The following is a 126444-nucleotide window of genomic DNA, read 5'->3' as shown; positions in this document are numbered from 1 at the left end:
CAAATTTTGGCGTAATCACCTAAATTCAAGAAGAATAGCCACTCATACCCATATTTCCTACCTCGAACCAAAGAGCCTAACAATTGAAAGTCACAAAGCCCCAATGATCTCAATAGCTTAATGTTCGATATTAGTAGAGTAGAATAATTTGGTGAGTATTTGGAGTCAAGTAGATGCATGTAAGTATAATTTTTTTCTATCTTTAATTTGCAAATATTGGATGCTTGAAGCAATTGTGTGAATTGCGGTTCACGGTTCACTTTTTCCGGAACCGGAAACGGCCCATAATATGCACGGGTCGGCTCGCCGGTCCAATCCGGTTCCGGGTCGGCCCGGAAATTTATATTTATAGATATATTTTAAAAAAAAATACTTAATGGATAAATAAATTAAAATAATTACTTTTAAATAGGAAATAAATAAAATGACTTTAACTTAATTTTATAGGGAAAAAATGGGGTGTGAGGGTATTTATAAAAAAAATGGGGGGTTTAAAAAATAGCAAATAACGGCCGGTTCACCGGGTCGGTTCACTGTTTTTTTTTTGAATTTTCTTGATTTTTTTTTTAAATCCGGGTGAACCACCGGGCCGGCCCGGCGGTTCACGGTTCACCAATTCATAGAACCGGGCCCATCCCAGGGACGACGGGCCGGTTCACGGGTTCCAGGCCGATTCACCGGTCAACGGTTTGGGCCGGTTCGTCAACGGGCCGGTTCAGACCGGTTCCGGGCCCAAAACCGGCCCATGGCCTTGTCTACACTACACCACTACACACATTGAATAAAATGCAATGCACCGTGAAACAAATTTCAATAACATGAACTCATACGCCCAAATATACATGCGTGTGTGAATATGATTTCTTGCCAATCTTTCTTTCTGGCTCGTGAAATACAAACTTAAAAACAACATGTTCAACGTTTGTTTCTCCAAAATATAGAGGAAACCCATGACACCGGCACAAGTGTTGAGTGTAAATTTTACGCTCAATATGTTAACTTTACGTGGATCTTTTGTTTAGATTTAATTATATTTGTGCTTTTAATTGATTGATTTTGTGTTTTATAGGTGAAAACGATAATTAGGTGTCCATGAAGGAAAAAAGATCAAAAAGAAAGGAAAAAGTTGCAAATAAGGAAATAAATCAAATTGGAAGAAGGAATCTCGCCACAGCTTTGGCAGTGTCCACTATTTCGAGCATATCTCTCTCATACAAACTCCAAATAAGCTGATTTTGGCGGCATTGGAAAGCTAATTTCAAGGGCTACAACTCTTATTTACGCAACATTCCGAAATCCGGACTCCAACGTGGCGCAAATCGAGGAACAAGTCCTGATGGGGGAAAGAGGCGGAAATTGATTCCTATTAGGTTTCTACTAATTCCTTATCAAGAAAAGCCTATAAAAGCAACAAGTCCCTACACCATAAGGACGAAATTTTACATCACAAAACGCGAGGAACGAAGATCAACGAAGACTCAATCATAGTTTTTCTTATTTAATTTATTTATTTTATTTTATTTATCATAAGAATTACGAGTAGCTAAGTCTTTATTTCTAGGATTTTATTTGGAACCCTATGTGGGATTTATGAACCCAATTCTATGATTTTATGCAAGTTTTAATTCCGAATTATTTCTTCTACTTGTTTTATTAAGTGCATGAATTTGATCACTTTGTGTGCTTTTATGTTATTGTTAATCGCATGAATCGAAGATCGGGTTAATAATTAGAACTGTGGTAGAAGAGCCTTTGTGGTATTAACATAGGAATATAGTTAATCTCTTAGGTAGCCATTATTGAGATTTGTGCTTAATGTTGTGTTCTAGAATTAATTGCATAGGAATATAGTAATTGAATCTAGAGTATTAGAATCGTAATATAATACACGCGGAAGCGGGTTATGATTATTTTAGCATCTTAGGTTAATAATCCGGGTTAATTGCTTGCATAATTGAAGGAATTGGGGGAGTAATAATCACATAGGGGGAAGAATAAAATCCTAGGCTTATTTACTTTGATAAATCTTTGTGTTTAATTTGCTTTCTTGCTTTGTCTTTTTAATTTGCTTTAATTTAGTTAATTCTCTCTAAAGTCGACGGTGTAGGGTGTGCTTGATAGCAATTGGTAGAATTTAGCGTCTAGGATTAGATAATTAAATATTCTCTGTGGGATCGATACTTGGACTTAAAAAATCCACTTTATTACTTGTACGATACGTGCACTTGCGTGTAGGTTTTCGACCAACAACAAGGAAACTGAATTTTGAAATATATATTGCTGGAAGCGTCTAGTTGAGGGCCCAAGATAAAGCTTTCATAAAGCCACAGACAATTATCCATCATCTGTTTAGTTATATAAATAAAAACACATGCGTAACTATATTTAATGGTTAAGAAGAAGATTGCAAAGATGAGGAATGTCGGCTATTTTGTTGTCTACGGCCTCTTGTTGAAATATGTTGCAGATTTGAAGCAGACATAGATCTACTCGAATGACTTGTTAACCTTTCCTTCTCAGCAGTCTTGTTGTCTTCAGCTCTAACATGTCGAACCTTTGTCTCGTTCAAACCGGCCGGGAGAACACAATTGCAGAACAAACCTTCAAAATTGTATACAAAATACTACTTCAAAACAACTATTTTTAGGACCAAACATGCTAAACATGTATTTAATGATTGTTTCAGACGTATGCTACTTTTTTCTTATGAACCTACTTTTTTCTTATGAACCTAGGACCACCTAAGAAAATAGTGAAATCAAATCAAATCGAACCAAAATACAAGTAGAATTTATCTCCGGCTCACTAATGTGACTTAGAACGTAATAGGAATATGACAAAGTTCTAAACAAACAGAAATCTTCCTTCCCCGAGCAAGTACATCCTAACATTACAGAGCAGTTGATATCGAAGAAGCATATAAAGCCCAAAAGAAGTAGCAAAAAATGCAGGGAATAAGAGGTCTAAAAACTGTCTCTCAGTTGTAACTGTAAATATAAATGTAAAAGGGTGCTCACCAAGTCGAGCAAGCCTATTCACCCATCTTGGAATTGGTCTGCCGGTCAAGCGAAGACATACGTCGTTGCAGAAATGGTTGCAATTCCTGGTAATGAGATTGTAGGTATTTCCAGAGTATTCTTCTGCTAGTTTCTCCATGAACTCACTGACCTCATTCAGACCCAGATCTGATCTTCCAATCAAGATTGATTTTCTAAATGTGAACCCAGGACAATGCTTTGGTTCTACCTCAAATATCCCAGTTGCCGAATGTTCATGAGCACCGAATGCGTACTCAATCCCATGAACTACCATAATAAAATAAGGAAAAACAGATCACATCAGATAAATCTCCTACCCAAACACAAAAAATAATTAAAACTACTGTCCAGGAATTACTTAAAAGTTCATTACAAGGATAAAACTTGAAGGAGAGCTTTGCAAGTCGTACCACCTAAGAATGCTCGATTCTCTAGTCAGATACACATTAGATGTATGCTCTATTTCGGTTTGATTTTTATTGACCAAGTATTACATCAAACTGTATTATCACTTACACTTACCAATTTAGTCCCGTTGTGGCGAACATAGGAGACACAAATATCTCACAACTGCTCAAGGCTCTTCTCTTACTTTAATATTTCTTTTTATTATTTTCTAGGAAATGACCTTGTAAAAAGTGCTTGAATTGTGAAAGATTTGATTTTTTTTTAGCCAAGCAAACGGGGACGAACTCCTGGGGTCAACGAAGATCAATTCACAAAAGCACACAAGTATTTATTTAAAGAAAATACCCAGAAAATGGAAGTAAAACAAACAGAAACACCTTTAGAAAATAAAAATAAAAATAAAAATAAAAGCAGGGATGAATATGTTAGGTATGGGATATTGTGAAATCGAAAAGTAACCTTGAACACCGGAGTGATAGATGCCGAGGCCAAGCCAATAAGCATAGCCGTTGATTGGGGTGAGATCGTATACATTAAGGTACACCGGAACTGTCCCCGTCTTCTTCTTCCGCCCCATAATTCTAGATAACATCTTTTTATCAATTGGTTTGGGATTTTTCTTTTCTTTTTCTTTTTTTTTTTTTTTTTTGGCTTTTTTCAATTACGCACACACGGAGAAACAAACTTCAATTCAATTGGTGAAAATCCCTAATTGGGAATTGAGAGCAATAGATTGAGTGAGATGGAGAAAGAGGGGGCTGAAGGAAGATCATTTCATCAAGGGGAAAAAAATCCAATATGCTTTTCTTTCACTGGAATTGAGGTACAGTGTGTCAATACAATAATACAGATGCTAGCCAGTAAATAATGATTAAACCTAGGAATGCATGATTATAAAGCGGCCAACATTCCGCGCCTTAATTTATACGCACGCCAATGTTAATATACTCCCTCTTCCCCTATTATATGTCTCTTTTTAGAGTTTTTATTGTACCAAATTATTGTCATCTTATATTTCCAATAAAATATTAATTATATTATTTTCAATTTTATCATTTATCATTCCTACTTAATTAGTTAAAAATTAATTAATGTCAAGGATATTTCAGTAATTTTATATGTTCTTTTACTATAGTACATACACATTTATTGATTTTCTTAATATGTGCGCAACAACCCAAAACGACATTTAAATTGGGACGGAGGGAGAACTAAATAGTAGATACTAATGTTGTTTTCTTAACTTAATAATAAACTTTATCAAGTGTTATTTTATTATGAACGAATATTATCAAGCAACAACCCAAAACGACATTTGAGAGTACTACATAGTAGATACTAATTGCAGAAATGTAATGCCACAAATTGAACGAGGATCTATTCATATCTCTTGTGCTACTTACTATATATCCACTAGATTTATTATATGATATTGTTGGAATATAGTGCATTTTCTGTACTTTTCAGTTTATTAGTTAGCTATCCATCAATTAACAGATATTAATGGATATGAACACATTAGAAAACAGAAAACAAACATCAAAAAGTAGCATATGATGATGATTTTGACAGAAAGCAATTCATATGCTTGCTTGAGATACATTTAACCCAGTAATTAGCTATTATTAATATGCATCCGACAGAAGACTCTAGTTGACCATCACCAAACAAACATGGTAGTCTAGTGAAGAGAAATTAACTACTACTCATGTTCATGAGCTTAATTCCACCCTAATTAATAAGACGACTGACAATTGGATGAAAGAAAAAAAAAACATGCAATGCAGCACACACACAAAATACATAGAAAAGGAAGAATTGTAACTATATGTTGAGAAAGTGGTGTGAAAAGTGAGGGAGTAAAGATGGGAGCAATCCAATCCTGAGATCGACGGCCCCACTGTGAACAGGATTCTGCATGAAATAAGCAACATGAGGGACTGGAGGGATGAGTGGTGAGGCGTAAACTGCGTCTTCGCCAAAGAAATCTACAGTATGAAAAGGGATCCTTGTCCAATCAGATACAACAGTTAGTTCTGGCAATGGGGGCAGAGTACTAGTAGTGCCCTGCTCTTTTGCTTGAAGAGCCTTAATGTACGCCTTCACATATTCTTCGTTTATGCTATTCTTTGTTTCATTGATTCTTTCTATTATGTATCGGTGACTCTGTTCCTCCAACTCTCCAGCCGTGGTTATAATAGATGCAAGCACGTAACCATTTCCACTGAACCCCTTTGGTAGTGGCGGCACCATCTTCTTTCTTATGTCTACTGCAAACTGTAGGCACACCTTTCTCTCTCTTTCTACTCCAAGTGCTTTCGTCCTTACCTGCATTAATAAATAATATAACCCCACCTGATCAACAATGTCATTTTTTATTTTCTCATTAATTATGAAATCATTTTATTTTTTTCATGTGGGGCCCGTGTAATTAAATTGAATAGTCTGTTTATATCATATCTGTGTCTAGCTAACTGCTTGTGCCAAAACATTATTTTCTTATCATGTCTGCATGTATGTGTGTAATTGTCAAACAGTGTCCAGTGACAATGAACAAAAACAAATTTGCATTTGAACAGAAACAAACAAGTGAAGGGACATAAAAGAAACATGAATAGTACAAAACAAAACACACATTTGGATATATCGGAAGAAGAAAAAGAAAAGATTAATAATATAATATAAATATAATGGACCTTCCAGAGGTGAGCTGCAAGTAGTTGGAAGGATGAACAAGACAAAAGCTTGTCTGTTTTCTGAGGATTATCCCCACCAAAAGCGACTTTGTTCCTGAGGCTTTGGATCATTGCAGAGCTCACACGAAAGGTCTTGAAAACAAGATCATCAGTGTTATTATTAGTTTCTTGATCATCGTCACTAGTAATTAATAACGCCTGCTGCTGTTTCTGGCTAATGAGTTGATACAAATGATGGATTGCTGTTGGATTAATATTATTATTTGAGATTGTGGAATAATGAGGATTAATCTCAATATTCTGCATCAACAACAAGGCCTTCCCCCTTTCATGCACTACTGCTTCTGCGCCTTTACTCCCCCCTAATTGACTCTCCCGAGCCCATGCCTTGAAGAATTCAAATGCCGATATCCCATCAAACACCGAATGACTGCTTCCCATCCCAATTGAGTACCCTCCACATTCAAATTTTGTCACCTAATATATATATATATATATATATATATATATATATATATATATATATATATATATATAGCATACTACATTATTATTATTATTATTATTATAATACACATGCACATATGTCTCTGAAGGTAGGAAGACTTGTTGAAAATGAATGCATTAATATCTTGAAAAATGAAATTAACCATAATATTCTGTAATACCTGGGCAACAACCAAAGGCATCTCGGTGATATTCCCATCAGTAGTGGTAGTGGTAGTGGTAGCTGGCTTGAAAACCAAGTTCTCGAAGAAATCATTGTAGACAGAAAGATCTCCAAGGTCAGAAATCTTGACTTGAGTCACAGCCTGAACAAGAATCGCACCAGCATTGTTACACAGTATATTAAGTAGTAATTTCCCATCATCACCATCACTGAAGCTCAGCCTGCCCGCAGCCGGATACCAAGTGGAGAGTGTGGCTTCCAAGCTGGATTCAAGCCGCCTAAATACAGAATCTATTGAGTGACCATTATCAAAGGATTTGTAGAAGAAAACCATATACATAAGACTTGGACACTGTCTATCTAAATTAGACAGAGTCAGGATTTTGGGAGGATCATCAGAAACTAGTTTTGGGTAGACAGAAATCGATTTGGTAATAGAGACATCCATGAATCACACACACACACACACACACACAGCTTCTTAATTTTTAATATATTTGCTGAGATATCGATGAATGGTGTAAGAGTTGAGACAATTAGAAGCAAAATGATTAATTTGTGGTATATATATAGAGAAAAAATGAACTACTTATAGCTAGAGTAGATTCCTAGGAATGTTTCTTTGGGAAAACGAAAAGACAGTTTTATGTTTTATGTTTGTTTATTATTGCAATGATATATGTATATATATGGTGCAGAGAGGGTCAATATATAACACACTCTCTAGCTAAGCTAGTGACTTGCATGCTACTGTTTTAATTACGTTTTGATCATAAATAAACTAGGACTGCTACTACTACATATAGTCATATACTATATAATTAAATAATTATCTGTAATTTATAAGGGGTAATACATATAATTAGCTAGATGTAAGAGGAAAGAGTGCATGCATTAATTAATATTTAATAATAATGGGGTGGGGCGCAGTGTCGGAGGGTGATTGGCACTGGGCAACCACCATTTGAGGCAGAGGGTCTTCGGGTCCATGTGCTAATATTATTTTTTACATGCAATATCCAATCACCAGACACAAATTTACTAGTATATTAATTCCTCATCTGATGTAATGAATCCAGTATATATTATACTAATGCCTGCCATTAATATTTATTATTAGCTATATATATATGAATATAGCCCAGCCATATAGTCATGAGTCACCACTCGTTGAATATGAACATTAGAATTACTTTCTTAATAAGTGCTAAATTATCATTTGTTAGAAGAAAAAGAATATCATTAATTAATTAATTAATTTGTTAAAGCAGTATTGAAAAGCAAAACTATATATAAAGGATGGTGAAGCAAAACTATAATATATATGTTGTTTCTTAATTAGCAGAGAGAGAGTGTGTGTGTGTGTATGTGTGTGTGTGTGTGTGTGTGGAAATTAAATAATTTATAAGCAGCGGGCCGGGTGATGAATATATATGTGTGTGTGTAAAAGCAAAGGAGGAAATAAAGAAGCAAAGAAACAAAAAGTTAGCTGTAGTTGATTGTCAGCAGCAACTAATTATTAGAGAGATGGATGGTGACAGGTGAGGTGGATTTTGTTTGGAAAAACAGGTTGTCATCATCCATGTCTCTTAGACAACCTCAAATCACACACACACACACACACACACACACACACACACACACACATACACACACACTTTGTCTATGCATATACATATATATGAACCAGTAGAAATTATAAGAGAGGGTATATATTTAAATATAATATATATATGGCTGCTGAATTTGGTGGGAAGGAATGCATTGCACTATATATATATATATATATATATATATATATATATGAGTTAATTGCATACAACCCCCTGTGAAAAGTCTAATTGCCGAAAAAACCCCTATGTTAAAACAATTAGTATTTACCCCCCTATAATGGATTTTATTTAGCCCACCACCCCCTATTCGAAAAAAAATCGTTGACTATTGAAATGACTATATTACCCTTATAAAAATATGCTACATTACCCTTTAGAGCAACTCCAACCCATAAATATCAAAACAAATTATCAAATATTTTTTTGATATTTTATATTTTAGTTTGATACCTAACTAAATTTATTTGCTCCAACCATAGATATCAAATAGTTGATAATTAAAAATAAATAATGTCATTATATATTTTAATTAACACATGTCATTTTCTAATTGGCTATTTAGGTGGTTAAGTTGTGTAACTTCCAATTGACATTATTTCTTCCGGATGTATTTTTAGATCCCGAAAATTAAAATATCAAAATAGAAACCCATTTGATAACTCCATTGGAGTGGAAAATTTCTAACTTGAATTATCAAAATGGCAGTTAATGGTTTTGATAACCCATTTAATAACTCCATTGGAGTTGCTTATTTTAGTAATTATTAAAAAAAAATATTAAAAAATATTTAAAATAAAAAATATATAAAAAATAACAAAATAATTATTTTTATAAATTTATAAACAAAAGATAATGCAAAATGTATATATACTAAATCTTATATATAAAAGAAAGAAACGCTAGGGCAACCCTAAGAAACCCTAATGTCATATTTGTAATTTGTTTTTTTAATTTTTATCAAATTTTTATTTTCTTAATATTATTTTAAATATTATTTTCGAATTGTATCATATTTGTATCCCCTAAATATTATTTTAAATATTATTTTTTATTTTTATCAGATTTTGTCTCCAAAATATTATTTTTTATGTTTATCAAATTTTTATCTTCTAAATATTATTATAAATACTATTTTTAAATTTATCAAATTTATATCTCCAAAATATAATTTTAAATATAATTTTCAACTTTTAGCAGATTTTTATCTCCTAAATATTATCTTCGAATTTTATCAAATTTATATCTCCTAAATAATATCTTAAATATTTGTTTCGAGTTTTATCATGTTTTTATTAGTTTTTTATCTCCTAAATATTATTTTCGATTTTTATCAGATTTTTTGTCTCCTAAATATTATTTTGATTTTTATCAAATTTTACTATCCTAAATATTATTTTAAATAATATTTTTGATTTTAATCATATTTTATCTCCTAAATATTATTCTAATTATTGTTTTCGTATTTTATCAACTGTTATTTCATTAAAATTATTTTAAATATTATTTTCGGTTTTTATCAAATTTTTATCTCATAATTATTAATTTAAATTTTATTTTCGATTTTTATCAGATTTTTATCTCCTAAATATTATTTTTCTTTTTTTTATCAATTTTTTATCTCCTAAATATTATTTTAAATATTATTATCGATTTTCATCAAATTTTTATCTCCTAATGTTATTTATAATAATCTGATTTTCGGTTTTTACCGAAAAATGGTAAATAAATCTGATTTTCATCTCTAGCGAATTTTGTGACATCGTTTTACAGAATGTCTGCAACATTTGAATTTTATTTCTTACCTACCTACCTAAGGCTTCTTATTTTGGTAACCCGACTTTAGTTTTTTTTCTTATTTTCTTCTTCGTCATCCTATTCACTGTGTGATAATTAGTTTACATCTTTTTCCATCATGGCTTATAAGTAATTTCATTTTGTTAAATTATGTGGTTCATTAATTTATACCAAAGATTTCAAATTTTATGTATAACAATTATTTCATTTTATATGTTATTGGACATGTTATTGAAAATGATGATTTGAGATAATTAACCAAAAATGGGCGAAGCCACAAGCTATTGGAAGTCGACCTTCAAGACTTATTGTTTGTATACGATATTTAATTTATTGTTTATATTTATTTTTGTTTCTTAATTTTCCAATTGTTAATTCCAGTAGCAAAACAGGACTAAAACGAGGTAGTGGAGAAGGGCTTAGTTCTGATGCAAGATGTATAGATGGCCTTTTACGATAGTATGTTGTCGATAGTTTAGTTTTGATTATGTTAACTAAGTTATTAAATTTAATTACTTTTAAGCTCAACATGAAAGAGATAGTTGATGATTTTTTTCCTGGTTCAAATTTTCAATCTACTGGTATTAGCTGATTCAATTCATTTGGAAAATTATTCAACAGTAAATTTATTTGCTTTTTTTTTTTGTGTGTGTAGTATACTTATTAATGTTCCACTGATGAATTATTAATGAATGATTATAATAGAATTTTGATCCTACGATACATTAAACGTTTGTTTATATTCTTACAACATCAAAACAATGCAATTTGTTGTCCCGTGCATCGCACGGGTACAATTACTAGTATAAAATAATAAAAAGAAAATAAAATTAAATAAGTCATCTTCTTCAAAAGCACCACCGTGCACCCGCCTCCAACAGCAACCACCAACACATCCTGTTCCTCCTCCACAATCCAACATCTTCGTTGCCTCTGACCTATGCTCCGCAACGGTTTGAATCGGTTCCTCTCCGAGCCACATCAATTTCCTCCATTTCTCTCTCCCCGACCAAGAATTGAAGTCTGGAGATGGAAATTAGAGACGATACCTTTGTCGTCGGCGGCCACGGCTTCGTAGATGTCCTCTCGACATCCACCTCAAAACCAATGCTAAATTCAAGCAAAAATCTCCACTAATCGGCAGCCCATTGTCGGTGTTATGGGCACCATCTCCTCCCCACCCAATCCAACACCTCTTACGGTCGTTTAAGGCGGCGGCGGCGGCGCCCCCACCTCGAATGAATGGCCGACGAGAAGAAAACAATCTGACAACCCGGATTCTTGAAACCCGAAGCCCCGATGGGATTCTCCTTCTCAATCTCACGGGCTCGCCGGAAATGGGAAGATAAAGACGACTTGTGGTAACGGATGGTAGATTTGGAGAAGAGGGCTTTTTGAAAATGTTAAGGACTAAATTGAAAGATGGATCTTTTATTGGGTGAATCTGTAATTTAAAAAATAAAACAATTGAAAGGGTATTTTGGTATTTTCCAGTCAAAAAATACGCTCCCAGTTGCATAATCGGCGAGTGTAACACACGATCAGCTCACAGGGGGTTTATTGGCTCTGACTTCTGATCATAGGGGGTATTTGCTAATTGTTTTAACACGGGGACTTTCCGGCAATTCGAGATTACACATGGGTGGTTTTTGCAAAAAACCCATATATATATATATATATATATATATATATATATATATATATATATATATATATATATATATATATATATATATATATATATATATATATATATATATATATATATATATATATATATATATATATATATATATATATATATATATTATTAATTATCTATATATAGCAGCATTATTGATAGGGCAATATATGATTAATCCGTATTAGTATTAGATTAAGGAAAAGGTGAATACATGATATGTAGAGAGAGAGAGGTAATAAGTATTGAAATTAGCATGCGTGCATTTGAAGACCGGACTTTTGTTTTGCTGTCTCTACTTTTGAAGCACTGTCCGCGTTTTCTGCTCATCTCTTTCACTCTTTCTTTTATCATCGCCGCCTATATTTTACTAGTATTATTTATTTATTAATGGTCGTCTTTCTTTATTACTTTAGTTTTTGTCAGTGCTAATTGCTTAATAATGTTCCCATCGCTTCACTCACTAAAAAAAACAATTATGATGCGTTTCATTTCATCTCAGTTATATTACATCAATCATTAATTATTTGCCTATCTTATGTATGTCAATATATACAGACTGCGCTGCGGACTCAGCCATTTTTCCCAAGTACTAATAACAAATAATGGCAAGTTGTGTTGATCATATTCCAATAGGAATTTGACGAGCGAGTTGATCCACCTATATTATATATAAACCTTGTTTTCACTTCTAAATGGTATTTACTCGCTGTATTATTTTATGTACAATCGACCATTGATATCAGACGGTCGATGATCTTCACCGTTAAAAAGGGAAGAAAAAGTATACATGGACCCGTCAAAGTAGCCGTTATTAACCTTTTATTAATTTTATTTTTTCTTTAATCAGGCGGTTCAAAGGGGTCAACCAACTGGGCGGACCGGGTCGGTCAACAGACCGGTTGTGGGGTGAGCATGTTTTATGTTTAGGTTAAAGTCAAACAAAAGAAGAGGCTTAATTTGTGGTTGCGGGTCAAGAAGATCCAAAGAGTAATGAGGCTGAAACTGAAAAGGGCGGGCTGACTGTCACACCGGATTTCAGTACAACATACATACTCACTCTTGCGCCGTTCACCGGCGAAAATACTTTGAGATGTCCACTTTGCTCAGAACTAAACTCCGATCTCTTTCAACTGTTCATTTATTGCGAAATCTACGCTCTTTCTCCTCTTTTGACGATGCCCTAGGTCATTCCAATTTCCCTCCCGAACCTATTCCCGACAGGCCTTTGCGAAAGCATTCTCGATTCCCAAATTCTCGCGGTGTTCGTGAAAATGAAAACCCAAATTCGTTTAAGGCCGAAACTGATGCTGATTTTCTGGAAAAATTCAAACTTGGCTTTGATCGGAAATCGGAAACCCTTACAACCGACTCAATAAATAAAAGTATTCAGCCCGAGAAAAAAGAGAATGTGGAGCCTATATCGCCTCCAGAGGATGCTGATGAGATATTTAAGAAGATGAAAGAGACGGGGTTGATTCCTAATGCGGTGGCTATGCTTGATGGTTTATGCAAAGATGGGCTGGTGCAAGAGGCAATGAAGCTGTTTGGGTTAATGCGTGAGAAGGGCACCATTCCGGAGGTGGTCGTTTACACTGCTGTCGTAGATGGATTTTGCAAGGCACACAAGTTAGAAGATGCAGTAAGGATTTTTAAGAAAATGCAGAGTAATGGGATCGTTCCGAATGCGTTCAGTTATCAGGTGTTGATTAGGGGGCTATGCAGTGGGAATAGGTTGGACGACGTGTATGGGTTTACTATTGAGATGTTGGAGGCTGGGCATTCCCCAAATTTAGCAACTTTCACCGGATTGGTTGATGTATATTGCAGGGAGAAAGGTTTGGAAGAGGCTCAGAATGTTATCAAGGCAATGAGGCACAAGGGGTTTTTCTTCGAGGAGAAAGCAGTCCGGGAGCATTTAGACAAAAAGGGACCTTTCTTGCCTTTGGTCTGGGAGGCAATCCTAGGGAATAAGGCATCCAAGCGGTCTCTGTTCTGATGGATTCTCTTTTTTCTTAATCCATATCAGCAGTATGTTTTTAGTTATTTTTCCCTTTTCTTGATTAATAGGAATATGCATTTGAATTTGGATTTTACTTGAATGCCATCCGTATTACTTGGATTATCTTTTGGTGATGGAATTTGTCTGAATGTGTTTTTCTCTGTATGCTATTGCTCTTTGTTTCTCTCTAGATATACAAACTTGAATGCATCTTGCTTGACGTGGTGAAGTTATATAGGTTTTGAAAACATTTGTCTTTAATATCTGAATTGAAACTGTGATACTTAGGATAAGTTGTCGTTGTATAGCCAACTCCACTTTGCTTTTCAGAAACAATGTCTTTCTAACAGAGTAGAAAAAACGTTTTAGTACATGAAGTAATTTAATAGTTTTATTTATTTATTTCAACTTGTGATGGCTTGTCTGATGCCTCAGACTGAACTTAGCTTTCTTTTGATTTTCATGACCTACATGACTTAGAGAGCATTCTCTTTCCTTTCTGAAAGAATGCTGCTTTCTTGTCTTGTTAGAGCGCACTAGTTTAACCTGAAGAAGAGAGTTTTTAATAGAAATATCATGTAAATAGAATATGCAGGATCGTAAAGACAGGTAAACATCCTCACTCACTTGTGGAGATCTTTTTATTATGAAAATGGCAGGTAATAACAGTAGTCCGGGACAAAATAAAGCTTAAAACAGTGTGTCTACTATGTTGCTTGAAATTGGGACGAACAAATAATTTCTTATAAATGAGCAACAAGGGTTCGGTTTGTAAATGATCAGATTATTTGCTAAATAGATCAACGCAAAGTAGCGTATATATGGACATTGGTTGCGGGATCACGTCATATTGTCTTATTCAGCACTTTTATGTCTATTAGAACAGAACACTAAATGGTGGACATATTAAAAGAACCTATTTCTGATTTATGTTATCAAGAATTCTAATCTACCTTTGAAGCAGAATATTCCTTGGCATAGTATGTGGATGTGATGCTTAAGATATCATGCATGAAATTTTTTTTGGCCTTCTAACGAGATAAATTTGACTTTTAGTAGGGATATCTGAAGCTTACCATTTCTTCACCATACCAACTCCGGTAGTTGTGCTCATTTGACCTATAGCTTTTTTGTGAGTACATTGCTTCATTTCTCTTCTTCTGGATGTTAGCGCTCATACTGCTATTAAGTTTTAAGTTTCAGAACGATGATTTAGTCAAATGGGCATCATCGTTCTTCACGGTGAAGCTCGATATGAACATGAATGGGAGAAGCAAGAAAATACTAAAATACCTATCTTCGCATGGATAGCTATCCATGGGAAAAGGCAAGATCTTGTCTCCATTTATCATCCTACGCTTTATGTGTTTTGTATTTCCACTGTTACGTAGAGTTTCAACATCATCTTCAGAATCAGTCAATTCACCTTCTTCCTTGATGTGCTCTCTTTTGACTATCTGTTCACAAAGTATTGTAGTTCCAACTAATATTTGAGCACAATATCAGAAAACAACATAAAGTGTACTAGTTTCGAAACAGAAGAAAACATAGTACCTCAATGATGACATTTGAATCGTAGGAATTTAGATCCTTGTAATCTATGAAAGGAAGATCATCGTCCATTCTCATATCCAAATTTACTTCAATTGTCGACCCGTCCTAAAGTACATAAACATTAAAATCAGGTGCTGATTAATTAGAAAACATATTTTGCTTCTATGTTTTTTTTTTCTTTCTTTCCTCTTGTGGCCGGGGGCACTGACAGTACTATAGTTTACCTTATGTGACTGTATGCTTTCATATGTGGATACTTTGATTTGTCTGGAACTTGTCACTTGCTGGAAAAATAGAACAAGTGGAAAAAGAAAAAGCAAACCATTATATGTCTTGTTTCCAAATGCATTGACTACAGAGGTAATGAAGAGTGACACTTGCCATCAGTTTGCAATAATAATCCTTCCACTGTTCCTCGTCCAATCCATAGTTAAAGAAGTCTGACATTTCCACACTAGGGTTTCTCCACAACTTTTCCTCAAACTTGTCAATGTCGATATCCAGTATACTTTGTTCAAACCAAAGTATGAATAAAGAACACATGAGATCAAATAGGAAATACACATCTGATTGTAAGTATTATGTCTTTAGATGCATTCATTTCACACACTATAATTTTGTTAGCAAATGAAAATCACATATAAACTAATGTTTTTTAGGCAAGTATTTACTTGTATTTTGCAACAGAATCATGACGAGAACGGGTTCTAGTTCTAATCTCTGGGGCAGGTCTGCGTCTATTTTTACTATAAATAGGAGATAGTTTAGTCATTCTGTCCTCCTTGGGGAAATTATACTGCCAAAAATGAAGACAGTTGATAACTTTTTTATCCAAAAAAAGAAAAAGTTTGAAACATCGACTTGTACTACTACCTTGAACAGTGATGATAGCTGGGCAGTAGGATGGAACTTGTCTGGCATTTGTTTTCCATTGTTTGTTGAAACATTAATAGGTTCTTCCTCAACATCACATGAGTTTGCATATTTTATTACTTTATTATTATTACTGAGAGAAGCAGCTATGTCAATGCCATGTCCAAGCAGCAGTTTATCGGAACTATTCTTCATGTTTGGTCGATCTGTTCTCACACTATCTTGGCAGTTGTGGTTAGTTGTTTGAAGGCCACTTGAAAATCCTACTTCATAATTTGATACACTCAGTCTTCCATTCGACACAAGGATTATTGGAAACATTTCGGATTTCTGTCTGTCTGTGCTTGTACTGTTGTACAAATCAAAGGACACATCACGCACATTTGCCTTCTCCAACTAACAAATAATATTCTGCCCAACGAAATTATTAAAGATTTTCTGAAAAGTTTTTCAAATGTTGTAAAACAATCTAGTGACAGAGTTTATTTCTTCTTGTCTTGCTTCATTATTTTATTATTTTGGATAAAATACGATCAAGCTTTTGTTTCTTATAATAGTAATATGTCAAAAACTCGGGCCTGTAAATATGTAAATGGTAATCTAATAATGGTACAAATAAATGCCCGAAAGACAAATATTATTAGTGCCTAATCTTACTAACTAGAGCAATAAGTAGAAAGAATAAATGAATAATGATGTGCTTTCAATATGTTAATGGATTTACCAAGTATACATGATCGGCGCCGCAGACTATTCGTGCTCTCCAGGACCAAAAACATGGAATGAGTGTTCTTAACAAGAGGATGAAACCTCAAAACTCTCAGAATGTATCTATATGCTCATCAACTTGTATACCAAAACACTACAGATAACTATCGAATATATATAATATATATAAGTGACCAACCACCTTAGCTGCTGTAACTCTATCTGCTCAACGGTTCTAGCTGAACCTCCATTCTTTCTGACGAATACGATTCTTTATCTGTCATTGGCCGACTTTGTCTCAAAAGGTCAATATCCTCCTCTTCACCATTACCCAACACCCAATTGCTTCTTCCAGCTACTCTGCCTCGACTCATACTAGTCTCACGATACTCCAAATACATTACAATCAAAGCACCTATCAAGAACCAAACTATCAGAGCCCAGCTTAGTCCATGAACGTTTTCATCCCCATACCTATCTCCCAAATGTTTCAACCCACTTATAAGAGCTGCAAATCCAACCACTAGAGCACATCTCCCAGTTATAATGTGAGTATATTCCCATACAATTCTCTTTCGAGAAGACTCCTCTCCAATGGCAGCCTTCTTTGGTCTTAAGTATGCATTCATCGGTTGTGCTACTGCCAGCAATATTGCCAGCATTCCAAACTTCACATGCACTGAGTCCAGAGTCAGGCCCCGTAGTTCAGCAACAGCAAATAAAAACCCTAGGAAAACAATAGCTAAACCCGAGTATTGCAGGTACACATGAATCCTATACCAACTGTCATCCTTCACATGCTTCAAGTATCTAGCTGCAAGTATTCCAGCAGGCAACAAAATACCCCATGCAAGAAACATCATAAACCCATGCACAGCTAAAACAGGTCTCAAGTCCTCCTCTGCTTCTGCAGAACCACGCATTAGCAGCACACTCATTGGTCTCTTGCTTGTTGCGAAATGCATGTTTCTCACACTCAAATGGTCATCGGACCATTGAGCACCCATGGCCCAGATAACCTTCAATGGAGTTGAAGGATCGACAATGTTGTTGCATTCTGGCCTTTCATTCAGGTCACAAGATGGTTTTAGAGGCCGGGTGAACTCCAATGTAATGATGCCATTTTCAGATTTGCATCTCACGTATGTCAAATTCTCGTTTGTCGGATGCACATTTAAAGCATCCCTTCCATCAATCCAATAGGTGCTCACCCTTCCTTTACCGCTGTCATCAACCCAACCCACATAAGCATAGCTGTTTATCATCCCACGACCAAATCCAATTGCCAGATAACCACTTTTCTTCTCACCCCTAGCTGCAATAGATATTGAGTTATCTGATAGTGTCCAGAATAGCATAACTTGCTGATCATCCAAAGAAACACTATTGTTATACATATCTGGCAAACCTCCATCGACCACTTGAACTTTCCAGCCCATCTTTGGTACATAAAGAGACTGGTAGTAAACAAGATCCGGTGTATTTCTGTCAGGAGCCCAGGTCAATTCTGTAGGGCTGGCTTGTACACCTTCCGCTTCTGGACCCCCAAAATATATAGTCTCTGTCATGTTTCTCAAAGTTGCATTCCCACCAATGGGATCAGATGTAACATATAATGCCACATCATGTCCAGCCTGTATTGAGAACTTCACTTGCACACCCCTCTCTACCCTCAGAAGAGGAGCTTCTTTCTTGTTGATATAAAGAACTTTAGAAGGATTTGGAGGATTTGGATAATGTAATGCTGGGCCAGTTGATATAACAAGCGGCTCCTTTTTATCCGCAATGACAAGATCTTGATCCTCCTTATCTTTAGCATCCAATGGTCCTAAACAATCATTTACGTGGTTGGAAATGTTGAGGCTCAAGTGACCATAACTCCCACCGTGATTTTGAGGAAGATAGAAAGGACGTAAGCTATCAGGAGGCTTAATCAGCCCTATTGCCCATATCACAGTCATGTTTGCCGTGGGATCAACTTCTAGATCGAAATTGCTATCATTAGACTTGAGAGGTCTCTTATACCTAATGAATGATACTCCATCCTTCCTATGCCCATAAACCAAGATTGTATTGTTCACCAGCCCAATGGGATCGGTAGATTTATACATAGTATCCGGACAAACCCCCTGAACAGTCCCATCCTCATTGATCATACACTCGCTATACTTGGTTATAAAATAATCATGCGCAAAGGGCAGTCCATCCCCCTCAAACCCTGTGATCGCCACATCACCACCTACCATCAAAGAATTGGAAACGTTGGGGTTAGCCCACCCGAAAGCCATATAATTCTGAACTCCAATTGCAGCCTCCAAACCAATATCAATCACAGCATCCTCCTTGTTGAGACTCCACCTGATCCTATAATTATCAGAGAGTACTTTACAATTCTCAAACACGGTTGGTTGCTCACGGTCTGAGAAATTCGCTCCGCCATTCACAGAATAATTACTCAACAAAATGTGGCCGAAATTGGAAGCTGTAGGGACATCCCAAACTGCAAGAACTTTAATTTGATCCCAGGTCACATTTTTCCGCAAAGGAACAATAAAGGTGTCATTTTGATAAGTGTGATTGAGATTAGAATCTGAAATGAGGAAGCCGGCGGTGAGATTTAGGAAATTATCCCCTGCGGCGCCCCACCAATGGACGTCGGAGCCAGAGAGCATATCAAATTGGGAAACACGGAAAGAACAATCATCAATGACGGAGAGAATGCCGCGAAGCTGATGCTGTACCATGGTGAAGTGTGAGGTGAAGTTGAGGAGAGAGGTGTTGGTCCTAGGGCAAGCCGAAACGGGATCGGAATAGGGGAAAGGAATCAAAAACATAAAAAGCCCCAAAAGGATTAGTGTTGATGGGGCCATCTGAGGAGATCGTAGATGGCGGATCTGGTTTTTTTATCAATGGATCCAATATGCAGATGGATGTATACAAGATTTATCTACATATACATCATTATCATATATATATATAAGATCGATCAAAGGGCTAAATGCATATATGTATTTACATGTACCAAAATTACAAGTACACGGAGAGAGAGAGAGGAAACAAGAAGAACGATCAACCCTGAATGCACACACGCACAGAGAGAGAGAGAGAGAGAGAGAGAGAGAGAGAGAGAGAGAGAGAGAGAGAGAGAGAGAGAGAGAGAGAGAGAGAGAGAGAGAGAGAGAGAGAGAGAGAGAGACGAGAGACGAGAGACGAATTGCAAGCAACTTTGCAAGGGGTTGACGAAGCAGCAGAGCAGGCTACAGGGGTTTTTGATTTTTGTTTGGTGCTTTTGTTTTCAGGCTTGCAATTTGGTGAAGAAAAGATGCACACACCAGTAATTAACTTGGAATTACTTTCTTAAAAGTAGAGAATATACGATTTATTTAGTAGTGGTGAATGGTGATTAGTCATCATCCCATTGTGATTTAAACATATATTAATGACACCCCTTAGACGGCCTAATTAATGCAATTTATTAGAAAGAAAACAATCCATTAATGATTAATCCATTAATCAAACTCCAAGGCTTCTTAATTATCAAAAAAAAAACTCCAAGGCTTCTTTCAATTTGACAAGATTTTTAGTATTAATAATTAAGTAATATTAATACGGAAGGCGTCGTAAAGGCTTGGATTTAATAATTAATAGGGCGAAATCTAAATATCCGAATGGAGAAAAAAAAAAAACATTCAAAACCCTCTGGGATTATCAAACTCCAACAACGAAAAAACAAATTGGATTATCAAATTCCAACAACAAAAAAACAAATTTACAGTGATTTCAAACATTCAGAAATAACATTCTCCAATTCAGCGTTCACGGCGAACTGACCAGCTTAAAAAATGGCACCTAGTTTCAGTCACCAAGGGATCATTCCACAGGTGATCATTAGAGTGTACAAAACAATGCCACATTGCCACATATTCAACGGCAAACATTCAAGAAATCCAACAGCAGCAGCAAGTATTACATTACTTGGTGCAAAAATACAGAAACGGCATATTGAAGAATTCACAAGGATGAAATGGTACAACTGTTATTCCAACATGTGTATATCAAACTTTACAGTGTTCAAGCTACAACACCTCCTCCTCCGAGAACAAAGTTAATTTAAAAAAACAAAAACAAAAAACAAGCAACAAACAAACTTTGAAATCCATCAACGTACTACTACTTCTACACCTAATAATACATCAAGATCAAATACAAAGGGGGTGGAGGAGTGGAGGTCTTACAAACTTTATATCTTTATTTTTCAAATCCATTCTCAACACCAAGTCCATACAATACACCTGCATACTTTTCGGTGAACCCATTGAAGAAGTTGTCTTTTAACTTCTTGAAAGCCGAAGATGTGAGCAAACTATCAGAACCTGCCTGATGACAAATCCCAATCCTCTCAATTTCCAACAGCTCTGCTAGCTTATTCAGCCCGCCATGAAGGCTATTGCAAAACTTCATCAAATGCTTTATATCATACACCACTGGGAAGTACAAATTCAGCATATTGAAGAACCCCACTGCACTCTCCGGCAAACTTCTACAAGTCAATAATTTAAGCAAGTACCCAAAGTCATAGCCGCTGTGGAATGTCACCCAGCGCACGTTATCATTCAAAACAATCCCAGATGACATCAGCAGCTCAGCAAAGTGGCTAGCATCGATCCCCGCCTCGTTGTTCTTCTTGAAATCAATTCCCGATTCCCTCAACAATTCTATCGAATCATTAGCAAATATGTCCTCGCTCACATTGAATTCGCGGAAATTGAATTGCCAAATGCAGCATGTATTATCACAGGTGGGTAAATTCCCATTTTCATCCGAAAATGTGAGACCCAACTGAATTAACTTCAACATATCAACATTATCCTTGAGGGTTTGATAATTGTACTCATGGATATGATTAAAACTGCCCAGTGGGCGAAGAACCACACCGGGGAACTCAGTATCCATGGCAACATAAGGATAATTATCGACTATATCACGAATCAGAGCAAACTCTTGCTCGAGATTGTCGTTCCATACCTCCCTAATTGTAACAGAGTCGTTCTTTGGCAACTCAGACATTTCTTCCTTCTCCTCTTAATTTTGACTTCGTTCTGGCTGCAAAAAGAAACAATCTTGTGCACCAAAATAGTCTTGATAATGGTGTAATCTAGGAATCAATCAGCCAAATCTGCAAATATTACGGAAAAAAAATTGTTTAAGTAGAAAGATTGAATCTTTGAACGGAAACAAGCGAAAACAGATCGAGAGCAATTAGGAAAATAGCAAAAAGCAATCAGCCAGTAAAGAACCAAAAGAAAGGGTTTTGGTTGTCAGTTTGAGTTGAAGATCCGACCTTTAGCATGTGAAATAGTGAGTTGAAGACAGAAGATTCGGAGGTCTGCGAGCACTGATTGGTGTGTCAACGCGGAGAAGATGAAGTGCAGATAGAGGCCCGGGGGTGGGGGGTTGGGGTTGGGGTTGGGTGGGTATGTCAGGCTCTAACACTCTGTTTGGCTACAGGTATTTGGAGGAACTTGAATCGGATTAGACCACTTGGGTCAAGGAGTGACGTAAAAAATAGGAAAATGCCGGGGTTTGAGAATATAAAGAGGTTTTCAGATTAATTTCAGATTTTTGTTCTTCTAATTTGGGACCCCCGCACAACTCAGATTTTTATGGGCATTTTTGGTCCCAAAATAGGACAAATTGGATCGAAAATAATATTTTAGAAAAATATCTGATTTTCTTTGGAAAGAAAATCTAATTCCAATTTTATTCAAAAAAAAAAAATCGGAACAATCAGAAACCATAATTTCAGAAAATGGAATAGAAAAGTTCGTTCCAAAATTGGACGTTTTCGGATAGAAATTCGGAAAATTCCAATTTTTAGTCGTTAGCATATAAAACTCATAATAATACTAAAATAAATTTAAAAAATCAGAATATTTTAGAATTAAAATCTAATAAGAAATGGAAAGCTCATAAATTTTGAATTCTGAAACGTACTAAAAACAGATATAGAAATTGAGCTGGAATTAACGTAAACAAATGGATATAACTTCAACAACGAATTACAGAATAAAACGAAGCAATCCGGGAAGCTCACAACTGAAAAGAGCTTCGAGAATTATAGCCTCAAACACTGTTCAGAATCTCAATGAAGAAGACGAAGATAAACCTAGCCAAATCAGAATAACGGCTACCTCATCTCCTTACTATATTTATACTAGGTTATAATTAGAAAGTGCTACTTTTAATAGAAAGTGTGGGCACGTTTCTAAGGAGAGCTGAAAGTTTTTTCAGCTAAGCCCTCCCTCCACGTGTCGGTCTTTAATTAGGAATTATTAATTGTCTAACTAGTAAAAGCGTGAACACGATTTAATAAAAGATTAAAATAAAAGTGGCAGCTCCTCCTCTTCATGTCATCTTCTTCCTCTCCTCCCATGCAATACTTCTTCTGACTCGTCCATTGTACCTCTCTTTTAGAAAGTCCGCATTAAAACATTTGATTAGCACTTGTGTGACTGCCTTGTTGTTCCTAGGGACCATCCTGCGATCAACAATAGATTCAGGTTCAAGAATAATGTGCCCGTGTGCAGTGATATATGTGGGTAAATGTTTTTGACTGATTTGGTTGCCTATCTTCTTCTTCAATTGAGAAACATGAAAAGTATGATGAATCCTAGCATTCTCGGGGAGTTCCAGGGTGTAAGCTACTTTTCCAACCTTCTGAAGAACCTTGTAAGGTCCAATAAACCTTGCTGAGAGCTTATGGTAGGTGTTAGTTCTCATAGATTGTTGTCTGTAGGGCTGTAATTTAATGAATGCCCAATCCCCAACCTCAAAAGATCGTTCACTCCTTTTCTTATCAGCTTGGATTTTCATCCTATTCTGAGCTCTCTCCAGTTTTTGTTTGATAATACTAATAGTAGCCTCTCGGTTCTGTAAGCTTCGATCAACCATATCATTGGAGGAAGTGAGGGGTAAATAAGGTAGGTGCGATGGTGGTTTCTGACCATACATGATCTCATATGGAGTGGTGAGTGTAGAAGAGTGGTAATTGGTGTTGTACCACCACTCGGCCAATGGCAACCAACATGCCCATTCCTTCAGTCTCTCCCCCGTCATGCATCTGAGATAACATTCCAAGCACTTTTTGACCACCTTCGTTTGCCCGTCTGTCTGTAGGTGGTATGCGGTCGAAGGATGAAGCCGAGTGCCTTGCAACTTAAAGAATTCCTGCCAAAATTTGCTCATGAAAATAGGATCTCGGTCACTAACTATCACCTTGGGCATCCCATGTAATTTGTAAACATGATCCACAAAGACTTGAGCAATCACACTAGCCGTGAAAGGGTGTTTTAATGCCATGAAGTGTGCTCATTTGCTCAGCCTATCCACTACTACAAATATGGTATCTTTTCCACCAGATAAGGGCAATCCACTAATGAAATCCAGTGAAATTTCCTCCCATATACGATTTGGTATGGGAAGAGGCTGTAACAAGCCTGGACAAGCCACATTCTCCCCCTTATTCCTCTGGCAGACATCACAACCTTGTACAAATGTGTAGACATCCTTCTTGAGTCCCTTCCAATACATAAGCTGTTTAATCCTATGAAGTGTGCTAGTTATTCCAGAATGGCCTCCAATTGCTGAACCGTGGTAGTGATTAATGATCTTATGCCTCAGTTGGGAAGTGTTTCCCACCACCAACTTCCCCTTTCTGAGTAATATGTTGTTAGCCCAACTGTAAGAGGGTTTGGAGCCAGCATTTTGCTGCAATTTGGTAATGATCTCTTGCAACTTAGGATCACTTACATAAGTGTCTTGAATGTCCCTTAAGAATGAACATTGAACTACTGTCATAGTCTGTAATGAAGTGTCATTGTTAAGCCTGGACAATCCATCTGCTGCAACATTGTCTCTTCCTTTCTTGTAGCTAATAGTGAAGTCATACCCCATGAGCTTCACTAGGCATTTCTGTTGGGCTGGTGTAGACACTCTTTGCTTCATTAAGTACTTTAGACTTTGATGGTCTGTCTTCACAGTGAAGTGAGCACCAATGAGATAAGGTCTCCACTTCTGGACTGCAGTCACTAATGCTAGAAGCTCATTTTCATAGGTAGATAACCCCCCTTGTCTTGTAGTCAAGGCCTTACTCATGAAGGCTAAAGGTCTGCCTTGTTGCATCAATACTGCCCCTAATCCAGTTCCAGATGCATCAGTCTCCACAGTAAATTCCTTGGTGAAATCTGGAAGCCCAAGCACTGGGGTTTGGGTCATAGCTTGCTTCAAATTGTCAAAAGCTAACTGAGCTGCCTCCGCCCACTGAAAACTATCCTTCATCAACAACTGAGTGAGAGGTTGTGCAATCTTGCCATAATCCTTCACAAACCGTCTGTAGTATCCAGTTAATCCCATGAACCCCCTTAATGCCTTCAAATTCTTTGAAGTTGCCCATTCTGTCATTGTTTGGGTCTTACTGGGATCTGCTGCTACTCCCTCTGAAGAAATGATATGCCCCAAATACTCAATGTTTGTAGTGCTGAAGGAACACTTACTCTTCTTGACAAACAACTGATTGTCTCTTAGCAGCTCTAAAGTCACTCTCAAGTGTTCCCAATGATCAGGTTGATTCTTACTATAGATCAAAATATCATCAAAGAAAACCAATATGAATTTCCTTAGATGAATTTGAAAGATCTTATTCATCAATCCTTGAAAGGTGGATGGGGCATTAGTTAATCCGAAGGGCATCACTATGAACTCAAAGTGACCATGGTGAGTTCTAAAGGTAGTCTTTGTGATATCTTCCTCATGCATTCGAATTTGATGGTAACCTGACCTCAAATCTACCTTGGAGAACACACTAGCTCCATGGAGCTCATCTAACAGCTCTTCAATCACAGGTATGGGGAACTTGTCCTTCACAGTGTGCTTATCTAACTCTCTGTAGTCCACACACATTCTCCAAGAATTGTCTTTCTTCTTAACTAACACCACTGGGGAAGAAAAGGGGCTGGAGCTCTCTCTCACTACTCCAGTGTCTAGCAATTCTTTCACTATCTTTTCTATCTCATTATTCTGCAAATTAGGGTACCTATAAGGTCTCACATTCACTGCCTCTGCACCTTCTTTTAAGTAAATTATGTGGTCATGTGATCTGTGAGGTGGAAGGGTATCAGATTCTGCAAAAAGATCATCATATTTCTTCAACAACTGAGAGAGTGGATCCCCAAGACCACATTCCATGGATTGCAATGTGGCCACAAAACCTGGGGGTTGATCTAGATGTTTATGGTCCCCCTCAGGTTGAGTTGACCCCTCTACATCTTCCTTACTCCCTTGTAAAGACCCTAGACATTGATAGGCTATCTGCTCAGGTTTTTGGAGTATTTTGTTCAGCTTTTTATTTGAAACAAGCTTGATGGAGTTTGGTTGGAGTCCCCTCAATACCACCCTTTTACCTAAGTAGTTAAACCCCATCCTTAACTGCTGGTAGTTACTGGTAATGTCACCTTAGGTGACTAGCCCCTGAATTCCTAAAACTAAATCACAACTGCCTAATGGTAGAGTCATAACTTCTGACTGAACTCCACTCCATGCATCTTCCAAGTGAAGTTGTTGCACTTGTACAGACTTATAAGTTTGTTTCCTCCAGCTACTTGCATCGGGGAAGGGTTCATTTCTTCCAGTTTAAACCCCAATCTCTTGAGTGTCTGGACATCTACAAAGTTATGGGTGGCTCCATCATCTATGAGGATATGTATGGTCTTCCCTCGTGATGATCCAGTGAGCCTCATGGTCTTATAATCATGGGCTTCTGTCATAGCGTGCATGGAAACTTGAGAGGTAGGTTATTCACTCTCCCATTCTCGCCTCTCCTCAGTAGTGATAACTGAAGCATACTCTTCAGTAGGGGAGTCTTCCTCCATTAATTCCATAACATACAGCTGCCTCTTCTTTGGGCAGTTATGATCCCTTGAATATTTCTCATCACACCAAAAGCAACTCATCTCATCTACTTCATTATGGCTTAACCTTCTTGATGGAATGATTGGGTTGGTGGAATTTCGGGTGGGGTTGGTATACGGCCGTGGCTGTGGAGATGGTGAGTAGTTGGTTCTAGATGGAAGGGAGTTGTGGGAGGTTCGGGCCAGTGGTAAGGGTTGTGGTTTGTTCGAGGTGTAGTTCGCTCGAATTGGGGATGGGCTGAAAGGTTTTTTGTGGCTTAGGTTAAGGGTTTGTTCTTGTAATTTAGCTAAACTGATAACATCCATCATCGTTTTAGGTTTGAACATACGGATTTGTAAAGCAATTTCTGCCTTCATGCCCCCTAACAAACAGCTCACAGCGTGCTGCTCCGGCAAGTCTAGACAGTTCAACAACATGTCGAATTGGTCGAGGTACTCTTGCAAGGAATCCGTTTGTTTCAGATTCATTAGCTCGGCCATTGGATCTTCATACAATAGGGTGCCGAATCTACTGTTTAAGGCTTGCACATACTCCTCCCAGTGAGGTAATCCTCTGGTAATCCTCGATCGCATATAAGTCCGATGCCATTGAAGTGCTCTACCCTCTAGGTGCATAGAAGCTAGCTTCACCTTCGAGGTAGCTGGTGTTTCATCGACGTCAAAGAACTGTTTACAACGATAAACCCATCCTCTCAGATCTGCACCGTCGAATTTGGGGAACTCCACCGGTGAACATTTTGTCGGCATGTGATACTCTGACCCCCATGCCTCGCCACTGGTCTGACCCCGGTTGGTCAGATCTGGCCCCCGCTGCTCTCCCGACGTCGGATTAGGGTTAGGTATGTTCATCATTTTGGCCATTATTAAACTCATGGCTGCTCTCATTTCTTCCATCGTCTTAGATGCTTCCACCTTACTACGTTCGTTGCTGTCTACCATGGTTTATACCTGCTCTCGCATCAGATCTGTTAGAGTAGGTGACCAACAAGCCAACTTGTGGCTGTGGTCTTTCTTTTTATCTTGTAATAAAACAATCGTTTTTTCGTTCGTAATAATAAAATATTTCATTTGGCATTCTATATCTCTTATCCCATGCAAGTAGCATATATATAGTCCTAATGAGTTACTCTATTACTGTGAGTTCATCTAGTAGAATCATGAGATAACTCAGCAATGTAATGTAACTGTTAAACCTTGTTCCTAGTCGATGGGTTACGCCAATAATGAGGATACCGGCCTTTCCCTTTTGAGACTAACACTTAGTGTATGTGTACTGCGTCTCATCAGTCCTCGGTGTCGTGACACCGGCATACTTGAGTGGGTGCTCATACTAGATGAGTTCACTGAACTCCCTCGCCCTAGAAATCTATAAGTGGTTCTCATTCATCGAGTAATAGGTTTCTAAGATATAGTTGTACACGATTAGTCCTTAAGACCCAGACATCACCGTGACTTCACTAGAGGACCGATTGTATCGTGACCTGTCCCTGAGTCCCACAGCGGACCACTCCAAGGGCCAACGTTCGTGCAATCCGAAATCTAGTGTGAAGTATGTGCATTGTAGAAGGGGATTCGAGCGCTAGAGTAGTCATGGATGTCCTGTGTGTTCTAACGGTTTATAATCCAAGGAATCTCTGGCCAGAGTTGATTGTGGGGTGATTAGAGAAATGTGTTTCCCTAAGTCACACACGAACGGATTTATAATACCTAGAACGTTCGCACGGTTATTGAACTTTATAAGAGGTCTCGGTGAACCAATGCCTCTAGTTCAATCGGGACATGTGCTGCGCAGGGATCGTACTGTACGCTAACTATATCATAAGGTTCTTGCAGGCACTTCACTTGTATCTAGGGAATCATGATGCGTAGTTGCTAGACGCCAATCTTGATTCGTTGGACACCGATTTGATCGGCGATTAAGTAAAATGAGTTTTACTCTAATCGGGACTCTTGGGAGGAGTTCGCATAAGAACAATGTGTTGTTCGAATCACAAAGAGTTGTGAGCCCACAACTAGCATACACCTGAACCATTGAGGGTCACACTTCTCGTGTAATACGGATCCTTGATAACAATGAGCATAGGTTAATATGTTAATCTTTGCAAAGTTGGAGGTCAATATGATTGAGTCCAAGATTCGTGATTGTGGACTACGAGTCGGAATAAACGTAGAGAAAGAGACATGCGGAATTTAGTGAACTTTCTAAATTGGGAAGTTTCCCGATTTAATAGGTCCACTGAAGTGGAAGTTTCCACTTTTGGAAATTGGAAATTTCGAAGAGGCACTCGTATCGACGAGGACTTTAAGCTCGTCACAAATATAATTTTGTTATAATTTTGTGAACGATCGTTTGCTAGAAACGAGGCCGACGAGGGAATGGGCTTAATGAAACAGTGGGTCAAGCCCAATGACTTAAGCCCACAAGGGTTGAGAACCCTAGTATAAATAGATCTCAAACAAGAGTTTGAGTTCAGATTTTTTACTCCCACAACCCTAGCCGTCCAGCCCTAGCCGCCCAAGCCTCTCGGCTGCCGCTGCCGCACCGGCGCCGTTCGCCGCCGAAAACCGCCGGTTTTCTCTTCTTTTTCTCTCGTATTTCCCTTGTTATTTAACCCCTTTGTATCTAGTGCTACAGTAGGGGCATATCGGTTTATTCGAGGTGAAACCTGATTGGAGAGGAGCTGCAGCCCCGAAGACATCGCTGCACCGCCCCACGCGCCGCTGCATCGACCACGCGCCGCCGCCGCTGATTCGCACGCGCAGCCGTCGTCTCACCATCGGACCAGCTGCTGTTTGGTGGTATTCCTGCAGCCCCTAGGAGTGGTATAACGCAGCTTGTACGGGTTTGAGTTCGGAGTTCGATTCGTCGAAATCTCACGCTACAAGAGGTAATTAAATCGGAACTTTCGTAAATTTGATTCGAACATGTTTGTGTGAATTTTAATTTACGAGCATGAGTAATATGTGATCACGTGTTTCGATTTTTGCAATATGATGAACAAACATGTGTTTTATATTATTTCGGTTTTACATGTTTTAATAAAATCGTAAATTACCATGTGTATGGCGGAAGCGTTAAGGTACGTTGACTATGTGATTAGTTCATGCATGTAATCGAAACTAGTTCGATCTAAAAAAAAATATATTCCGCTGCGTATACATGCACGATCCCCAACAAGATCCATATCTTTTCTTAGGTCAGCCATGCGTGTTCCATCCGCCATGGTTAAGCACTGTCTACAATCTAGAGCCGCCGAGGATCGACGGCTCTGATACCAATTGAAACGTACTAAAAACATATATAGAAATTTAGCTGGAATTAACGTAAACAAATGGATATAACTTTAACAACGAATTACAGAATAAAACGAAGCAATCCGGGAAGCTCACAACTGAAAAGAGCTTCGAGAATTATAGCCTCAAACACTGTTCAGAATCTCAATGAAGAAGACGAAGATAAACCTAGCCAAATTAGAATAACGGCTACCTCCTCTCCTTACTATATTTATACTAGGTTATAATTAGAAAGTGCTACTTTTAATAGAAAGCGTGGTGTCACGGCCCGCTAGTTTTAACCCAACCCCTTGCCGATTTCCCTTGGGTTGGGGAGGTTAAAGAGTCCAAGACTTAACCCAAATAGGGTTAGGCCCAAGTTGGCCCAATTGTATAGTGGTAGGTAGGGATTCTTTGGTAGGTAGAGGTAGGTGGTGGTAGGTAGAGACATTTAAGGGATTGTTCCACTCCCAACCATTAGATCATATCGATCTCCACCGTCCATTGAGGAGGTGGTCTTGTATAAATAGAGGTAGGGTCCTCATTTGTAATCATCCAACAATAATCCAACAATAATCCAACAAAGACTCTAGCAATAAAGTACTTTTCCTACCAACTCTCTTGTCTTCTTAATTTCTTCGTTTCCATCACTTAGGATTCGCAACACAATTCGGGAGAGGCTGACTTAGCTATCACGAGGGGCGAGAAGGAGCTAAGGCCGCACGGTTCTTTGTTGAGGGAACAAGTCCGTGACAAGTGGTATCAGAGCCCGGCTAAGGGCTTTGTGTTGATCGAATTTTCAACGATGGCGAACGTAGAAGATATTTCGTATGTAACCGAGGGACGTGGCAGGGAGGCCCAAGTAAACAACAAGAAGAAGAGAGACACAACAAGGCTCGTGGGGAGAGTACCGTTAATGAGGCCGTGCTAACGGATCATGGCGAAAGACTCGAGAGGCTCGAGAATAACGTCGCCATAGCGGAGCTTAGCGAACGATTCGAGAAGCTCGAGCATGATACGGAGGTGCTGGAGAATCACGTCGCCGAGCAACTCGATTTGTTTAGGGACAATGAGACGTTGCGGGAGGAATGGTTGGATCGATTGGAGGCCATCATCCAATCCCTCCAAGAGAGCATCGAGGGGATGTGCGACGACTTGGCCTTGTGCAAAAAGGCCGCCGCTAACGGTAGCGTTGGCGCTACTTCGAGTTCAAGGGTGGACTGCCCGAAGCCAACGGGATTCAACGGCGTAAGGGACGCCAAGGAAGTTGAGAACTTCCTATGGAGGATGGAGCAATACTTCGAGGGTATCGGTCTAGTCAACGAAACGACTATGGTAAGAACTGCTTCCCTTTATCTTTCCGATACGGCAATGTTATGGTGGCGTAGAAAGCACGCCGATATCGAGAAAGGCATTTGCCGAATCGATACTTGGGAAGAGTTCAAGAGGAAACTCAAGCGACACTTCTACCCGGAGAACGTCGTTTATGAGGCTCGAAGGAAGTTGAGGGAACTCAAGCAACGAAGTTCAATCTGCGAGTACGTGAAGGAGTTCACCATCCTCACCCTTCAAATTCCCAACCTCTCCGAGGAGGACCTTCTTTTCCACTTCACCGATGGATTACAAGGCTGGGCCAAGCAAGAACTCCACCGACGAGACATCAAATCCGTCGATAAAGCTATTGTCGTCGCCGAGTCCTTAACCGAGTACCAACCGAGAGACTCGTGGCGAAGAGAGAAGTGGAGCCCGACTAAAGGCGGAGAAGAGAGACGGGACAATCATAGTCGGGACCATCGAGACAACCGAGACCCAAGGCGAGCGTCAACCTCGAGGGGAGGAGACAAGCCATCCTCACACCAACAACTTGAAGAGAAGAAGAGGTCGTTTGTGCCTAAATGAGGATGCTTCGTGTGCAAGGGGCCGCACGCGATGAGTCAGTTTCCCAAGATGGGGTCATTGTCAGCACTCCTACAACAAGAGGCCGAGCAAGGCACAAACGAGGGGCTAGGCAACATGGGATCGCTCCAACTTCTGAACGCCTTAAAGGCTGATCAGATGCCGGCGACATCAAGCAAGGGGCTGATGTACGTGGAGGCCCGCATCAACGGTACCCCAGCAGAGGTGATGGTGGACACGGGAGCGACCCACAACTTTATCATCGATGACGAGGCCAAGATGGTTGGCCTACGGTGGACCAGACGAGACGGTTGGCTCAAGGCCGTCAACGCTAAGGCACAACCGCTCAACGGTATAGCACGAGACGCGGAGCTACACTTAGACACTTGGAAGGGCCAAGTGGATTTTTCGATAGCACCGATGGATGACTTCAAGGTGGTGCTAGGCATGGATTTCTCCCGCAAAGTAATGGCTATCCCGATGCCTTGTTTCAATTCCGTATGTATCTTAGAGAAGGGGACACCTTGCATGGTGCCGGCCATCAACGACACCACTAAGGAAGGAAGCACACAACCAAGGCAACTGTCAGCCATGCAAGTTGCCAAGGGAGTTCGACGGGGCGAGCCGACATTCTTAGTCGCTTTAAAGGAGGAAACCCGCCCGCCAACAAAGAGGAGGACGTGCCACTGATCATCCAAACCGTCTTGGAGGTCAACCAAGACGTGATACCACCGAATTTGCCCAACAAGCTTCCACCTAGGAGGGAGGTGGATCATGCCATCGAGTTGGAGCCGGGAGCTAAGCCACCCGCCATGGCTCCCTATCGCATGTTACCGCCGGAGCCCAAGGAACTCCGGAAGCAACTTAATGAAGACAAACGTTGTAGCCGATGCTTTGAGTAGAAAAGCCGAACTCACAGCCATTAGCTCGACAAGGGGGAACTTGGCCGACATGATCCGAGAAGGGCTCGAACATGATCCAATGACCAATGAGCTAATTCGACTCGTCAAGGAGGGCAAGACGAGGCAATTTTGGGTAGAGGACGGCCTACTCTACACGAAGGGGCAACGACTCTTCGTTCCGAAGTGGGGCAGCTTGAGGAAGGACCTCATAAAGGAATGCCACGACACCAAGTGGGCGGGGCATCCGGGCCAAAGGAGGACAATGGCGTTGCTCGAGACGGCCTACTTTTGGCCTCACATGCGGGACGGTGTCGATGCATGTGTGAAGACTTGTCTTGTTTGCCAACAAGACAAGGTGAAGAATAAACAGCCGGCAGGGTTACCGGAGCCTCATGGAAGGGATTACCCGAGTCCGAGGCAACGTGGGAGACGAAGGAAGACTTGTGGCGATTTCAAGATCGTCTCCACTTGTTCGAGGCAACGAGGACGTCGCCGGATTAGGCGGGGGAGAATGTCACGGCCCGCTAGTTTTGACCCAACCCCTTGCCGATTGGGGAGGTTAAAGAGTCCAAGACTTAACCCAAATAAGGTTAGGCCCAAGTTGGCCCAATTGTATAGTGGTAGGTAGGGATTTTTTGGTAGGTAGAGGTAGGTGGTGGTAGGTAGAGACATTTAAGGGATTGTTCCACTCCCAACCGTTAGATCATATCGATCTCCACTGTCCATTGAGGAGGTGGTCTTGTATAAATAGAGGTAGGGTCCTCATTTGTAATCATCCAACAATAATCTAACAAACTCTCTAGCAATAAAGTACTTTTCCTACCAACTCTCTTGTCTTCTTAATTTCTTCGTTTCCATCACTTAGGATTCGCAACACAATTCGGGAGAGGCTGACTTAGCTATCGCGAGGGGCGAGAATGAGCTAAGGCCGCACGGTTCTTTGTTGAGGGTACAAGTCCGTGACAGTGGGCACGTTTCTAAGGAGAGTTGAAAGTGTTTTCAGCTAAGCCCTCCCTACACGTGTCGGTCTTTAATTGGGAATTATTAATTGTCTAACTAGTAAAAGCATGAACACGATTTAATAAAAGATTAAAATAAAAGTGGCAGCTCCTCCTCTTCGTGTCATCTTCTTCCTCTCCTCCCATGCAATACTTCTTCTGACTCGTCCATTGTACCTCTCTTTTAGAAAGTCCGCATTTTGCTCGTAACAAATTCCAATCAAATAAAAAACAAATTCGGAAGAAGTCATTTGTTAACTCCCACACTAAAATTTATTGAATTCCATAAACAAATAAAAAAAAATCTCTCTATATTCCATATTTTCTTTAGGTTTCTCAAAATCACTCAAAGGTCTTTTTTTGACGTAATAATCATAAAAATAGCGAGCAATATTAATTACCATACCGAATATTTATTAATTATTAATGATTTTATATTATTAAATCTAATTAATATTTATTGAATATTATTAAATATTAAATATTTTTTAAACAATTACTAGCACTTATTAAACTTTTTCTAAAAATATTTATTTACATCTATTGAGTGATTATTTACATTAATAAATATTTTACAAACATAATTAAACAATTATAAAATTATAAAATAAAAAAAAAAAAAAAAAAAAAAAAAAAAAAAACCTAGCTTCCCAGCCTACCAACCATGGACGCCATCCCCATAGAGTTAGAGTGTTAAGATTTTCCTAAGTTTTGAATCTCGAATGCAAATGTTGTTTTGTCATTTGTGTATGATTTTGAGCCAAAATGGGGGGAATATCTCAATTTTAATCCGAAAATATCAAAATTTAGAATCATATTTTTCATTTCGATCTTTCTGAAATTATTTTGATCGGAATCGGAATGGTATATAAAATCACCGAAAAAAATTACAATTTTCGATCTAAATTTAGTTCCGAATATCTCTATGATTTTTTAATATATAATATAATTTTATGATATATTTTGTAATTTCATAATATAACTTATATTGTATTTTATATGCAATAAAACTGAAGGGTCAAGAAAATTAAAAAACCTTAGAAATGATTAATTGACATTATAAACTTTTTGTTGGCATTTTTTCTAATAAGAAAATATATTTTTTAATTTGTTGTTCCTACATGTGTTTTTATTTACTGTCTTTTGTCGAACTCACTTTTAGATTTTCTTGCATTTTCCCGCAAATTTCAAAGAAGATAAAAAGTATTTTGAACATTTCCATTATATTCGAATTTGGTATAAGAGTTTATAAACTAATGAAATTTTCAAAATTTTCGAAATTCCGTCGATTCTGAAATCGAAATGAATTTTTGCATCCGATTTTTGGAACGAAAATTGGAACCCATTTTTTACTTCCGCAAAAATTAAAAATAATTTGTTTATATTTCCGATCCATTCCGTGTGATTTTGAACCGGCCCCTAACGATTGATATTATCTTTTTTAAGCTTCCCATTTTAGTTAATAAAATGAAAATTGTTTAAAAAATAAAATATCTTATGAGAAGTTGGACTTGTATGCATTGGACTGCACCCACCACCTGCAGGCTGCAGTGAAAGCCCAAAGCGCCAAGTCCTGAACGGAAAGTCTCTACGATCCAGTTTTATTTGTCATCATATCATAGATCTGAAAATCTGCATTCCCGATGTTTACAACAAACACAAATCTGCTCTGAATCAGTTCCAGTTTGACACACTCACTCACCGGAGAAAAAAAAAAAAAAAAATGGAACCGGACGCCAGCATCGAAACGAGTGGAATGATTCGTGTGGCGGTCCTCCCGATCGCGTCCATCCCTCCGCTTCTCTTCCGTGACTACGCTGCCATGCTCCTCCGCCATCACACTGTCTCCCTCAACTCCATCAGCTCCTTCTATACCGAGCACCAGAAATCTCCTTTTTCAAATCAGCCCTGGGAATCCGGCACCCTCCGCTTCAAATTCATACTCGGTGGATCACCACCTTCTCCCTGGGAGGATTTCCAGTCCAACCGCAAGGTCCTCGCCGTCATCGGCATTTCCCACTGTCCTTCCTCTCCCGATCTCGTCTCTGTTGCCAATCAATTCACTGCTGCTTGTAAGGGTTATTCTTCCTCACTCGTTCAGCGATGCTTCGCCTTCTGCCCAGGGGATTCGCAGGTTACTCTTCTTTTTTTTTTTTTTTACTATTGTCGTGATTGGTAACTTATAAGTAGTACATCTGTCTGCCTTGTCTCTATCAGATTATGATTAGTAGTATAGCCTTGCCCTTTACCACCATTCAATTTGTAATTAATGGGCATGACATTGCACAATTTGGTTTTTTGGATTGTCTTGCAGCTAGAAGATGAGAGTGTTAAGGGGAGTAACATAATTCTGTTTCCCCCTGCTGATCGGCAAACACAGGAATTCCATTTGCAAACAATGGTGCAAGATATTGCTGCCTCATTGTTGATGGAATTTGAGAAGTGGGTTCTCCAAGCAGAATCTGGTGGGACTATTTTGAAAACGCCTCTAGATTCGCAAGCCAGTCTGAGCTCAGAGGAGGTTTAAATTTTAGGTGTCCCAGAGATTTTGTTTATTTCTTTTACCATTAATATCTCTTGCTGCCTAACATATATTTCACTCTAATGCAGCTTTACCTATCTCATTGATCACAGGTGATTAAGGCAAAAAAACGGAGACTTGGTCGTGCACAGAAAACCATAGGAGATTACTGCTTGTTAGCTGGATCACCTGTTGATGCCAATGCTCATTATTCTACTGCATTGGAACTTACCAGATTGACTGCAGATTTTTTTTGGTATGCTGGGGCAATGGAGGGCAGCGTTTGTGCATTGCTGGTAAGCATGAAGTAAAATACATTCAAGTTTTTTCCGCATGACCCTCTAGGTATATTTATACTAATCCTGTCGATGCTGAGTTACATGAAGCAATTCAGTTTTCTGGCCTTTCAGTTTGTAACATACAACATGAATGTTGTCGATTTAACACAATGAACAAAATAAAATAACGTTTTCTTACTAAGCTTTGACATAGAGTTTAATTCTTCTCCTTTTATGTTGATCACCCCCTAGTGTATTATGTTTTGATATAGCTACACCAGGACAAATGAATCGAAATGCAAATAGTTTCTCAGTAACTCAATAATTTAGATATATAGCTTCAAATTTCCAAATTACAATTAACATACAAGGATGCTGGCTGTGTGGGTTATGTGAATTTTCTGGTTCTTAATATTTGTTGAAAAGGCTTTTGTGAGCGTGCACATATTTTTAATCTTAAATCTTTGCTTATTGCTGACAACTTGGAATCATCATCTTTTCTATTAGATGGATCGCATGGGCCAGAAGGACACAGTTTTGGAGGATGAAGTTAAGTATCGATACAACAGTGTCATTCTGCATTACAGGAAATCGTTTATACAAGATAATGCACAAAGGTATACTTATTTATGCTCCAGTAGTTTAATTTTGTTACACGTCTGCTGTTGATTTTTCACAATAATGCCATCTAGAATACTAATATAATCACAGCCTCGTTAACTCTTCCATAAGCTAGAGATCTTATATTATCCGACCCCAGTTTGCATTTATCTGACCAATTTAAAGGTTTGCCTCATCCATGTAACACAATTTTATGGTGCATTTTAATGAGAATATATTCTATACTGAATTGATTTGGTCTACTTACTTGGATCTGATAAATGATGATGAGATTTTACAATTTGTGGACTGTGAAGCAGTAAGATAGCTAGAAGCATAAAAGGTGTCTCTGCTTTTCATATACCTATAAAATAGATCTTGTTCCCAACTTCCCTGATTAGCTGCAGATTCTTGCCAAACTCAATGGTTGATTCTGGCATGATCTTTTCCTTCGGAGACTCATTTCTTTTTTTTGATTAGTTTCTCATAGATATGATCTTTGGACAGGGTTTCACCTTTAAGCTTTGAACTTGAGGCCACGTTAAAACTGGCAAGATTCCTCTGCAGGTACTCTTCTTATAAATATCCTCTGTCAAAATTAAAACAGGATTTCATCCATTTAGAGGTTATAAACTTTAAAACTAGAATATGTTTCCCTTTTCCACTGTATTCACTTGTGCAAGTATTTTCATAAGGCGGGAGCTGGCTAAGGATGTTGTAGAGTTGTTGACAGCTGCTGCTGATGGAGCAACATCCTTGATTGATGCCAGTGACAAGCTTGTAGTATATGTTGAAATTGCTCGCCTTTTTGGTGCACTTGGTTATCATCGAAAAGCTGCCTTTTTCTCAAGGCAGGTAGCGCAGTTGTACTTGCAACAGGATAATAAATTTGCTGCTATCAGCGCAATGCAAGTCTTGGCAATGACAACAAAAGCTTATCGTGTCCAAAGTCGAGCATCTAGCGAACCTTCTAATGTGAGTTATTCAACACCCTGGGTACTGTATAATTCCAGTTACTGACTTGCACTTTCCCTTTTGTATGCTTTGGGACCTAGGACACTAAATAAGGATGGGATGTCTACAATAATTGTTCAAAATTGCTCTAAAGATAACACTAATAAAGTAGGAATTGGAATTTTGGGTAAGACTCAGATATTTCATGAATGATGATGGATGTCTCCGTGACACTAATGGGGTCACGCATGCGGTTATGTGTGAATTTTGAAATGCGATTTTCATTTTATTATGACAGAAACTTACCAGTCTCATCTTTGGATCAGGAATGTCATATCATTTAAATTAACCACCCTCTTATTTGCCATTAGATGATAATATCCCAGGATGACCTGAACATATCTAAATGTAATTATGGCCTACAAAATTGCATCAGTTGGAGAAGCATGCAGAATACTTTTTGCATGCAATGCATATGTGCGTTTCCACCTTTTATCAAATGCTTTCATATCCTTGGCGAGTTGTATCCACTCACTGGAAAAAAAAAATGTTAATTCTTACATGGCGGCATTATTTCTGACCCTTGTCCTCCACCGATGCCTGTGCTTTTGAGGTGGTAGTCATCATATGAGACACATCTCTAGTTACCAATTGCATAGCTCATTAGTCTTTAAAAGTTAGAATCTGATTCTTGTTATGATTTTGATTTGTGTGGATGATAGAATAGCTAAATGTTACCCTCGTTTTGTAAAGGATGCTGGACAAACTTATGCCGATGGAGGAAAAATTCATCATCACTCGATAATCTCCTTGTTTGAGTCACAATGGAGCACCCTGCAGATGGTTGTGCTGCGAGAAATTCTTCTTTCTGCTGTCCGTGCCGGGGATCCTCTTGCTGCTTGGAGTGCAGCTGCACGTCTACTTAGGTCTTATTATCCTCTAATTACACCTGCTGGGCAAAATGGCCTCGCCACTACACTTGCAAAATCAGCCGTGAGGCTTCCTTTGGGAACTCGATGTGGTGATCCAGCTCTGCCCTTCATAAGGTATTCTACAAGATGTTTTGCTTTCTGATTTTTCCATGAGATAAATTTATGTCAAGCTGAGTCCAATTGGCATTTTTTTTTTCTGCTGAACTTAGTCTTGTATCATGGAATTGCATGTGGATACATGTCTCTGGACTTGGACAGGTTCGCTAGGCTATGTTTACTTGTACCTTCAAGTCTGGATTTATAGTTCGTGTATATATGAACAGATTCATGACTACAGCATTGTTCACAATGAACGTCATAATATATGCACATGTACCTTTGCGTTGTATGTCGGCTAAGGGCATCACTTACAACCTTCGAAGGGGCTCTCCTTAACTCCATTCATTAGTATCTGGTTCTGAATAATACATACTTTGGTTTAGGTTGAAGTAATATCATACAGTGTTAACATTATTTTTTTTCTCAAAAACATCTGTGTTTCTGTTAATATGCTGTAGGTTGCATTCATTTCCTTCACACTCAGCACAAATGGACATTATCAAACGCAATCTGGCTAGAGAAGACTGGTGGATGGGATCTGCTCCTTTAGGGCCATTCATTTATACTCCATTCAGCAAAGGAGAACCAAGTAATAGTAATAAGCAGGAGCTAACATGGGTTGTCGGTGAACCAGTCCAAGTGCTGGTGGAATTAGCAAATCCCTGTGGCTTTGAGGTGATGGTTGATAGCATCTATTTGTCTGTGCATTCCAAAAACCTTGATGCATTTCCTGTAAGTGTCAATCTCCCGGCCAATTCTTCAAAGGTGATCACGTTATCTGGAATCCCAACCAAAGAGGGTCCAGTTTCTGTTCCTGGATGTGTTGTTCACTGTTTTGGCGTCATCACTGAGCATTTTTTCAAGGAGGTTGACAATCTGCTTATTGGGGCAACTCAAGGGCTTGTGCTTTCTGACCCTTTCCGGAGTTGTGGTGCGGCGAAGTTAAAGAATACACCTATACCTAATATTTCAGTGGTACCGCCACTGCCATTGTTAGTATCACATGTTGTAGGTGGTGATGGATCCGTTATGTTATATGAAGGTGAGATACGAAATGTGTGGATTAGTTTGGCCAATGCAGGCACTGTTCCTGTTGAGCAAGCACACATATCGTTGTCAGGCAAAAACCAAGACTCTGTTGTATCAGTTGCTTCTGAAACTCTGAAGTCGGCCCTCCCTTTGAAACCTGGGGCAGAGGTGACAATATGTGTAACCTTAAAAGCCTGGCAGCTTGGCCTATCAGATCCTGATGCTGCTGCCAGCAAGGGTGTCCCTGGAACCTCAGGGAAACAAGTTAGAGATGGCAGCAGCCCAGTGCTGTTGATCCACTATGCAGGTATTTCTTCAAGAGGGTATAAAGGTCATTGCTTGTACGTCATAGTTTATTGTTGTTTTGGAATTACTTCTCTTAGATCATTCTAGAGTGCATGCCTTGGTAATGTCCTGTAACTCTCAGTCCTTGTCCTCCATAAATCAGGTCCTTAGAGCTTATTTTACCGCTTAGAGTAGCTTTATAGTTGAGCAAAGGAAGAAGTTACAGAGATAGAAGATTGCTTTGCACATTGTAGTGAATTTTTTTACTTACGCAGACTTAAAAATGGATGAATTAATGATTTTCATATTTGTCTTGTTAGGTCCACTGACAAATTCTGGAGACTCTCAAACAGAGTTTCTTCCAACTCCTGGGAGACGTCTGGTCATTCCCTTAAACATATGTGTTCTGCAGGGTTTGTCTTTTGTGAAAGCTCGTTTGCTATCAATGGAAATTCCAGCTTGTGTTGGTGATACTTACACCAAGCTAGTACAGTCAGGAAGTGATGGTACTGAGCATGCCAATGATTCTGAAAGACAAACTGACAGGTTCATGAAACTTGATCCTTACAGGGGAAGTTGGGGGCTGCGCTTACTTGAATTAGAATTGTCTAATCCAACTGATGTTATCTTTGAGACTAGCGTTTCAGTTGACATGGACAATTCTAACAAGGAAAGCTTTTCCAATTGTACGTCTGCAGAATTTGGTGATCCAAAAACAAGGATTGACAGGAATTATACTGCTAGAGTGCTAATACCGCTTGAACATTTTAAGTTACCTGTTCTTGATGGCTCCTTTCTCGTCAAGGATTCTCAAAGTAATGGAACTGCTGGTGGTCGAAGTTCTAGCTTCTCAGAAAAGAATATTAAGACCGAGCTGAATGCATCCATTAAGAATTTGATTTCCAGAATTAAAGTCAGGTGGCAATCTGGACGAAGCAGTTCAGGAGAACTAGATATCAAGGATGCAATACAGGCTGCTCTCCAGGCATCTGTTCTGGACGTGCTACTGCCGGATCCACTGACTTTTGGCTTTAGGCTTGCTAAAAGTACTTCAGACCTTTCTACTATGAAACAAAATTCACCAAAAAAGACTGACATGGTGAATTCTTGCGGCACCGAAGGTTCCATTGTGGCGCATGACATGACAGCAATGGAAGTGCTGGTACGCAACAATACCAAGGGAGCCATTAGGATTAATCTTAGTGTCACATGCAAAGATGTGGCTGGGGAGAACTGCATCGAGGGCGACAAGGCAACTGTTCTATGGGAAGGTGCTAACAACATATAATCATTTGTCGTGTCATAATTATCTGTTTGTGTTAATATGTATGGCTTCTCCGTCTTCTAGTATCCCACCTGCCATTTTGGTTTTATACTGCTGCCTCACGGAATAGGAAATCTCAGTTTTTTTTATTTTAGTTTATTTACTTATGATAGAATACTCTATTACTTCCCCATTAACCTCCAAATCTAAGGATTGCGTGTTATTCGTGTTTATATTTCAGGTGTATTGACTGGTATTACCATGGAGGTTCCTCCTCTTCAAGAAATTAGGCATATTTTTTCTTTATATTTCCTGATCCCAGGAGAATACACAATGGCTGCTGCTGCTGTGATCAAAGATGCTAATGAAGTCCTTAGAGCTCGAGCGAGAACTAATTCATTTGACGACCCAATCTTTTGCCGTGGACCACCATTTCGTGTACGAGTGAACGGGACTGCTTGATTTTGTGTTATGTTGTGTTGTGTTCTGTTGGTTAAAATGAGGTGAATGCTAAACCTGTTTGCCTTGTCTGAATTAATTATATTCACTTGCTTATCTGAAGTTTAAGGGATTATGATTTCTGGATACAAAGTAAATCGTGATTCTGCGTTTTAAATTGGAGGCCATTCGTATTCCTTGCAAAGATTGATTGAACATATATTTGTCTGTGAAGGTAAATGGTTCCCACTTTTGCCAGCATATGCTAATGTTGATAAACATGGAAATGCAAAATACATAGAGTGGAAATCATGTTTTTATCATTGTTTACTGATATGAACATTTAATCTTATTCATGTTTACTCTGTAATAATATGACATGTACAGAAGTTTGAAAATTGACATATCATCCATCCATCCATCCATCATGCTTAAGTAGTGCATGCCATTTGTGCGAGAAAAGCAGCTTCTCACTGTTTGTTACTGATGATGATTGAATAAATAGCCTTCAATTTAACTTGACAACCTTTATATATATGTGTGTTTGTGTGTGTGTGTAATGTGTAAAATCAACATCACAGAAGAGCAAAAACATGGCATGCATAATTGCATATACATAAACTAATGTTGTTTGGATTCTTGCTTTTTAACTTTGTCAGTATCATATGTCATGTCCTGAGTGTGTGTGTATGTGTGTGCCTGCCTTGAAAGATTAAAAAAGAAATAGTAGTGGAATAGTGTTGTTTTGCAGACAATTGTTGTATTGCATTTGTATATGTGCAGTGAGGTTGGTCATTGCTCATTGCTGTACTACTGAATAGAGAGAGAGAGAGAGAGAGAGAGAGAGAGAGAGAGAGAGAGAGAGAGAGAGAGAGAGAGAGAGCAATGAATTCACTTTGATGCTAAAGAGAGTAAAAAGGTTGCAATGTAATGTGATGTGATATATTATAATTCAGTACTCCTGTTGTAGAAATTTCTGTCTGTCTTGCAGAGAGAGAGAGAGAGAGAGAGAGAGAGAGAGAGAGAGAGAGGATGATGATTGATAATTAATTATGGTGCTTGGTGCAGAGTTACTGTAAGTAAGCACGTATGTATGTATGTATGTATGTATGTATGTATGTATTGGGGGGGGGGATTGTGGGCACAACATAACATACATTTAAGGGTAAATTACAAACACCCCCCTGAGGTATGACCAAATTACAAAAACACCCCTCTTGTTTGGATAATTACAACCACCCCCTCAACTCATCAAATTTAGTGGAATCTTCGATTTATATGGAATATTATCACTTTTGTACCCGTTTTATCCTATTCAAACTCTACATTATGAAGCAAGATAACCATAATATGTGATTTTTAGCTTGTATATATCAGTTTGTGGTGCATCGAAAACTGTATTTTTTACACAAAGAGTACAAACTAGAGCACATTTCAGGGAATGTAGATGACTATGTTGAATTTGGCACCATAACGGTAAGAAAAAATCATAGTTGAGGGGGGTCGATGTAATTATCCAAACAAGAGGGGGGTTTTTGTAATTTAACCATACCTCAGGGGGTGTTTGTAATTTACCCTACATTTAAACATTAAGATTAGACAATACATTAATTAGAGGAGGAGGATATGTGATTCATAAGTGGGTTTGGTGGTGGTCCTAAAAAGAAATCGTGTGTGTGTGTGTGTAATTTGTATGAGTGGTTTTGTGGTCCATTGTTGTATGAATAGTGAATACAAACCCCAACTTCTTCTTTCTTTGTGGTCCATGCTTTCTTTCTGTGGGCCATCTTTACATACATCAAATGAGTTTTCGAGACCACAACCTTATCTTTACATTACCCTTCTTCTGATTTTTTTTCGCATCCCCACTTGTTATTCTCCTATCCTTTTTTTTTTCTTTTCATTTCACCTTTTTATTCCTTTTTTTTTTCTTCAATTTTCCAAATTGTTTCATGTGAATACAATGATGTTGTGATAAAGTCCTCATTAATTCAGTAATTGCTTGTACAATAATAACAACAACCATTCAATAAGTGTGGGCTACATCTCTCGTGATTTGCAGAAGAAAACCAAAGTTTATTCAATTCAATACACTTGTACCAAAAGACGAAATCTCTTGACCCGTCAACTAATTGAGGAATGTAAGTCATGGTGACTCAATAGCCCGTGAAGGTCGCGGAACCGGAGGAGTTTATTCAATACACTTGTACGAAAAAAAGACACTTATATGTATGTATGATGGATAAGGCAATAACATAATCCAAGGTGAAACAACAAACACAAAACGTAGACTTGATAAATAATTAGAACAAAAACAAAATATTTGTCTCACTTCGCCTATATTTAAGAAATAGTTAATACACTTTGTTTCTTTCTTTCCACTTTCCACTTGTAGATCATACCCAAAGTTCACGGCCCACATCACACCCCACCCACCTTTTTATTTCTTCATCTACTAGTACTAGTACTATAGACAAGGAGGAGAAAAATGAGTAACAAATCCATGGGCACACTTAACCGGCCTTGATATATATATATATATATTTTTTTTTAATCGGCTATTGGGCACCTAACTACATTTATATGTGGTTCTTAGATGATGATTTTGGATCATACTGAATTATGTTTATTGAATTTACACAATAATATTAATATCAATACTATTATGACGTTAATAATTTGGTTAGAATTTGAGGTGTATGTATCATGTATGGAGTGCATCAGTGCAGTGCAGGGTAGGGTGGGTGGCCTGGCCGTCGTATAAATTTATATATTTATTTGTATAAATCTCTCTCTCTCTCTCACTCATCATGTCATGTGTCTCACTCTGCCGTTGACGTTCGTTTTCAGACCCAAACAAATCAAATCAGTTTACCATTCATTATAATTTATACCCACCACTACCACGACGACGACGACGACCATATGTATTGTATTGTTGATGATGACGAATTGACGATCAATAAGCATACATATACTTGTTGAAGAAGAAGACCAAAAAACATCACTGCGCGATGGCCTTCCCCAACCATTTATCTGATGAAGAAGAAATCCCTCTGCAGCATTTCTCCGAACACCACTTACCCCTTAATTCTTCTACCCTTTTACGCACCGACAACAAGCCCTCCTCCACCCCTACCTGGCTCAACCCCGCCCGCCACTTCTCCTCTCCCCCCGACGACTCTAATTTCCTCAATCTTCACACCACCCACCCCTCCTCTTCCTCCACCCCCACCGATCAGTGGCTTCTGCACCCACCTCCCACCGATATCGACGCCATGGCCTCCGCCATCTCTCATCAATCACCCGACTTGCACAATCATTCTAGTTTTGGTGATGTAGCGGTCAATTGGCAAACTGCCAGGTATAAAACCCAGATTCTGTCCCATCCTCTCTACGAGCAGCTTCTATCTGCACATGTGGCTTGCTTGCGTATTGCCACCCCTGTCGATCAGCTCTCAAGGATAGATGGTCAGCTCGCCCACTCCCAGCAAGTTGTTGCAAAGTACTCCGCCCTCGGGCATGGAAATCTTGGTGACGATAAAGACCTTGATCAATTTATGGTAAACGACTTTTTTTCGTTTCTTCTGATACTTGTTGCTTTTCTTTACAACATCTTCTTGAATAGTCCTCAAGAATTTTAAGTTTCCATGTATTGAAAATGCAGTGCTTTAGTTTTGGGCCGAGTTACTTTCTCGCACATGATTCTCTTCTTATTAATATCAGTAGATTCCTCAGAAACTCTTTGAAAGTGGGAATTCAGAAAGGGATTATATCATAGTGTGTGAAAATTTGGAGACTTCATTAATCACTAATAAAGTTCTTGAACAACGTGCACACATAGAAACTTAAGTACAGGCAGATTTTTTTCTCAGCTTTAATTCATGGGAGGATCAGGTATGAGACAGATAATGGATATTATGCCAGTGAACTAGAGGAGAATATTCCTCAATATTGTTCTTCATTTTTCGTTGGGGACAAAAAGGAAATTATCTTGGCTTGATTTGGCAAAATAATCTAATCTATGTTCTCACTCTTGTTGTTGTTGTAGTTAATGTCTCCAATTCTCCATTATTATTGTTGTTATTACTTATTAGTGTTGGTATTAGCTATCCCATTGTGTGTTTTCTGAATGTTGAACTTTTCCTAGAAGATATTTTCTGTTGAGTTTTTGTATCTTTAACTTCAGAGAAAGAACTGGGATTAGGTTTTCCGCCTGGAGGACATAGTTAATGTTCCTTTGAAGAGATAGTGAATAATCTCTTTCCAAATTTGAAGACATCTTCTAATGTTATTTCTTCCTAATATGCAGACACATTACGTACTATTGCTATGTTCATTTAAAGAGCAACTGCAGCAGCATGTGCGTGTTCATGCAATGGAAGCAGTTATGGCTTGCTGGGAGATTGAGCAATCCTTACAAAGTTTAACAGGTAATATTTCATTTTTGTTCCTCCTCTTACTGACTTCCAATAAGATGCCCTTTGTTCTCCTTAAAAAATGCTGGGTTCATGTTTAAAAACTTGTCTATAATACATTCAACCAGCTATTGAGAGAAGTCAGATATTGGCTTGATAGTCCATGCCTCTATTCTGTCACCTCCTACATATGAATTAAACAATCACCTTACTGCATCACACTTAATTTTGCAAATTCAGGTTTGAGTTGAAACAGATTATCATTCAGTTGTACGTGCTAGTGAAGAGAACTTGTCTGGCGTGTGGACGATTAATGTCTGTTTTTATTTTTATTTTTATTTGTTCAAATGTTGAACTAATTTGAAATGTTGGAAAATACATAAAAAGAAATAAGTTGATAAATACTATAGTTCTTATATCAGAGAAGTATGTGATTAAATAAAAATTAAGAGAGTATCTAACATTTATTGTGGTACTTGGGGTATATCATATTTCGAAGATTGAGGTTAATTGATTTATTTATATAACATTTGTAGAGTAGTTTATAAAAGGTAAAGTAGATGGTATTGTTGAGCAGGAGTTTCACCAGGAGAAGGGACAGGGGCGACAATGTCTGATGAAGAAGATGATGATGAGCAAGTAGATAGCGACGGACACTTGTTCGATATGGGTGGTGGTGGTCATGACTCCATGGGTTTTGGTCCTTTAATTCTTACCGACAGTGAGAAATCTTTGATGGAGCGTGTAAGGCAGGAGCTGAAGCATGAATTGAAAAACGTATGCATGCATTGACTCTGGTTACAGATCGAATCGTTTTTGTTTTCACTGCATAATATATGGAATTTAAAGTAAGCAATAACTAAATAAAGTTGTTCATTTTATGTTTGTTTTGGAAAAACAGGGTTACAAGGAGAAACTTGTAGACATTAGGGAGGAAATATTACGCAAGAGAAGGGCAGGGAAACTACCTGGTGATACCACCTCAGTCTTGAAAGCCTGGTGGCAATCTCACTCCAAGTGGCCATACCCAACTGTTAGTACTAACTCGATTAATTACATTTTGTATTATTTGAATTTGAAATGGGGAAAGCGAATAATCCATTCCTGTTGGGTAAAACGTAAATAATGTATCCCAGGAGGAGGATAAGGCGAGGTTGGTGGAAGAAACAGGATTGCAACTAAAACAGATAAATAATTGGTTCATCAATCAAAGGAAGAGGAAGTGGCACAGCAATTCCTCCTCTTCCACAGCCTCGAAAAGCAAACGCAAAAGGTAACACACACAACTCGTCATCAACATATGTTAATTGTATATATATTATTTTCTTTGAGAAGTTATACATACATGCAGAGTTTGAGAAAGCTTTCCACTTATTTTAGTGGGAAATAAGTAATAATGCAGGTGAAAACAGTAACAATTGTGACGTGTAAGAGAAATTACCTAGGTAATCAGTAACAATTGCGACGTGTAAGAGAAATTACCTAGGTAATAGCTGTGCTGATGCTGCTTGTGCTTCCACATTTTTCATACACAAACAAATGTCGAATAGGCTGAGAAGCTGCTAAAGCGATCGGAGGAAGAGGAGAGCATCAACTTTATATATATATATATGTAATATATGAGGGTGATTTTATTTAATCTCCTGGTAGAAGAGGGCTTCCTACATAATTTGCTGTTTGCTCCAGATAGGAGACTAAGTATTTGTCTGTGTGTACTGTGTATATATATTTATTTATACAAATGGCAACAGCTTAATTATGATGCAATGTTGCTGCATCAAAGACCAATACAAAGTTTTAGGTGGATATTTATTTGTCATATTTAATACTTTGGATAGTTTTTGAAATATATCAAAAATGAGGCATTGTGTTAGGATTGACGCTGCAGAGTTGAGTTGAAACTTGAAAGATTGATTTGCTCTGTTGATCAACTGTGGTATAAAGATGATGGGGTCAGTTCGGCACCGAGTGGGCCGAACTCCCCATCTCCACAACAGTTGGGCCGAAATCTCCTTAATGGGCCAATAACCAATAATTGGGAAAACTGAGCCCAAGGCTAATAATTTGGGCGGTAGTGTGAGCTTTTCCGGCGGTCAATGGAATATGGTTCGAAAAAAGGTCTTGATGGTGCAAATTTTTCGAGTTAAGGCGTTGAGTTTCTTAGATCTTAGAGGAAGCCCCGCCAAAGGAGACATTGGGGATTGTTGAGTTTCTTAGATCTTAGAGGAAGCCCCGCCAAAGGAGACATCGGGGACTGAGGTCGGGAAACAACAAAGGCGAAGAGTCGACGCGTGGAGGGTGCAAACTCCGAAATTTTTACCGTAGCATCCAAATGTCTGCAGGATTTGATCGATCAACACATCACCACCCTCAAGGCGAAGGAAAAGAAACTAGCCAAACAAAAGGAGGGATCCCAAAGAGTTGAGAAATAACTGACAACAGGATCATGTGTCCGAGGATCATGTGTCCTGGGTAGTGGAAACCGGAGATCCCAATCAACGAACTGAAGAAGAATACCTCAGCTAAAATCACGAAAAAAACAAGAGAATATGAGTCATTTGGAGCAGGAAAATGGGAAGATGCCCAGCGAATCAGGATATGCAAAGCGAACTTCAACAATTGAAGGAGCGAAGAAATCGCCCAAAAGAAATTCCGATGGGAAAGGGCATCCCAGCCTATTCGTTTTGCCAGCCCCTAGCAAGGAAGGTGGTAGCTCTCAGCCGATTTATCGATCTCCCGCGATTGGCGGAACGTAGTTTCCCATTATCTCGAGTTATAAGGAAAGGGAAAGAGTTCGAGTGGACCATGGAATATCAGTGGTCGTTCGAGGACCTTAAGCAACTCTTGACTATCCTACCACCATTGTCGACGGCCGAGGTAGGCGAAATACTCCACATGTACCTATCGGTTGGAGAAGCCTCAGTAAGGGGCTCAGTCCTAATCTGAGAAGTAAAGAAGAAACATCGACCAATATATTAGGTAAGCAAAAGTCTGCATGGCGTACTCGACGGTTGCAACCCTATTTCCTCTTGCATACTATAATTGTTCGGAACAATCAACCGTTGAGCAAACTCTTGGGGGAAGGAGTAACTTGAGGAAAAATGGTTACATCTAATTTTTATAAGATGTGTATATTAACAGCATTATCGTTTTATACACAGGAAGGATGAACCATTTTTATTTGAACTACCTCCTATGGCCTAAACTCTCATTTTCGACTTAATAGTTACCTTGTTCGATGTATAAATTTAATTAATAATTATTAATTTTCTCAAAACCCATGTCAACATAATTACCTTATTCATACGCAATTTAGCTTATAGATATGGTTTGTCACCCCCCCCCCCCTTGTAAATACATAGCTAGTTTCTTATATAAGTCATGAATGAATGAATGTAGTGGGGTGTGGTGTGGTTTTTTCGCTATTATGTATGACGTGCGGTTCATAATGTGAATATATATGAATTCTAATAACTAATAAATTGATTAATAATTAAGTTTTCATAATATCTATTATTTTTAATGGTTTTACGCACATATTTGATTGAATCTTCGGAAAAGACATATAAGCAAAGATTATAGTATAAGGTGGGTGATAAGGTAGTTAATAATAAGGAAAAAAAAATACATATATATAGTATGTAAAGGACATATATATAATTTGAAAGGAGGGAGTAGTAATTATTTATTTATTTATGTAGGGGGAGTAGTAAATTAGTTTTATTGAAATGAAGTCAGCAATAATTCCGGAGGCACGTTGTTGTCTAATCTAATCTTCATCTAACCCACAACACAAAATTTAAATCTGTCTTAACTTAATGAATTTATTGTAAATAAAATAGCTCTCACACTCTTTGGCCTGGTCTGGTCAACCACCAAACAGAAACCCGAAAAACAAAAGAAAAAAGATCGATCCAATTTTATTTTTGGGTGAGTTGACCGAGCTTCTCAGTTCCTCCGATGGGGTGCGGGAACTTGTTCTTCATATTGGTAATCACATGTTCGACAGCACTCATCACATACAGCATAATAATAATATCAGCAAATGCACCTCTGAAGCAAGATTTTCCAGACCCAACTTTGTTCAGCTCGGAACAACACATGATCATTATAAAGAACAAGAGCCAGACACGGCTTTTCCACACGGCTGTTACATCCTCTGACTCTGTGTACAACACGTGGCAGTGCAGGGTGATGTATTACTGGTTCCTCAAACAGAAAGATAAACCTAATTCTGCTATGGGAGGTTTCACCAGAATCTTGCATTCTGGGCAGCCCGATACATTCATGGAACAGATCCCCACTTTTGTTGCTCAGCCTCTCCCTTCTGGAATGGATCAGGTCATCTATGATTTATTATTCAATTATTGGATTTTTGGATTTACTTGTGATTAAAGAAGTACTGTTAAATTGTTAATATCATAGGTGGTTTTGAAGCTTGCTAAATTGGTTGTTATTAATCATGAGAAGAAAGTAATACGGAATGAATGAACATACTAGCTTGTAACTTACTTGCTTGCTGTATGGACTTACTTGTAAATACAGCATTATTTATTTATTACCTTATAGGCTCTTGCCTGAAAGAATGACGGACAACTTATTAATCTAGCTCCATTTGTTTTTCAGTAGCACTTAATAAAAGAGTGCACCGATTCGTCTGACATGTCGTCTTATTTAACAATTTCAGGGGTACATAGTCCTAAACAGACCTTGGGCATTTGTGCAGTGGCTTCAGCAAACACACATTGAAGAAGAGTAAACGAAATTCTGATTTTTTTTTTTTTTTTTGATATTTTGTTTTAACAACAATTATAACTTTCTTCATCTCAATCTTGTGTCTGCGTAGCTATATATTGATGTCTGAGCCGGACCACATTATGGTGAAGCCGATCCCAAATTTAGCTAGAGATGGGATGGGAGCTGCATTCCCTTTCTTTTATATTGAGCCTAAAAAGTACGAGTCTGTGCTAAGGAAGTTCTTCCCCGAGGAAAGAGGACCTATAACTAACATCGATCCCATTGGAAACTCCCCAGTCATTGTGGGGAAGGTATATATATATGTTCTCATGTTCAACTTATATTCTATTCTCACTTGATGTATATACGTATTAACTTATAGTCAGCATGAATATGTACTAGGATGCTCTAAAAAAGATAGCTCCAACTTGGATGAATGTTTCATTGTCAATGAAGAATGATGCTGAAGCAGATAAAGCTTTTGGATGGGTCCTTGAGATGTGAGCTAGAGATTCATTAATTATATGCATATTTCTTCGGAATATTTGGAGTTTATTTTTTGAACTTGATAATGTAGGTATGCATATGCTGTAGCATCAGCTTTACATGACGTGCCTAACATCTTGCACAAGGAATTCATGATTCAGGTCAGCCTAATTCTTTGCTTTTCTGGTGATTACATATAATTTAGTATGAGATACTCGATACTCGATACTCTCAATATAATTGTGTGATTATCATCATAACACGGTCTAATTAAGTTACATACATTGTGAAACTCCTGACAGCCCCCTTGGGATACAACAACAGACAAGACTTACATAATTCATTACACATACGGATGCGACTATGATCTGCAGGTAATGAATGTACTAGTAGTACCTAATGGAATATGATGTGTTTGATGTATACATACATATACATATACATATATATTTCAGGGTAAGTCGACATATGGAAAGGTTGGAGAGTGGAGATTTGACAAAAGATCATATCAGAATAGCTGGCCTTCTAGAAATCTATCTATGCCGCCTCTTGGTGTCCCTGAAAGTGTGGTATATATCATCTTCTTCTACTAACTTCTTTGATCATTGTTCTATTAGTATATTAATTGTTTTCCCCCATATATATACATATATACATATATATATTTGGAACATTGATGGATGAAGTTACAAAATTGCAGGTAACTTTGGTGAAAATGGTGAATGAAGCCACTGCAAATATCCCAGACTGGGGATCTTAGAACTAACCAAATGTTGTTTGTAACAAGTAATCGGGAAAACTAATGCTAATTGTTAGGAGTTGCTCTCTCATCGTTTATTTAATTAGGATTCTTCGAATGATTCTACGTACTACACACAGATACACACACACACACACACAAAAAAAGAGGGATGGATTATGTCCTGATGGCTTGTAAAGCTAACCTCTTTTGTACAATATACGAAAATCACTACTTAAAACTGTAAAATGAATGATGATGTTTTAATATTGAGTTCTGAATAGATATTGAGCATGCTTCCCTTTGTGACTTGTAAAGCTAATAATACAAAAGAATTTTCAACATATTTAATTATGAATCCAAATCACAATATCACATTCTTCATTGCCAGACGAGATCAACAACATTTATATATAAAACCAGGTTGAAATTGCTCCATTATATTAAATGTTTAACTACCTACTCCAGCAGTTTAGTTGATTATTCCAACTTTGAAAATTTCCAACCATCTACAATTCTCAATTCATATCTTATTATATATCTAATACATAATTCACCAGAAATCATATCATTCTACAAATCTAAAACTCTAAATCATCTAAATCATGTATAAAGTTGCAAAGGCATCACAGTACTTGGTGATCACCGGGGGATGGATCCCGGACATGAAAATCGCCAAGAAATCATGGATATTCCCCGGCCAATCCTGTACCGTCGTCGACGTATCTCCGGTCAACTACTCCTTCGAAGTGCAAGCCATGAGCGCAGAGAAGCTCCCCTTCATCCTCCCGGCAGTCTTCACCATCGGCCCCAGCACCGCCGACGAATCCAGCCTCATCAAATTTGCCAAACTCATCTCTCCTCACGACAAGCACTCACACCACGTTAAGGAGCTCGTCCAGGGAGTCATCGAGGGGGAGACACGTGTCCTCGCCGCTTCAATGACAATGGAGGAGATCTTCAAAGGTACCAAGGAGTTTAAGAAGGAGGTTTTCGAGAAAGTCCAGCTCGAATTGAACCAATTCGGGCTTCTGATCTACAACGCTAATGTCAAACAGCTTGTGGATGTCCCAGGCCATGAGTACTTCTCATATTTGGGCCAGAAAACTCAGATGGAAGCAGCCAATCAGGCCAAAATCGACGTGGCCGAGGCCAGGATGAAGGGGGCCATCGGCTCCAAGCTAAGGGATGGCCAAACCCTTCAAAACGCCGCCAAAATCGACGCAGAAACCAAAGTAATAGCAATACAAAGGCAGGGAGAAGGGGAGAAGGGGGAAATGAAAGTGAGGACTGAGGTCAAAGTCTACGAAAATCAACGTGAGGCTGAGGTGGCGGAGGCGAATGCTGAGCTGGCAAAAAAGAAGTCGATTTGGGCTAAGGAGGCCCAAGTTGCAGAGGTGGAGGCTAGAAAGGCGGTGGCAATGCGTGACGCAGAGCTGCAGAGGGAGGTTGAGAGGATGAATGCGCTGACTCAGACGGAGAAGCTCAAGGCAGAGTTTCTGAGCAAAGCCACAGTTGAATACGAAACTAAGGTGCAAGAGGCCAACTGGGAGCTCTACAAGAAACAAAAAGCTGCAGAAGCGTACCTATACGAGAAGGAGAAAGAGGCGGCGGCACAAAGGATGGCGGCAGAGGCTGAGTATTATAGGCGACAACAAGTGGTTGAAGGAGATTTTTATGCCAAGAAAAAGGAAGCAGAAGGGATGATAGCTTTGGCAGAAGCTCAGGGAACGTATATACGAACCATACTTGATGCATTTGGGGGTAATTATGGGGCCATGAGGGATTACTTACTCATCAATGGGGGGGTGTATCAAGAAATTGCTAAGATCAATGGTGAGGCTTTGCGTGGTTTGCAGCCAAAGATCAGCATTTGGACAAGCGGCGCTGGTGGAGAGAATGGCGGCGCTGGAGATAGTAGTGGGGCGGCGATGAAAGAAGTTGCTGGGGTTTACAAGATGTTGCCGCCACTGTTCAAGACAGTGCATGACCAAACTGGCATGCTCCCACCGGCATGGATGGGTACCATTACCCAACCAAATGAATGAAGATTGATGAATATATAAATAATACTTTAAATTGTTTGAGCAAAAATTGGTCTTTCGATTCGACAAGCTGTAATATTCAGACAAAGTTCTGGAAATAATTCATATACAAACAAAGTTTCTACCGACTTCACTAAAAAGAAAGCTTAATAGAAAATCAACTAATCTCCCAAATATTGGAGAATATAGGAATCAATGTATACATCCAGTAGATCAACTTTGCATAAAGAGAATATCAAATTCAATAATATTGGCATGTATTATAATGTTCAAAACATCTTTTAAACATTGCATACTACAAAAATGGAAGAAAACAAAAACCCAAAAAAGCTTTGCATGTTCGTTCAACAATTGCAAATCCCAAACAAAAATAATGAAATTCGAAAAACTAGTTAATAGAGGATAAAAAAATAGCCGGAGTAGAAAATTGAAAGGCCGCCAAGGCAAATATTCCAACAGAAAAAAGTCTAAACTCATCTTTCTCTAAGATTTGCAAAGATAATAAATAAATAGGTTGTTGGCTAAGCTCAGAAACCTGTGAAAGACTTCTTCCCTAGAGCAGAAGAAGAGCCAGCTGGTGACACCTTAAGAACATTAAACCTAACTGTTTTGGAGAGGGGTCTGCACTGGCCAATTGTGACACGGTCACCCTCTTTCACACGGAAGCATGGAGATACGTGAGCTGGGATATTTGAATGCCTCTTTTCATACCTATAAACAAAACCCATAAATCTTATTCAAAACATAAACTAGAAGGAAAAAACAACCCACAGCATTAATAATTACAAATACCTTTGATATTTCTTTACCCAATGAAAATAATCCTTCCGAACAATGATAGTTCTCATCATCTTAGCGCTATGGCAGGTTCCAGATATAATACGGCCTCTGATAGACACATTACCAGTGAATGGACATTTCTTGTCAATGTATGTGCCTAGAAAAGAGGACATTCAGTAATCAACAAACAAAACATCCATCGGCTTAAAAACATAAAAAAATATATCATCTGAAAATTAACCGAATTATAATTTTACCTAAATCCAAAGACTACAATGTACACCATCAAGTAAAAACAGACAACACTAACTACTGCCTAACATGCCATTTTAATTCCAGGTCATATTCGCATATATTATACAACAACAGGATAAAAGAGTACAAACAAAAAACACAAGGATTGTAAAAGTAATGAATACACAATTACAAATTTAAAAAAAATAAAAATAAATAGTACCTTCAATAGCCTCGCGAGGTGTCTTATAAATTAATCCGATGTTCTTCCAGTAACGGTTGCCCCCCTTTCCAGGTGTCTTCCCCTTCCCCGACTTCTTCGAGCTGTAGTAAAATCCAAATTTTAGTAATATATCATAGAAATCTAATTTAGTGTAGGCAAATGATTAGTTTATCTTACCAAAGGAAAACCTTGGGCTGCTTCAAGAAAGCCTTCTCTGTCTGAAAAACAACGAAAACTTCGCCTTGAATAAAAATCACCAGAAAATAAAAATATAGGAGCGTGGAATTATGGGATTACCTGTTCCGCCATCGCAGTTCCGTCCGACGAGCGTGAGAGTGGTGGATGGATACGGCGGACGCTGTTAAAACCCTAGCAACAAATTTTCTTCCAGACGAAACGCTTATGTCGTGCTTATATATATGTAAAAACATGATGTTAATTTACTATTTTGCCCTTATGCTATTTGATGTTTTGAACCCTTTATTTCTGGGTAGATATCATTCACCCCCTCTACTACAGCATTGCCACCCTTTTCTCCCATAAACAATAAAACTCGTTTCTAAACCCCCTTGACTCGACATTGACGCCCCCCCCCCCCCCCCGGAAACTTATTATTATTTTGTAGTATTTATTTAGGGCTTAATCCCACTTTGTACCCTTGAAATGGAGTCGTTTGGCACTTTGCACCCTTGAAAAATAATAATAGCACTTTACACCCTCAAACCACAGTAAATCATTCAAATGCATTCTTAATTGAATAATAAAGTAATTCATTTTTTATTAGTTTTTTTTCCGGGGTGCAAAAATAACAATTATGTTCTTCAACCTCCAACCTAATTTCGAGCACACACAGTGCAAAAAAAAAATAAAAATCACACCGGATAATTGAAAAAAATATATTTTCTTACAAAATAAAATAAACTTTTATCACTAAGTTATTCGATGAGTAGATCTTTTATTGAAATTGGTGGAAATTTTCGGAAGAAAATATGATTTTCAGAATAACTTGATAACGAAATAGCTGAAGGATTTTTTTTCGTAAAATATTTTTGTGATAAAAAATATAATTTTTAAATACCCCTAAAAATATGAAGTGTATTTTCATTAAATGATTAAGTGAATTTTCATTAGATGATTAAGTAATTTTTTATCAAAATATTCCGGGTTCAATTTAAAATTCTTAAAGACTTGGCTCAATCAATGAGAAATAAACTAGAACAAATCCCAAATTATTAAAAAAAATCTCTCTTTTTGGTGATATGATGAATGAGTATGAGACGAGCCATTATTATTCATATAAAGAGAGAAAGAAATGGCAGCCAAAAGAAGATTTATAAGATAATTATTTTGCAGCTGAGAGTAAGATGTTGAGGAGTTAAGTTCCCAGTGCACTAATAATAATAACAATAAGCTAATGAATAAAGAATAATAATAGTGATATAAAACTTACAAAAGTCGAACAACCAAAAATAAGAGGGCCGGTAAAGGAAAGGGTTGGAAATTATATATACGAATCTCTATTTATCTAACTCTTTCTTCTCCTTCTTCTTGTACGTCTTGTTCGTCTTGTTGTTGTTGTCGTCGGGTGGGGTCATATTTAAGTCATTGAAAATCCTTGTAGCAACTGCTGCCATTGTAAATAATATGATCTCACCAAAAACAACTTGGAGCAAACAAAGTCTTGTAAAGCTTTCACTCGCTCTGCACCATTAATTACAACCAAACAATTACAATCTTTACGCTTTTTTGTTAACGTAAATATCTTTACAATTATGTTCTTGTGTCTGTTTGTCTGTCTGTCTTGATAAGTAACTAGTATTAATGAATGAATGAATGAATGAATGAATGAATGATCACATGCATGCAACTCTGAATAAAAGTGTATAGATAGATAGATAGATAGATAGATACCCTAGGACGTTTTGCACTTGGTTGGGAGCTAGGGTTATTATTACGCCGATGTCGTCGAGAAGAAGCCCCATCTCTGTTACCATCACCCTGAATAGAATAAAGAATAAACACATGATATATATAAATATAGATATTAGAGAGAAGCTAATTTATCATTTCATTGCACTGACTTAGAGAAAGGGACATTATTATTATTATTATTATTATTATTATTATTATTATTATTATTATTATTATTATTATTATTACCTGTTGTGTTTCATCAGAGTTTGGTAGTTGAGAGTTTGACTCGAGAATGGGCATAATGTGACGTAGCATATTAGATAAAATGATCCCTTCCTCACTTACTGCTGATGAAGAAGAAGAAGCTGTTTCATCAGAATTATTCTGAGCTGCTGAAGCAGTAGCCGTAGCAGTAGCAGTAGCCGTAGCCGTGGCAGTAGCAGTAGCAGTAGCCGTAGCAGCATTATTAGTATCATGATGCTCCCCCTGAAATATTCTACTCAGAAACTGCTCAAGCCCAGAGAATCCTTCTTCATTAACTCCTCCTGCTTCAGAGGAGGGTATGCTACTAATAGGTGGTTGTTGATTGTTAGGATCAGGTCTTGCACCAGACGCGTGTTGAATTCTTGCTGTCATAAGTGGATATAAGATCCCCAATGAACCACCACCACGAGATGAATCCAAACCAGTACTAGCACGCCCAATCATCGATGCTGCTGCAGGTACTGCTGCTACTACTGTTCTGAGTGGAATGGCCCTCACTTGCCCTGTATTTCCATCATCTTGTTGACTTTGACCTCCAGGATTATTAGACGCCGTTGTCCCTACTTGCCCTTGACCCTGCAAACCACTTGTTCCCTCTCTTCGAGGAAATAATGATCCTGATCACAAATACAATAAACAAGATACTATTATTCTACATGTTTATGACAAGGAATTCCCATTGAATTATTGAACCAGAATCAGTATAAGCACCTGTTCTTATTCTGATGTCGATATTTCTGGGAAGATGACCTGTACCAGCAGAACCTGTGGGTAATCCAGAGCCGCCGTGTTGAACATTGCCAACAGGGACTGAACCAAAACTGCCGCCTCCTGGTTGGAACGGCAGTGGCTGTACACATGGTTGAAACACAGGTGAGTAAGAACAAACAAACGCACATCTAACTGCCACAAGATTCATAGGATGTAATAATATTTATTGAAGATAAACTAACTAGCACCTGAACCATGATAGGATTGGGCCCTGTCGATGATACAAAGACAGAGGGTCCAGCATTCACTAATGCATCAGCCTGATCAAATAAATATCCATTCGATTAGTTAGACGCACGACTTGGATGAAATGACTGATCAAACCAGTTTGTATCAAAAACAAAAATCATACCGGTGTCTGGCCCATTCTGAGAGTCATTATTGCCCTACCAAGCTCAAGCATCAAAGCACCTAAATTTTGAAAAAGAGCTCCCGATCTTATAGCCCTAGATTGAATTCTTGACCTCTCTAACGAATCCGTAATACTTGAATGAGATCCCAGTTGTCCTGCAAGTTGCTGCATCAAAAAACATTGTTACACTGCCATAAAACCTTCTAATTATTAGAAAAATAGCTATCACTTCACAGGATTATAAAGAAATATGGTTTTTATCTATACTATAAGATTAAGGGAGACCTACTAGACTTCTCATGGCAAGCAAAATACTGGAAAAAGAAACAAGATCACTATGTCTACCCACTTATTTCTCAAACAATTTCAGATCCCATTCCACAAGGAGAGTTCATTCAAAGAATGCATGATTATAAACAATATGTAACATAGACGTGTTCACAAGTAAAAGTAAAAGATGATTTTCCAAGTCAATAATAACACCCATCTCGATTTGTTTTCGGTAGCAGTTACATGATTTGGGACACATACCGATAAGCAATCATCGGCTTGTTCAGCAAGCAGTTGTCTGGCTGAAGACATGACCTCTGCCAAGGACTGAGGTGTCAGAATCTCTCTAGGCTCGCTAGAATTTGCAGCAGCTTCTAACTCTTGTTCATCTGTACCTTGGCCTCCACCTGCGAGTACAATAACAAAAACTAATTGAATCAGATAGCCAGTAGACTAAAATGGAGGACGACAAATCCAAATAAAAGAGAGAGTTCCCGACCGTTTGCAATAAATTCTTGTCTCAAATGACTCAAGTACTGTAGCAAAGTAGTCAACGAATCAGGTATAACCTGCAGTACAGTTACGAACATGGAATAAGCCTCAGTCAAAGAACATGTATAACCCAAGAACGCAAATTATTCTCTGACTATTAGAACATTTCTATACTTTTATGCAGAGTACTAATGTTATGTTGCAATTTTTCATCGAACATGTAAAAGTATGTGTTTTGAATGCAGAAAAGAAGTCAAACGTTACCGGAGGTTCAACAGGAACGGCTACTGAAGCTGCTTGATCAGACTGTAGTCTGCTCGAACTCCGGGTACCAGTTAGACCAGGTGCAGTAGAGAGACCAGACGAAGGAAGTTGCTGGCCAAGATTAACATAAAATTATTCAATTTTCACTATGGAGGGAGTGCCGGACAAATATGGCCTCGTGTTAAACTCTTTACAAACTTACATTAAGATCAATTCCTTCACCGCTACTTCCAAATCTTGCGACTCCAATAGAGTTCAGAACAGCGGAGACAATCTACAAGATAAATGACAATAAGTATTAATGTATCTTTTGGAGTGCATATGATCTTGTGAGGGAGTCAAATATATTACCCGATTTATATCAAAAGCACCATCTCCCTGGTCTGAGATATTGAAGGTTCCTACTACCATACCAGGACCTACTCGACTGAATGGACTGTTCTCAGTACTTGATGTTGGATCAGTTGCTGCAGATACAAGAAGCTTTGTATTATTCAGATTACTGGTTGCTCAATCTTCAAATATTTAATTTAACAGAGCGAATAGACAAACTAAGGGTTCACAAAGCGGCAGAGAAATCTTAAATTCAAAAATAGATTATCCTACAAGCTAAAATCAAATGTTTAAATAATAAAAATACCTACAGGAATATGTGTTTAGTATCCAAAATAACAAACTGTCATCCAGGAATAACATTCACAACTTCAAACTACAAATATTTCAGACCATATATTAAAGATCCAGGAATTCGAATTAACGAGGAGTCTCTGTTACTTCGGTAAGTTATGAAATATGCATCTCAAGACGAACATTCTACGATCTCCCCAAAACTGGGCTGTAAAGAATCAAATGCATAACTTCCTACATAGAAAAAAACCTGGGTTATCAGAAAGCTCTGGCGATGGAGCAATCGGTTGTCTCACGACGAGGTGTAGAGTGTGACCATCTTCCACGTCTACAAAAATACGTATTAAGGAACTCAAGCACAACAATCATAGAAATTTTGACATCTGAACACCACCATCCATCCTCTGGAGATAAAAACTCTGCTCTTGTCACAAATATATTACATGTTTCGTCTTTGTGACCCGTACTTTTGGGACTATATTTCCATTTTATCCAGGGGAAATATGTAAAATGTTCTGGGAGAAAAAACTTACCCCCAAAAGGTTTTAAGTTCTCATTTGAAAAAAGAAACAAACACAAATATGTTTTTGGGGAGGGGGTGTGGGGGTTGCTGAGAGGAGGGCCAAACATTACCGTAGACATTCCTATAGAATAAGATATATTATATAAAAGTAGCAAGATAAATTTCTCCACTATACAGGGAAGAATGCAACTTTTTCTCAATTATACACATAAGAAGACACTTTCAAGTTTCATATGCCAAAAAACAAGAAAAGCAACACGAAACGGGAACTGGAAAGGATCCCCTTTTCGTAATTTCAAGAAAAGAAAGTTGAACATAGGCAACCAAACATTAGATCAAACCTCTCAAGGAGATCGAATCTAAGATAAAAAGAATCAAAGGATACGATAAGCCGAGAGGAGTTGGTCATCCTTCAAAACTTTACCGCGGCATATAAGGCGTTGTTGCTCCGACAGGACACCCGTTACAGAAGCAATCTGTTCCTTCAGTTCTGGAACAGGTACCTTCGTTGTGAAAACAAAAAAATACATTAGTAACTCATTTTTCTATGAAAACTTTGTCATCAAAACTAAACTCTACATTTCAATGGCTTAACTAACAAGAAAGAAATTCTTAAAATAAAAAAATGGTCATATGAAACTCATGTTAGCCATAACAATATGCAGTAAGCAATTTCTAGTAGTACAAAGTCAGAAGAGAAAGATATATTACGCATTTGTCCACTCGCAATGTGAAAGTTTGAGAATCCAATGTCTTGATCTTTATCTCAACAGTGGTTTCAGAACATCCAGCAGCGTCATTTTCAGACATCTTTATGGGCACACAACCATTACTTCCCATCGTATTCAAGATTATTAAAGCCTGAAAATTTTTGATGGTAAGCACAAGGTAAACAGAAAACTAATTTTAGCAAAACCCTAGCATAAAAACAAAAAGAGCATTGACGAGGAGATAGAAAACTATATCAAAAACAACCCTGCTCCGCATTATGACTTTCCATGTTTGCAACAACAGGTAAATTTCACATATGATTATTTGCCTCTGTGGAAATTGAATTTTGTTAACAGCATTTATATATTACCAGAATCAACTTATCCAGAGAAATATCTTGCCTTCTTCACTTTACTGGTGAAGAATGAGAAGGAAATTAATGAAAATTTATGATTATATTAACCCTTTTCTATCACATAACACAAATAAACAAAGAGGAAACAGATTTACAGCTACAATATATTTCTACTGCCCCAAGTCACCAAAAAAAATTAATAATAATAATAATAATAATAATAATAAGCAGGTGTCTGTCACACTAATATAAACGAGTTATGACTAGGAAGAATCCATATCAGTATCAGGGTGATATCTTCAATGGCCAGTCAACACTCCTGTTATAGAACCGACTAGAAGGCTCTACAGTTGCCAGCATCCATGACTATACCGTAAAGACTCTCAACCATATCAAACTAAATAGGAACGTTTTTAGGATGAAGCTTTGATTCAGGTCAAATCAACAATAATAACTGTTGCAATGGCATACTACTTAACATAGTAAATTGGGTGTACTTTCTCGATAGATAATTCTAATGAGGCAAATTAATTTAGCAGATGATCTTCCCATTTGATCAGATCAGTCAGATTAGTTTAGACTAGACGGCGAGATATTGATGGTTGCAATTGGTCCAAGAGAAAGCACAATAGATATCTCATAAGTCTCCTCACTAACAATAAGTTAATCAAGAGGCGAGAAGATGCTCTAAGGTAGAGAATTTGCTTCGGAGCTAAATTAATGAATTTCCTTTTAGTCTTTCTTTCTTCTTACCCTCCTCTTCATTCTTACAGCATTGAGAAAGAGAAAATACAGACAACCCTGGAACATGGTATTTACTTTTTACTTAAAAGAGTGATAGAGTTAATAGCCAGGTTACCATTTCCAATCAAATATCTTAATTCATATCCAACCTCACTGTGTGCTTCTCAAATGCGAGTAGATAGGGTCAACAAGTTACGTTCATGCTTACATAAGTTCTTATATACCAAGAATCAACACCCACCATCAGTTTCAGGAGATGCATGAACAATGTGGATGTGATAAGTGGGAAAACCCAAAAAAGTTACCAACATCCTTCCATCAACCCTAAATCATAATTCTTGAGTTGCCAACATTCCTGCCTTTGATGGGTCCCTAGATATGAAAAAAGCAATTATAGAATCAATAGATCCACAGAGGTCACATGAACCCTGCCTCTGATGAATTTCAATTACCCTCTCAGAAGCAATCCAAAATAGGGTCTCAAAAGCACCTCATTCAGGATATAATCATCTCAAAAGCGGCGAAAGACAGACAGAAAATAGGATATTAAACACTGGTCATTATCACCAGAATCTGATGGCCGAGAGTAAAACCCTGAAACCAAAGACTAACTAAAAATCCAGTCTTGATTAAAAACCGGTTTTTTTTAAAACTGAAACAGGAAACACGAAGAAAGAAACCAAATAGGACAGCCAAGCCAATCATCTCCGGTAACTCAGAAACAAATCCACGCAAAAACAGAAGGCACCATTCGAAGAACATATCAACAAATTTAAACATATGCAAAATAAAGATTTGATGCAGAGAGTTACAAAAAAAAAATTAAAGAAAAAAGGAGACCTGAGAAAGGGTCGATCGAGAAGAGCGTTTCTCGAAAGGGAAAAAAACAGGCGAGGGTAAATAGAGCAGTCAGCAGCAGAGTAGACGAAAGACGGAAAGAGAGAGAGAGAGAGAGAGGCAGAGAGATGTTCGATGTTCTTTTCTTTCACTAATAATAAATAAATAATAAATAATATTAATGTTTTTTCTTGTGAATTTTTTATTTTATTTTAATTTCAAGGGGGGATTCGATTCGGCTTTGGTTTTGGTTTTGGTTTTGGTTTTAATTTTGGATGTAAATACTAAATACTAAATAGTAGAACTTGTTGTTGGTAACTGCAGATACAAATGATACAATATATGGACACGGATTGTTGACTTGATGACCTAAATCCTATTTCTTTTGTTATTATATCTTTATGGTAAAAAATAATTAATGCCAAAATCTTTCAAAATAAGACATTTATTTAGGATGATCCCAAAATTTGTTATTGGGCTGAGCTGTTACATTGCATACAGTTTTCTAATTTCAGGAACTCTCTATTCAGGCCCAACCGCAACCACCACATTTTTTAAACGACTCAAATCAAATCAACTTTACTTAATACTAGTATTTCACCCGTGCGTTGCACGGAAGTCAGTTTCAAAATGAGAAAAATAAACTTATGTAAACGACTATCTCTTTATAACAATACCAATTCAAGTAAAATAAAATGGAAGAAAATAAAAAAAAAACATAAACTTTATCTCTTAATGTAGAGTTGTAACATATGAAATTAAATTAAATATTACAAATAAGAACATGAAGCACGCAAAACACGATATCAAGATTAAGTGAAATCATTTAAAACGTACTATTGCTTGGATTGCAATCTACTACACCATGTGAATCTTCTGCAAAATAACTAAGGTAACAACAAATACGATAGCAGAGAAGTAACACAATAGATATTCAAATAACCTGCAAGTTTATCACTAATGACAGTCAATTAGTTATGCACATTACTCAAACAACAATAAAACTTATAAATACTAAGAGTAATACTAATATAGATACTACTACTGATAATAATACTGATACTTATATTGAAAATGATAGTTATATTGATACTAATACTAATACTAATACTAATACTAATACTAATACTAATACTAATACTAATACTAATACTATGATTAAGACTAATATTGATACTAATACTAATAATAATACTGATACTTATAGTGATACTAATAGTGATATTGTACTAATATTAATACTAATATTAGTACCAAGACTAATACTGATACTAATAACAATAATAATCATGAGACTCATATTGATGCTCATGGTAATATTATATTAATACTAATATTACTACATATACTAATGTTGACACTAATATTGATACTCATACTAATATTGATACTCATACTCATACTGATATTCACAATCATACTAATACTCATACTAATAATGATACTAATATTGATATTGATATTAATACTGATACTGATAGTGATACTAATATCGACATTGATACTGATATTGATATTGATACTGATACCGATATTCATACTGATACTGATATTGATACAAATGTTGATAATGATACTAATATTGATACTGATGCGGATACGAATACTGAAACTGATACTGATACTGATATTGATACTGATATTGATACTGATACTGATACTGATACCGATACCGATGCCGATACCGATACCGATATTAATGCTGATATTAATGTCGATACCGATAACGATACCGATGTTGATTTTGATACTGATTCTGATAAGTAGACTAATATTAATATTAATATTAATATTAATACTAATATTAAAACTAATATTAACACTAATATTAATAATAATACAATTACTAATACTAATACTAATAATAATAATAATAATAATAATAATAATAATAATAATAATAATAATAATAATAATAATAATAATAATAATAATAATAATAATAATAATAATAATAATAATAATAATAATAATAATAATAATAATAATAATAATAATAATAATAATAATAATAATAATAATAATAATAATAATAATAATAATAATAATAATAATAATAATAATAATAATAATAATAATAATAATAATAATAATAATAATAATAATAATAATAATAATAATAATAATAATAATAATAATAATAATAATAATAATAATAATAATAATAATAATAATAATAATAATAATAATAATAATAATAATAATAATAATAATAATAATAATAGTAATAATAATAATAGTAATAATAATAATAGTAATAATAATAATAGTAATAATAATAATAGTAATAATAATAATAGTAATAATAATAATAATAATAATAATAATAATAATAATAATACTAATAATAATAATAATAATAATAATAATAATAATAATAATAATAATAATAATAATAATAATAATAATAATAATAATAATAATAATAATAATAATAATAATAATAATAATAATAATAATAATAATAATAATAATAATAATAATAATAATAATAATAATAATAATAATAATAATAATAATAATAATAATAATAATAATAATAATAATAATAATAATAATAATAATAATAATAATAATAATAATAATAATAATAATAATAATAATAATAATAATAATAATAATAATAATAATAATAATAATAATAATAATAATAATAATAATAATAATAATAATAATAATAATAATAATAATAATAATAATAATAATAATAATAATAATAATAATAATAATAATAATAATAATAATAATAATAATAATAATAATAATAATAATAATAATAATAATAATAATAATAATAATAATAATAATAATAATAATAATAATAATAATAATAATAATAATAATAATAATAATAATAATAATAATAATAATAATAATAATAATAATAATAATAATAATAATAATAATAATAATAATAATAATAATAATAATAATAATAATAATAATAATAATAATAATAATAATAATAATAATAATAATAATAATAATAATAATAATAATAATAATAATAATAATAATAATAATAATAATAATAATAATAATAATAATAATAATACTACTACTACTTATACTATTTCTAATACTAATATGTTAATATTGTTAATGTTAATGCTAATGTACATATTCTAATGCTAAAACGAATTTTAATGCTAATGTTAATCTGAATATGCTTATGCTGATTATAATTGTAATACTAATATTATCCAATTCCTAATCCTAATCATAACACTAATCATGATTCTAATCGTAATCATAATTCTAATCCTAAACCTATTTCTAACATTAATTATAATCCTAATAATTTTACTACCAATAATACTAATGCTAATGCTAATGTTAATTCTAATTATAATTCTAATTTTAATTCTAACCATAATCTTAATCATAATGCCAATCACAATCATAATACTAATACATGTCACTAATTGTAGTACTAATCAATAATTATAATCTTAATTATAATTCAAATATTAATATTAATCATAATCATAATCATAATTCTAATATTAATTATAATACTATATTAATCCGAATCCTAATCCTAGTATTAATACTAAAACTAATTCCAAGAATTTTAATTATAATCCTAATTCTAATGCTAACACTAATCACAATCTTAATTCTGATTTTGCATCAATGTTTTTGCAGTTATCTATTATTTTGTATGAAAAATAATTCTATTCAATCTCGTAACTTTTATATCAAATTCCTTATGTGTGGTACCCGAAATATCAAGAAACACATATTAAATATATTAGAAATTAATATTTAATTAGATTATTAAACTGACATTAAAATTATTAAAAATAATATAAGGGTATAAGCAAACGTTAAGACGTGAAAATAACGATAATCGTTGTTAATAGGATAAATTACGAAAATTCTCATGAAGCTTAGGCTAAATTGCGGAAAGCACCCCCACTTATCGGTAATTATCAAAATCTCCCAGATGTTTGTTTATGCCTTACACGGCCCCCTTATGGTGTGATTTTTTACGGAATCTTTCTTATTCAATGTAATATCCCAAAAATTGTGGATTCTACCCTTGCAGACGTGACATTTATTTTATCTTACTTTTTAAATACAAAAATCACCCTTAGGGGAGGTAATAATAATACTAAAAAGTTGTGAATATGTTATTTAAAAAGAATAAATATTTCGTGTAAAGTCCCCCTCAGGGTAATTTTTGTCTTTAAAAAGTACCGTAAATAAATGTCGTGTGCAGGGTAGAATCTGCATTTTTCGGGGAATATTCCACGTAATAAAAAAAATTCCGTGAAAAATCATTCCGTAAGGGGGTCGATGTAAGACGGAAACAAATATTAGGAAAATTTTGGTAATTACGAATATGATATTAAATTATTAAAAAAGATAAATATATTATGTGGTCATGTTCATGTAAAATGTATAATATCAAATGATTTATTTTGCAATATTTTTTTATATGAATCCAAGGTTATGAATTAAAATACAAAATTTCCGTAACACCATCAATCATACAATTATAGTAAGTGAAGATTTTAAATTGAATTTAGATAAATTCAAATTAAATTAATTAGTATTAAAATTAAATTAAAAAAATAAAACTATATAGAGTTTTCAAGAAAATTGATATATTTATAGCATTTTATAAATGGTATGATATAAATATATAATAAAATAATTTAATATTTTTTAATTTTGGAAAATGGTGACATGTTTTCTGATGATTTATTTTCACCAATCAATTTGCCACATGAAATGAAATTACCACCAATTGAAATTGACAAATGTCAATCAATTAGGTGTGGAATTCAACTTTTATATATTATATAGATATAGATTCCATGTAATATCCCAAAAATTGTGGATTCTACCCTTGCAGACATGACATTTTTTTTTATCTTACTTTTTAAATACAAAAATTACCCTTAGGGGAGGTAATAGTAATACTAAAAAGTTGTGAAGATGTTATTTAAGAAGAATAAATATTTCGTGTAAAGTCCCCCTTAGGGTAATTTTTGTCTTTAAAAAGTATCATAAACAAATGTCATACCTTGGGTTGATGTAAGAATCTGCATTTTCGGAGAATATTCCACATAATAAAAAAAATTCCATGAAAAATCATACCTTGGGTTGATGTAAGATGAAAACAAACATCAGGAAAATTTTGGTAATTACAAATATAATATTAAATTAGTAAAAAAATAAACATATTCTCTGGTCATGTTCATGTAAAATGTATAATATCAAATGATTTATTCTGCAATATTTTTTTATATAATTAAATCCAAGTTTATGAATTAAAATACAAAATTTTCGTAAAACCATCAATCATACAATTTTAATAAGTGAAGATTTCAAATTGAATTTAAATAAATTTAAATTAAATTAATTACTATTAAAATTAAATTAAAAAAATAAAACTAAGATTAATATTCCATCAAAACATACCTCCTCAAAAGAAAATGAAAAGAAATGGCAAAATGCTTCCAAAGATTGCCTTTTTATAGAGGCAAATTGCTAAAAGATTGAATCATATGAGGGGGTTTGGGGGAATAAAATAACACAGTGAGTTGTTTTGGCAATTAAAGAAAATAGAGTGGTGTGAAATGAAATAAATCCTTTAAAGAAAAAGGAGTTTGTAAAGTGTAAAGTTGGGCGAGGAGTCAAAAAGGTGACAACTTAAATCACGGAGGTGGATCATTTGCGTTGGAGACTCGAGACACTCAACTGGGGTCTCTGTATCTCTATAAAATTTGAATTTTATTTGGAGGAGTATAGATACATATATATATGGGCCAAGATGATCATGGATCAGGATTCATGATGGAGATACATACATACATACATACATAAGCATATATATATAGTAGTGCATGCCAACTCTAAGTTTGTCTTTTATATATGGTTGTGTTACGTTTCTTTAATTTGTTTGTGTAGTAAATGCAATCCATCATTCACACATCTACAATTTACTGAAATAATTGCAAACCAACCATTAATAAGACCTTAGCTAGCCATTCAGCTTAGAAGCTTAATTAATCCAACCTAACCAACAATACAATATAATGTTGTGCTTTTCCTTTAGAAGCTCACTACTACTGAATCTGATGCTTTCTCTTTTAGTAGTAGTATTAGTAACCACCACCACCAGCAGTTGTCTTGCTGTGTCATTTGAGGACTCATCAGCTTCGCAAATATCAGGTATTTTCCAGAGCTGTGCTTTTCGATTCTCTTTGTGGTCGGCCAGTCGGTCTCCACATTATATTTTCATGGAAATTAATGATTATTTCTGCAGTAACGACAAATAGAGAAATTAGATTGGAGTCAAGTAGTACTAGTATTGATGTGTTGGCTCCAAGAAGAACTTACAGGAAAGACCCTTTCAATGGCCTTAGGATATATACCGGTGGCTGGAACATCACCAGTCCTCATTATTGGCATGTATGTCAACTCTGAACTCTTCCATATATATTATTCTTCTTTTTTTATCACAATTTCTTTCTATTTAACTCATCTTTCTCTGTCGAATTGCAGTCTGTGGTTTACACAGCCGTTCCTTTTTTCGCTATTGCGGTGATATGGTTTGCAGTTTTTGGTCTCTGCTTATCTCTCATCTGTCTCTGCTATTGTTGCTCATGTCAAAGGGAGCCTTATGCCTATTCTCGTATCGCTTATGCTCTCTCTCTCATTTTCCTCATTTGCTTCACCCTCGCTGCAATGTATTCTCTCTCTCTCTCTCTCTCTCGTGCATGTTGGTGCATTATTATCGTGGTTTACTACTGTAAAACTAATTTCCCGACCATATTTTTTCAGCATTGGGTGCATTGTGTTGTACCTTGGGCAAGGGAAGTTTCACAGTAGTACCATAAACACTTTGGAATATGTCGTCCGTCAGGCAGATGCCACGTCGCAGAATCTTACGAATGTATCAGAGTATCTTTCTGCAGCCAAGCAAATTAACATCAATCAAGTTTCTCTGCCTCCAAATGTGCAAACGGACATTGATCAGATTCAAAACACGATAGACTCTGCTGCCACCATCCTTTCAAATAAAACACAAGATAATTCAAAACGCATCAAGAATCTAATAGAATCTGTGTATGTTGCTGTTAAACTCCAGAAACAATAATTTCATATCTCTATATACATTTTCAAATTTGAAAATTGATACGCAAATGTTGTTGCAGGAGATTGGCTCTTATCATACTCTCGGCTGCCATGCTTCTCCTGACGTTTCTTGGATTTGGTATAAAACTAAGTCGATTTCTTTAACAATACTTCTGACTCGTGTTTCCACTCACTCTGCAAACCTTGCCATTTTCAGTGTTTTCAATTCTTGGGATGCAGCTTCCTGTGTACATGTTAGTGGCCTTACCTTACTATTTGCTTTTGATCAATTCTCTTTTTTTTTTCTTCAAGAGTTAAATTTGGTGTTGCAGCTTGGTGATTACTGGATGGATTCTTGTAACTGGAACATTCATACTTTGTGGAATTTTTCTTCTTCTCCACAAGTACGTAAAATTAACTTCATTCCATGAATGCTGTTTGTATTCACAATTGGTTGTTCTTGAGGTCTCTTTTAGTCTTGTGCTTTGTGCAATTCTTTATTTTATTTTTTCGTGTGACGTCGATCATACCTTATCACTGAAATCATTATTATTGTTTGTAGTGTGACAGGAGACACTTGTGTAGCAATGAATCAGTGGGTACAGAATCCAACAGCTCATACAGCACTAGATGATATAATGCCTTGCGTGGATAAAGCCACTTCGGAAGAGACCTTGACAAAGACCAAACAAGTAACATCCCAGTTAGTCGATTCAATCAACACAGTCATCAGCAATGTCTCCAACATCAATTTCGCGCCAAACTTTGTTCCATTATACTACAATCAATCAGGTCCACTTGTGCCTAGCCTCTGCAATCCATATAATCCCGACTTCACTGATCGAGCTTGTACACCTGGCGAAGTCAATCTCAACAATGCTACACAGGTACACTCTTTAAAGCAAGTTTAATTTAAGTTTGTTTTTCAATGTTTGAATATAAGAAATGCAGGTTTGGAGCGGGTATGTGTGTGAAACATCAGCAAACGGGACATGTGTTACGATGGGGCGTCTGAATCCGACCCTATATGGTCAGATGGCAGCTACTGTGAATGTGAGCAACGGGTTGAATGAATACGGTCCGTTTCTGGTTGAACTTGAAGATTGCACTTTTGGGAGAGAAACGTTCATGGATATACAGGAGATATATTGTCCAGGCCTACGAGAACACAGCAGGAGAATATATGTGGGGCTGGTGATGGTTGCTACTGCAGTGATGCTGTCTCTTGTGTTTTGGGTCATTTACGGAAGAGAGAGGCGCCACCGTGCCTACACCAAACACCATATTGAAGCAGCTGATAATAAGCAGGGTGCGCAGATATAATATCAATTTCTCAAAAATTATTTCTATGCACGTTTCTGATGTTGTTATATAGTATATACATACTACTAGTTGTGTCTAAACTCCTCATCACATAATTAATTTTCCAATTTTGTACTAATTAATTTATCACTCTCTGAATGTATTTTGAGGACCTGTCTCTTTTTATTTTTCTTTGAATTTTGATTAGATGGATATGTGACATGAACAACTTCATCTGTTTAGCTCCGAGTTTAATGTTATGTCATGTACAACATAATCTCCCATTCTGTACTAGTCACCCTCTCTGTGTATGTATTGTGTATTTAGGATTTGGGAACAAAATGTTGGGAATATTAACTTCACACTGAAGATTGGACATATCATATTTCCTTCCTTCCTTCACATAACAACATTCCATCCCATCCTACGGCAACTTGGAAAGAATGCCAAACCCACCGTGAATGTTTCGTAATCATATTCATACCCCACATCTTGCAAGCTTTGATCCACCAATAATACAACATTTCATTTTCGGTCCACCATTCCACATTCGCGTCCAAATAATAGATTCCAGTTCATTTGGCAATTTCTTAAATTCTCTTCTTTTTCTTAAATTCTTAGATTCGGAGATAACGCGCTTTGTCAGCTGTGTGGGGATTTGCTCAACAACAACAACATCACTTTGGGCACAGCTCCACCACCACCACCCTTCCTTATATTCGGTTATCCATCCTTTTCCCTTTTCCCTTTTTCCTCTGTTTTTTTGCTCCATAATATTCCACACACTTCTATCCACTTTATCCAGCCACTCCCATTTCACACCCAAAACCCGAGGTTTTCGGGTGTATTCTATTATTGAGTTTTCAAAGTTCATAGTCCAAATGTCAATGTTCCATTTTTGCATATTCCCCAATGCTTTAAAGTCTCCAATTCCACTCCACGCCTACAAACATCTCAACGCAAGTCATTCAAAAGAGATTAGTAAATTTTGAAAAAAATAATAAAAAAAAAGAAAGCAAGAAAGAATTACCTCCATGATGAATGAAACCAACGGAAATATCAAACAGTCGCCCCCAACGGAAAAATCAATCCACAATAAACGACGTACATCTTCACCCAACTTGACGCTGCAAGCACCAACAAAATGAGGCTGATTTAATCACTGAAATGCTTACAATAACAAACCACCAAACCAACTCAAACAACAAACAAAACTTCAACCAATTTTGCATTTCAGTTTTCACCCAACTAAATTATGGTGCATATATCATGTTTTTAGATTCTTTTCATTAATAATTGGTGCAAGTCTAACATTTCTTTCAATTTGCAAATCTTATGTACAACGGAGAGAATATCGGTTTCCCCTGGTTCATGATATTGCTTAGGTCTTAGAACTCGCCGGAGCTCCTTGTTTTCAGTGGAAGAGAAACTTGTTCCTGACAATAGCAAAACAACCAACCCTGAATTGTTTCACAAGAGATCCTCGGCTTTGGACATGACTGAAAGTCGGCTGGGTTGCGACTGGAAGCCGGCGCGGCGGCGCTGCTGATGTGACGAAGGGCGAATCAGAGCTGCTAATGCCCGCTTCATCAAATCCCCTTCAACGGTACCGATTCGCACAAGAGAATTCGTCATCGCAGATCTCCTCATGTTCAACCGATTGGGCGAGTAGGGTATGGAATGATCTGATGAGCCTCTTCTAGTAGAACTATTCTTATGCAAGGCGCATCGAAACGAACCTGGATGAGTAGTAGGAGAACACATACACGTTCTCTTGTGCAGTACCTGGCTGCGCGGCGGCGGCGCTGCTGCAATTGACCGCCGGGGAGATACGGAGCGTTCAATCGAGAATCGTACGGAGCGCGTGGGAGGTGGGGGAGCATAGAGGTTGACGCGCGACGGCGAAACGGAACGACGTTGGGTGAAGAAACCAGCTGAGGGAGACGAGGAGTGGCAGGAAGCAAACGAGGAGGAGGAGGAAGACGGCGAAGAAGATGTGAAGGGAGAGACGTCTGACGCCGTGATAACGGAATTGGAAGACGACGCGACGGTTAAGACACGTGTACTGCTCGATCTTTTAGAAGTTGTAGCCATAGATGATGGAATTATGGAATTATAATATTATTATAATGTTTTGAGGAGGAGGAGAAAAGATTTTGTAAACGGCTCTTCAGTTTGGCAAACCTAGCTGGAGGAGAAGCCCGTCTATTTATTTATAGGGGGATGGATGGCACACCTTGTCAAACAACATAATGTCCGTCCTAGGGGTATTTCTGGAAACATATATGTTTACTATTATTAAATTTTGAGAGAAAGTCTATTTGGAACAGCACTAAAATATTAAATACCTAGAGTAGAAAACAAATATGTCGACTTGATATTTATTTTTAGCAGAGAAAAAAATATCTCCAGTTGATCAATGAGTTTCTAGATTACCAATTAGACGTGGACACCACGCAGTCTCCAATTACTTTGAATTAACATATAATTCAAACAATCTATTACTAATACTAATACTAATAGTGTACAAGGAATACACAAATTCAAATTAAACATACAAAACAAAACGCGTCTCTTATTCTAATCCACACAATCAAAATTATCAGATTACTACAATCAACTTCAACTCATATTCAAACTATATACTACTTTCATAATGCTCTCTCTCTCTACATTTACATGGATATTAATTCATTCTTTAATGCTGCCCAAACATTTTACTCAAATATTACCTTCTCTTCTCACTCAATCGAAAATCTTCTCCCCTGTGGACAGTAAAAGAAACACAAAAGAGCTAAAGATACATAGCCATGCCGGGATTTGAAAAACCGCCCTCCAACTATCTGGACTCGTCACATCCAACCCTGCATTCTTAGCAGCTTCTAGAAGCCTCCCCGTCAGATCAACTCCAACTATACCCGCTAACGTACCAGCAGTATTAGAAACCCCCATCACAATCCCAGCATATCTTGGAGCCACATCCATATGGTTCACCGCAAATCCAGCTCTCCCCAGTGCCAAAAAACCGAGCGCCACCGAAGCACACAGTACGACCCCATCCGCCGTTCTGAATAACGGAAGTGCCATCAGTGCAAAAGAAGCTACCACAAACCCCACCGTGTTTAAAACTTTCCTCGTGTTAGTCACCGTCAGTATCCGCCTTGTGATCAAGTGATCCGCAATCACACCGCCAATATTCGAGAATATAAACATGTTCAGATACGGCATCATCTTAGTGGACCCCATTTCTTGAAGACTACTATTCAGCCCCATCTCGAAATACGTCGGAAGCCAATTCATCAGCACGTAAAGCGCGTAGTGGAATGTGAAGTTATTCGCCACTATAGCCCAAATCGGCCAACTCAAAACAATCCTCTTCCACGGAATATTCTGCATTGTTCTAACCCCGTTTTCCCCTTTCGTCTTTTGCTTCCCTTTGATTGGAAGATCAGAACGAGGTGGATCGCTAGCGTACATGAACCAAAGTAAAGACCATATCGCACCTAAAGTAGCTTCGACTACAAATACCGATTGTGGACCCCGCAACTTGACTAGGTTCGGGAGCATGAGCATTCCCGCTGCCGCACCAAAATACATGCCAGAAGTCATGAGAGAAATAGATCTAGACCTTTCGTGGGGTGGGACCCACTGAGCTAGCACGGTGTGAATGGAGGGGAAGATGAACCCTTGTGCTACTCCGACGAGCAAGCGAGCTATGACCAAAACTGTGACTCGGTTTGGATCGAGCGGCACAAAAGCACAAGTGAGAGACCATAGAAGGAAAGAGAAGAGGAGAACTCGCCTTCCTCCGATTTTTTGGGCAATCCAACCACCGGGGACTTGTGAACATGCGTAACCGTAGTAGAATGTGGAGAGTATCATTCCTTTGCTTGATTGATCTACACCAGCAGCATCAGCAGCAGCGGTGTATGCAATGGAGAAGCCCACTCTTTCTATGTAGCACACACAAGTGCATATGAAGGTTAACATTACTATGACGTAGCGCTTCGGGAGAGATATGCTCTTCATTCTCTTTTGGTTTCATGTATGGCGACAACCAGTACCTTTTTCTTTGTAGATGATTCGAAAATCAATTTCACAACTCCAGAAACCACCGAGTGGGAAAGCCTCCTAAAGAATCAATGAAAAAAAAATGAAGTTTGATAATACTGATCAACATAACAATAAATAAAATACAGTCACTGCAGATAAGAGAGCTCCAACAAGTGAAAAGTAGAAGCGCTAAAACAGAGGCAATAATTGTTTGCAGCAACTTCTGGAAACACAAACATAAAATAACCCTATTATATAGGTGGAAGTGAGAAACTGCCACGGATCGAATGTTGTAAAAAGTGCTCGAGTCCTCCAAATAAGAGGTGATGGGATGACAGGATCCGTTTTTGAATAGAAACAAATTCCCTAATCAATGCTTGTGGAAAAATTGCAGTAGAAGAGGAAGGGGCCAATGTCGCCCTCTTTTTATTGCCTAATTATTCATCTAAATTTGACGAGACTAAGCACAATATCATCTTCTCAACCATATCAACATGTTCTGCAAAAACAGAAAGAAAGATGTGCAAGAAACAACACTAAGGTATTATGATAGCATGCTGGGATAGTATATAATTGTTTGCCATCAATATCCATAAGCAATGGAAAACACAGCTAATAAGAAAATGTAATCTCAAGTTTCATAAGATAACCGTTGTTATCTTATAATCACATTGTCGAAACCATTGTTTCTCCCACCATTTTTAGTAAACTGAATGTATATAATCACATAGTCGAAACCGTTGTTACATAGAAATATTTCTATGAAAAGGGCCTCCATCCATAAAGTAGTTTTTTAAGGATAAATGGTGGGCAATGTGAACACACATTTAACTAGATATTCACATAAAAACCAAACAGAAATGAGAGAACATATGGAACAAATAAATGATCAAAACATCGACCCTGATTTTTTTTTTCTGGCAACCAAACAAACCAACAACATAAAGTAGACATTCCTAAAAATAACAAATTACCAAATTAAATAACACCGCGAATATTCCATTGCAAGAAAAGAAAGAAACATTTAATTATGAAGAAAAAAAAACTGAAATTACCGTTGGATCGAAAAGGGTTCCCCAGATAAACAATTATAAATAAAATGGGGGTTTAGCTAATAGAATATAGCGGAGTAAGTGAGAAGGGAAAGCTACATTTTTTAGATGAAGAAGCAACGATGATTTGGGGAAGAAAAACAACCCGCTAGGCAAGGAATTCAATCTAAATTTGGAACTCCTTCGCTTGTTATGGTTTCCTGTTGAAGAATTTGAAGAAGTAAAAAGATGAATTAGAAGTGGTTCACACTGAAATCAGAGTGTGAATAATAAAAAAAAGCAGTTTGAAGACGACACGACTCGTGTGACTTCTCAAACTTGCTGCTTTTTTTTTTTTTTTTTTTGTTTGGGGCTTTCCAACATTTTTTATGGATGGGCCTATTCATATTTCTCTTTAAAATCTGGGCCTTGAATTTGATAGTAGAAATTCAACCGAAGAAAATAAATTATACTAAAACCCTTACAAGAGCGGACAAATAAAACCCCCAAATTGGAAAAGAAACAAACTTTAGGGTTTTGGACAACATCTTTAGACTTTAATTATTTATTTATACGCACAGCTAATACTTTGGACACAGCTTTGGTTTTCGATGGAGGCTTTAAGTAGTGAAATTGTGGTGGCGGATAGGAGGATTGTTTGCTCTGCAGTTGAGGGTTTTCTTCTTCAAATTGCCAACTCTCTGGCTAACCTTCTCTTCCTGGTATACTACCTACCCTTCTTCCTTTTACCTCTTCATTTTAGATATCTTGGTGTTTGGTCATGATTTATCTTTTTTGGGCTTGTTTGAGATATTTCTTGGTTCTATTGTTGTGCACCTGCTGCTGAAATGATGAAGTGATTCGTTGGTCATTTATTTTCCTTCTTTTTACCTGAACAATGGTATTAATTTTCTGAGTTTAGAAGATTATGCTTCTTTTGCTGTAATCATTCTTAAATTGATCAGCTATGGTGTTTATTTCCCTGGCTTCTTAATTGCAATGTTTTCTCCGGGGAGATATTTGTTCTAACTTTTTTCTTGTGGTATATTACATAAGACATCTATAAACTAAGAACCTTCTCGATTTGTGATTCTTTTTCTTCTTGAGTTTCTTACAAGCTACTATAAATCCATTTCCTTGTAAAAACAATAATGTCAGACAGTTATCCGATCCCGATTTCAACCTAAACATCTATTATGTTTGACAGGCAGGATATTTGTCAAATGCTACTATTGAAGTTGTCCCTAGTAATGACATTATGTTAAAGAGGTTAGTATTTTTTGCTGCTTCTGCCATTACAAACTGTTCTTTTCTTTTCCTTTTTTTCCTGACCTGGATTTTGGCAATATATATTATTTATAGGGGTTCAATAGATGAAGTTTACATGGAGTCAGCACCAGAGGACAAAGATGAGAGTGAGCCCGAGGATGAAGATGACGATGAAGAAGAAGATGTAGAAGAAGAAGAAGGTGAAGGTGAAGATGATGAAGATGCTGGAGAGGAAGATGCTGATGAAGGGGTTCCCAAAGACGAGCCTGAGGTCAATGGTGATGGTGATGATGATGATGACGAGGATGACGATGAGGATGCTGACGAGGATGATGACGAGGATGAAGATGATGACGAGGAAGACGAAGAAGAAGACGATGAGGAGATTCCCCAGCCACCAGCTAAAAAGAGGAAATGAGTGTATCCCGGCAACTTGTTCGTTTTACTTTTTTTTTTTTGGCTTTTTGTTTAACGAGGATAAGTGGCTGATGGTAGAAAAGCTATGTATCAAGGTTGTCAGTTATTGTCCCAAGTAGACAAAGTTGATAATGTTAATGATATATCCCTATTTATGTCTCTAATATCACTGTGTTTGGGCCTTTAGTCTACATCGAAATCCTTATCTTTCATTCATTAGCATTAATTTTACGGAAATAATCGTCACATGTGAATACTCAAATTAGAAACAGCAAAACATGGAGAAATGTTTTTGGTTTTTTATTATGTGATGAACTGTAAAGTTGTTGAATTAGGGACAGTTGGGGTATCTGATGTGTGATATATAAGTAAAAGTGATATGGATGTGTATGGATGGATGGGCAATCCATTGTTGACAAGGCAAAGATTATCAGACCTTGAAATGATTGAAGAATTGATTCTTTTTACATATTTAAAACCAGCGCAATATAACCGAACCTGCTCAAATGTGAAGAACATGATTTTGGTGATGATTTTCATTAGTAATATATTATATAATGTGTAGGTTGTTTCAAGAGTATTTGAAGGCATTTTGGGTTAATTTAACCAAGATTTTCAGATTACAAATTTCATGAATTTCATAATATGAGTCAGCTGACAAGATTGATTTTATCAGCATAACAAATTCTAATTAAGATTGCTGTAATCATATTACATAATTAGTATGAAAACCAAGCATTTGCATTTAAAGCTTGAGTCCTACATAAGTTAAACGTATCTCGTAATTACATAATTGCGTACCACCAATGGTCAACTATGTTTGGGGTGATTTCATTTGTTCCGTATTCAAGAATAAAGATGTATTTAAAATAGCAGTAGTAGATCAAGTTTGAATAGAAATCACGAATCATGCAAGTGAAGATTCATTCTAACTGTATATAAGTGAAGAGCATCCAATCCAACACATACTGATCGATGAACGACTAGCACATAATTAAAATAGTTATTACAATGATTTGTTCATCAAAAATACACATCCAAATTTTAGGGCCATGCTATTATCATATAATCATCAATTGAAAAATCGATACGATTTCCAACATAAGTGGTTGTGTTTGAAGAGGATCGGATTCAACTGTCGTTCATTGTGTCCCATACTGCGATGATTGAACCTCTATCACTCTTACGAATCACTACAGATTTAATATTGGGACATAACAGCAACAAACTTATGTGCAATTCAAGCAAGATTATTGTAATATTATTATTTATTACTAGTATATTTTGAAATTCATATCCTTAAAATCTTCTTGTATATCATGCGCATTCAATACTTGTAAATTGTAATATCTATTAATGTATATTATTATTATTTCCTTTTATAACGAAATGGAAAGATTAATTTTGATTCAACTTTGGAATTATTTCGTTTCTTTCTTATGTTATAATTATCAATTCAATATTTAAGATTTTGTAAGATTAGATTAGTAGTTGTATCATGTATGCAGAGTTTGATAAGAAATGGTGGAGCAATAGTTAAATAATAAAAGGGCTTCCAATCCAACACGTACAGTTTATAAAACAAACGATTCCTCCAAAAAGGGTACAAAACATGTATTATTTATTATCTGACCATTATTTCATCATCCAAAAGAATTTATTAAAGAAAAAAAAAACATTGCGTACGCAATAATTAGGAGCAAGCAATGTTATAGGTATCGAGTGCAAAATTAACACGGTCGCCAGAATAAGTAAAAGTGATGACTTGTGATTTGACAATATTATCGCCATTGTTAAGAAGACATTTGCTGCTCTTGTCGATTTCGGAGATAACTGATTGGTCTTTGTTACCAACAACTACAGATTCAAACTTGGGACACAAAAGGTGCACATTAAAAACGGTGCAAATGCACGTGTTTGTCACGCTCACCTTCCACTCTGTCTTAGATGTCTGAGTTTGGACAATCTCAATTGTTTTTGGAGGGCATGGGCTATATTCTTCACTTAAACCTTTATATTCAAAACAAGATCATATCTTATTATTTAATTACCAGTATATATATATGAATATATTATCAATAACAACATTTATAGATCAGTCCATATATATATATACGTACCTTTGGGAATAACAAGGGAAATAAGAACAATGAAACAAAGGACACTACAAGTGATGCCTCTTCCCATTTTTTTCACCTCAAATTTCTCACTGCACAGTTAAAAAAGATTAATTGGTGTTGTTGCTTTTATTTTGTTTATATCTCATACTCTGTGATTTCAAACATTATTTATAGAGGTGATTTGTGGACCAATATGGTAACATATATTGACTTTTATATATTTCAAGAATTATAGTATTTTGGTCGATATAATATATCTACATGGAAAAATCCTAATTTAAATTCAATATTAAATGGTCAAAGATATTGTTTTGATAATAGCATCATATCTAGAAAATCATTAATGTAGGACAAAATCCAATATTCTTTTCATCTTTTTTTTTTTTTTGTTTGTTTTTTTGAAAATTGATGTTGTAAATGTTGTTGAGGCTGCTTTGATCATGATGAAATCAACGGTTCTGATCATGCATGCAGATCTGGGGCTACTGTGATTTTAGTGAGTCAATTGCAAAAGACTGCCAAAAAGTCTCATCTCTCGAATTACTGAAAAATCCTATGTTTTATTCTGAATTAAGAAACGCCAATACATTGTATGTAGTGTAACACAATCTGAATTAAACATTAGTAGTTCTCGCAGGGTTCATAACTTGTCAACTGCAAGACAACATTTTCGACTTTGTGCGCAACTTTGTAAATATTTAAAAAAAATTACTATTGATACATGAAAGTTTCCAAGTGATGGACACACTTAGGATGTTAAAAAAAAAACGAGGACGAATCCCCTATGTAACAAAGACGGAGAGTCAAGTTGATTTAGTAGAGTGGTGGTCTTGCATTGCTAGAGGAACAGCTGGTCTCCATATTGTGCCGTCTGGACTGTCCATTAGTGCAATTCCTACAGCCGCCAAATCCTTTCGTATAGCATCAGATTTTTCATATTCTTTGTTTTCTCTTGCACCTTTTCTTTCTTCAATTTTCTGCTCAACTTCGTTTTCTGTTAACCTTGCTCTCTTCAACGCATAACCCCTTAGCTGTTGCAGTGCCTGTAACACGTGTAATTTCTTATTCTTAATTTGTCGGGGATTATTCACCATGAAACATTTAAAAGCCAAGAATAAACGGATTATTTTACCTCCGAGTAACTATCAGGCAAGAGCCCTAAAATAGTAAGAACATCTTTAATCGTCTTTCCTAAAGATGCAAGTGACTCTGTTCTCAACTCTTGCTTCTTCCCCTGCAGATATCAGCCCACTTCAACCCCAAAAACAGCCAAAATTATACCGCATAACTAAAAAGGAGTTCCTCGATAAATATGTAAACCGACTGACTGAAGTATGCACTGCAAAAACGGATCAGCTACATACATCCTGACCTATTATATTAAAGAAAGAGCATCTCTAGTATAATGCTTCCTATACATTATCCAATACCAATCAAGGAACAAAAATTAGTTTTTTCATTGTATGAAGAGTGAATGAGAAGTGAGACCAAAAATACCTTACGAGTATGTAGAAGATCATTGATGATTTTCAATGGTTCAGACATTGCAGCCAAAGCTACAGGAGTATGAAGATCGTCTGACATTGATGTAATACATTCTTCATGAAATTTGTTTATACAACTCGTGATTCCAAGTGGAATGCTATCCTTCCAACTAGTTTCATCACGCTGTGTGAGAACACACTCACAATCGTGTAATGTCTGCACTCAAAATGAACACAGTGGTTAAATTCTGGCCTTCAAAAACTATACGGTAAGTACAATATTTAGCAGCTAAACATAAACCATAACACAAAGAACACATGCATTTGGCCGAAGAATCTAAATTTGGAGAAAGTGAATCAATGAAATAAGTTTTCCAAGAAGATGCCATGTGTAGTAACAGTAAGTTCTATTTTATCGTCGGACAGTTTAAAAGCATGTTACATTATAGGATAAGCACATGCATCATATTTACTTATAGTAAAGCTCGGTTTCAATGCACAAAGTCAAGCAAACGCTACAATCAAAATGTACAAAATATCAAAACGACCCAAAAACCAGATTAACAAAAGCCACAGACATAATGCAGATGTAACCGACGAAAAGATGAAACCACACTCGTGTCTACTCACGATTTAAGTTCGCAACTACCTGATAGATATAAAAAATACGGTCTGATGCACTTTCGAGCTGATGGTCTGAGTAATTGATTGGCGAGCGATAATGAGTTCCAATAAGGAAAAGCCTCAAAGCCAGTGGATGATAAAGTTCTATAACCTGAATATTAATAGAAATAGGAGTTCAAGTCACTAATTTAGAAGACATCTACACAGTCAAATGTGTGTGTGTGTGTGTGTGTGAGAGAGAGAGAGAGGGAGAGAGAGAGAGAGGAGAGAGAGGGGGGGGGGGATCCTAATACTTTATTTCATTGTACCTGTCGAATTGTGAAAAAGTTACCGAGAGATTTAGACATTTTCTCAGAGTCGATGGTCACAAAACCGTTGTGTATCCAATAGCTTACACTGCTCTGATGGCACGCAGCACAACTTTGAGCAATCTCATTTTCATGATGGGGAAAAACAAGATCCATTCCACCACCATGTATATCAAAAGAATAACCTAAATAAGCAGCGCTCATCGCACTACACTCAATATGCCATCCAGGTCTTCCACGACCCCATGGACTCTCCCAAAATGGTTCTCCCTCTTTTGCCGACTGCAAAAATTAAGAAAATAAACAGTACTAGCAGTTTATTCTTTCTGTGATAAAAAAAAATTCACAACTCACAAAGTATTAACGTAGATGCACATAAAGATGATAATAGAGCTGCGCAAGTACTGCACTGTTTGTACCAACACAAAGACCAACTATTTTAAGAGAAAGGTGGGAAATATAGAAATTTATTACACCTCTAGTTACAAGTACTTACTTTCCATAAAGCAAAGTCAGCTGGATTTTTCTTCATTGAGTTCACTGCCACCCTCTCACCAGCCCTATTGTCTTCCAATTTACGCCCAGATAATCGGCCATACTCTGGAAACTTGTCTACAGAGAAGTAAACATCACCATTGATCGTGTACGCGCAACCATTATCAAGTATCTAGCAGATAATCATAGAGAGTGTCTTAAGTCTCCTCTAAATTGTTACACAAAATTTCACACATAACTAGTAGGAAAAAGAAGAGACAGATCAAAGAAAAATCATATCAGAAGTTTACATCAGAAAAAAGGGGATCGTCAAAATAAACAATCTGCATCAATCAAAAGTTAAAAAGTAAAAAAAATAACTTGGGTTCTTAGAGGAAAATAAGAATCCTGATTTGAAATATCAACTTGACCGTGAAAGTCCATTTGAGGAGAAACGTCTGACCTTCATTTGAGTTTCTTTATAAGCATTAAGCAATAATGATGGCAAAAATAGTCACCAATAATTATCATGGATTAAAAAAGAGGAAACAAACCCAACGAACTGAACAAGTGATCAGTGGATACCTGTTTAATCATATCAACAATCTGCAACATGTGATCTGAAACACGAGGTTCCACGGAAGGAGGAATGCAGTTTAGATATCTCATGTCATGATTGAATTCTTCACAATATCTTCTGCTCAAACTTATTGGATCTTCACCCAACTCATTTGCCCTCGCAATAATCTACATAATTTGAAAAATATGACTTAGCTATCCCGTCTTCAAACAAATATATCCTGACACCAATGGGTCAAGTGGATATTTAAATACTGGGAGTGCATAACTCGAAAAACCTTAAAAATCTAGACAACATTATCAGATTAAATGTGAATACTGCAGAAAAGACCTCATTCCTCACACTTCAGTAGCTTAATAAGCTAGGTTTCTCATATTTTATCATGCAATCACCTGTTCATATTCTAATGAGCTTTCAACGGACTGGAGAAACCATTTGCAGAAAAAGAAAAGAGAAGAATCTGGAGATACTCGAGCCTATTTCATATTCTAATTAGCTAATCAAATCACCCTCAAACTTTATTTTCTTTACAAGAAGGGAAAATTTTACTGCAGTTTAAAAGGAGGAAATATCTTTAGTCACCAATGTACTCAATCATCTATCGTTGAGACTGTTGACGTACAACGTTTTCAAACAAATGCAAAGGGCAATTCTCTTAGAAAATCAATAACCTTTTCAAGTGAAAACATGCATAGAAGCACAATTGTCAATTAAATGCATTTTCAAACCTTTGAATTAAAGCATGACTCACCTTGTCATCAACATCAGTAAAATTGCGTACATAGTTAACCTCATATCCCAAGTACTTGAGGTATCTGCCTGATTTTCAAGGAGAGGAGAACACGAAAATGCAATAAGTAACAAAGCTCCACAATTTGACTTGTGCTGCAAATAATACAGACTCAAACTAACAGTAAAATCATTTATTACAATCATGAACTCATCTTTTTGGACTAATTCATTTCTGTACTAGCCAGATTTCAAATTCCTCGATATCAAACATTAAGCAAGTAACAGAACTAAAAAAAAATGATAACAACATATTTCTTCCAAGCCCATCACACTCTCGTAATTTTCAACCATCAATTTAACAAAAGCAAAAAAAAGGTGCCAATATGCTCAAAAAAAAAAAAAAAAAACATACTGCATACATTATTTATACACTTGATCACTAAAAAATCAATACTTTGACATTCATTATTCGATATGATTCAGATGATAGGCATCTTAATTGTGTAACAAGTAAATGAAAAAAGAAAAAAATAGAGACCTATACAGCACGTCAAAAGCAACGTAGACGCGTGCGTGGCCAATGTGGCTGAGGTCATATGCGGTGACGCCACACACGTACATTCCTACCCTGCCTTCAATTTTAGGGTTAAACAGCTCCTTTTGCCTGCTCATAGTATTGTGCAGCCACAACTCCTTGTTTATTTTCGTGTGAATTTGTTCAGTAGAAAGAGCCAATGGAGGATGAAGTTTAGTATTGGAGCAATTGATTGCAGAAAAGGTGCGAAAGCGGAAATTGGTTTTGGCGTTGAGAGAAATGGATTTGGTGTGAATGAGTTTAAAGCGAAGGGGTAGAAAAGGTTTATAGCTTCTGAACAGAGTCGCCATGGAATTAATTAGAGGTATGTCAATTTAGTGGGGAATGGGGATAATATTATTAATATGAAATATCCAGAGGTCGAAGACGGATCCATCCGGTTTCTCCCTCTCCAGTTACTTCCAATTACAATAATATAATAATAATTATTATTATTATTATTATTTGTTCACCAAAAATAAAATATTTTATAATAATTTATTTTCTTCAAATTAGAGATTAATGTATACGTCAAAAAGAACTAAAAATATAATTTATATGGAATTTGTTTGGTATCATAATCTCAAATTATTTGCTAAATTAAAATCTTTAATTCTCAAAGGAAAAAAAGAAAATAATATACCAATATTCATCTTACATACAATACAAAATGAAGGTTTCATGTGTATGTATGTGCTATGAATGACAGAAAATTCGTTGCAAGGCCAACAAGTTTTCATGTAAAGAATGGTCTCTTAACTCTTCAAAAACAAAAATTGCAGCAGGCCCTCGTCATATATCCGACGACGCAGCTGCCAAATAACAAGTAAGTTATCCTCCTCCACATTATACCAGTGAACAAACCTTGTCTGCAAATAACAAACCATCAGTTAATTAAAACTAAACCATCTGGTTAAATCTTATCAAGCTATATATTATTACATCGTATTTACCGTTTTGCCCCGAGTAATTACAGCACAAACTAGTGTCATCTATGTAGGTTGCTTGAATACCCATCATCCATGACCCAACAGAGGTGTCCTCGTGCGCATAAGCCTTCAACGAAGCACTGCACCGAAAAATAATAAATCTTTTAGCCAAACAATTTGGAGCTATTGAAATCATCCTCTGTATAAAAGCTGACCTGTTAATGTTTATATACTGAGCTAAATTTTTCGAAAGTACAAAGATAGAACCAGCTGCATGGCGGAAGTACCTGAAAAACAAGTCGAGAGCTACAAATTATATGAAAATAGCTTTCTCAAGAACAGGATTTTTATCTCTTTTCAGTTAATAATCTAAGAAGATTATCTGCTGTTGTTTACTTACGATTTCTGATCTCCGAATTTCCACCATTCTGGCTCATACCATGGTCTTCCCCTGAAAAATTAAACAATATTTATAAATTAAAGAGCTATTCATATTTCATATTCTCTTTAAAATATCTAAAATAAAGGATTCAACTTGTTCTAGTCATACCTAACCAGCATAATTAAGCACTAATTATGAAATAAATATTGTTCAAAATGAAGATATAAGTTGCATTACTCTTCAGTTACAACATCCCCAGACTTCATGCAACCAATATAAGCACTATCTTGACCATGCCTGCTCTCGAGAAGTTCAATCAACCCATCTGCCGAGAGAGTCGCAAATTTAATTTTTTTTTTGTTTGCCAAAAGGAATTAAATATGCTATGAGTTGAAATTTTTCAATATAAAAAAATCACCCAATTTCAGATCAACATTGTCGTCGATTTTGATATAAAATTCTGCATCCCACAACTGTACTGCTGTGCTAAAGAATTTTTTAGCTTTATTAGCCAATTCCTCTTGAGCCTCCTCGTGGCCATCCTAGAAAAGTAAAGTAACGAAACTAACTGTGATAATGTAACTATCTAAAAACTGGAATAAAACAAAACTTAGCTACAACAATTCATACGTCATGAAGAAGCTGAACCAACATGGATTTAATTACTCACAAGAATCAAAAAGTCCTTTGTTGCACGACTTTCCTCATCAATATTGCGGTCCAAGCTGTCACCGCGGTTAACACTGGAAAACCAAAGCCACTGATTAATCATGGAATTTCTTTTAGTCGATCCATTGGTTAAGATTTAGTACAACACTAAGAATAAATTTAGAAGAAAAAAAAAGACTAGGATAAAAGTTTTTTTAGAGTGTGAAACCTCCGTCCAATCACAAATCGTACGACAATCCCTCTTTCTTCAAGTTTCGCTAAAGCATCTGCAGCCACAACCAAGCTAAGTAATTTTAGAACCTTCAAATGGCACTAGCTAGCACCAAAAATATCCGATCAAACTTGAAATGCAATATAGAATGGATTAGCATGACAGCGAATATCTAAGGGATTTATTCTCATACAATGAATATTGATATTATACTAACCTTTGGACATCCAGGATCCCCTCATAATATTGCGTCGCAATCGACCCCCGAAACCAGTATAAACTCCAACAAAAGCAAACAATCTTTTACCAGTTTGATGCAAATGGTTTTTAAGAAAACCCTGACTCTTTGCCAACGTCAATTCCATCTCCGTCTCAACAATTCTCCTCTCCATGTCCCTAAAATTTAAATCACAATAAAAATAAGCCCCATTTGCGTTATCATATCCTAAAAGGGGGAATTAATTTACCCATCACCAAAGAATTAATATATATAGATGGAATTAGAAAGAAGTGGAGGCATATGTACTTGCATCCAAGAACCACTAATTTGTCTTCTACTGTGAGCACCCTAGGCCGCTGCCATCAAAATAACAAACAAATCCCCAAATTAATTTTTTTTCATGACGTAAAAAACAAGACATAATAATAATGTCGAGAATTCAGATCACCTGATGAGAAGCCTTCCTGAGAAGATTGGCCAATAACGTTCTATTTTCTGCATCTTGCCACATCCTAACATTAAATTAATTAGGACAAAAGATCATCACTCCCCCCCCCCCCCCCCCCCCCCCCAAAAAAAAAACAAAAAAAACAAAAATAAAGATGAAAGAAAACGCAGAAAATAGGAACCTGCCAGCAACGTAAAGCCAGGCGAGACAAGAAAGAAACACCATTATAACATATGATTTTGATGATGCATTCTTGGATTTCGATCGCCTCTCCGACGCAGTAACCGGCAAGCTGCTCTCCATTTCTTTATTCATTTTATGTCGATTTTCACAGTGGGTAAGTAATTCAGGAGAGACAAAAACTGTTACTCTGATGGATTTGGGTTTCCTTCTTTTTGTCGGGGAATTTGGAGCAGAAAAACCGTCGTTTCTTTATTTTATGGGCCACAAAACTCGGGCCCATTATATTTGAACAGGCTCAGCCCTTTTCTTTTTTATTTAGTTTACTTTCTTTTTTATTTTATTTTTAAGAAAAAAATGGGCATATAAATAAATAAATAAATACTCATTCTTGCTAAAAAAAAACAAGAAAAATAAAGATTCTTACATGATCGTTTGTATGGTTTATGGACATGAATCATGGACGAAACAAAAATCAAAATAATACATCATGGAAACAAAAATAGTATTAGCTTATGGAATATAAATAAGATCTAAACTAACTATATCTCAAATATTTAAATATAAAAAGAAAAAAGAAAAAAGAAAAAAACTGCTGCTGTGTGTTCCAATTGCAGTCTTTGTACTACAGCTAGTTATATCAAATACATTTTACACACACACTGCTTCATCTTCTATCTCGCTACCCAGAGATTCCAACAGCCCGCATCGAAGGAGGTGGAATATTCTTCTAATCACGTGTACGCTATTTGTTGCTCTGTGCTATAAACAACCCATTTTCTTCGAAAACCTATCTGAAATATTGGCTATCACAAATCCAACAAACACCTACATTGTCATTTCAAACAAGTTAATGTTCGTTTGGTTGGTTGGTAATAAGACTTTGTAATAATAATACTATATAAATAATCTCATGATTCTCGTATACCTGAACCGAGCCAAGAATATAAACGGCGGAGTAATGTCGGCCGTGGATCAACATATCAGCCACCATCGCAATAGGAATTGTCAGCGACATGCCAAGTGTTGCCACCAGCGGTGTTGTCCACACCACACTCAATGCCCTATTATAAGTAGAGAAACATGTACCAATATTTAAAATTCAACCATTTTTTAAAAAAATTAATTTCCGCACAAGAAAAAGCACACGTACCAGAAATAGTCAGAAAGAACACTCCCAACAAATCCATTAGCAATTACAACTTCATCCAACTTTGCAGAATGAGGAACTGTAAACTTGGGCTCTATACCCGAAGCTGTCAATGGCCATACTGTAACAAGAACGAAACCTTTTTTTAGTAATAAATATTTGACAGATGAATAATATTTAAATAATCACTAAAATTCTTACTAAGCCACCATAGTGCCACGAGCGTAAATAGTCCAATATAACCAAACAGCTTCTGCACATCAACCCTCTCTCCTTCCTCACCCGAAAACTTCTTAAGAAGTACTGCAGCGTTATTTAGAAAGAGCATTTAATAATCGTGACCAATATAAACTATAATGTTCTTAATTTGATTCATTAAGTGTCTCGCACCTGTGAATAAGCCATATGACATAGCTGACATAATGCCAAAAAGATCCCCTACAAGAGTCCGTTCGCTATTTCTTTACAGCAAGCAAAAAGTTCGACAGTCAGTTTACAAAAAGTCAAAGCTCGGGTATAATCTTTGCTTTCCATACACAATTTAGTAGCATTTTTTTGTGAAAGAGTACTTACGAAGAATTACTTAGTTCTGTTTCATCAGTGGCCCAAGTTGTTCCTAAAGTTGTCATGGCCACACCGGCCATGCTCACAAACACAGCAACTACCTTTGCTACATTTAAGGAATCTTGCCCCAAAAATGCCCCGATAAAGAGAGTGAACAATCCTGATGTAGATGATAAAACTGTGGTGCTTGCAACACTTGTACGTGCGAGTGCAGCATTTGACAAATACTGCAAAACATGGTTAAAAATAAGTCGTAAAATCTAAAGATTAAAATAACTACAAAGTCTGAATAATAAAAGGTTAGAAATACCTCAGTGACAAACCAAAGAGGGGCGACATAAAATCCGTATGTAGCGATTTCTTTAGTTGTGACTGGTTTTTCAGATTTTCTAGAGGCATCTCCGTTTTCGGAAACTAAAGGGTTTGTTTCTTCATGTTCGGTAAGGTTTGCTTCACTGTCTTTTCTGTTGAGAGATCCTTGGAGTTCCATTTCAATGTACTTTAAAGGAGAACCGAGTCCACACGGGTCATCAATTGCACCTTTTCTGGAGCGTCTCTTCAGGAAATTATAAATACAATCTTTAATAAATGCTATTGGCAGGTAAATAACCATCAAAGAAGCTCCAAGATATGTCACTGCAAACGGTTGCTTATAGTCTACGAAAATCCCCTGTTTCACGAAAATTGAACCGTGTGTCAATATAGGGGATCTACAGCAATAAATTGAAACTATACGATTCGTCTCGCAGTTCTACACATTCAAATTGGGGTTCCAGAATATGGTTTTGCATCCAGACGACGCAGCAAAATCAAATACCCTTAACTTCCAAAGGCAGGATTTGATAATTGGTATAAAAATAAAAATAACAAATAAACAAAAAGAGTCAACCCCATCAACAAAAACCATTTTTATTATGATTACATTCTACACATGCTGGTAAGAATAGCTCATGATTGAAAACACCAAATTATGGCTCCCATCCATGGCAGAATCTAATACGGAAATAAAAAGGAACATAAACAATATAGCCATGAAATTACATTTAAAACCTTAAATTTGAAACAGAAAAGACCAAGAAAAAGAAGTGACCTGAGTAACCTCTGCGGATGTGACCCAAATAATGACAACGGCAGCAATTAACATCAGACCAGCCCTATATCTCCACCCCATTGTAATTCCAAAGAAAACCCAGATGCCTAATTTCAATTTTCAGCACAGAAAAAAGAAAAAAGATCTGATTTTTATTTTCTTCTTGATTTCAGAGATCTTGTTTCGCCTAATTGCATAACCGGGGGCCGTGCAGAAAAAGGTAAAAAGGAAATCTTTATAGAGAGAGGTTGGTGGACGATAGGATTAGCTGTAGATTGATGGCGAAGACTAGAAGGAGAGATTATATGAATGGAAGATTAATGCTTTTGGACCAAATTAAGAGAAAAGAGAGAGAGAGAAGCCATAAAAGTTGGGACTAGTACGGAAATTTCATAAAAGACAAAACAGGGAAATTTATGTTAAGATTATTATAATATTATTATTATTATACTATATCCTAAGAATTTCATTTTCTCATGAATGTTTTTTTTTTTTTTTTAATAGAATTCTCATGAAAGTTTGATTACTGAGTTTTCTTTAGGAAAAAACTGCACGAGGACTCCTAATTATAGGTAATCAAAGATTCTTGACTATTGCACGATTGGTTAGTATTTCTGTCGGAATATTTGTCAATTCAACCACGTGACAACCGTGTACTGTAATCTCTTCACAGAAATTCAATAATGAACAATTTTTTTTTGTGATACAAATGTCACAACAAGCAATAAATTAAACATACCCTCAACAGTCAAACCAAAATAAATTGTTAATCTACAGCTATATATATATATCCAGTGACATGTATATATATTCACACAGTTAATCCAGTTTTCTTGTCCCCTCTTCTTGGCTAGAAATCGAAGTAATCAGTCTCGAATAATTGTTTGTGGGGTCCACTTGAGACGCAAATTCAACCGACCCGACTCGGTTCCATCAATTGGGAAGGTGTCTCTAAATTCTTGCTCAAGTATAGCCCTTGTCAGTGTCATGATGCATCTTCCCATTTTCTCCTATAAATTCTCAATCTCAGTAAACATTACAGCATGACAATTGATAATGATCTTATTAAATAACTAATACGATAATGAAGAATTAATTACCTTGCCGAATGTGTCGTGGTCGTAAACTTCCAGGATCAGTAGCTCATGTAACCCATCCTCAACAACAAATTCAAACGTTTGATTCCATTCTGGATTTAAGGTATCACTTACAACCCTTGTCTTGTTCTTCTGATCAGATTTTTTCATTGTTAGCTCCACAAAAGGATCCGACTTTCCAAAGAGATCCGTAGCTGGCAAATTCTCTGCAGAGATAACTGCCACAGAGAGAACTCCTCTGATAATAACATCCCTTTTCATCGGTGAAGCCGATTTCAATGGATCAGTATCATTTGCGTGTTTAAAAGCTTTCTCCACGAGCGTTAATCTGAAGTCTGGGTCGAAGGGATTATATAATTCACTCTCGCCATTGAGTGGATAGTACAGGATTTCCAAATGCACCTACAAATAATTAATCAGAGATATAATATGATGCAAATTAAAATCTAGAGATAGTAATTGTGATAATTAAGACATGCTTTGGCTAATTAAGCTCACCTTGCCGCGGTTTTTCTGGTCTCTTTGAATATCGAGGTCCTTGACCAGCTTCAACCACACATCTTTGACCTTACCAGGCTCGAGTTCAGCTAGTGGCAATTGAGCACAACCGATAAATTCAGAAGTTTGAATTCCTTCGTTGTCATAAATCCTCCACAACAAACTCAAAGTGCTCGTTCCATATTGGATTTGTTTGGTTGTTCTGTAAAATTTGATCGGATATTACTATTAATTTATAAAAAAAAAAAAAAAAGAATTAGTGCGAAGATTGTTACGATTGTTTTGCTGGTTTGAATCCTGTCACGAAGAGGACGGATGAATAACTCGACAAAGGGATCAGATTTGCCAATAATGTCTTTGTTTGTTAATTCCTTAGCTTCTATGAGCTTCACCTCCAATGTTCCAACTGGTTTTAACTCCAGGTAACTGTATCAATAAAAAAGAATAACTTTTAAAAACATAATTCAAAGAAATAAACGCTGCTGTTTTGATCGTTTTTTTTGTTTGACCTGTAATCTCCAGCTAATATGGGGATGATTTGACGGACTGGCCACGTGAAATCTTCAACAGCATTTCTTATTGTTTCCTATGAAGACAAGATAATGTAATGTCATTCTCTCTCTCTCTCTCTCTCTCTCTATATATATATATATATATATATATATATATATATATATATATTTATATATATATATATATATATATATATATATATATATATATATATATATATATATATATATATATATATATATTAAGAGCATTCAATCAGCTGGTTAAAGAATTAATGTGAAAAGATATTGAAACCTCAAGAGCATCAGAAATTCCAGGGATTGAGGATACATCACCACCAACCACTTTGAGGGTAAAGTCGAGACTTTTCTGTGGGTAAAAACAAGAATACATGACATTCAAGTAAGTAAAAGTAGTTAGTATAGTATGAAAATATAGTGCAATATATTATGTACAAGGAAGAAATAAAGTATCACCTTTTGTCTCAAGGAATAACAAATAGCTCCAAAACAAGGAAACTCGTCGACTAATGGTTTGAATATTAACCTGAAAACACCGGTAAATCCAATATTTTTGACCTGCAGCCAAATAAAACTTGTAAAAGTCAATATAGTCCTTTGGCTGTGACAGAGCGTAGAAATAACAGAGAATATGTGTACGAACTCGTGACAAAGCGATGGTTGTATACTCAGATATGCAGATAAAAAAAAGACAAAGCGATTGTGCAATACCTGTATAGGTAGAGCCACACCAACTCTGGTTTTGATATCAAGTACAATGTTAGGATTGCCGTCCCACTGCAACTCCAATTCCATAATAATCTCATTGGATTCACCTTCAATGATGGAAACTCCTTTTTTTTGTTGACATCAAAACAAAATTATGTATCCAATCCATTATATGATCAAGCAAAGTCTGATGATTAACATATAGAAATTTGAATGTGTGCAAGAGTAGGTACCTGTGAACTGTGGTGCCACAGTACCAAGTGTCAACTTAGAAAACTTGAGAGACGACATAATTGAAGATCTGTATTGCTCAAGAATTGGCTCCACCGCGTTTCGTATTATCTCCGATGCTGCCTATATATATATATGCCGCATCATCATCACTAACATTTCATCAGTACAACAACCACCAAAACCTCAACCTCATAAACTATGCATTTATGCAAGTATGTCGTTTCACACACACACACACACACCAAAAAAAACAAGAAAGGAATATAATGGACCTGGTCAACATAAGGCCATATTTTGTCAAGGTGATGATTCAGCCAAGTTAACTGCAACAACATTAAGATAGAGGCGTGTTAGATATTTTGCTCGCTCAGGATATAAGAAATAGATGTGCAAGCAACTATAAATTATAAAAAAAAAAAAAAAGTAAAAAAAAACTAAACTTGTGTTTGTCTGAAAAGACAACCCAAGCAGGGTAAGATTGATCATCTGGAAAAAGTTTCCTCAAGTCTTGCACTGTCATCCTCGCAAAGGCTGCAATTACTTGTGCCAAATCAGTGCGGTGTTTTGATCTGATATTCTGGAAGCGAGCGAAGCCCACTATCAAACCCATTCCCAGCGCAAAACCCAACACATAACCCACAAAGAATCCCATCTCTCTCTCTCTCTCTCTCTCTCTCTCTCAACAAGTACTTCAGGAGAAGGAGAAGCAGCTTAATTGGTGTATAGAGGTGGTGTTGATCAATGATCAGTGTTTTCTTTTCCCTTCTTGTTGCTCTATTGTTATCCCTTAATAATATTGTCTGTGTGGTCGGTGAAGATGGACAACATAACACTGTCAATTTTGTTCCTCTATACATGGTTTCATCACTTGGAGTGGGGATATATATATATGGGACAACCGAACATGTACTAAAACTACTAGTACAATCTATACCTTTCGTGTCACATCGATCTGCAAACATTCATATATATGCTTTATTTAAATCAAAATATATATATGAATGAATGTATTTTTGATTTATTAATTAATGGGCCTTGGGCATCTTTGATTGGCCCACAAAAGCTCTAATGCATGTTGTGATATATATGGGCCTTGCCAATAAAAGGATCGGATCTGGTTCAAATCTAAGATCCGGAAACAAACTCAGTCAAACATTGAAACACCTTCTCTCATTTCCTCCACTTGCCTGCCAACAACCAACCAAATGGCAATGCCATCATCATTAATTACCACAAACATTAACTGTAACCGTCTCTCTCTCTCTCTCTCTCTCTCTCTCTCTCTCTCTCTCTCTCTCTCTCTCTCTCTCTCTCTCTCTCTCTCTCTCTCTCTCTCTCTCACACACACACACACACACAATGCATGTTAATGTTACCTGTGAATCAAATTTATCATTTCATTACCGGTGATATATATATTATATTATATTACAGCTAGCGTTCAGTGTCGGGTCGAACCTCCCTCTGATATATATATATTATCACCTTTTTCATAAATTTGGCGGAAGGAACATAAAAATGGCGGGAAATGACTGGATAAACAGTTACCTGGAGGCAATACTGGACGTGGACACAGGAGGGATCAACGATAATAACAATAATAAATCATCATCTCTTCTGTTGCGAGAGCGAGGTCGCTTCAGCCCCGCCCAATACTTCGTCGAGGAAGTCATCACCGGCTTCAACGAGACCGATCTCCACCGCTCCTGGGTTCGCGTACGTACATATTCATTATTAGTATATCCATGTTGATACTCCTTTTCTTTTATAAAGATTAACGACCTCTTGATCAGTGTGACCCATACCTATATGAAATTTTAATATAATATGCCTTTTCAAATACTAATTCAAGGCATCATCAATTCGGAATTCGGAGGAGAGGAATACGAGGTTGGAGAATATGTGTTGGAGGATTTGGACCTTGGCTCGTAAGAAAAAACAGGTTCTATACATTCAATATTATCTGCTTTAAATTGTACGTTTTATCCACGTACACACTAATTTAATTACTCAATCTAACTAACTTGATTTCGATCTAGATTGAGGTTGAAGAATCACAACGCAGGACAAAAAGGCGTCTAGAACGTGAAAATGCACATCGGGAAGCAACTGCTGATATGTCGGAGGACTTATCGGAAGGAGAAAAGGGAGACACGGTTGGTGATATTTCAGTTCGTGGCGATAGTGTTAGAGGAAGAATGCCTAGGGTTAGCTCTATTGATATGATGGCTAACTTGTCTAGTCCACATGCTGATAAGAAACTTTATATTGTGTTGGTCAGGTATATATCTATATAAACCATTACTTTAGTTTCTATATATCACCTGCATGCAATAATCTTGATTAATGTGATGGTTCATGCATGGCTCATTTCTTTTCAATCTCTGCAGTCTTCATGGATTGATCCGCGGAGAAAACATGGAACTTGGTCGGGACTCTGATACTGGAGGTCAGGTAAACGAACTTGGTTTTGCTCTACATCTCATGAGTTAACCCACAAGAACATATCATAAGTTGCTCCTCCATCGAATGTATAAATGCGGCCTCTGCTTTTGCTTTTTCAGGTTAAGTATGTGGTGGAACTAGCCAGAGCCTTGGGCTCGACGTCTGGAGTTTATCGTGTTGATTTGCTTACAAGGCAAGTATTGGCACCAGATGTGGACTGGACATACGGTGAACCAACAGAGATGTTAAATCCATTAAACCCCGAGAACCACTTTAACGAAATTGGGGAGAGTGGTGGTGCATATATTGTCCGCATACCCTTTGGCCCGAAAGATAAGTACCTCTCTAAAGAAGTTTTGTGGCCTCATATTCCGGAATTTGTTGACGGTGCACTTGGCCACATTCTGCAGATGTCTAAGGTCCTCGGCAAGCAAATCGGCAGTGAGAAACCACTCTGGCCCATTGCTATCCACGGACACTATGCCGATGCAGGAAACTCAGCTGCTCTTCTCTCTGGAGTGTTAAATGTGCCAATGGTCTTCACTGGCCATTCACTCGGGCGTGACAAGCTGGAACAACTCTTGAAGCAAGGGAGGCAATCGAGGGAGGAGATAAATTCCACTTACAAAATAATGAGGCGTATAGAGGCTGAGGAGATCACTCTTGATGTTTCTGAAGTAATAATTACCAGCACCAGACAGGAAATAGAAGAGCAGTGGCGTCTCTACGACGGCTTTGATCCAGTTTTAGAGCGCAAACTTCGAGCTCGTATCAAACGTAATGTCAGCTGTCATGGGAGGTTCATGCCTCGCATGGTTGTAAGTCATGTTACTCATCTCTCCTGCCCATTTGCAAAGTCTCCGTTCTCACCTTTTGTATTGTGTACACGAACGAAATAGATGAGATGTGATTTTTCATAACTTTGTTCAGGTAATCCCTCCTGGAATGGAATTCCGTAATATTGTCTCACAAGATGGAGACATAGATGGAGAAATAGAAGGAAACGAAGATAGTTACGGCGCTCATGATCCGCCTATTTGGTCAGAGGTTCAATATATTATTCTTTGTTCTCTACGTCTCCCTAGTGAAGCATCATTAGGTGGCAAGTTTTGTTATCTATCTTAATGAACTTAATGCTAATCGATATACATTAAGCTATATGTTATTTGTGTTTTACGACAGATTATGCGCTTCTTTACTAATCCACGCAAGCCTATGTTACTAGCTCTTGCTAGACCGGACCCAAAGAAGAATCTAATCACTTTGGTGAAAGCTTTTGGAGAGTGTCGCCAACTCAGAGAACTTGCAAACCTTGTACGTCGTACTTCTTGATTTCTTCTTCTTCTGCTGTTGCTTTCCGTTGATTCACTATTCAAATCCTATGTTAATTTGGTGCAGACTTTGATAATGGGAAACAGAGATGCGATCGATGATATGTCTTCTACAAATTCATCAGTCCTCCTCTCTATACTCAAATTGATCGACAAATACGACCTTTACGGTCAAGTGGCATATCCTAAGCATCATAAGCAATCTGACGTCCCTGATATATATCGCCTGGCCGCAAGAACAAAAGTACAAGTTTCACGAAGCGTGCACTTATCTTTTGATTATTGATGGATCACCTAATAATTCTTACGGCTTTTACAGGGTGTTTTCATCAATCCAGCTTACATCGAGCCATTTGGTCTCACCTTAATTGAGGTGCCCGCGAAGTGATTTTTCTCTTACGGCTACTTTTAACTGTTAAAATTATAATTTCAATAACTGAAATCCATTTTCCCTAAACAGGCAGCTGCTCGTGGTCTACCTATCGTTGCCACAAAAAACGGAGGTCCTGTTGACATTCACAGGGTTTGTTGGCTAAACAAAGTCTAATAATCACTTATTTGATATTTCTAGTTTCTTAATCATTACTCCAATCTAATTAACAGCAACATTGTTTTTCAGGTTCTTGATAACGGCGTGCTAGTCGACCCACACGATCATCAGTCGATTGCAGATGCCCTGCTGAAGCTCGTTTCAGAGAAGCAACTCTGGTGTAGATGCAGGGATCATGGATTAAACAATATTCATCTATTCTCATGGCCGGAGCATTGCAAGACGTATTTAGCCCGAGTAACGAGTTGCAAGCAAAGGCAGCCAAAATGGCAAAGAAGTGAAACCGCCAACGCGGATTCAGAATCCGATTCTCCTGGTGGTTCCTTGAGAGATATTCACGACCTATCATTAAGTCTGAAGATTTCGTTAGACGGTGAGAAGAACGAAGGGATTGGCAGTTTAGTTCTCAAAGGCCAAGAAATGGCAACTGACAGTAATACAAACCAGATCAAGAGTGCACCTCTCAAACTGTCGTCTGCAAATGAGTCAATGGAGAAACAAGAAAATTCTAGATTCCCATCACTGAGGACGAGGAAATTCATCGTCGTCATTGCTGTCGATTCTGATTCAGTAGCTGATATTCTAGATATCACGAAAATAATATTTGAAGTCATTAAAACAGATAATAAGGATACGGCATCTCAGCACTCTATCGGCTTCATTTTATCTACATCTTGGAGTATGTCTGAGATAAACTGTGTCCTGGAGAAAGCTGGGTTGAAATCCAGTTACTTTGATGCATTTATATGTAACAGCGGAAGCGAGATATACTATCCATCTCCAAATTCTTCGGAATCTCAGTACATTATGGATTCAGATTATCATCCACACATCGACTATCGGTGGGGTGGAGAAAGCTTGAGGAATACACTGGTGAGGTGGGCTAATTCTATTAATGATAAAAAGAAAGAACCTGTCATCACCGAACTTGACTCGGGGTCTTCACACTGCTACGAATTTAGAGTTCGGGACCCATCATTGGTAAGTAATTCATGATGCAACACATTTATATAGCTTCATTCGTTGATATTTAATGGCAACCTTCAGTTTAATTACAAGTTGAACTTGATTTTGCAGGTTCCTCCATTTAAGGAACTTAGGAGATTGATGAGAATCCAGGCGCTCCGTTGCCATGCGATATACTGCAAAAACGGGGAAAGGATAAACGTGATACCAATACTTGCGTCTAGAGCACAAGCACTAAGGTATTTGTATGTTAGATGGGGGATGGAGTTGTCAAAAGTGGTGGTGTTTATGGGAGAGAGCGGAGATTCTGATTACGAGGGATTACTTGGTGGACTACACACAAGCGTGATTCTAAAGGGGCTGAGCATTGGTTCCAGTAAAATACACGACAATAGAAGCTATCCTCTCGAACACGTTATACCAACAGATAATACAAAGAGTGTTGAATGCGATAAATGTGACAGGGATGGAATCAAAGCAACACTTGGGAAGCTAGGCCTTCTAAAGAGTTGAAGTTTTTCTTGCGTTATTCCCTTTCCCTTTGTACTAGTTAAGCTAGTCCTGGCGATTTTTGTACGATCGAGCTGAGTAAGAACTATTTATTTTTATTAACGGTACGGATGATGTTGTTACAAAAATCATGCAAATAAATAAAGGGCATATCCAATGATTTTCGGATGCGAAAGAAACATATTCAAATTGTTGGAAGTGAATTAGTATTTAATATATATATATATATATATATATATATATATATATATATATATATATATATATATGGTTTAGCGGAGCAAACTATTTGATAGACATCGACTGCAAAACTGAGACCATCGATCGATCACCAGCATAATACATAAAACTGATGACATGAGTATGTCTACCGATCGAAACCACCTCTGCGATTAAAACGACAATGGCCGATCATGCATGTTCAATAGATGTAAGCAGCATGGCTTTCAATTGAACTACTTAATTAACTATTTTTTTTTATCAAAAAAGACATGCATAGGATCTTATTCTAATTAATAGTATTTCATCAATATTCCTTTTGGCATGCTAATCTTAACCAATATTATATTGACTGCGTGCGTAATGATAATAATCATGATATTTAATTTATTACATGAATTGATCATGAGTTTCTTCAAGTTTTATTCTATTTTATTTTTCAAATACTAATTAAAATCCACAATAATAATATTGTAAATTATATAGTAAACATGGATCTAAAAATTCAAGAAACTATATTATTATTTATTTGGAAAGTAAGAAAGGGAGTCGAATTAATTATGTAAACACAAACATCGAAAGTAAGAAATATAATCCTAACAAATTAACAAAAGATATTAATAAAAAAAAAAAAAAATCATCGATCAATTTTCATTCAAAAGACCAAGTGTTGTCCTTGCGAATCTGGTCTTCCTCCTCAGGGGTAAGGTCGTTTATGATTCCAAAAGTATCTCGAATTTGTTCAGGTTCCTTCCCCTTTATAGCGTTTGCGGCAGCTAGTGCCGTCAGCTTAAGCAGGGTATCTATGTTCAAGTAGTTAGCAGCCATCAGGAGATTAAACAGCGTCGTCTTCACATCAACCTTCATCAACTCTGCGTCGTACTCCTCCGCTGCCGCTTTCGCTTCCGCTTCGGCCGTCCTTTCGGCTTTGTGGTGGCGTGTGCAGTGTTGGACGACCATCTCCAGAGTGTTGGAATCGACGTTAGGGAGTGGGATGTTGCCGTCGGAGCAGCCGTCCTCGATCATCTGGTTAATAGTTTGAGATCTTGCGGCGACGGACTCCTCAACCGTGAAAATCACTCCGTCGTTGCTCATCAGAACGACCATCTTTTTCTTTTTTGAGAGAGAGAGAGAGAGAGAGATCGCTATCTGTACTACTGGAGAGAGAGAATAATTGGTAGGTCTAGAGAGAGAAAGAGCGCGAATAGAATATAATAGAATGGGAGAAGAGATCGTGGGGGTGGCTTTATTTATAGAGGGTTTTTTTTCTCTTTCTAATCCAAGTCAAAATCGAAGTCAAAGCTTGTCCTTGTTATGCTAGGAAAATACTAATAATATTTATTTCTTACCATGCGGGTTAGTATTCTTATTTCTTACCATAATAATAATCCTCTTCAAATTAATCCACATCTTCTCCCGTGTTTGTTTTATTTACGTCTTTATTTTGCAAATTAATACCCTTTCCTACTAACACTATATAACATCCACCTTTTCTTTTTTTTACCATAATTCAAATTAAATATCACAAATTATAAATCAGAATTTGTTGAATATTATTGTATAGATCCAACCCAACAGGCCCAAATATCTATATAGAAGCCCAAGATTGCACATAATTCGAGTCCAAGGTTGTTCCTATAATTAATTAATGGACCAAATCCTTGTAGGAACAAGAACAAAAATAAGCAAACAATATAATCTGCTCAAGACTGCAACTCTCTTGTGCAGCAAGTACAGAAACAGTAAACAAAGATGACAAGAAAAACAATTCTCTCTAACATAAAAACAGATCAATAATTAAGCATTTCAACGCGAGACAAATCATCGATACCTCAGTTAAGATGGTTATGATTGTTTTAGTTCACTTGGCTCCACCAGTATGTAAACTGGCCTCCCATTCAACCTAATTTCTCCCTCTATGTAAATGTAAACACAGCTACCACTTCTGAATCAACTTTTTTTACAACACTTTTATTATATGCCTACTAATAATGACAATTTTATTACCTTCATCACCTCAGGCAATCCAATAACACAAGCACATTCGACCACCTCAGCCCCCACCGATTCTTCAAATTTATTAATTGCACAAAACATATCATGCATCAATACCATTTAATTTGTTACAATATCAAATCCGGAGAAAGGGGAGATAGATCGATCGATCGATGGAGCAACACGACAAAATAGGTTACGTTCGTACGTACCCAAAAGTTTAATAGCGGCAGAAAGGGTCCCACCGGTAGCGATCAGATCGTCAATAACAACTGCCTTATCCCCTGCCTGTACAGCATCAACATGCATCTCATAACATTCACACACTACTTTGCCTATACTTTCCACAAACAAACAAAACCAATCACATATACTCTCTCTCTCTCTCTCTCTCTCTCTCTCTCTCTCTCTCTCCTTGCCCTTGCTACTGCGGTTTAATAGAGATGAAGTTAACGGTGGTGAAGTGGGAACAATTCAAAAAATACAATAATAATAAATTCAATTGAGTTTATGATTCCACGAATTTAATTTTGATAAAACAGCATTAATAACATCTATAAATGTGTGCACGTGCATAAAGTATTTATGATGTATACATAACCTTTGTTAATTTCTAAAGCTGTCATCATTTACAGTATCTACAGCTTTATCTTAAATTCACCTCTTCCACTAACTATAATCACCTAATTATAAATATTTGAATCTTGGTTAAATTGTTCATCTAATTGTATATCCAAATTAATTGTTACATATTTGAAATTCAACGACTTTAAAAGTAAATAAACAAACCAATAAATATAATATATGTACCAAAATTTAAAGTGAAAATATTATAAAACAAAACAAAATGACCAAACTATATTGTCCAAATCATCAATAAATTCCTTGTCTAGTGGTACTTGTTTGTATTTGTAGAATGGTAGGTTCAAATTAATTAGCCATCTTCTTAAATTCTCAATTATAATATGTTGTAATTAATGGCTAAAAAATGAAGGAGGAATATATAAGTATTGTAGAGGTGGCAGTTAGAATGTGAGAATCTAGGAAAGGATAAATTGGTACTTTTGATGAACATTGACGGCTGCACAGAATCAATCTTTTAAGATTTGATTGTGGTCCCCAACACTAATTTGTTTCTTCTTCACTTTTTACTTTTCGTCGGTTGTGATGATGTCAGCCTTGTCTCGCTTACGTCGGTCTTAGCTTCCACCAAAATCATAAGGGGGACGTTTATCCCGGGATGAGTTTCTATTTCTCGGCGTAGAAGAATTTAAATAAAATAGGAGAATGAATATGGTGGATGATAGGATGTGCTGAATCTTGTGTCCATGTGCACACTGTACTGGAAAATGACATTGATGATAACACAATAACTGGAATTTTTTTGCCGCATATGATCTCTTGTTGCTGTGCAGTAGTATATATTGGGTAGTGTATCCCGACATAAACAACGTGCTTCACATATACTAGATGATAAATTTATTGTTGAAGTAAACATCAAGTGTTTATTACATACATGTCTGATAAAAGAATATACATTGAAATTGTCTTCATCTCAGTAAAATATGATCTAATAAAAAAGACGAAAAACAACAAAGAAATGGTGAATGAATTTTGGTATTGCAGTTAAAAGAATTTTGGTGGTGGTGTATGTTCCTTCCTCTACCTTCCTATCTCAACTAACGTAACCGCAGCAAATACAAGGAAGAGAGTACCTCCAATATATGCAATTGTCTGTTCAATAAACACAAATTATTAATACCATTTTATCAACATATATATGTAGTCCAAAAAAAAAAAAGTAGCATGAATCTAACCTTCTCAGAGAGGTATGTTCCCAGGAAAGATCCCCCCAGAACCGCTAACTGCAAAAGTATTTATTAATAATAATAATGTGGTATCAGATTCTTGTTATTTACAATATATATTGACTATTGAATACCCATTTTTGCAATAATTAATCGTGGGTGTAATTATTAGAGAATTATATACCAATGTTGCGACTCCATGACCAGCAAGTGCACCTGCAATTACTCCAAGAGGTGATGATGCCGCAGCTAAAGCTGAAACAAACAGTCTTCTTTTCCGTTAGCAAAAATATCTTTTAAAAAAATTTAAAATAAATCAAAAAGTTTACCGATTGTGGAGAAAAAGGATTTGTCGCCCCATTCAGCAACAAAAACTAAAAGGAAAGTGCTAATGACAGTGTTGGCAGCAGCAGATAGAGTACCAGCTCCAGATCCTGATACTTCCGATACTGCCAGCTCAGCCTGTATTATTATTATTATTATTATTATTATTATTATTATTGTTAAACATACATTTTCTTCTTCTTATTCCTTTTAAGTTTAATCTGCAAAAAATCAGTTTAATCACAGAGCTTATAAATTCTTCATACCTCCTTTTGTTCTTCTTCTGCTTTTAGACCATCCCCGGATGAGGCTTCGATCAATGACGACACACCAAAATACACCTGTTATTAAATAGTGCAATTTACAACAATACGTTACAGTGAAAATCAAGAATCTAACGTTCGGTTGGTGTATAACTAGTTGTCTTTGTTTAGTACTACTAGGTAACATCAACAATTCCTTACCAAGAGGCAAACTGCAGCAAGATCATCGATCGGCAAATCAGAATTTCCAAACCTGATATATAACAGTTTTTAAAGTATATGTTTAATTATTAAAAGTTTTAAGACAAAAGCAGCTTTCAGTTGTACTTGTTTTGTCTACGGTATGAGGAAAAGCAAACCTCAACGGGAAGATGCCATCAACATAGTGAAAAGTTCGTCCAAGAACAACCGATATAACTGTCATTACCCTGTTCACGTTATTACAACAAAACATCAATTAGTTAATGGAAGAAATACATTCTTGACATCAGAACTACGACAATGAACTTCCATACTGAAGCTCTCAGAATTTAAAATTTTGGAAATTTGCGGAAACAATTCAAGCCAAAATGCCAAATAAAAAAAGAAAAAAGAAAAACTCACGATAGTGCACCAAAAGTCCCTATGAAAGTGACAGCAGCAGAGTTCCTAGCTGCTAGAAGTGCCTGCTCAGAACATCAACTAAACCAATGTTCATCTTACTACAGAATTAACTGTCAAAATATTACAACAAACAGAGTTAACATACGAGACAAACCATTGATTTGAGAACATTTTTTTCCAATCATTTATCTCTTTATTTCAGAAAATAGAAACTACAGAGGGAGTTGATTTAACTGAAAATGGATCAATTTTTAAGCAGCAGAAAACATCATATATCGCGAATATGAGTTCATTGAAACAAAAAACTGATATTTCTACTATCTTACCGCAATGAAAAAGGTTTTATCTCCAAGTTCGGAAAAAAATATCAGCAAGAATGCCTGCAAGAAAAGATAGCGTTCATGAAGTTAATTTTCTGCTATATTCATCCAAGCATGTGAAAATCTCAGTATCCATTCAAAACCAAATATTGAAAAATAGAAAAAAGGGTGAATGCAGGAAAGGTTGCCAAAATGATAGCAAAAATTATGCGGATTTCAAAAAAATTACATATAGCAATATAGAGCTCAAGCACGGCATATAAAAGTTACAGGGAGAATTTCCTAACTGAAGCAAAACCTGTGCTAATATCGTCGAACTCCCCTAAAAACGGAAAGGATTGCAGGCTTGTAGCAACATCTGAACCGGCAAATGCTTGTTGAGTAGTTTGAAGAGTGAAAAATCCACACAACAGCAAAACCTTCAGATAACTAAGTGACGGCGCATTTTGAACTCCGTAATCTAATGATGTAGCACTTTTCTTCCTTGGATTATTCAACCACAAAAGTTCTCCAGGAGAGCTCCAGATTTTACTAGTACGAGGCAAAAGTGTAAAGTTGTAACATTTCTCCTTTGTAGTCGTAAGTTCCTGAGCAAAAACATAGCATATCAAACAATTGGAATATCAATTTTTTTTTTAAATAATGGGAGCCGACATTTTTTTCCAATGATCAATGTAATAGTTGTTGCTGTAATGATGCACCTGTACGTTATACGTAAATACATGTGAATGTGATAGTTAAGAGAATCAGTTTATAGTCGGATAGTGTGCTGATAATGGTTTAGCCAACCTTCTTTGATGCAAAAGATGGGATCTCCGAATCATATGGAGACTTTCCAGCAAAAATCTTCCCTACAAACAAGACAATTCGCTTAACTAATCATCAACCAAGAAAAATATGCTGATATATAAGCTTGCATCTACATATAAACACACACACACACACACAAAAATGTACTACATTTTCCTTCAAATGATAGGACTTTGTGCCTTTTTCTTGTCCTTGACCTCAAATCCAAGGGATTACTTTGCGGAATTCAGTGATTGAACAAACTAGATCCATCTTGAAATCGAACAAAATGTAGTGACTAGTAAATAGTAATCAATATTACATAATCTTGTGACTCTGGATACTTAATATTGTCAATAATCACAATTTATAAATAAAAAAAAAAATCAAGAAAGTAGTTTATCCCAATTCAGATTGGGGGCAGTGGTAAAGCACGGTCCAAGCAAATACTAATGCAGCCCACTAACACAAGTATGAACAAACACAGTTCCCACTTACTTATTCACCAAAAAAATCATTTCTTTTATTTTTTCCAGAAACAAAAAAAAAAAAAAGAGCAGCAAAATCTTCACTGAATTTTCTCAGTCAAAGAAGAAATTACATGAACAAACTAAAAATGAAATTAAAAAAAAAAATGAATGAGCAGCGGAATTACTTGAGAAACGGAACTGTGGAGGGAAGAAGAAAGAGAAAGAGGGATTATTCCTGTGATCAGCACGAGAGCTCCATGGAATGGTGGCGAAGTGAGCACCGGGCAGAGTATATACCATTATTAATTAAATCAATAAAGAAATGGGGGTTTCAGAAATACGGTGTGTGCGGATGCAAAATGTAAGCCATGAAATAGAGTAATTGTTGTGGAATAGAGTAATTCCTCTGAGATATGCCCAGTTGATATATACCTGTGTGTGTGGTGGAAACCAACAGCTGAATCAGTGAATTGCATGCTGATTTGATTTCCCATGTGGGCCCCCACTAACTTCTTTATTCAATTTATTGGGTAATTGCCATTTTGCACCCTTAAATTAAAACGATAGCAGAATGCCCCCCTCAATTTATATTTTCTTGGCAAAGTGCACCCTAGTGCATTTTCCGGCTGAAAATGTCACCGGAAAAAAAATATAGTAATAATAATAACCACCTTAATATTATTGTTATTGATAGGCACGCATGTTGCTTCATCATATTCATTCCATAATCATATGGAAAAAAAATTTATTGCATCAAATAAATTATCAGTAAAATTGATTTATTTGTAATTAATTATGATTTGAATAAGAAATATGCATTCCCATCAGAAAAAAAAAGATGGCAGAGAAAAGAACAGAACAATTAAAACCTTTCCACTATCACTGTAAATTTGTAATTAGATATGAATAAATAAAGCCTTACAAAAAGGCAATATGGTTAAGAGCTCTCTATTCCTCGTATGATCTGCGGAAGACTAATAACATCATCGTACCAAAAATTACATCGTCAAGGAATGTGCATTCCCTTTCTCGAGGGAAAAAAAAATAATGTACAATGTATGTGTCTGTATTCTGATTCTGAAATTAAATTACGTCGTCATCATCGTCATTACTGCCGGATTCCAGCACGCACCTAGGCTTCCCCAGAGAAAATTAGAAACTTCTTCTCCCATCGAAACCTCCCGGATAAATGGAAAGCAGGAGTTATTTCCCAATAAGTTTATAATAGGCATACATGCCCGAGCCAATGAAGCCAAGAAGCTGCCCAATTACATTCAACTGCAACCAAAACCGTAATTATATAAGACTTGTTGCATCACAAATTACAAATGCTAGCCTCAATGGTGTAAGAGAACAAATATAATGTCATGTATGATGCAAATAGAATGGAGATTGCACTTACTAAATCAAATGGTAGCCCACCAAATATTACCCAGCCGAGCGTAATTGTGAATAGATCCTAAACAAACAAGAACACAGACTAAATGAGTACAGGCACAAGGAATGGAAACAGTGGTTTGCAAGATTTTGAATGCTGCTCGATATTATTGACAATATCAGATTTTTACGAGCAACGAAATGATTTTTTTCCCTAGTCCTTGCAAAATGAATTGAAAACCCTCGAACAACATTCTGCTATAATGCACCAGGATGACTTATCGAATGTTTTTTACCCTCCAGAAAGTAGTTAAGTTGCAGTAGCATTCAGAAGAAAGAGAAAACATGTACTTGTGAACATACCTTCAAATTACCACAGATTGTCTGAGTGAGAGCAGAATTCAAAGTTGTGTTGAGGAATATACTATAATTCAGGAAGAAAGCTAGTATACACGACAAAAGTAACACCACCTGACATCAGAAAATCCAGCAAACAAACCAAGTTAATGTTGTTATACGATTTCCCCAATCTGAAATACAAATAAAAATACAAATTATGATAACTGTGCCTCAAGCTTTAGTAAGCAAATATTACCAGGAAACCAGGAGAAAACAAATTCGGAAAATTCATTGTCAACTCCAAGTCACCTCGGAAAAGGGTCCACAGAAGTAAAACAGGTCCGCACAAAATCCCTACAAAAATATATTTACAAGATTTAGTATAAAAATTTAACAAAGAAAATACTCCAATGTCTGGTTACTCACCGTTGCACCACATGAGGCCAAAGCTATTAAGCCCACTGGTTTTTCCTGGCCAAATAAAATATCAGAAACGAAAAAATAAAAACGAAGGTGCAAAAAGAAAATGATGGACAGAGATTGAAGAATTGGTACCAATTCGAGCTATGGTTGCAAGGTATATTGCAGTGGTGATGTTGGATACAAAAACAATTAGATATCCGTATGTGTCAAACGACAAGTCCCGAGATCCGGCAATAAAAGCACCAAAAACTATCAATCCCACACTGAAAAAATCCACAAGTATCCAGTTATTAAATGAAGGGAAAGAAACGTCTGATTTCAAGAAACATTTATAATTATTTATAAAAATAAATAGGAGGGAACCTCACCTTCCAAGAATAGGGCGAGTGTACCTCTGCTGCACGAGGATGTACTCGACAATCATTGTAAATACAACTGTAGTTCTACGCAAGGTTGTATACATAGGAACATTAACACCTCGAACAGACTCCATGGTAGCTAGCTTTCAAAGTAACCAAGACAAGATTTTTAATACATTTTTTTTATGAAGAGAGAGAAAGATTACTAGATAATATAGCAGGATAAAGCTAAATAAACAAGTGGAAGAAATTATTACCATGTAAAGCAAATAGGCTAAAGCAAGAGGCGAAGTGTTGATCAATGTCTTTATTGGTACCAACGTTTTGAAATTGTCGGTGATGGCTATGGATTCATTAGCATGAAAAGAAATGAGCTTTAGGCGTCGTAAAGCATAAAGAAAGCAGCATGAACATATCATCTGCAGCAGATAAAATCAATGAAAACAAATATGTGAATTTCATATATCCATGTAATCAGAAAATTGAAGAGGCACAGTTACACATTAAATTCTTAACGGTTTGACCCGTAGCCATAGGAAGATTCTGTCATTCTAGAATATTTGGTTTGAGTAATGCTCCATCCATTCTTTTTTGTTAGTAGTTTAAGGCTTAGGCGCACAGATTAAGAAACTCACTAAATAGCCTTCACTTTGACAAGAATATCCAACATTACCCTATTATAATCTCGCCACTAACTGATGTGATAATACTCTCCCAAATCCATGTCTATTCTTCTCTGTCTACAATAAATAGTAGGGGGTAAACTTGGGGGGGAAGGTGTTTTTTTTTTTTTTTGCTAAAGAGATAAATAAAATGGTACGGGGGATGTAGCTTACAACAAAGATGTTTCGTAAGATATGGTCTTATTGAAAAAACCAAAGAAAGAACGACAAGAATGATAACATGAAATCTGTCAGGAATAACAAAGAGCCATTGTGCCTCTACAACAAGGGTTCAAACTATTAAAAACTTGTCCAACACGTGGTGAAAAACAGTCAATACACTAGATACACAATAAAGACATTACGTCATTCTAAATATATGTTCCCATTAGATGTATATGCCAATAAGATCCTAGATTGGCGTCACTAGGAAACAAGGTATTCATTTTACCTGACAAAGTGTGATGACGTTGGCACATGGGAAGCTGTACGAAGAAAGAGCTGCTTTATTGAATAATACAAGGAGGACTGCAAAATTAAACTTAAAAGTCATTACATTCAGAAAATACAGGTGAGGAGAATGAGGAGTTTAATCAAATTCGGAAGAGAAAACTCAGCATGAAGTGCGATTAGCAAGTTGAACCAAACAGCCTGACCTTGTAAGCTATGCCAACTAAATAATCTCAGCATTTGTCGATAACTGAGTTGATTTTAAGTTCTACATTCTAAATAATACTTCATGGTTTAAAGTGATTACAGATTACCGAAAGCAATTTTGACAACTAAAGATCCTTCTTCCACTATTCAATATGCTCATGTGAGAATTTTGACTCTGAAATTTGAGTCTTCAATACATGTCAGACCGCGTAAACCCGATAGATCAGTAGCCGGATAATTAATTAAGGTTTTCATTTATTTGTATGTCTCCCAAGATTGATACTTTTGGCATTACAAGACTCAATTTTTATCCAGAACAAACATTAATTGAAGAACACATGATTCAAAATATTCAAATTTACTACATTTTATATATATGGAAACATCAACCAATACTCGAGTAAAACAATTTTATGAACTTCACCATCCAATCCATTAGGGCCGAGATAAAAATTAGAAAAAGAAAAAAAAAAAATTGAATCTTTGAAGAAAATCAAGGAAACCAAATTACGGGTCACAGCTAATCACCAACTAAATCAAACCCATACGTATCAGTTCTTATAAAATAAATTTTTAGAAAAAAAAAAGGGGAGTACCGGCGCAACCCATATAAGAGATGGCGGCATAGGCGCCGCGTTTAGTCATGGCGGATCCTTTAAAAAGCTTCTCTTCCACTCTCGCCGGAGGATCAGTCGACGCCATTGGCAGAAGCGAACTGCTCTTCGAATTCGTCGCCATTGATTTTTCTCAATAATCGAATCTCTAGTTTTTACAGGGATGAGACGAGACTCTCTTGACTTTCATTCTTTCTTTCTTTCTGCGTCTCAATTTCTTTTCAACACGGAATTACAAAACCAAGATTTAATTATTTATTTTGTTAAAATACTTATTAGTATAAGCCAAACACCCACGTTCTAAAGATTAAATTGAAACTATGCGACTCAGAAAAGGAATCAATGGCTAATTAGGAAATTTACAGAGTGGTGGGGTTCTTTCTTTATCCAGAATTATTGCTTCTTTTATTTTTATTTTTTTTAAAATATTTTTGTATTTATTTACTAACTAAATAATTTTAGGGCAAATGTCAAATAGGCCCATGACAAGGGCACTTAATTAACATCCAATTTTAATTTTTTTGTTTTTCAAATAAATTCAGCTCATTCAAACTTATTTGCAAATAAGAAAAATCCCTTTATATATACAAAAATTACCCACACTTCATTGAAACCCAATTCAACTTCAATTTCATGATTTACACCTCAATTTAGCCCAATTACATCAATTAACCAATTTTAACCATAATTTTAATTTTGACCCCAATTTTGACCCGCCACCACCGGAGACTGCCGTTAACTTTTTTTTTTTTTTTTTGAATTTTTTTTTCCCAGAATTTTTTTTCTTCCGGCCGGTCAATTGCCGTTGACCGCCGGTTCTCCGGCGTTGGTTTTTTTTTTTAGAAAAAAAATATTTTAATTAATATTACTGTCTTGGCTGCTAAATTACTGTCTCCGGCAGTTATTTAACTGTCGGAGACAGTAACTTAACTGTTAATTGACTTTTTTTTTTCTTAAAAAAAATTATTTTAATTAATATTACTGCCTTGACTGCTAAATTATTGTCTCCAACAGTAATTTAACTGTGTTAGACAATAATATTAACAATATTACTGTTCGGGGAAATAATATTCATAATATTACTGTCCCAAACAGTAATATTTCTGTCTGAGACAGTAATTTAGTAGCCAAGACAGTAATATTAATTAAAATATTTTTTTCTAAAAAAAAAAAATCAACGCCGGACACCGGCGGTCAACGCCGGAATCTGACCGGAAAAAAAAACATTTCAGAAAAAAAATTATTTTCTGAAAAAAAAAACTGGGGGTTAATGTGATATATTTGTTTAAATCCGGAGTCAATGTGTAATATTAAGGAAGTTAGAGCATAATGGGGGAATTGATAAGAATTATATTATGGAGGGTATTTTAGACTAAAGACATGGGGATGAGTTTAATTGAGAGACTGTTTTTTTTTTGTGAACCATAATGTATTTAAGTCCCATGTGATAGGCTTTTTTGCCATTCGCCTATAATTTTAAAGCTACTAAACATTAAAATTAACTATTTGTTATTGTCCACATAATTCTTAAATTTTTTTTACTATTATTGTGTGGTGAAAATGCTCATTGGATTCGCTAATCGTAATTATCTTGACTTACTCATTTTTTTTTATGAATTCGGTGATCGATTGAAGTGAGATGTTCGTTTAAAATGGAATAAATACAGACGACTAGAGCCACCTAGACAGCTAATAATGTTCATTATAGTGAAGCTGAACATACAAGTTTTTTCTTGCATATAATTTATTTTACATTAAAAATTCTAATAATTGAGGTTAGAATTCAATGCGAAGTTGCACAACTTTGAAAACTATGAGAGTTGATTCTTCGATTTTGATTTAATAATTGACCGAAATTGGGCCGAGAAGACCAAACCACTTTTTACTTAAAAACCTTAAGAATTGGTCTTTGGGTGTGTTGGATGCTAAATACCAACACGCAAGTGCACGTATCGCAAACAAGTAGTAAAAGTGGACTCGTGAGAGTCGGATGTCGATCCAACAGGGAATACGTAAATTATCTAATCCTAAGTACCAAATTCTAACAACTATGATTTTTATCCAGCATACGCAAGTTTGTCGAGTTAAATCAATTAAACAATTAAACTAATTAAGAAAACAAAGAATCACGAGAAAATATCAATATAAAACGGATCTAGGATTTTATCTTCCCCCTATGCAAGAATTGCTCACCCAAAACCCCTCAATTATGAAATATATGATTCATGATTATTAACCCGAGACACAAATTTACTCATAACCCGCTGTCGCGTGTATTATGAGTCTATTATTCATAAACGGTTCACTATATGTCTATGCAAACCAATTATAAATAAAGCATTAACTAACAAGTCTCGTAAATGGCTACCTAAGGTGATATCTGTATGTCTACGACACCACATGCAATTGACACACTCATCCGGTGAAAACTACTCGAAGGCTCTTCTAGTTACCGTCTAATTATCAAAATAGCTCTGTCGAGTCAATCCCAATAATCACAGATAAAGCACATAAATTGATCAAGTTCATGCACTAACAATCATAACAAGTAGAAGAAATAATCATAAAATCATAATTGCATAATCTCAAGAAAACGGGTTCACAATCCCCACATAGGGTTCCAACAAAATCCTAGATTAAAAACTTAGCTACTCATAACGAAAAACATAATAAACGTAATAAAAGTCATAGATTAAGAAAAGATAGGTGAAGGAAGAATTATGATGAAGATTCGTCAAGTCTTCTTCTTCGTTTCTTCCTTCTCTCGCTCCTCTTGCTCCAAGATTGTGTCAAAAAGTCCCCTTTGATTCGTGCTTGGTTTGGGCTTAAATAGATGTCCCAACTTGGTAGATGATTCTAGGTTTCCTTGTGTGTTTAAAAGTCCAAAATTGCCTCAAGCGTGATTTGGCACGGCCGCGCGAAAATCAATGCAATTCTCGCACGGCCGCGCGAGAATCGCCGAACCTTCTGCCCAAATTCAGCATTTGGCACGGCCGTGCCAAAAATAGGCTAATTTTGGCACGGCCGTGCGGGCCTGTTTTCAGCCAATTTCAGCATATTTTTGATTATTTCACTTTTGGCCCATATTTTCTCCAAAATTGCAGTTTTGACCCCAAACTTTTCCAATTCTTCAATTTGTACCTAAAATACAATAAATCAACTTTTTAAGCACCAATTATCGTTAATTCACACAAAAATCTCAAATAAAAAGATACGATAAAATGTAAAAATATACACTTAACAGGGTGGGCCCATTTAGCACTTTAGCTTGCAATGACATGACTTCATAATAGTAGCAGTAAAACTTAATTAGTAATTAAAGTTAATTGAAAGATTAAATCAATTAAATAATGTACCTATCAAGTGAAGATAATAATGTTAATGTTTAAATTAAATAGGAATTTAATTTATGGCATATATGTTCATCAAAATATAGACAAATAAATAACTTTTCAACATCGATCCACTATTTTGAATTTTCAACACCGTGTGCATGTTTAGTCGTTGTTTTCTCCTCTATTTCTTGTCCATTATATATAAATATATGGTGGTTATTTTTTTATAATAATTTGGTGTAGCGGCTTAGATCTTCCCATTTCAAACTTAGTTGATCCCATTTGTGTGGCTTAGATCAGTTGAACCGACAGTTACATAATTCACGTACGGTCACATGTAGTTTCACATTTCATTTTCAAGCTTGATGTTGTTATACATACATGTGGATTCGAGTCATATATATATATATATATATATATATATATATATATATATATAAAAGATAACACGATCATCATGTCAACAATATACATACATAGGTTCTTATCTTCAAAGGCAACTAAGCTTATAGCATGGGTGGTACGTATTATTAATTATATATAGAGCAATTTGGTTCTTAATTTAATGGATTCATCTAATTTCATGCACCATGCATGGAATTAACCGATCATCTTTGGTTATTAATTTCTTGATCGGGACATTTTTCTAATACATAATAATAAGACATGATGCCTTTTTAATTATATTAATAATTCTGCAAAGGAGTTTTTGGACATATATATATATATATATATATATATATATATATATATATATTAATTAAAGCAATCACTAACAAGACACCAATATATAGATAGAATCAAAATCATGATCATCCCAAATACTGTCAAAATGTGTACATCAGAGGCTGCATGCATGCATACATTTATAAAAATGTAATTTTCATTGAATACTATATATATATATATATATATATATATATATATATATATATATATTTAAAATTATATAAGTCGGCATCATTTAATTAATTATTTATATAATTATTAAAAAAAAAAAAACTTTTTAATTTGACTCCCTATAAAATTAACAAGTGATGAAATATGATGGATCAGTTGGCAGCATGGGAACGCCGGGTGACTAAATATAAAGGATAAGTAGGGGACCTAATTTTACTTTATTATCCAGATCTGTCGATCACCCGACCCGACCACCATATATACTTATTTCATTATTTGAATTTTTGTGTACATGCATGTATATATATTATTTTTGGTCACACGCTGCTGATATTGAAACGACGAATTAATAAAACCATAGTAGCTAGCTGGAAATTTTAAATTAAATAAATAAAAAAGTGAAAAACATTGAATATAAATGTGTCCATTTTTTTGGGTTCCACCACACGTGCAAACCCACAGGGCCGGGGGTATTGATTCGAGGACGCGTTTGATATATGTTGATCAGTAATACTTTACCAAGAAATTGTCTGTACTTGCTTTGTATGTATCAGCTGTGTGTGTATATATATTGATAATATTGATGGTGGAAGCCATGCATGGGACTAGTTTGTCGTGCCGCCATGCATAACCACCACGTGAACTTCACAAGGGCCATCTTTAATTTTCTCCAACACTACTACTCACTCTTCTTTCTTATTACACTATTATTTATTTATTTCCGGTCCTCGATCTCAATTTTAATTATCTCTGCTTCCGACCATTCTTCTTCTATCCTTTTGAAAATTCAGCCTATTCAATAATTTACAATATATATTCAATGAATTCATAATTCAATATATATTCAAGATTCATGCATGAACTGTACTATATTTCATAAACATGTCCAATCAATATGTAGTCATGAAAAACAAATTAAATGTGTGGTTTTATTCGAATCAATCTGTACCTAATTAGCTTGCTAGACAGCGCGGGATATACGATCCTACATATATATATATATATATATTTCTCTAATCTTTAAATTCATTCAAATTTTGATTTTCTAGCTACTAATAATATTTAACCCAAATCGATCTGATATATCGAATCGGTATTAATGCAGAGTCGATCGAGAAATTTACCGACCCGTGGAAGTATTACTTGTTTACAACATATTTTATATATATATATATATGGTGTCAAACCTACAAATTAAAATGATATACTATCTTTTTAGTATATTTTATAAGTACGTACACATCATATACGTATTAATGTTATTATTATATTATTAAAACAAAATACGAGATGAAATATAGTTTTCAAAGAAATAAATAATTAATCATATGGCCTTGAAATCTTAAAGCGATATATATATACACACACACGTTCATTATCGGAAGAGGCAAATTAAATAATGTATATCAAAACACACAGTGGTGAAGGGGGCAAAATGAAATTCACCCATACTATATTATGACCCTACATGTATATAGTTTCAATCATAGTTATTCATTTATTGGGGCTCTTTGAGAAAACCCTCTCACTACTTTTTTTAATTGAGGGAGGCCCAAAATATTTTAGTCCATTTGAGAAAAGTCCATACCTATTTTCAGCCATTATGTTTTCCACCTTTGCCCCCACCCGCCACATCATCACACGCTCAGCAATTTTTTTTATTTTTTTATTTTTTTCCATTTTTTTCCCGTCTTTTCTGTATCAGTTTCCTTAATTGACTATGAAGCATAGTCGATTAGCCTTAATCGACTATGCTTCATAGTCGATTAAGGAAATTCTTTAATTTAAAAAAAAATATTGTTTTTAATTTTTTTTTCTATATGAGGTATATTAATCGCCTATGATGAACCATAGTCGATTAAGAATCTGCTAGTAAACATAACAAACTACAACTGCGAAAAAATGCAAAATCAACTATATTTTACAAAAAATAAAAAATATTCAACCATTATAAATGATTTATACAATTGAAATCAATAAACAAGAGATCCAAAAAAAATAAAAAAACTGGAGTCGATCAACCTTAATCGACTATCAGAACATAGTCGATTAGCTTAATCGACTATGAACATGTGCATAGTCGATTAAGGTTTCAGCCTGCGCGAAATTCTCTACACGCACCGTCCTCCGTCCAATCCTCAAAAAAACCCAAAATCGGCCTCCACATCGTCCCCACACCACCCAGAGCTCCTGCCATGGCCGAACCCGTCATATTTTGAGCATGTTCAGCTCCACCAATTAAGAAAACTAATGTAATTTAATTTAATCCCAATCCTAATTTAACTTAATCCCAAAAGCAACACCCATGATTCCTCTTTCTCGCAGATCCGGCACATCCTGCTGCTCGCCGCCGCCGCAATGCCTCCGTCTCCGGCGATGTTTTGCGCCGTCCGATGCAGCGCTCTCCGCCAATGCTAGCCCGAGCCGGTCGATTTCGTTAAAGTTACGTTGTTGCCGCACCACGACTCCGCGGCGTCGCAAACTAAATCCGCCTCGCCGGCGCATTGTTCCGCCGCCGCTGCTTCTGCTGTTGCTCGTCATGGAATTGGGAGAGGATTTGCTCGTCGTGGAATTGGGAGAGAATTTGCTCTTCGTGGAATTAGGGTTTTAAAGTAATACATTGACAATTAAGGGTAGATTTGGAATTATAAAAATAACATTTGGTGGAATACTAACTAAGGGGGTTTTCTCTAATTATTTTTGGGAGGGGGGTTTCCTTAACTACATTTCCTAGATGAGGGGGGTCTTGCTAATAATCCCTTGTTTATTCTCCACATAATTGTTGTAATATTCTTCATAACTAATAACATCAATACATCCGACAAAATTAAAAGAATCCTAGCTAATAATCTAATTAACAAAAATCAAGAGCAATCGCTTCATTATAAATTAAAATGAATGATTGGTGCACTGCAGTCAAAACGGCAAGACAGTAGATCTACTGTGTGTGTGTGGGTGTTTGGTTTAACTAGGTTTTGGTAAGAAACATTGATACAATGACAGACAATGTGGGGCGAGCCCTGCATATCCTCTCCGTCTGATGATAAGAAAAACAGGGGGAGGAATTGAAGACCAAACAAATTAAAGAGGCAAAGCACAAAGTTGAATATATGAGATGTCCGAATCAATATAATGCCCGACCCAACTTCAATGCCATTCTCCTTCCAACCCGACAATATAATTAATTCTTTTTCTCTTTTTCTTCCTCTTTTATTCACTTCTTCTATTTTCCTTTTATATATATCTATCTCTTTCTTTCTTTATATATATTTATAAGACATACTTCATCCTCAACATACACTTCATTATATATTCTTGCTTTTAATTCGTTTCATACATATTTATATATAGTTGAAAAGTGCATCTTTAATTTGATTTATATATTTAATTTTGGTTGTGCTTAATAATTAGCTTGGAATTAATATTATTGTTTTTCGACAATGGAGCTAGAACTAGGGCTGGCTCTTCCGAACCAGAGTAGTAGTAGTAATGGTCATGTGATGGTGAAAGGGCTGCAGCTTGACCTAAACTCATCTTCTTCTACTACTACTACTTATCAAAATAATCTTCCTAGGTTTCTTTATCAAGATGTTTGTTCCGATCATGATCATCAACAAGAAGTTGAAAGCAAGGATTTGTCTTTACTCTTGTGGAGTGGCCAACCTAACGAAGAAGACGACGATCCACCCCCTCACAAATGGACAAATCTACTTCACTTAAACGACAACGTACAGCTGTAAGACTCGATCCAATCTTATATATCATGTGTATGTTTGTTATATGATATACAATATTCTATACTTATATGCTTAGTTTAGCTTGTTTGTATTTAATTATATGTAAGTATTTGTCTTTAATTAATTGGTGCATGCATGATATGCGCAGGATGAATGATGATGAAGAAGATACGGAAATAGTGGGATGGCCGCCGATAAATTCAGTGAGGAAGGAGTTGCTCCACCGCAACCAGCAGCAGCGGCAGCGAGTGATTAATAATATTCCGGGGGCGAGAAATAATAATAATAAGTCAATGTATGTGAAGGTGAAGATGGAGGGTGTCCCCATTGGAAGGAAAATTGATCTCAGCCTTTATCATTCTTATCTATCTTTAACCCATGCCTTCATCCACATGTTTGCTAAATGTATGTATGTACTACCTATATATCCAGCTGTTATATTATATATTATTCACATATATATATATATATATATATGATGATTTTAATTCATGAGACATTTATAATAAATAAATTATTGATTCTTGATTTTAATTAATATATATTGCAGACACAGCTGCTTATAAAGAAGAGAATAGAGATGGGGGGGAGTATAGAATCTTGTACCAGGACAAAGATGGAGATTGGATGCTTGCAGGAGATGTCCCTTGGGAGTAAGTATATATATAATTTATTTATTACTCTTTGCCTATGGATTATTAATTATGATCGATTTCTAATATTATTAGCTGATTAATTATAAATATCAATAATTAATAATACATTTTGGATGATTTTGCAGAAGATTTGTGGAATCTGTGAGACGTGTGGAGATAATACTAAGGAAAGACAACTAGCTAATTAAGATGGATTATATATATATTGTTGTCAGAACTCAGAATTAATTAATTAATTAGGTTGTGTGTTACGTTGTTGAGGATGAATGGACAATTGCAAGTCTGTACTTAAATTAAGTATTCAAGGAAAAAACCAGAACAAATTGTAGAAACAACAACTTGTTATCCTTACAATCTGTTGTAATTTTATGATTTATATATATAATTATTGTTATTGTTTCAGTAGTTAGTACTCCTCTTAATTACTAGGGTAAATTACAAACACCCCCTGAGGTATGGTCAAATTACAAAAACCCCCCCTCTTGTTTGGATAATTACATCTACCCCTCAACTATGATTTTTTCTTATGGTGCCAAATTCAACATAATCATCTAGATTCCGTGAAATGTGCTCTAGTTTGTATTCGTTATGTGTAAAAATACAGTTTTCGATGCACCAGAAACTGATATATACAAGTTAAAAATCACATATTATGATCATCTTGCTTCATAATGTAGAGTTTGAATGGGATAAAACGGGTACAAAGTGATAATATTCCATATAATCTCGAAGATTCCACTAAATTTGAGGAGTTCTGGGGGTGGTTGTAATTATCCAAACAAGAGGGGTGTTTTTGTAATTTGACCATACCTCAGGGGGGTGTTTGTAATTTACCCTAATTACTATATTATTATCTCTTGGTAGGTAAGAAACAGCTTATTACAGTACACAGATTATGACAAACATTTAGTTGTTTGTAAATGGCCCAATTGTACACTTTTAAAAGGCCCACTCTTTTGGGCCTGGACTCTGTCTCAGCCAATATTTACAATTTTACCATCACCGACAATTAATTAATTGTTATTCAATCTTTTCAAATAACATTATTTTGTTCTCAATATATATATATATATTATCATCCAAATATCATTATATTACTACCACGACAGCATTATAAATATATAATCCAAATATAATATTTCAAGAAGCAGGAAAATGCCATCTATATCCAAAGAATGATTTCCAAAGTGTATTTCATATATTTTGACTGCATATTTTTTATTGTATATAAATATAAAATATGATTACATAATCTTGTTTCTAGTCACAAATTTTGTGAAATAATTATGTAACTATATTGAGATTTTGGATTTAATGGATCACGAATTTCTATTTATATATTAATATTGACAAAATACAAAGAACAATTGATATTGTTATTACCGTAACAAGATTTAGTAGCTACTGATGTAATGTAATAAAAGAAGAAGAAGAAGAAGAAGAAAGAAACAACTGTAATTATCCAGCTAATACAGTTTTCAGACACTCCTAAAAATTGACCTCGGATCAAATCCAACGGTCCGTATTCTCCGCGATCCCAAATCTACCTCTTAATTCTTCCTTTTTTCCCATTTTCAGTTCAACTTTACCTTTCTCTCCCCACAAATTCGCAGCGAATCTAGAGTCCGACGGAGAGAAAAAAAAAAAAAAAAAAAAAAACACCGGCGTCCATTTTCACACACTAATACGCAATTCATCTCTCTGCCTGAATATTCTTCTCGTCCGATTCCGGATCTGTAGTCGTATTTCCATTTCTGGTTTCCGTCACTGATATTCCGTTCGCCGGCGCCCGGATCTGAGTCGTTGATCACTTCTCCAAGGTAAATCAATTCCAATACCCGTTTCTAGTTCCTCAATTTTTCTATTAGTTTTCCGCACCAAAAGTATGAAATTTATGCAATGCTTATATTATATCAATCCCACTGTTTTTTGTCACTCGATTTGAGAATTGCCGATTCGTAATTTCATTCCAGTATTGACGGAGCTGATTTAGGGCACAAAAAAAAAAAAAGGTCAAATTTTTAACTAATGATACAAAACGAGTAAATTGGGGGTTTTTGGAAATTGTTGATGTAGGGTGGGCGAATTGAAGCCATGGCTCTTCGAAAGGCGATCGGAGCTGTAAAAGATCAAACAAGCATAGGAATAGCCAAAGTTGCTAGCAACATGGCACCTGAGCTGGAAGTAGCCATAGTCAAAGCAACCAGCCACGACGATGACCCTGCCTCCGAGAAATACATACGCGAAATTCTCCAACTCACCACTTTTTCTCACGGCTACATCACTGCTTGTGTCATTGCCGTTTCGAAGAGATTGGGCAAAACCCGCGATTGGATTGTCGCCCTCAAGTGCCTCATGCTCATCCACCGTTTGCTCAACGAGGGTGACGCAATTTTCCAGCAGGAAATCATGTACGCTACTAGGAGGGGTACAAGATTGTTGAACATGTCCGATTTTCGCGACGAGGCTCATTCGAATTCGTGGGATCAGTCAGCGTTCGTCCGGACGTACGCTCTGTACTTGGATCAGAGGCTCGAGCTGATGATCTACGAGCGGAAGCTGAGCTCAAACGGAGCTGAAATCGAGAGATTCGGTGGCAGAGATGACAGGCAAAACTACCGTTCGCCTCAGGAATCGAACCGTGGTTATGACTACAACGACTCTCAGAATAACGGGATGCGCAGAGCAAGATCCTCCGGTGATGTTCGAGAGTCAACAAACGAGAGAAAAGACGTCACTCCATTGCGTGAAATGAAGCCAGATAGGATTTTTGGGAAGATGGGCCATTTGCAGAGGCTGTTGGATCGGTTTCTTTCCTGTCGGCCGACGGGCTTAGCGAAAAACGAGAGGATGGTTTTGGTGGCTCTGTATTCTATTGTGAAGGAGAGTTTCAAGCTGTATGCGGATGTTTGCGAGGTTTTGGCGGTGCTTCTTGATAAGTTCTTCGATATGGAGTATCAAGATTGCGTGAAGGCGTTCGATGCTTACGCTAGTGCTGCAAAGCAGATCGACGAGCTTGTCGGATTGTACAATTGGTGCAAAGATACCGGTGTGGCTAGATCTTCTGAATATCCGGAAGTGCAGAAGATTACTAGTAAGTTGCTCGAGACTTTGGAGGAGTTTGTGAGGGATAGGTCGAAAGCAATAAAGAGTCCCGAAAGGAAATTAGAAATCCTGCCACCGCCACCTCAAGAGGAGGAGCCGGTGCAGAATATGAACGAGATTAAAGCACTGCCAGCGCCGGAGAACTATACTCCTCCACCTCCACCGCCGCCCGAGCCGGAGGCGCCTAAGCCCGTACCTCAGGAGCCTACATATTTAGTAGATTTGAGGGAAAATGCAGTTACCGCTGATGACCAAGGTAATAAATTTGCACTGGCATTATTTGCCGGACCGGCGGCACAAACTGGGAATGGCTCGTGGGAGGCTTTTCCGACGAATGGAGAACCGGAAGTGAGTTCTGCGTGGCAGAATCCGGCAGCTGAGCCTGGCAAGGCTGACTGGGAGTTGGCCCTAGTCGAGACCGCTAGCCATTTATCTCAGCAAAAGGCGGCAATGGGCGGTGGATTGGACCCGTTATTGTTGAACGGAATGTACGACCAGGGAATGGTTAGGCAGCACGTGAGCAATTCCCAATTGACCGGCGGCAGCGCCAGCAGTGTGGCCTTGGTGGGGCCCGGAGGAGGGAAAACTCTGGTGCTGGCACTCCCCGGACCGGAAGGTACGGTGGTGACAGCTGGACAAGATCCGTTCGCCGCTTCACTGTGCGTTCCACCGCCTGCTTACGTGCAGATGGCTGATATGGAGAAGAAACAGAATTTGCTGGTGCAGGAGCAAATGGTGTGGCAGCAGTATTCGAGAGAAGGAATGCAAGGGCAAGCTAGTTTGGCGAAGATGGGTCCGGGAGGGTATTATCCTCCGGGTGTGCAGCCCATGATGCCTTATGGAATGCCGCCTGTAAATGGAGCGGGAATGCCGCCAGCAGGGTATCCATATGCTCCTTACTGATTCTTTCGGTAATATTTTTTTTCTGTATACATTAGATTACTTGTGTTCTTGGTTGTCTAATATTACGTACACAATGTATTTTATGTGGTTTTGATTTGCAATTTTGCATGACTTGGGATGGTTATTATGTAATCCAATTATTATGTGTCTTGTGATTTGGTTTGGTGATGTTATAAATGATGAGCTCTTTCGATATGTGAAATAGTGTCTCTATTTTTCATGGTAACTTGCTGATTGGTCAATATCTAAATTGGGGGTTTGTATGTTTGATTTTGTTTTTCCGGGGCATGACTGATGACTCACTAGATTGTACTAAGAGGATTAGACAATGTGATGTTTAAGAAAATTTTGACGTTGTCTTGCTCAAATAGTAGTTAAGTACCTGTATGTTTTCCATTGATTTTTCTTGTGCCTTTGACCTTGAATCTTGATATTATCCAAATATCTATATTTAGTCCAACTTAATTAATATCTGCAACTATTTGTGGACTGATATTAATATTCATAAAATTAGCTGAAATGATTTCGAACATTGTCCTAGTTATTATCACTTAACAAGACTTTTTTTTTTGTCTTTTTTTTATATACATATATAATTTTATTATATAGCTGTGGTTTGACTAGTAACTGAGGGTGGTGGTTGTGGGGGATGAGAGTTGTTCAACTTCAACCATACATACAAGACAGTTGTCCATCTTATAAATCATTAAATTCACTGCAGACAAGAGTTGACAAGTTAATCACTTTTAAGTTTTGAGTAAATTTGTTCAGGCGAATGTGTCTGTTATTTGGATTCACTACTTGTTTCTTGTTTCTTGTTCCTTTTTATTAATTTATGTGGACCAAATAACATGATTAGACGATTTTGCCCCTTCAAAATCATTTTTGGGTGGCACACTTTCATTTCCGGTGAATGTTTTGCCTTTTAATGGTCGATGCTCCAAATAATAGAGTTTTTGTGGCACCGTTAGTCCAGGGTGTAACGTACAAAACGCGGTGGGCAAAATGTCATTAGCCCTTTTATATTTCTAGTTCACCCTAATACAAAAATTTGACTCCTCCATTGTGTATGTGTAATATATATCATGTGAATCGCATGGAAGTATACTCCATTATCATAATTTATCCAAAAAAAAAATAGTCCATTATGATAGAGGATAAGTTATTACAAAACTTACATAGACCAATCAACCCACACTGACTGTTGACTGTTCTACTTAATCCCACTAAATACATTAATCAAACAAATAACTCCACTTAGCAACATGTAATGTCCAATCAAATTCAATGACTTTTACAAATGAAATTGATGAAAAAGCAAAAAAGATAATAAATATTTCTAACCTAATACTTTACTTAATGACAGTTTAATTGAGTAGAAAGGAGTGTGAATTAAGCAAAAGTAGCTTTTTCACTTTAAAATTTAATTAGCTTCATTATTTTTCAATGCCTAACCCCATCCGACTTTTCCCCCTTTTTTCTTTCGGAAAATGGGTCTTAATGTCATAACATAAGAAATAATAGTCAATTACGGGCTCGTTCGGTTACTTATAT

General features: G+C 36.4%; 26 protein-coding genes and 1 long non-coding RNA gene across 38 annotated transcripts; 10 read left to right on the top strand and 17 right to left on the bottom strand.

The window, feature by feature from the left end:
- Positions 1–2254: 2254 nt before the first annotated feature.
- On the bottom strand, positions 2255–4914 carry LOC105963594 (deSI-like protein At4g17486). Its single transcript, XM_012988014.2, has 3 exons — positions 3906–4914; positions 3018–3305; positions 2255–2601 (listed from the first exon to the last, which is right to left on the bottom strand). Exons 1-3 carry the CDS (start codon positions 4036–4038, stop codon positions 2393–2395), a joined length of 630 nt encoding a protein of 209 aa, XP_012843468.2. The 5' UTR covers positions 4039–4914; the 3' UTR covers positions 2255–2392.
- A 95-nt stretch (positions 4915–5009) lies between these two features.
- Positions 5010–7471, bottom strand: LOC105963593 (HXXXD-type acyl-transferase family protein). The gene is made up of 3 exons (XM_012988013.2): positions 6811–7471; positions 6143–6619; positions 5010–5774 (listed from the first exon to the last, which is right to left on the bottom strand). Exons 1-3 carry the CDS (start codon positions 7258–7260, stop codon positions 5271–5273), a joined length of 1431 nt encoding a protein of 476 aa, XP_012843467.2. The 5' UTR covers positions 7261–7471; the 3' UTR covers positions 5010–5270.
- A 4580-nt stretch (positions 7472–12051) lies between these two features.
- On the top strand, positions 12052–14067 carry LOC105963592 (uncharacterized). Its single transcript, XM_088818219.1, has 2 exons — positions 12052–12598; positions 12751–14067. The coding sequence occupies exon 2, from the start codon at positions 12994–12996 to the stop codon at positions 13897–13899; it is 906 nt and encodes a 301-aa protein (XP_088674345.1). The 5' UTR covers positions 12052–12598; positions 12751–12993; the 3' UTR covers positions 13900–14067.
- Positions 14068–14208: 141 nt separating this feature from the next.
- LOC148770847 (uncharacterized) lies at positions 14209–16141 on the bottom strand. Of its 2 annotated transcripts, XM_088818220.1 has the most exons (5): positions 15681–16110; positions 15457–15561; positions 15196–15359; positions 14979–15084; positions 14209–14448 (listed from the first exon to the last, which is right to left on the bottom strand). In XM_088818220.1, exons 2-5 carry the CDS (start codon positions 15529–15531, stop codon positions 14302–14304), a joined length of 492 nt encoding a protein of 163 aa, XP_088674346.1. In that variant the 5' UTR covers positions 15532–15561; positions 15681–16110; the 3' UTR covers positions 14209–14301. The 2 variants fall into 2 exon arrangements, with proteins under 2 accessions (XP_088674346.1, XP_088674347.1); XM_088818221.1 differs by having other exon boundaries at positions 14979–15081; positions 15457–16141.
- An 870-nt stretch (positions 16142–17011) lies between these two features.
- LOC105963591 (DOMON domain-containing protein / dopamine beta-monooxygenase N-terminal domain-containing protein) lies at positions 17012–20437 on the bottom strand. The gene has a single exon (XM_012988009.2). The coding sequence runs from the start codon at positions 19905–19907 to the stop codon at positions 17256–17258; it is 2652 nt and encodes an 883-aa protein (XP_012843463.2). The 5' UTR covers positions 19908–20437; the 3' UTR covers positions 17012–17255.
- Positions 20438–21047: 610 nt separating this feature from the next.
- LOC105963590 (putative CCR4-associated factor 1 homolog 7) lies at positions 21048–22683 on the bottom strand. The gene is made up of 2 exons (XM_088818218.1): positions 22379–22683; positions 21048–22213 (listed from the first exon to the last, which is right to left on the bottom strand). Exon 2 carries the CDS (start codon positions 22102–22104, stop codon positions 21286–21288), a length of 819 nt encoding a protein of 272 aa, XP_088674344.1. The 5' UTR covers positions 22105–22213; positions 22379–22683; the 3' UTR covers positions 21048–21285.
- Positions 22684–35532: 12849 nt separating this feature from the next.
- Positions 35533–42649, top strand: TRS120 (transport protein TRS120). The gene is made up of 10 exons (XM_012988007.2): positions 35533–36205; positions 36386–36592; positions 36706–36888; positions 37378–37487; positions 37978–38037; positions 38166–38445; positions 39178–39470; positions 39914–40791; positions 41090–42040; positions 42275–42649. Exons 1-10 carry the CDS (start codon positions 35795–35797, stop codon positions 42493–42495), a joined length of 3594 nt encoding a protein of 1197 aa, XP_012843461.2. The 5' UTR covers positions 35533–35794; the 3' UTR covers positions 42496–42649.
- Positions 42650–45031: 2382 nt separating this feature from the next.
- LOC105963587 (homeobox protein knotted-1-like 3) lies at positions 45032–48762 on the top strand. 5 transcript variants are annotated; one of them, XR_016031216.1, is made up of 7 exons: positions 45032–46034; positions 46784–46904; positions 47467–47666; positions 47791–47922; positions 48026–48162; positions 48270–48334; positions 48376–48762. XR_016031216.1 is itself a non-coding variant. In XM_088818216.1 (7 exons), the coding sequence occupies exons 1-6, from the start codon at positions 45486–45488 to the stop codon at positions 48318–48320; spliced, it is 1179 nt and encodes a 392-aa protein (XP_088674342.1). In that variant the 5' UTR covers positions 45043–45485; the 3' UTR covers positions 48321–48334; positions 48376–48762. The 5 variants fall into 5 exon arrangements, 3 of the variants coding, with proteins under 3 accessions (XP_088674342.1, XP_088674343.1, XP_012843459.2); XR_016031217.1 differs by having other exon boundaries at positions 45043–46034; positions 48241–48334; XM_088818216.1 differs by having other exon boundaries at positions 45043–46034; positions 48281–48334.
- Positions 48763–50614: 1852 nt separating this feature from the next.
- Positions 50615–53155, top strand: LOC105963585 (hydroxyproline O-arabinosyltransferase 1). Its single transcript, XM_012988002.2, has 8 exons — positions 50615–51230; positions 51577–51644; positions 51736–51937; positions 52029–52126; positions 52204–52273; positions 52415–52486; positions 52568–52681; positions 52813–53155. Exons 1-8 carry the CDS (start codon positions 50850–50852, stop codon positions 52870–52872), a joined length of 1065 nt encoding a protein of 354 aa, XP_012843456.2. The 5' UTR covers positions 50615–50849; the 3' UTR covers positions 52873–53155.
- A 185-nt stretch (positions 53156–53340) lies between these two features.
- On the top strand, positions 53341–55109 carry LOC105963584 (flotillin-like protein 3). The gene has a single exon (XM_012988001.2). It carries the CDS (start codon positions 53457–53459, stop codon positions 54897–54899), a length of 1443 nt encoding a protein of 480 aa, XP_012843455.2. The 5' UTR covers positions 53341–53456; the 3' UTR covers positions 54900–55109.
- Positions 55110–55114: 5 nt separating this feature from the next.
- On the bottom strand, positions 55115–56545 carry LOC105963586 (small ribosomal subunit protein uS17y). Its single transcript, XM_012988003.2, has 5 exons — positions 56431–56545; positions 56311–56351; positions 56134–56234; positions 55689–55833; positions 55115–55607 (listed from the first exon to the last, which is right to left on the bottom strand). The coding sequence occupies exons 1-5, from the start codon at positions 56440–56442 to the stop codon at positions 55424–55426; spliced, it is 483 nt and encodes a 160-aa protein (XP_012843457.1). The 5' UTR covers positions 56443–56545; the 3' UTR covers positions 55115–55423.
- A 901-nt stretch (positions 56546–57446) lies between these two features.
- On the bottom strand, positions 57447–64599 carry LOC105963583 (ubiquitin-like domain-containing protein CIP73). 3 transcript variants are annotated; one of them, XM_088818214.1, is made up of 16 exons: positions 64261–64377; positions 63662–63792; positions 62322–62471; positions 61996–62113; positions 61338–61415; positions 60812–60927; positions 60663–60734; positions 60461–60571; positions 60204–60273; positions 59966–60111; positions 59435–59599; positions 59271–59342; positions 59023–59161; positions 58294–58928; positions 58045–58131; positions 57447–57834 (listed from the first exon to the last, which is right to left on the bottom strand). In XM_088818214.1, the coding sequence occupies exons 2-16, from the start codon at positions 63680–63682 to the stop codon at positions 57826–57828; spliced, it is 1989 nt and encodes a 662-aa protein (XP_088674340.1). In that variant the 5' UTR covers positions 63683–63792; positions 64261–64377; the 3' UTR covers positions 57447–57825. The 3 variants fall into 3 exon arrangements, with proteins under 3 accessions (XP_088674340.1, XP_088674341.1, XP_012843454.2); XM_088818215.1 differs by lacking the exon at positions 64261–64377 and adding an exon at positions 63873–64014; XM_012988000.2 differs by lacking the exon at positions 63662–63792 and having other exon boundaries at positions 64261–64599.
- Positions 64600–70065: 5466 nt separating this feature from the next.
- LOC105963598 (uncharacterized) lies at positions 70066–72836 on the top strand. The gene is made up of 9 exons (XM_012988018.2): positions 70066–70443; positions 70538–70683; positions 70777–70961; positions 71056–71340; positions 71430–71488; positions 71567–71603; positions 71682–71753; positions 71912–72236; positions 72301–72836. Exons 1-9 carry the CDS (start codon positions 70308–70310, stop codon positions 72670–72672), a joined length of 1617 nt encoding a protein of 538 aa, XP_012843472.2. The 5' UTR covers positions 70066–70307; the 3' UTR covers positions 72673–72836.
- A 1219-nt stretch (positions 72837–74055) lies between these two features.
- Positions 74056–74769, bottom strand: LOC105963582 (serine-rich protein-like protein). The gene has a single exon (XM_012987997.2). It carries the CDS (start codon positions 74743–74745, stop codon positions 74122–74124), a length of 624 nt encoding a protein of 207 aa, XP_012843451.2. The 5' UTR covers positions 74746–74769; the 3' UTR covers positions 74056–74121.
- Positions 74770–75136: 367 nt separating this feature from the next.
- LOC105963581 (putative anion transporter 6) lies at positions 75137–78345 on the bottom strand. Of its 2 annotated transcripts, none has more exons than XM_088818211.1 (2): positions 77856–78345; positions 75137–76782 (listed from the first exon to the last, which is right to left on the bottom strand). In XM_088818211.1, the coding sequence occupies exon 2, from the start codon at positions 76678–76680 to the stop codon at positions 75397–75399; it is 1284 nt and encodes a 427-aa protein (XP_088674337.1). In that variant the 5' UTR covers positions 76681–76782; positions 77856–78345; the 3' UTR covers positions 75137–75396. The 2 variants fall into 2 exon arrangements, with proteins under 2 accessions (XP_088674337.1, XP_088674336.1); XM_088818210.1 differs by having other exon boundaries at positions 77760–78056.
- A 1-nt stretch (position 78346) lies between these two features.
- On the top strand, positions 78347–79585 carry LOC105963604 (uncharacterized). Of its 2 annotated transcripts, none has more exons than XM_012988025.2 (3): positions 78347–78457; positions 78943–79004; positions 79098–79585. In XM_012988025.2, exons 1-3 carry the CDS (start codon positions 78347–78349, stop codon positions 79420–79422), a joined length of 498 nt encoding a protein of 165 aa, XP_012843479.2. In that variant the 3' UTR covers positions 79423–79585. The 2 variants fall into 2 exon arrangements, with proteins under 2 accessions (XP_012843479.2, XP_088674339.1); XM_088818213.1 differs by lacking the exon at positions 78347–78457 and adding an exon at positions 78649–78705.
- A 1425-nt stretch (positions 79586–81010) lies between these two features.
- On the bottom strand, positions 81011–81683 carry LOC148770846 (uncharacterized). Its single transcript, XR_016031215.1, has 2 exons — positions 81542–81683; positions 81011–81431 (listed from the first exon to the last, which is right to left on the bottom strand). It is a non-coding gene; the product is annotated as an uncharacterized LOC148770846 (long non-coding RNA).
- Positions 81684–82081: 398 nt separating this feature from the next.
- Positions 82082–86755, bottom strand: LOC105963579 (cysteine--tRNA ligase, chloroplastic/mitochondrial). Of its 2 annotated transcripts, none has more exons than XM_012987994.2 (9): positions 86282–86755; positions 85763–85826; positions 85017–85178; positions 84454–84624; positions 83958–84239; positions 83675–83800; positions 83039–83242; positions 82674–82775; positions 82082–82584 (listed from the first exon to the last, which is right to left on the bottom strand). In XM_012987994.2, the coding sequence occupies exons 1-9, from the start codon at positions 86626–86628 to the stop codon at positions 82345–82347; spliced, it is 1698 nt and encodes a 565-aa protein (XP_012843448.2). In that variant the 5' UTR covers positions 86629–86755; the 3' UTR covers positions 82082–82344. The 2 variants fall into 2 exon arrangements, with proteins under 2 accessions (XP_012843448.2, XP_012843449.2); XM_012987995.2 differs by having other exon boundaries at positions 85763–85830; positions 86282–86654.
- Positions 86756–86870: 115 nt separating this feature from the next.
- LOC105963603 (hydroxyproline O-galactosyltransferase HPGT3) lies at positions 86871–89721 on the bottom strand. Of its 2 annotated transcripts, XM_012988024.2 has the most exons (12): positions 89358–89559; positions 89177–89240; positions 89035–89084; positions 88726–88904; positions 88506–88563; positions 88299–88371; positions 88047–88170; positions 87866–87953; positions 87647–87697; positions 87462–87533; positions 87271–87386; positions 86871–87186 (listed from the first exon to the last, which is right to left on the bottom strand). In XM_012988024.2, the coding sequence occupies exons 1-12, from the start codon at positions 89489–89491 to the stop codon at positions 87164–87166; spliced, it is 1032 nt and encodes a 343-aa protein (XP_012843478.2). In that variant the 5' UTR covers positions 89492–89559; the 3' UTR covers positions 86871–87163. The 2 variants fall into 2 exon arrangements, with proteins under 2 accessions (XP_012843478.2, XP_088674338.1); XM_088818212.1 differs by lacking the exon at positions 89035–89084 and having other exon boundaries at positions 89358–89721.
- A 9-nt stretch (positions 89722–89730) lies between these two features.
- On the bottom strand, positions 89731–92599 carry LOC105963577 (putative vacuolar membrane protein YML018C). Its single transcript, XM_012987992.2, has 8 exons — positions 92161–92599; positions 91381–91740; positions 91080–91297; positions 90897–90967; positions 90708–90809; positions 90510–90627; positions 90285–90420; positions 89731–90184 (listed from the first exon to the last, which is right to left on the bottom strand). The coding sequence occupies exons 1-8, from the start codon at positions 92239–92241 to the stop codon at positions 90119–90121; spliced, it is 1152 nt and encodes a 383-aa protein (XP_012843446.1). The 5' UTR covers positions 92242–92599; the 3' UTR covers positions 89731–90118.
- Positions 92600–92785: 186 nt separating this feature from the next.
- LOC105963578 (synaptotagmin-5) lies at positions 92786–96171 on the bottom strand. The gene is given in 13 exon segments (XM_088818208.1): positions 92786–93170; positions 93261–93659; positions 93756–93903; positions 93905–93957; positions 94031–94181; positions 94265–94341; positions 94563–94637; positions 94745–94846; positions 95000–95121; positions 95230–95350; positions 95503–95555; positions 95672–96004; positions 96064–96171. Coding segments are annotated over 12 exon segments (1656 nt in total). The 5' UTR covers positions 95883–96004; positions 96064–96171; the 3' UTR covers positions 92786–93026.
- A 383-nt stretch (positions 96172–96554) lies between these two features.
- LOC105963576 (putative sucrose-phosphate synthase 1) lies at positions 96555–101211 on the top strand. Its single transcript, XM_088818207.1, has 12 exons — positions 96555–96946; positions 97083–97172; positions 97270–97511; positions 97621–97684; positions 97795–98493; positions 98606–98722; positions 98858–98989; positions 99074–99250; positions 99326–99379; positions 99467–99529; positions 99626–100537; positions 100634–101211. The coding sequence occupies exons 1-12, from the start codon at positions 96749–96751 to the stop codon at positions 101033–101035; spliced, it is 3150 nt and encodes a 1049-aa protein (XP_088674333.1). The 5' UTR covers positions 96555–96748; the 3' UTR covers positions 101036–101211.
- A 518-nt stretch (positions 101212–101729) lies between these two features.
- On the bottom strand, positions 101730–102387 carry LOC105963602 (SKP1-like protein 1A). The gene has a single exon (XM_012988022.2). The coding sequence runs from the start codon at positions 102356–102358 to the stop codon at positions 101903–101905; it is 456 nt and encodes a 151-aa protein (XP_012843476.2). The 5' UTR covers positions 102359–102387; the 3' UTR covers positions 101730–101902.
- Positions 102388–104678: 2291 nt separating this feature from the next.
- On the bottom strand, positions 104679–108283 carry LOC105963573 (GDT1-like protein 1, chloroplastic). The gene is made up of 12 exons (XM_012987988.2): positions 108009–108283; positions 107354–107415; positions 106852–107151; positions 106571–106624; positions 106245–106306; positions 106001–106069; positions 105843–105894; positions 105645–105719; positions 105384–105516; positions 105239–105309; positions 105064–105111; positions 104679–104980 (listed from the first exon to the last, which is right to left on the bottom strand). The coding sequence occupies exons 1-12, from the start codon at positions 108121–108123 to the stop codon at positions 104909–104911; spliced, it is 1113 nt and encodes a 370-aa protein (XP_012843442.2). The 5' UTR covers positions 108124–108283; the 3' UTR covers positions 104679–104908.
- Positions 108284–108693: 410 nt separating this feature from the next.
- Positions 108694–112689, bottom strand: LOC105963574 (UDP-N-acetylglucosamine transporter UGNT1). The gene is made up of 10 exons (XM_012987989.2): positions 112237–112689; positions 111435–111511; positions 110579–110740; positions 110331–110464; positions 110095–110225; positions 109966–110010; positions 109796–109893; positions 109564–109671; positions 109226–109282; positions 108694–109101 (listed from the first exon to the last, which is right to left on the bottom strand). The coding sequence occupies exons 1-10, from the start codon at positions 112376–112378 to the stop codon at positions 109027–109029; spliced, it is 1029 nt and encodes a 342-aa protein (XP_012843443.2). The 5' UTR covers positions 112379–112689; the 3' UTR covers positions 108694–109026.
- A 7097-nt stretch (positions 112690–119786) lies between these two features.
- Positions 119787–121205, top strand: LOC105963597 (auxin-responsive protein IAA28). Its single transcript, XM_088818291.1, has 4 exons — positions 119787–120225; positions 120375–120631; positions 120777–120879; positions 121008–121205. The coding sequence occupies exons 1-4, from the start codon at positions 119930–119932 to the stop codon at positions 121060–121062; spliced, it is 711 nt and encodes a 236-aa protein (XP_088674417.1). The 5' UTR covers positions 119787–119929; the 3' UTR covers positions 121063–121205.
- Positions 121206–121973: 768 nt separating this feature from the next.
- LOC105963572 (putative clathrin assembly protein At4g32285) lies at positions 121974–125092 on the top strand. Its single transcript, XM_012987986.2, has 2 exons — positions 121974–122702; positions 122959–125092. Exon 2 carries the CDS (start codon positions 122977–122979, stop codon positions 124888–124890), a length of 1914 nt encoding a protein of 637 aa, XP_012843440.2. The 5' UTR covers positions 121974–122702; positions 122959–122976; the 3' UTR covers positions 124891–125092.
- Positions 125093–126444: the final 1352 nt, after the last annotated feature.

The sequence above is a fragment of the Erythranthe guttata genome, chromosome 5 (genome assembly GCF_056151865.1).
Source record: "Erythranthe guttata isolate IM_541 chromosome 5, IM_541, whole genome shotgun sequence".
Lineage (NCBI taxonomy): Eukaryota > Viridiplantae > Streptophyta > Magnoliopsida > Lamiales > Phrymaceae > Erythranthe > Erythranthe guttata.
Note: the sequence above shows the minus strand (reverse complement) of the source record. Positions and strands in the feature narration are given on the sequence as shown.

Excerpts from the sequence above, each read along its gene's own strand:
- LOC105963594 (XM_012988014.2), bottom strand. The coding sequence starts at position 4,038 with ATGTTATCTAGAATTATGGGGCGGAAGAAGAAGACGGGGACAGTTCCG. Across the intron at positions 3,306-3,905 it reads CTATCACTCCGGTGTTCAAG|TTCATGGGATTGAGTACGCA; the intron begins GTTACTTTTCGA and ends TTATTATGGTAG. Across the intron at positions 2,602-3,017 it reads GAATAGGCTTGCTCGACTTG|GTTTGTTCTGCAATTGTGTT; the intron begins GTGAGCACCCTT and ends ACAATTTTGAAG.
- LOC105963593 (XM_012988013.2), bottom strand. The coding sequence starts at position 7,260 with ATGGATGTCTCTATTACCAAATCGATTTCTGTCTACCCAAAACTAGTT. Across the intron at positions 6,620-6,810 it reads TGCCTTTGGTTGTTGCCCAG|GTGACAAAATTTGAATGTGG; the intron begins GTATTACAGAAT and ends TATATATATTAG. Across the intron at positions 5,775-6,142 it reads TTGCAGCTCACCTCTGGAAG|GTAAGGACGAAAGCACTTGG; the intron begins GTCCATTATATT and ends TTATTAATGCAG.
- LOC105963592 (XM_088818219.1), top strand. The coding sequence starts at position 12,994 with ATGTCCACTTTGCTCAGAACTAAACTCCGATCTCTTTCAACTGTTCAT.
- LOC148770847 (XM_088818220.1), bottom strand. The coding sequence starts at position 15,531 with ATGAGAATGGACGATGATCTTCCTTTCATAGATTACAAGGATCTAAAT. Across the intron at positions 15,085-15,195 it reads AGCTATCCATGCGAAGATAG|CAGTATGAGCGCTAACATCC; the intron begins GTATTTTAGTAT and ends AAAACTTAATAG. Across the intron at positions 14,449-14,978 it reads GTTGGTATGGTGAAGAAATG|GTTAAACTAGTGCGCTCTAA; the intron begins GTAAGCTTCAGA and ends TCTCTTCTTCAG.
- LOC105963591 (XM_012988009.2), bottom strand. The coding sequence starts at position 19,907 with ATGGCCCCATCAACACTAATCCTTTTGGGGCTTTTTATGTTTTTGATT.
- LOC105963590 (XM_088818218.1), bottom strand. The coding sequence starts at position 22,104 with ATGTCTGAGTTGCCAAAGAACGACTCTGTTACAATTAGGGAGGTATGG.
- TRS120 (XM_012988007.2), top strand. The coding sequence starts at position 35,795 with ATGGAACCGGACGCCAGCATCGAAACGAGTGGAATGATTCGTGTGGCG. Across the intron at positions 36,206-36,385 it reads TCTGCCCAGGGGATTCGCAG|CTAGAAGATGAGAGTGTTAA; the intron begins GTTACTCTTCTT and ends ATTGTCTTGCAG. Across the intron at positions 39,471-39,913 it reads CCAGCTCTGCCCTTCATAAG|GTTGCATTCATTTCCTTCAC; the intron begins GTATTCTACAAG and ends AATATGCTGTAG.
- LOC105963587 (XM_088818216.1), top strand. The coding sequence starts at position 45,486 with ATGGCCTTCCCCAACCATTTATCTGATGAAGAAGAAATCCCTCTGCAG. Across the intron at positions 47,923-48,025 it reads CCAAGTGGCCATACCCAACT|GAGGAGGATAAGGCGAGGTT; the intron begins GTTAGTACTAAC and ends AATGTATCCCAG. Across the intron at positions 48,163-48,280 it reads TCGAAAAGCAAACGCAAAAG|TAATAATGCAGGTGAAAACA; the intron begins GTAACACACACA and ends GTGGGAAATAAG.
- LOC105963585 (XM_012988002.2), top strand. The coding sequence starts at position 50,850 with ATGGGGTGCGGGAACTTGTTCTTCATATTGGTAATCACATGTTCGACA. Across the intron at positions 51,938-52,028 it reads CCCCAGTCATTGTGGGGAAG|GATGCTCTAAAAAAGATAGC; the intron begins GTATATATATAT and ends AATATGTACTAG. Across the intron at positions 52,487-52,567 it reads GATGCGACTATGATCTGCAG|GGTAAGTCGACATATGGAAA; the intron begins GTAATGAATGTA and ends TATATATTTCAG.
- LOC105963584 (XM_012988001.2), top strand. The coding sequence starts at position 53,457 with ATGTATAAAGTTGCAAAGGCATCACAGTACTTGGTGATCACCGGGGGA.
- LOC105963586 (XM_012988003.2), bottom strand. Across the intron at positions 56,235-56,310 it reads CAGCCCAAGGTTTTCCTTTG|CTCGAAGAAGTCGGGGAAGG; the intron begins GTAAGATAAACT and ends ATTTTACTACAG. Across the intron at positions 55,608-55,688 it reads TGGGTAAAGAAATATCAAAG|GTATGAAAAGAGGCATTCAA; the intron begins GTATTTGTAATT and ends TTTTGTTTATAG.
- LOC105963583 (XM_088818214.1), bottom strand. The coding sequence starts at position 63,682 with ATGCATCTCCTGAAACTGATG. Across the intron at positions 61,416-61,995 it reads CCAACTCCTCTCGGCTTATC|ACGTGGAAGATGGTCACACT; the intron begins GTATCCTTTGAT and ends GTATTTTTGTAG. Across the intron at positions 60,112-60,203 it reads ACAAGAATTTATTGCAAACG|GTGGAGGCCAAGGTACAGAT; the intron begins GTCGGGAACTCT and ends TTGTACTCGCAG.
- LOC105963598 (XM_012988018.2), top strand. The coding sequence starts at position 70,308 with ATGTTGTGCTTTTCCTTTAGAAGCTCACTACTACTGAATCTGATGCTT. Across the intron at positions 71,341-71,429 it reads AAGAATCTAATAGAATCTGT|GAGATTGGCTCTTATCATAC; the intron begins GTATGTTGCTGT and ends ATGTTGTTGCAG. Across the intron at positions 72,237-72,300 it reads ATCTCAACAATGCTACACAG|GTTTGGAGCGGGTATGTGTG; the intron begins GTACACTCTTTA and ends TAAGAAATGCAG.
- LOC105963582 (XM_012987997.2), bottom strand. The coding sequence starts at position 74,745 with ATGGCTACAACTTCTAAAAGATCGAGCAGTACACGTGTCTTAACCGTC.
- LOC105963581 (XM_088818211.1), bottom strand. The coding sequence starts at position 76,680 with ATGAAGAGCATATCTCTCCCGAAGCGCTACGTCATAGTAATGTTAACC.
- LOC105963604 (XM_012988025.2), top strand. The coding sequence starts at position 78,347 with ATGGAGGCTTTAAGTAGTGAAATTGTGGTGGCGGATAGGAGGATTGTT. Across the intron at positions 78,458-78,942 it reads TGGCTAACCTTCTCTTCCTG|GCAGGATATTTGTCAAATGC; the intron begins GTATACTACCTA and ends TATGTTTGACAG. Across the intron at positions 79,005-79,097 it reads AATGACATTATGTTAAAGAG|GGGTTCAATAGATGAAGTTT; the intron begins GTTAGTATTTTT and ends TATTATTTATAG.
- LOC105963579 (XM_012987994.2), bottom strand. The coding sequence starts at position 86,628 with ATGGCGACTCTGTTCAGAAGCTATAAACCTTTTCTACCCCTTCGCTTT. Across the intron at positions 83,243-83,674 it reads GTATTTTTTATATCTATCAG|ACATTACACGATTGTGAGTG; the intron begins GTAGTTGCGAAC and ends TTTTGAGTGCAG. Across the intron at positions 82,585-82,673 it reads TGCCTGATAGTTACTCGGAG|GCACTGCAACAGCTAAGGGG; the intron begins GTAAAATAATCC and ends CACGTGTTACAG.
- LOC105963603 (XM_012988024.2), bottom strand. The coding sequence starts at position 89,491 with ATGAATAAAGAAATGGAGAGCAGCTTGCCGGTTACTGCGTCGGAGAGG. Across the intron at positions 89,085-89,176 it reads TCAGGAAGGCTTCTCATCAG|CGGCCTAGGGTGCTCACAGT; the intron begins GTGATCTGAATT and ends TTTTGATGGCAG. Across the intron at positions 88,905-89,034 it reads TTAGTGGTTCTTGGATGCAA|GGACATGGAGAGGAGAATTG; the intron begins GTACATATGCCT and ends TTTAAATTTTAG.
- LOC105963577 (XM_012987992.2), bottom strand. The coding sequence starts at position 92,241 with ATGGGGTGGAGATATAGGGCTGGTCTGATGTTAATTGCTGCCGTTGTC. Across the intron at positions 90,628-90,707 it reads CGTGGCACTATGGTGGCTTA|TATGGCCATTGACAGCTTCG; the intron begins GTAAGAATTTTA and ends TTCTTGTTACAG. Across the intron at positions 90,185-90,284 it reads ATATTCTTGGCTCGGTTCAG|GTGTTTGTTGGATTTGTGAT; the intron begins GTATACGAGAAT and ends ATGACAATGTAG.
- LOC105963576 (XM_088818207.1), top strand. The coding sequence starts at position 96,749 with ATGGCGGGAAATGACTGGATAAACAGTTACCTGGAGGCAATACTGGAC. Across the intron at positions 97,685-97,794 it reads ACTCTGATACTGGAGGTCAG|GTTAAGTATGTGGTGGAACT; the intron begins GTAAACGAACTT and ends TTGCTTTTTCAG. Across the intron at positions 100,538-100,633 it reads GAGTTCGGGACCCATCATTG|GTTCCTCCATTTAAGGAACT; the intron begins GTAAGTAATTCA and ends TTGATTTTGCAG.
- LOC105963602 (XM_012988022.2), bottom strand. The coding sequence starts at position 102,358 with ATGGTCGTTCTGATGAGCAACGACGGAGTGATTTTCACGGTTGAGGAG.
- LOC105963573 (XM_012987988.2), bottom strand. The coding sequence starts at position 108,123 with ATGGTATATACTCTGCCCGGTGCTCACTTCGCCACCATTCCATGGAGC. Across the intron at positions 106,307-106,570 it reads ATAAAACCTTTTTCATTGCG|GCACTTCTAGCAGCTAGGAA; the intron begins GTAAGATAGTAG and ends TGTTCTGAGCAG. Across the intron at positions 105,310-105,383 it reads ATCCTTTTTCTCCACAATCG|CTTTAGCTGCGGCATCATCA; the intron begins GTAAACTTTTTG and ends TGTTTGTTTCAG.
- LOC105963574 (XM_012987989.2), bottom strand. The coding sequence starts at position 112,378 with ATGGCGACGAATTCGAAGAGCAGTTCGCTTCTGCCAATGGCGTCGACT. Across the intron at positions 110,011-110,094 it reads TGCAACCATAGCTCGAATTG|GAAAAACCAGTGGGCTTAAT; the intron begins GTACCAATTCTT and ends TTATTTGGCCAG. Across the intron at positions 109,894-109,965 it reads TGGCCTCATGTGGTGCAACG|GGATTTTGTGCGGACCTGTT; the intron begins GTGAGTAACCAG and ends ATATTTTTGTAG.
- LOC105963597 (XM_088818291.1), top strand. The coding sequence starts at position 119,930 with ATGGAGCTAGAACTAGGGCTGGCTCTTCCGAACCAGAGTAGTAGTAGT. Across the intron at positions 120,226-120,374 it reads TTAAACGACAACGTACAGCT|GATGAATGATGATGAAGAAG; the intron begins GTAAGACTCGAT and ends TGATATGCGCAG. Across the intron at positions 120,880-121,007 it reads GCAGGAGATGTCCCTTGGGA|AAGATTTGTGGAATCTGTGA; the intron begins GTAAGTATATAT and ends ATGATTTTGCAG.
- LOC105963572 (XM_012987986.2), top strand. The coding sequence starts at position 122,977 with ATGGCTCTTCGAAAGGCGATCGGAGCTGTAAAAGATCAAACAAGCATA.